Source organism: Esox lucius, chromosome 14, assembly GCF_011004845.1.
Source record: "Esox lucius isolate fEsoLuc1 chromosome 14, fEsoLuc1.pri, whole genome shotgun sequence".
Classification (NCBI taxonomy): domain Eukaryota; kingdom Metazoa; phylum Chordata; class Actinopteri; order Esociformes; family Esocidae; genus Esox; species Esox lucius.
The window spans coordinates 23,241,963-23,386,141 of record NC_047582.1 but is presented as its reverse complement, the minus strand read 5'-3'; the positions used below and the strand labels follow the sequence as shown (position 1 = coordinate 23,386,141).

The 144,179-nt window shown below is 41.0% G+C and overlaps 5 protein-coding genes across 15 annotated transcripts; 3 read left to right on the top strand and 2 right to left on the bottom strand.

Annotated features, from left to right (window-relative positions):
• Window positions 1-17,028: 17,028 nt before the first annotated feature.
• Window positions 17,029-33,295, top strand: tbca (tubulin cofactor a). The gene is given in 4 exon segments (NM_001303950.1): window positions 17,029-17,195; window positions 23,545-23,671; window positions 29,600-29,686; window positions 32,991-33,295. Coding segments are annotated over 4 exon segments (348 nt in total). The 5' UTR covers window positions 17,029-17,142; the 3' UTR covers window positions 33,072-33,295.
• A 5,227-nt stretch (window positions 33,296-38,522) lies between these two features.
• On the top strand, window positions 38,523-43,225 carry otpa (orthopedia homeobox a). 4 transcript variants are annotated; one of them, XM_010878096.3, is made up of 3 exons: window positions 38,523-38,662; window positions 39,192-39,619; window positions 42,223-43,225. In XM_010878096.3, exons 1-3 carry the CDS (start codon window positions 38,626-38,628, stop codon window positions 42,748-42,750), a joined length of 993 nt encoding a protein of 330 aa, XP_010876398.1. In that variant the 5' UTR covers window positions 38,523-38,625; the 3' UTR covers window positions 42,751-43,225. The 4 variants fall into 4 exon arrangements, with proteins under 4 accessions (XP_010876398.1, XP_010876396.1, XP_010876399.1 ...); XM_010878094.3 differs by having other exon boundaries at window positions 38,523-38,701; XM_010878097.3 differs by having other exon boundaries at window positions 38,524-38,662; window positions 39,192-39,598.
• A 9,362-nt stretch (window positions 43,226-52,587) lies between these two features.
• wdr41 (WD repeat domain 41) lies at window positions 52,588-66,594 on the top strand. The gene is made up of 14 exons (XM_010878093.5): window positions 52,588-52,787; window positions 52,982-53,049; window positions 53,260-53,375; window positions 54,441-54,489; window positions 54,675-54,803; window positions 55,838-55,900; window positions 58,392-58,503; window positions 59,195-59,257; window positions 59,443-59,547; window positions 59,733-59,917; window positions 60,059-60,180; window positions 60,843-60,928; window positions 65,694-65,827; window positions 65,977-66,594. The coding sequence occupies exons 2-14, from the start codon at window positions 53,002-53,004 to the stop codon at window positions 66,115-66,117; spliced, it is 1,353 nt and encodes a 450-aa protein (XP_010876395.1). The 5' UTR covers window positions 52,588-52,787; window positions 52,982-53,001; the 3' UTR covers window positions 66,118-66,594.
• Window positions 66,595-66,991: 397 nt separating this feature from the next.
• On the bottom strand, window positions 66,992-125,235 carry pde8b (phosphodiesterase 8B). 4 transcript variants are annotated; one of them, XM_020053543.2, is made up of 22 exons: window positions 125,034-125,235; window positions 105,884-105,940; window positions 102,181-102,371; window positions 98,333-98,392; window positions 98,028-98,085; window positions 96,253-96,341; window positions 95,929-96,007; window positions 95,364-95,504; window positions 94,893-94,981; window positions 94,723-94,777; window positions 83,395-83,434; window positions 83,068-83,145; window positions 82,285-82,361; window positions 79,695-79,859; window positions 78,652-78,709; window positions 77,051-77,180; window positions 76,750-76,948; window positions 75,612-75,829; window positions 73,885-74,023; window positions 72,587-72,754; window positions 71,529-71,658; window positions 66,992-70,791 (listed from the first exon to the last, which is right to left on the bottom strand). In XM_020053543.2, the coding sequence occupies exons 1-22, from the start codon at window positions 125,082-125,084 to the stop codon at window positions 70,682-70,684; spliced, it is 2,382 nt and encodes a 793-aa protein (XP_019909102.1). In that variant the 5' UTR covers window positions 125,085-125,235; the 3' UTR covers window positions 66,992-70,681. The 4 variants fall into 4 exon arrangements, with proteins under 4 accessions (XP_019909102.1, XP_010876392.1, XP_010876393.1 ...); XM_010878090.3 differs by lacking the exon at window positions 125,034-125,235 and adding an exon at window positions 122,367-123,244; XM_010878091.3 differs by lacking the exon at window positions 125,034-125,235 and adding an exon at window positions 106,062-106,313.
• A 239-nt stretch (window positions 125,236-125,474) lies between these two features.
• On the bottom strand, window positions 125,475-134,713 carry aggf1 (angiogenic factor with G patch and FHA domains 1). 5 transcript variants are annotated; one of them, XM_020053040.2, is made up of 16 exons: window positions 134,623-134,713; window positions 134,475-134,536; window positions 133,112-133,320; window positions 132,912-133,011; window positions 132,539-132,762; window positions 131,885-132,019; window positions 131,601-131,801; window positions 131,105-131,174; window positions 129,197-129,308; window positions 129,020-129,071; window positions 128,821-128,922; window positions 128,569-128,740; window positions 127,874-127,953; window positions 127,455-127,582; window positions 126,549-126,648; window positions 125,475-126,172 (listed from the first exon to the last, which is right to left on the bottom strand). In XM_020053040.2, exons 3-16 carry the CDS (start codon window positions 133,310-133,312, stop codon window positions 125,957-125,959), a joined length of 1,893 nt encoding a protein of 630 aa, XP_019908599.2. In that variant the 5' UTR covers window positions 133,313-133,320; window positions 134,475-134,536; window positions 134,623-134,713; the 3' UTR covers window positions 125,475-125,956. The 5 variants fall into 5 exon arrangements, with proteins under 5 accessions (XP_019908599.2, XP_019908600.2, XP_010876387.2 ...); XM_020053041.2 differs by having other exon boundaries at window positions 129,197-129,305; XM_010878085.4 differs by lacking the exon at window positions 131,105-131,174 and adding an exon at window positions 129,570-130,011.
• Between the last annotated feature and the right edge of the window lie 9,466 nt (window positions 134,714-144,179).

The following is a 144,179-nucleotide window of genomic DNA, read 5'->3' as shown; positions in this document are numbered from 1 at the left end:
TATCCATTTATCCATTCTTCCCTTCCTCTCTCCTTCCATTCGACCCTCCCTCCACCACCCACCCATCCGTCCATCATCCTTCCCTCCATCCCACCATCTCTCCCTCCATCAGCCCTACCTACCTGCATCCCTCCATCCCACCCCTCTCTCCCTTTGTCTCTTCAGCCATCCCACCATCCATCCTCCCGCCTTCTCTCCATCATCCCTAAACTCATCCCTCCCTCATCCATATCCCTCCGTCCATCCATCCCTCACTTAGTCCATCTATCCCTTCCTTTCTCCCACCATCATCCCTCCATTCAGCCCTAGCTCCCACCATCATCCCTCCTTTCAGCCCTCTCTCTCACCATCATCCCTCCATTCATCCCTAGCTCCCACCATCATCCCTCCATTCAGCCCTCTATCCCACCATCATCCCTCCATTCAGCCCTCTCTCCCACCATCATCCCTCCGTTCAGCCCTAGCTCCCACCATCATCCCTCCATTCAGCCCTCTCTCTCACCATCATCCCTCCATTCATCCCTAGCTCCCACCATCATCCCTCCATTCAGCCCTCTATCCCACCATCATCCCTCCAATCCGGCCCTCTCTCCCACCATCATCCCTCCATTCAGCCCTCTCTCCCACCATCATCCCTCCATTCAGCCCTCTCTCCCACCATCATCCCTCCATTCAGCCCTCTATCCCACCATCATCCCTCCATTCAGCCCTCTCTCCCACCATCATCTCTCCATCCATTAATCACTCATACATCCTCCACCGTTCTCCCTGCCATCCATTTATCCCTCCCTCTCTTCCTTCATTCATCCCTCTATCCTTCCATTCCGAACCCTCTATCTCTCCTCTTCCCCTGTTCTCTCCTCATCTCTTTCTACACCCTCATCTTCTCCTCTCTTCTTCCCTTCTGTCCCCTCCCTCTCCCATCTTCACTGGTCCGTCTCTCCGCTCCGCTGGTCCTGGTGACTCAATAAGCCCCAGCATGCTCCACACGTCCAGGCACTGCTTAGCTGCGTTTGGACCAGCAGCAGATAAATAGCTGTGTGTGTGTACGATCGCCAAAACCACATACACCATTCATCAAGCCACCAAAACTGTCCCTAGATGATTACCTCTTCCAAACCAGCCTAGAACTAGAGGAGGGCAGGCGAGGGGGAGGGGAGGGGAGACGGTAAATGAAACTTTTGAGGGGTCAGTGGTTTTGTACTTTGGCTATTCATCTTCTCTCCTTCACCTCGTTGGGGCTGGCGGGCGGGCGCAGGGAGAGGGTGCTTCTGGGTAATTACCTCTCGGAGTGCGGCGCTGCTTCATTATGTCCCGCTACTCCAATCCACTGAAACATCTGTAATTTAGTCTGCTGAGCAGCTAGTGCACACAGCCCAGGAAATGGATGTGTGTGTGTGTGTGTGTGTGGAGAGAGAAGGTGTTTACATGTGTGTGTGTGTGTGTGTGTGTGTGTGTCAGAGTAATGTGTGTATGCATATTACGGGTTGGATCACTTCTATTTCAACTCAGCCCATTTAGGAAATGAATCGAAATGCAATTCATCAGCTGCAGAGATTGCCCATTATTTTCAATGAGTATTGTTTTTCAGCACAGGAATTGGATTTTCATTGTTTGACCCCAAGCCGGGTAGCAATAGAGCTGGTATGTAAAAGGGCTTGAAATGTAGTCATTACTGAATAGGAATAATTCACCGTAGGTCAGGAATAATGACTACTAGTAATATGATTTGATTATTATTAATTCAATGGGACATTTTAGTCTTCTTTACAGACTATGGGAGTCTGGCTGTGGGTGTGGGAATTAACACCTATATTGGCCTGACCAGTGCTCTGTTTAATCCTTGTTGGACTCACTGGACTCATTCTTCTCTAATTCTATACTGTCTGAGTCACATAGTCAGACAGAGAAGTGACAACTCTTTTGTATTTTAAAAGCCCACCGGGCCAGGGATGCCGTCACATCGCTCCGTCCTGGCTGAGTATGTGTGTCTCAGATATGGAAGGAGAGAAGTGAATGGGCACGGACAGAGGAGAGGCCTTTGTTATGACAGAGCCGGTGGGATCAGGGTTACACTCTCTGGGAAGATGTTTTTCTCTGCTCTTTCTTCCCCCTAACCGATCAGTCAGCCGCTGCACACAGCACTGTCAGTCACTCTCAACCACACGCACGCACACGCACACACACACACACACTCACACACATACACTCACACACACACACACGCACTCACACACACAAACCTACACAGACACAACCTCACACGAACACATTCTGTCGAGGAGCCTTATGACAGAGACAACTGTGTCTGATTTAGCATGAACACTAGGGCGGTTGTTTCTGTACTTTACTTGCCGCTTGTGGGGAGTCGTTTAAGGAGGCAAAGTAGGCATTAGTAGAAGATGTAGTATTTACCTAATGTTCTCGTTATGATGTAACGTCCCATTGTAACCAGAACATGTTCTCGTAATGGTGTCACGTCTCGTTTTAACCAGAACGTGTTCTCGTAATGATGTCACGTCCCACTGAAACCAGAACAAGTTCTCGTAATGATGTCACGTCCCATGACAAGTTCACACGTTGGGGTTTCTATTCTTTGGCACCACTACCAACATGATATCCTGTCCCCAGTACCTTCACTTTCAGTGTCTGTCCTCTGAGTGGCTCCTCTAACTAACTAACCAGGCTTCTAATAGACCCAGCCCTGTTAGAGACTGACTGGCTGGCTAGCCTTGTGTGTGTGATAATCAGAAAACGAATTTACACACACACACACACACCTCTTCCTGTATGAGAGGCCTGCAGCAGGAGGATGAGAAGTGAGAAAGGGAGAGAGGGATGGAGGGAGGGAGGGAGGGAGGGAGGGAGGGAGGGAGAGAGGGAGGGAGCATAGGGAGTGTAGGGAGCCAGTGAGTGTAGGGAGAGCAGAAGCAGCCAGCTGGGTTGTAGGAGTAATAAAGAAGGAGAATCAATAGGCCATGCAATGGAGCCAAGGTGCTGCCATTCATCACGCCGCCTCCCTGACTCCCATCATTCATCATGCTCAATGAGGCAGCAAATAGGAAAATGACTATTTGTATCAAACACATCTGCACTCATCCACCAAGGTATTTCATTCCCATTAACTCCCAGAGTAAAATGTGCACAGGATTCAGGCTTTTCTATGTTGGTGTTGCTTGTGATTGTATGTGTGTTGGGGTGTGTTGTCTTTGCGTTGCGGTGTGTGTGGTTTTGTTTGTAAAGGTTGTTGGTGGAAAATGTTTCCGGCAAAGAACACATTTATGGTGGTGTAGTTTTTTTGTGTCTTTGTGAAGGGACATTTTTACGAGGGCCTGCTCATGTCTCCAAATACGTAGCCATCCCCTCCCACCCCCCTCCCCTCCCACCACCCTCCCACCTTCTCACCCACCACCCAGACACACCCCCAGGGATATTTAATGGCCTGTCATTGGTGAGTTTTTGTGTATGTCTTTATTGGCATCTATGCTTTCAACTCCTCTCTGCTTTGTTTTTATTGTAGGCACACACACACACACACACACACACACACACGCACTGCTGCTCTGTTTACGTTTGAGAGGAGTGTAATAAATCTAGGTGGTTGACTGTAAGTATGCTTGTATTATTCCAGGACAGTGTCTTCATGTCCTCTGCTCTATAAATCCACCAGGAGGGGCTTCTCTTCACAGGAGCCACAGTAAGTAAGCAGTAAGCAGTCAGGATGAGATGCAAATGTGTAGGGCTATCATCATTATAGAGTAATACCCCATGAAATGGCTGGATCATTACTGTCTATGGCAGCATCATTATCATCTGGCGGCTTTATGGGCTACTTGGGAGTGGTAGAGAGGTAGTATAGGAAAGAGAGATGGAGGATCTGTGAATATGAAATGGGGATAGGTTGTGTTTGTGTGTGCGCGCGCGCATTACTGTAAACTACCCCGCCCCACACCCTTTACATTAGGTCAGTAGTGTTTGTTTTGAAGCAGCTTCCCTGGTGGCAGTCCCATCAGATCAACAACGGCCACTGCTTTAATTATGTGTCCAGTTCTGATTAATGTGGACCACCTTCAGATAAAAACATCAAGCAACGCTTTGCTTTGCTGCATAACCAGCACATTCAATCAAAAGCAATAATACCAAGTTTCCGGAGAGAAGTAATAACATTTGCTTCCCAGTATTATTTGCACCTTACTTATATATGAACAAAAAAGGTTTTTGTTTGTCCGTACGATCTTACATTAAAAAACATATGTATCTAACTTTTAATTTAGTGAAAGTTGTTCAAAGAAAGAAATATCATGAATACCACAATTATTGGCACATCTGCATTTAATACTTTGTACACCCTCCCTTTGCCAAGATAACAGCTCTGAGTCGTCTGCAATAGTGTTTGATGAGGTGGGAGAACACACAGAAAGGCATTTGTGTTCATTCTTTTATTGAGAAGCTCTTCAGGTCCTTGCAGTCCTCTCCTTATCAAATAACCCCAGAGGTTTCCAATGGGATTCAAGTCAAGCGGCTGTGATGGTCATTGCAAAAGCTTGATTCTATGGTCAATTAACCTTTCGTTTGTGGATTTGTAAGGTATGCTTTGGATTGTTGTTCAGCTTGACGATCTAACAATGATCCAGTTTTACCCTCCGGACAGGTTTTTGTTGCAAAAATCTCCTGGCACTTGGAGTCCATGTTGCCATGTATCCTGACAAATTTCCCAGGTCCATTGGAAGCAAAACAGCCCCACCACATCACAGATCCACTACATTGGGGATTACGTTGTTATTTGAATGTTTTACACTGCCAAACAGCTCAGTTTTTGTCTCATCAGACCATAGAACTTGGTTTCAAGTTTCCAAAGACATTTAGCTAACTTCAAATGCTTGTGGTTTGGTGACAGAAGAGGCTTTCTTCTGGCAACTCATTCAAATAATTTGTTGGCATGGAGGTGGTGTCTAATTTGCCCATTGTGTGTTCTCTGGCCATCCCCATGTTGATGGATGATTAAGGGAGTTTAGCAGGTAATCTCATACTTATATGAAATGTCATGGATGACCACTTAAGATTATATTATAAAATATATTTTAATACAATAATTATTTCTGCTTAGTCTGCTGCCCCCGCGACCCGGCCCCGGATGAAGCGGAAGAAGGTGTATGTATGTATGTATGTATGTAATTATTTCTTGATGATGATTTATTTCAATTGAAAAATCTTTACTCAATTAAAGGTTATATTCATATGATTTTTTTGCATAACATCAAGCTGATAAACAAAAAATACTTTTTTCACCCTAGGGTGCCAATAATTATGGAGGGCACTCTATGACCTAAAACTTGAATGGTTCATGACAAATTAACTTTTAAATATAATTTTTATCCCAATTCCCCAAAACGCTAGCATTATGGTCAACAGTCAGTACTATAATAGTCAAATAGTCATGTGACAAATTAGGGCATTGCTTTTAATCCAGTGACTCCAAGGGTTGCATGTTTATTCCCCACACTAGACAAAAATCATGAAATTCTTTTTTTAAGCAATTCTCACACCTTACAACTAACCACTCAAAATCTAGTCATAAACTCAACCCTATTTCAAACCTTAAACACTAGAGTTAACCAGATGGAATTTATGCCCTACCAAGCAACAAGTAATGTTACTCTGCATTTGGTATACTGTCTTACACATTTTGTTGGCCCTATCATACCTGCAGATATAGCACATTACGATATTTGTAAGAGACTGTATAGGTAACTATTCACTGAGCAAAAGACTTTGAAAAAATGCATAACTTTCCAATTATTTTCTAATTATGTCACATTTTGGCCATGTCTCATCACAACAATGCACAAGCTATTGCCTGCCAAGCTATTTTGCGTCTTATTTCAGTGCTCGCTCAGTCTAGAAACAGATATGCGATGGAGGAGAGCGCAAACCAAGCTAATGACCACAACTGGAGTTTAAAGTCGCTGATCGACGCCAGAGCATGATGAGACAAGGCAACCATCATCGCGCTGTCTCAGTCATTTCGAATAATTTTGCAGGCATACCAATGGGCAGCATTTTTTGTTTCGATTTAGCTTTATTGTTGTAAGAGTTAACAGCATATTTGCTGTATGTATAGTGATACTGCTTGTTTCTAATTGGCTAATTAGCATTTCTGGATGCTTATGAAATTTGAATCCGTATGAAACCATCCACTTAAGTTATGCATTTTTTCATTTTTAAAAATCTCAAATCTACTCTTTATCAATTAAAATTAATATGGATGTTTAGACCGTATGTTCAAAATCACAGCCCGAGGTAAAGAATGTCTGCATTACTGCTGCAAACCACTATATAATCCTACCATGAAGTGAGAGAGGCAAGGTTAATAGCACTGTGATTTAGAATTTGGTTCAACGAAAAATTCCGTGCTTTTGCCAATGACTGAAATTAGGTTATTTATTGCCAATTACCTACACCCCACTTAGCGTCCCATGGCCTCATTCACTACAGTGTCATTCATCGCAGTAGGTTAAGAAGTAATTGAGGTTTAGACTGTGACATTTAAGAGGTGACGGTATGGGGTTTTGAAACAAGCAACGTAAGTGACCATGTGTCTGATCTGAACCTTATAACAATGTTACGGTCTATACCTGCCTTCTCGCACATTAACCCTCATGCAATATAGCCAAGTCTAAAAAGACCATATTCAATCAAAATATATCCACTGGTTTTATGGAGTGACACAAAAATAGCATTCCTTTGTGCTAAGAGAAAGCATTTTTGGATTTCATGTTTCATGCTATTATTAGTTTTTCAGACTGCACTATAAACATGGGCCCCAAAACATGCATTCCAACCATAAAAATTACACGAGTCATGAAAAATCGATAAGCTAGGCTACAATTTCAGAAGTTCCACCTGACAAGACATTCTTGGCTTGACAGGAGAAAGGGCCCTTTTCACATTGCACGGTGCGCGCGCAATTCTCTCTTGATCGCGAGTTGAGAATGTCATGTTCCACTCTTTGCACTTCTCTTTTCCCCCTCTCCTTCTCATCCTCTCATGGCGACGTGCCTGCGCCTTACTTCCCAGTTGACTCCTCAGGGATCACCCAGCCAAAGTCACAGACTGCGGGAACAGACCTTTCAAATTCATAAAATTCATAGGATTTTTCACAAATGAATGAACACAATTTTCTACCAATTTACTCATTATGCAAATATGCAAAATATCACATTTAGGCCAATTACGATCTCGCTCAGTTCCAAATTCACCCGTTTAAGCCGTAATTGCAGAAACTATCAAATAATTACTGGAGCTAATTGGAGATATTTGTGACAGATACAACAAATTCTCACACAAATTACATTTTATTCAAGGAGCCACTGAATGCCAGTATGATTTTTTTTTTTATCGAAGTCTAATTTAACTTACATAACGAAATGAATTGAGTGCTTGTTATCAAATTTGAACAACTCATAAGGCTCTAATGCGGAATGATGAAATAAATCGGTTCAAGATCCATACAATATTTTCCTGATCTCATTCCTCGGCCCCTCTATTTGCGGAAAATTAGGATATCCCCTGCAATGATTTTCGGTGTCAATAACCTGCCATCTTATTGTGAAAACTAATACAATATATAAGCCAAATTTCCTTAAAGTTATACCGTCTGTCCCTGCTGGTATTCTTCCGGAAAGGTGTTTTTGTACATAATAAAGGCAGAACCGATACTAAAAGAATAGACAAGAGGTTACCGAACAGACATGCATGCTTTTTGTCACCCCTCACTCTTTACCTGAAAGGACCGATGCAGGGAAGGTCATCTTTGTACACGGACATCTATCCCACCTAACCAGCAGACACCAGCATTTATAACTGTCTGGCTGGTGACCCGTTAGCGGGTTATGGATGTACCCCTCGGCCAGTGATTTGTTTAATCCGGGGGAATGGTCCTGACGGTATGTAAACAAGCCCAGGGCGGAATAAAGGTGGCTACCCAAGCGTAGCGTGGATGCCTATTTGTCAGAGAACCTTCATAAAATGTGCCTGGATTGGATAGGTGATGTCTCAATTTTTACGCAGAGTGCGCTTAGAGGCTCAGGTAGATGACGGTTAGAGGTAAACTTTAGGCCTAAACATATAATATTATATATATTTATATATATATATGTATATATATATATATTTTTTATATATATAGGCCTATATATAATTATTTTTAGTAACACGCCTACCAGCAAGTTATTAGAAAACACTTCAATGTAATGTTAACAGTCTAGACACGGAGGTTTGTATACTACCAAATAATCGCTTGTTCGGATTTAACCGTGGAAAAACTTAATTGTCTCAAGGTTTAACAGAACCACCAACTAAAAACTCCTAACTTCTTAAATAGCAGGACGGAGTATAAATCATTCTTTACAGTGTAATGTAAAAGTGTGCATATACATTCATTCACCACCAAAGTCGCTAAGTAAGCCTAATGTCTGATTGAAAAATTACTGCGTTCTAATAAACTGAAATGCATTCTTAATTGACCTAAGTGGCTGCGTAGGTTCAGAAATTACTCTCTTCATTAAAAGGTTAATTTATTATTTGTTAGAAAATTTCCAAATCTATTCAAATAAAACAGTCTATTTGTCACCAGTGCTCGCCTTTGACTCGTCTCACGTTGTTTGGTACGGTAATTATAAATCCACTTTGACATAATATAGGAATCATTAGAACTGTAATTAATGTAATAATCGCCTTAATTCTTATAACAAACTTCACATATCTCTCAGCTTATAATTTGCTATAAGATATGTTGTATAAAAGCAAGTCATGGCATGAGTTACATCCTCCTTGCATTCAAAAGACCAATTCTGTATGCCTTTTGTTTAACTTTAAAATCCATATTTCCCTCAGACAAGATTACAGACATTAACCAAATTTCTGTTTTTATTTATTTTCTATTTATAAACCATAAGCCATGTTCCAGTTGGGTCGATCAGGTTTTTAAAGAAGAATATCAATACATTTCTAAAAATGCTCATCAGTTATTTTGCTGTGGTGAGAGGATATTTGTTTTCAAACAAGTGGTTATAAGCTGTCGTGTTTGGACCTTATCATTTTTATTTTGGGTTTCATTTTTAGGAACCTCAAGAATGGATGGGCCAAGGCACTGGTCCCTTAGTCCAGTCATTCCTTGACGTCTTAATAAAGCTCATGGCTATAGGCTACACGTCTTGTCAAATATGTAATATTACTGCTTGTCTGTCTCTCTTTCTCTCGCACTCTCAGTATTTGGGGTGTCTTTGGGTACCAGATAATACCACGCCCCCCCCCCCCCCCCCCCCCCCCCCCCACACCAGTTCAGACCGCGCGCGGTGCTAGGCTCTTATGGAGAATCATTCTGAGAGTGAATAGAGATGAAGGAGGGGATATTAAGTGACTCTATATAACATCCAGGACACAATGGCGGAGTGATTGATGGCGGACAAAGTGGGAACAGCAGGACAGGGGGGACCCTTGGAGACAGCGGGCGCTGTCAACACGCGAAAAAAGGAGCAGAAGAGAGAGGGAGGAGAGGGCCGGGAAAGAGGAAAAAACGCATCTCTGGGGGGGCAGGCAGGCAGGCGCGTCCTGGCGGAGTTTGCAGTCTATTTGTATGAGTAATCAGCTGCGCCCCCCCTCTCTGTCAGCCGTGTTTACTCACTGATTTTCTCAACAAGACAGGCAGTGACACTGGATGGATGGGGCTAATCCGCCACAGAGAGGGACGGCTCTGCCGAGGTTACAGGTCTGAGATAGAGCACCACCGACACACTCCCCTCACCTAATCTTCCGGCAAATATTTATCACTATCAATTTGGCTGACTCCCTGACATTAAAATACCGCGTATAGATAACCTCTTGCTGGGAGAATCGATCGGGCTCCAGCCAGCCCAGCAGCCAGCCAGCCAGGCAGCTAGCTTTCATTGGCCGCGGTGGAAGGAGGTAGGCAGGTGGAGAGGGAAAAAAGAGAAGGTCACAAAGAAGAAAAAGAAGAACATAGTGGAATACAAACGCCCGGATGAAACATGTCACCCATGCTGCTTTGTTAGTCTTGGCCTGCATTTTATTTCAATTAAAGATATTGTTATATAATACATAATGTAGGCCTAGTCTTTATTTACTAATAACTATTTTCAAGGCTAATGGTGAGCTATTATTAGCCTAAGTATTTTTTCAAAAACATTTAAGTTAATAAAAGCACAAAAGGCAATAAAAGAGATGGTGTTCAATACTCAGAAATGTCGGTCCTATCTTCAACTTTATTAATTGTCCCTATCCATAGCCAACTTCAGACAATATTTCTGGAAATGAATCGAATCAGTGGTCAGATTTTAACGAAACATAGGTGAAATATACTTCTTGCCATTGAGAACTTACAAAAGAAGTCTTATTGGGCAAATTGTAACTCTAAAACAAATGATTAAAATGACATTTAACAAGGTCCATCTGTTTCAATCTGAGAGCCTAATGTAGTTCCCTTTTCCACAATATGAACATATTTGCCTAAAACCTGTTGCAAAATATCACATAGTATATAATACTTTTAGTATTTCTACTTTTAGGGCTTTAATTTAGCTCAGTTAGTCAGAGTGCACTGGCCTTAAATACTTAAACCATCTAAAACGACACATTTTGATGTACTGCATTTGATAGTTGCAATAGGTTAGCTACCATCATGTTTAAACTGTTGAAGAAATCTATTGAGACTTGTGTCTACTGCAAAACCTATTGTTTACTGCAACGTTTTCAACAACCTCGAACCTAATTGCCACTCAAAGCACGCTCAAAAGGCCTAGAAAAATAGTTACATTCTTTGTAGAAATATATGATTGCAAAACGGAAGCAAGTATAAACATTCACACGGGCGTTTAAAAAAATTCAGAATTGTTCATATTTTAACTACATTTGGCACACATGAAGCAAACATTGTCAGAACTGAACTGCAAGAACATTTATATCGACCGCATATTTATATTGATCTGTTTCAAATGTGCCATATATCCTCCGGTACTTGTGTCACCTCCGTAGTAACTCAGGCAACACTGTTCCAATTTGGGCTAAACTTGGAGGTATGATGCATCTTATCATAGAGATCTGGCATTTGCGAACTCCTATTGGCCTTGGTGGCGGTATATCATTCGTGGGGGATTACATATTTACTGTTGCTTTGTTCCAAAGTGAATTGAGATGGAATGAGAGGGATACAAGTAGAGCAGTATAGCCCAGAAAGGGAAAAGAGTGAAGGAGATAGAGAGGAAGAGAGATTAACAACAGCAGGTGCAAGTGTCCTCGCGGCTCCACGTGCAGATGTGAAATGTGCTTGAGCATGGGCCTATAGGCCTTGCTGATTTGCTTTTCCACTTCTCTCTGACTCTCTGCCTCTGTCTCTCTTTCTCCCGCTAATTGGCTGTCCATGTTCATACACACATCCTCACTAATTTCACATTTACTATTCCTGAGGTAACCAAGGCACGTCTTAAGGAATACATCCCAGCCTCAGTCACCGGCAGACTCCATCGCCGATTTTGTCAGATAAATTAGCTGCTTTGTTTGATAATCAGATGTCTTTGATTCTGTCTCATTCTTCTTACCAAGTACATTCCCCACACACCAGCAAACAAGGTCACCATGCTGGCCGGGTCCAGAGGCCAAATAGGCAGCCGTCTAAGGCCCCTCAATTCTATGGTCCTGCAGACCTGATTTTTTGAAAATTAGTCAGGTCTCAATTTACTGTTGAGAATAAATATTACAAAACGCAAGATGCAATTTTGACATTTTGGTAATGGATCAATAGTTTTGCTCTTATGTCAGTCGTCCAGGGATTCTCTTGAGCAGTGAGACCTTTTTAAGGGGTACATTCTGTGGTCTTTGTATGGTATAATAGTTTAATTGTTTATGAATGATGATGTTAAAGGGACACTGTGTAGAATCCTTCCTCTAACTTTTCCAAGATTACATTTTAAACAATTACATACTTGTCTCCTCCCCTTCCTTAACAAAAATAGATTGGCTTTGTTTTAACTAGTCCACATGGAAATTGAGGGGTTTGCGGTAGGAGAGATAATATCCCAAGTATCTAAGGCGAGTATGAGAATAAAGATTGGCACTCACTATTACTGAGTTGCGTCGTTGTCCCAGCTAGCTGTCTTCAGATGTACGCACTAACCCGAAGTCACTCTGGATAACAGTTTCTGCTAGATGCAAAGCATCCCCAGTTAGTGCATTTGTCTGAAGCTAGCTAGTTTTGACTACAACAATGCAAGAAGAAAGATAAAAAGACAATACTAATACCATTTACAAGCATTTGTTCATGATTGCAATGGGGGGAATTGGGTGAATGGAACTGACCCACATGCAAGGCACATGCTCAAGGACCATGACCTCCAGGGCCCTCCAACAATTTAATGTGTTTAATTGCAAAAATATATGGTTTAAAACTATGGCATTTCCCTTAAGCCCCATGACCAAATGTGTAGATGTAGAAACGCAGATTTATTTTTTGTCTTTGTCATCAGAATTTTCTTCTCTGGTGGTGGGCTGACCAACCAAATCTTGCCAAGTGCTAGGGCTTGTCCAAACACACAAACACACTAATGCATATAGTAGAGCCTAAAAATCTATTTTAGTTGCTTTGTTGGGAGTATGTTGGCTAGTCTGCAAACGTTTGCTATACCGCTGTCCATGGTTCTGAAATGCTTGGCCAAAACACAAGCAGGCCATGGCTATGCTCTTCTGTTTCATCACTGGAGAGGACAGTTGCTGATGCACATTTCAAGACCAATTCTTGACTAAGGCCAGCTGTATTAAGAATGACATCAGAGGTTTGTGGAGGTAAATGTTTTTATTTTCATGTCAACAGTAGGCAAATCTAATGGATGTAAGTAAGCCTAGGTTTTGATTCTTTACTTCACATAAATCACGATGGCTAAACACACAAACACACAGAGACAAATACACACTGAGACACAACACTACACACGCGCATTAGAAAACTCCAAAGTCATCCAGTTTTCTCTAATCATTACAATTAGTCCTGAATTATCACCGGACTCTGACAGACGTTCCTTGTAACTCTCTTTTATTTCCACCCCGTGCTAATCAGCCGCTCTCATTACAAACGCTGATTAAACTGCAAATTACCCAGCAGTGGCCCCCGTCCGCGCCTACCAGCGCCTCGCTCAATATCAATTAAGTCTAGCACCCCGTCTGCAGTCTCCCAGCGCTTCCAAATGCTTGATAGTGCCACTTATTAGTTTGGAAAACTCGGAAAATACCAATAATCAACGGTCATGGAGGTATAGAGGGAAAAGGGCTAACAGCCCCCCCCCACCCCACCCCACCCCACACACACACACACTCGACCCCGAATAGCCTTCTGGGGTCGGGCGATTCGATCTTTGATTTTATATTGCAATAGATTCCAAAAAAGTATCCTATTTACAAGGTAATGTCTCTGGCTGTCTAAAGTAACTTTTAGAAATAGTGAATCGGGTATTCCGCACAAATCTGATATCTTACATCACTAGGTCGTTACAGAAGCAGAGAGAATACTTTTTTCTTTGGCTTTAACCTCTTTAGTTCGCTGGAACAGAAGTTAATCACGACTGATTTTGTTTATTTAATTAGAGTGAAATTTCCTTCTAAGACTTTATCAGGAATTAATTATTTTACCCTTTCTTTCGCTTTCTCCTCTTATGTAAACCTTTCCAACCGGCAAAAGACGACATGAATAGGAGGGATTTAGTCTTTTTGTACAATTTTCTTTGAAGCAAAGAACTAATCTAATTATACCAGTATGGTTTCGAATGCGATTATATTAGATTTACAATTATTGTGACTATTAAGACTGTTGGCTTAATGTCTATAATGGTTATTATCCTGTTAAGACTATAGTGATTATCTTTATGACTTTAGGGTTTGTATAGTTTTCTTTTTGCCTTTGTGTTGTCATTAGCCAACCATGTAGCCTTACTATTATAATTTTTATATTATCGTTTTTTAGTCACCGTGTACAACTTTTAAGATTATAGTCCTGAACCTAGGTGTAGTAGTATGCATTGAATTATATTGTTATCACTCAGACAACAACTAATTAAGCATTTATGATGAAATTCTTGCACCTCAAATGATTGGAATGACCGCTGCAACTGATAAACAACAATAAAAAGTGCACACTATAAGAACAGTGCGATGTATACATTTAATTAAGTGGTTTAGAGAAGACATTATTTTTTAAGGAATTAAATATTTTGAACGTGTGCAAGTTGTATGTAATGTAATACAAACAATGCAGCTATGCAATTTAATAAAAGTTTTAAATGTATGGCCTATATGGCAAACGCACCATTGCGACAGGTAGGTTATAATAAAAGATTTGCTGACTTGCTTGTATTTGCAAAACAAGTCAAGGGGACCTTGAAGAATGCTATGAAATTAAATAATTTTTCATATATATCACAAATCAATACCAGACGAGGACGCAGAGATTCAAATAGAATCGAATCGGCTGTCTTTGGAAGATACAAAACCATTTGTTTATGCTCCAACTAGCTGTGCAGACAAATATATGGGCTCTTAACTTACCATTCAGAGGCTGATGTATGCTATACATTCTCATACTAAGAACTTTGAGAATATGATATCGAATCTAGAATGTATGTAGCATAAGGTAATTACGTTTTAGAATAATTTACATTACACATATCCTCCCATGTGCTTGAACAGTGGAGCCTCTGTCTCTCTACGCCAGCCTTTTGGATTTGAGTTCAAGGCTGGGATTCATTTACATACATTTACATTAAAGCAATGTTAAAGCTGTTCCTTTATTTTCAAGATTCATCTTCACTTCAATTTCTGAAAATTGAACGTTACCTGAGAGAGGGGTGTGTTTCTACCCAGAACGTAAGCCTATTGGATGAGTTAATTTGACTATTGGACAAAATACCTCTACTGCTTTAAATCCTGCTATTCGGTTTAGTTGAATTGAGTCCCTGATGTTTCCATTGAGTCGACACAGAATGCCCCTTTGATTTCAGAGTATTTCCATTTATACTATATGTATAAGATTTTATGAAGGAAAGGATTTGATGTGTCGACCATATATCAAAATACTGCTTCATCCACAATAATTCTGGCTCTGGCCCAACCCATCAGTTTATTCGACCAATCAGATTTAATCTATCATGTGTCCCTTCCAGCCTGAAAGGTAAGACGATTTTTGTTCACTGCAAGTCGTGTTGGAGGCATGACTCCGACTCCACTCAAAGAAAGAACGAATGTCCGTTTGACTGTCTCAGCGACTGTTGGAGCAAAGATTTTGGGTAGCCTTGCAAATCTATATAAAAAAGTTTTAAACTTGTGACTCAACAAACTCATTGGATACATTTTCTTTGGTTGTTTTTTTGTTATATTTTATCCAATATTACCCAAATATTATAAATCATAACAATAACAATAATAATAATTTATCACAAGAAGCATAGATTGTATTTCGATATCGCTCAGAGGAGTAGCGGTAATACAACAAAAGGAAGGTATAAACTCAGATGTCCATTACAAAAAAATCTATTTAGTTTGAATGCATATTTCTATTAAAATGTTGTAAATTCTATTGCCAATTAAAAACTAGTTTAGACAATTGTGTTTACTTGCGTTTACCCATAATACACACCTGAGTACACGATAATCTTAATAGAATACTATAAAAGAAGATTCAGAAAAAAACATTTTCATGGCGTTGCATTTGCTTTCACCTATGCCAAATCAGTTACTTGAATTTCACGTTTTTCAATTGAACAAATATTGCACAATTGATCCTCCGGCAAAAGTCATACTAATTGACTTGCTAGAGACATCCACTTCTAATCCTAGGCCTGTACATAGAAACAGGCTTAAATGAAACTCATCGATATGCAGCGTAAAGATTTATTCTAGTCAAAAATGTACTGCAAACTTCAGACCGGATAACTTTAGTTATGAAGTCAGTCTCGTCCCCATGTGAGTTTTGAGAGATGATATGGGAAACAATGTTATATCACGGATGAAATATCACAGATGACGTCCCGGAACGAGCCTACAATTGGCATGCGCTATAGTATTCAAGTAAGCTTAAATAAATACGTAAAGTATTTAAGTAAACTTAAATAAACACACGCAGGGAAGAGGGCCTATCCCAACAGCCTACTCCCCTCTCCTCGCCTCATGAGAATGTGAGGGACGGGAACTTCGGTTTTCTCATGCAGTGGGTCTTAAGAAGTAGACAAGGAGATAAGACAAAAGGACGAATTTGTCATTTTCACTTCCAATACAGTTCTTACTATCTAGGCACAAGAGATCACCAATACACAGCTCGATTGGCTTCAGTCAAGAAAAATACATTAATGAGCAATAAGTGCGCAGTGTTCTGCAACAAAATAAAACTGCAGTGTATCATGGGTATGTGTGTGTCTGAACGATCTATCTACAAATTACTCGTTTTGTATGATGCAAGGAGATTTTTAAATCAGTCAGTCAGCTCTTTACTGGAGTCCTTCAGATTTTTTCCTACACCGCCTGTGAGCTCGGTTGTTCTGGGCTGGACTCCATTTGCAAAGTAGACATCCTACACCCTCAGCTCTTGAATGACCATTGTCACATCCGAGGGTAATTGCAAATGCACTTGCCCATGCAAGGGAGAGTGATGATTGGAGTTAGCTAACTCTCTGTGGAGTTTATTGACTAGCTAAGCAATTGGACACTTCCTAATGTGACGTAACATCAGTTTTCATTGAATTGTCGTTATTGTCAACACTGCAAGTCAAGTACCCTCAAGCTAAATTAAGGATAGAAGGGGCAACTTTTGTAAATTGGACCGGCACTCCAGGTGGCAATAAAATGTGTATAGGGTTTCAATGGGGATTCCACCGAAGGAAAGTGAGGAGAGCGAGTGCTTACCGGTACTTACAGACTTTTTACTATGGGAGTTCAGCCATGCACTACGCTCATGTCACACACTGCGCATGCCCATTTACAGCGGTCTGCCCAGCTCTTCTGGTATTATTTTGCTTCGTTGGATAGCAACAGTTTGACAGTATTTCAGTAAACGTTCTCCTGTTGTGTCTTTTAAGGATACCAGTTAACATGGCAGATCCGAGAATACGACAGATTAAAATCAAGACCGGTGTTGTTAAGCGGTAGGTGCTATTTTCTATACATAAGATCTTAAAAGATGGTAGGCTAGCTTGCTAGCTGGCTAACATGCTACACCCACAGGGCCGCTCATATCTACGACTCGAGACCGAAGTCTGACGGTTGGTCGAGACTACTTCACCGGAATAGATTTAGCTAGATTCCGGTGCTTTTGAGGGAGGCAACTGACATTAAAAATAGGCCTTTTAAAATAAACATCTTTACATTATAAACTAGTATAGTAATTCAAATTGTGTGTTGTGATATTTTCCAATTTTGTACAGCATTTGAGACCCTTTAAAACAAGTGCGTCACGTGCGTCGCTAAGTCATCACTGTTGTGTTGCATTTGACTGTCCTCCTTGCGAGCTAACCGTTAGCTGGTAGCACACAACGTGCATTACGTTCTCATTGGCAGGTGCGCAATAAGCAGTGGCTTTTTAATGTTTTATATTATGAACAGTTTGTCATTTCTATCACCGCTGTAAGCAATATAGTTATTAGAACCAATTCATATATCTGGTTATGTAGCTATGTTGTATGTGTAGCCTAAATAGTTAATAGGCCTTTTCAAGATCACTGACTGCAGTTGTAAACATAGGCCTTAATGCAGGCATTTGATGCCCTGCAGCGGAATTCTTGCAAGCTCATTCTCATTTGAGACATTTTGGTTTTATTGACAAAGCAATTCGTTTTGAAAAAGTAGGCCCTGGCTGCTGCTAATTTCCCTGTTTCTCCTGATTGAGCATTCCTTTCTCAGAGTTCAACTGACCATGCTCGTTTTATTACAAAAGCTATACAGTTATTAGAGGCAGTTAATAATGGTTATGTAGCTATACTTTAATGTGAATGTATTTAATTAACTACGTCTGTTCATAATCACTGCAGTTGTAAACACAGGCCTAAATGCAGGCATTTGATGCACTGCACCAGATTTTCTGCAACTCATTCTCATCTGTGATTCTCATTCTCGTTTTTGTTGACAAGGCAATCACCATTTTAGTTTAGTTTGACTTTTTTCACTGATTGAGCATTCCTTCCCCACAGTCCAAATTACCATAAACTATTGTTTTTCTTTCACAAAAGCGGCCGTGCTATTGTCCAGTTCTATACTAGCTTATAATTCTGAAATGTTTAATACCAGCATAGTTTTTTGTTTGCTGAAAGAATAAAATGTAAAAGCATGTAATCGCAAAGTGTCTAATTAACTTCTTTTAATTGAAATAACTATATATCATAACACATTGGTTATCATATCTATTGGTTTATCCATGTTTTGTAAGCCTGACTCTCAACATCTCCAGGCTGCTTCACCTCATCCCTTTCTGAAAATGTGCCAATGAACTTGTTGTAAATAAGAACATGTTACTGACTGGATCCCTGATGAGTCTGGGTAATGGTTGCTGACGTGGTAGTGGCTAAAAAGTATTTGACGTGACATCATGTCATGGAGCATGATGTCTGATGTGGTGGAAAATGTTTATTTTTAGGCCCTTCATTCTAATGAGAGGTGATGCATTGTAATGTAGGTTCAAACACATTTCTGTCCTGTTTTCATTCTTATTTTCTCCCCTGCCGAAAGCGCTGGCTTTATCACTGGCTAGGAATGAAATATTTAGCTGAGGTGTTTTATGCAAGAAGAGATCCAATACCCATTCATAACCTGTGGCCTTGACATAACCTCTATAATGAAACCTGCTGGGCTTGCGGGTTATACTGAACATTGCCTACTGTACCTAGTAGCTTTTATGGCTGTGCTTGATTGCAATAACTCCATAGCAGGTGCGGGAGAGTCAAAGTTCTAGACGAGTCATCCAATGCACGTTTTGCCAAGCCGTTCTGCTTCCTATTAGGGATTAGCATGGTTAGAATATTAAAATAACTGAAATTAAGTTGGTATACAAGTACTTTTGTGTGTATTCATTATTACATTTTTTGGTGGAAAGAAATGGACCTGAACATGAAAACAAATAGCAATTCAATATTTTCTCCAAATAGTGCCGCCTTACATTTCACTATTACTGTAGATATATTATACTTTTTCTACTACAATGATTCTGAATAATGCCCTTTTGACCATTGGGTTGGAGTTTTTACTTCAGTGTTTGATTTTCACCAGACAATGGGTGATGTTGTCCTAAAAGTTCCTCTGTGGGCTCATCTGTCCATAAAACATTGTTTTGGTACACTTGAGTATTATCCAGTTGTTTTTCTGGCAAATGTAAGCAAATTTTGCAATGTATTGTGGCTTACATCTCTGCCATGAACCTCATTTTTGCCAATTATCTTTCTAATGAACGCTGAATTGTGAGCATGCTTATGACTTCTGGGATGATTTTATGCTTTGATCTTGAGATATTTTGTCAGGATGGCCACTCCTGTGGAGATTCACTACTGTCACTCATGAGGAGATACGAAACCTTCTCCATATTTGACAACATGGATCTGACTGTGGTTTGGTTAAGCCCAAGATACTTAGAAATTGCACTTTTCAGACTGACAGGCATTAAAAACCTTTGTCTGAAGGTTTTCAGAAATGTTCCTTTTTTTATGTCTCAAGAACCAGTGTGCTGATCCTAAGGGCCAAAGTTACTCTGATTCATATTGGTCCGGGATTGGTTCAAATCAGGCCTGGTAGTTAACCAAAGTACTCAAAAAAGCTGACCTGGGCTGTAACAACTAGGTAATTAGTGATATCTATAAACAAAGTAATTGGCCACAAATATAATTTTTGATAACTTGGGGCTTATTGGGACACAACAGAAAAATAATAACACGTTGAAAGATGGTGGAAGCTGAGGGCACACTGGTGGAATATCATGTACGACCCAAGTCTTCTGAAATTTATATTGAGGACTTCAAAGAAGTTAGCTGAAAAATGCCCAAAGCATTGGTTTGGCCCGGGAGCATGACAGTGATGTATGAGCACCTTAAAATAATCCATTGATACTATGGTGATAGAGGATCAAGAGGGTTCAGCGTGATAATATAAAACACGACTGCTATTCAAAGAGTTTAAGTTTGGCTTCATGGTATGAGTTACGTTTTGAAGTGATAAATTGCTCATCTTTTATATAAGTTTGAGTTGCGCATTAATATAATGTTAGCACCACAAAACCAATGGGCATCTTGTATTTTGTTTACAGTCAAGCAGTACCAGCTGGCACTACTTTAAAGCAAGGCACTGACAGCTTAGGTTGTCGCACACAAATCCTGAAGAGGTGATGCTTGGGCCACAACAATGCCACAAGTACGCCTGTTGTTTTATGTATTTTTTGTTCAGTTTGTTCAGTTTAACTTTTAACTAAAAGTTCACATAACGTCTAATCTGTAAGATGGCAAAACCTATTATCAGCAGCCTCTTTTCAGTCTGATGGGACAGACTGGTTTTGCAGTCGTTGGTTTCTCTTGTCTTTCTCTGTCTTACCATGTCCTGTCTCAGTCTTTTTCCCTGTTACTCCCCCTCCCTCTCATTTCTCATTTGTTATTAAAAGCCTTGTAGCAGCTCCATGTCTGATCTCTCCCAGTATGGCCTGTTCCAGTGGCTTTGTGGCGTTGTACATTCCTGTCAGTGCCTCCTCTCTGCCTTAGTGATGTGGATGCCCTTAATAAAATGACAACAGTAATTTGGCTTTGTCATTCGAGCCTTGGCATGGGGCTAGACTGGGGCTCAAAAATACAGTGCTGCTGCCGCTGGAGGAGGAGATGACCGAATGTGTTCGTGTCGGATCTCTAATTCCCTTTTTTTCCTTATTTTCCAGAGAGATGCCTTTTCCATTAAGTCCAGGGTGGCAGGTCTATTTAAAACCAACCACGACCCCACCCCTCATTCTCTCTCCTCTGTCTCTTACACACACACACACACACACACACACACACTGCTAGTGTTCTAAGAACCAGCCTGAGAGAAATAATGCATTAACATTGGGCTGAATAAGAGAGACGAGGGGGAGGGAGGGTGTGAGGGTAGACACATTTTGTTATTAGACTGTCCTTCAGTTTTATTCAAATTATTTCAATCCCCATTTCCTCTCGTTCCTCTCTTTGCTGGGCTCTTTCCCTCTAAATAACCTCTGAGGTGACATCCTTCATTCGGTGTAAAGCTTGAGCGAGGGAGGAGCATTGGGCTCCTCTGCCTTCGTTGCATATGCTGCACGTTTAAACAGTGTCTTGATGGAAATGTATTAAAATGAACGGTAATTGACGTAAAATATGACAGAGTGCCGTTAGCTTTCTCCGCTAAGCAAGGAGCAGCGGCAACACTAAGGAAAGGGTGTTTCTGGGTAATGTTCCTGATTAATGAAGGATCACTCACTCACGCTCACGAATGAACGTACGCAACTGATTTTATGAAAAATGAATTCCACGTTGTCATCCCGACAAGCAAAGCTGCAGCCGGAAAAAGACTATTAGTCGGAAATCATTATCAATAGCAATATTTTCAAACTCCATTATGCCAATCAGGGTCGGAATTTATTTAATAGATTTAGTTTCATTTGGCCCGTAATTGATAAATAATCAAAATTTATCAATGTACTTGAGCCCATTTTCACTAACAATCAAGGAAAAGTGGTCCATTTACCACCTGACTTGGTCCAAATTAGGGACTAAATTGATGATCAATTAATCCTAGAAAGGGCCAGTAGAGAGGTGTGTGTGTCTGTCTGTATGTGTGTGTGTGTGTGTGTGTGTCTGTGTTTGTGTGTCCAGCTAGACAGTTAAATGGAGACTGAGTCAGATGAGATGCAGTGATCAGGCTGGGGAGGAAGGCATGGTTGACCAACAGCTAACCAACACCGATGGCACAGTTCTGTTATATCCACACTGTTCACATCTGCAAATCCATGAAGTGGCAAAACTAAATGACAACTGCTCATTCCTCTTGGCCATCTTGGGGTCTAAGGTCACAGTGCTTATCAAAATTCTACACACACTTACTGAAAATAAACCTTTTGTTTACATATATTCTGAAATCAATACAAATCTTCTGACTTTTTTTCACATTTTGATGTGATCTTGTAACCTGCAATGTTTATGTGTGAAACAAGTATTGTATAATTTACCAAAAATAATACTGTCAATGATTTTGTTGCACCAGTTATTCACACCCTTTATAATGGGGAATTTATCTGTGTTCAGATTAAGCCAATCACTTTCCAAATCATGTAGGTAATTTCACCTGGCGTCAGTTGAAGTGATTCCGGTTTGCCCCTAAATATAATCAACTGTTCCTGTATGATTTTGTTGAACGCTTCTTGATTGAACACTCCAGAGAAGGCCTTAGTGCTTACAAATAATTTATGGGATCTTATTGTTGAAAATGTCCAATAAGGAGTGAAATATGCAAAAGTAATTAAAAGGCATTACATGTGTCATTGAACAATGTGAAGAATTAAGGAGTGGGGACAAGACACCACCTGGATATCCCTCCAAAATTTACTTCCAAAGCCATATGGCAAAATATGTCATGGTCTAATTAAATTCCAAAGAAGATGCTGTAACAGTCAACTTATTTTATACCCTTACCCATTCAAGTGAATGGGTGTGTCCAAACTTTTGATGGATAATGTATATTTAGCACAAAGCCAACATAGCTCATCACACCAAGTACACAGTACCTACAGTCGAGCATGGTGGCGGCAGCGTTAGACTATAGGGCTCCTCGTCAGTGGGGACGGGCTCTGGTCAGGATGGAGGGAACAATGAATAGCTCCAAATATCAAGATATTTTGGTGAAAATCCTGCTGCCCTCTACAAGGAAGCAGAAGTTAAGGAACAATTTTACCTTTCAACACGACAACCATCTGACAAGGAATCAAGGAAATCAATCAAGGAAAGGTTTTGCATAAAGGAAGATCGTTGTCCTTGAATGACCCAGTTAAAGTCTGTGGACTGACCTAAAGAATGCTGTGTGCTGGGGATCCCCTTGCAATCTGACTGAGCTTAACCTCTCTTACAAAGATGAGTAGGATAAATAGCTAAATCCATGTGTGCTAAGTTGATGGAGACCTATCCCATATCCAGGAAAAAGAGGCTTGTGTTAGTAGTGGGGTGTGATCACTTCAACTGTCAGTGCAATTGCTGCATTTCATTTATCGTTGTTCTGAGAAAGAATCAATTTGTTTGGTTACAGTATATTATTAAAAGTTAATACTGTCTTTATTCCTCTCGATTTAAACCATTACATAAACACAACCTGCATTTTCCAAATGGGTATGTAGACTTTTTATATCCACTGTAACCTCAAATCTCAAGATGGTAAAGACATGTTTTTTGTTGTTGCGATTTACAAACTATTGCTTTTCGGTTTTTGTTCCTGAATTGTTTTGTTCCTCTGCTGTTATTGTATTTTCAGACTGATTAAGGAGAAGGTTATGTATGTCAAGGAGACAAAGCAGCAGGAAGAGAAGATTGAACGACTGAAAGCAGAGGCATTCAACGAGGAGGCTGACTCAGAGGCCAAGTATGTCATCAAGAAACAGGTGGGTTAATACAAAGGTGGATTTAGTATGTTTTGGTATTTTATTAAGGTCCCTATTAGCTATTGCTCAAGATTTTTCTACTGCTACTGCCCAAACATGAATCAAAACAACAAAATGCATAATACTAACTAGTTGTTTATCTGGTTAGAAGCACATTCTGAAACTGGTTGTTTCAATCTTGGATGCTGATTGGATGACCCACGTTCCAACCTTTGTTGTTTTAGCTGTCAGAGCCATACCTGTTTCATCTGAAAATAATCTGCATGTCTCTTAAAGAATTTAATCATACTCATATTGTTTTCCAAACGATTTATCAACACTATATCCGACAACTGTAAATGTCGGATTAATATAAATTATAACAATAATCTTGTAATCGGATAGTGTTTTTAGTAACATTATATTGGTTTTGTAAATCACTCATACTCCCTGTATTATTTTCTTCATCATTTGTCCCTTTATTGCTTAACGTGGAGGCTTGCTTTCTAATGTGCTTAACCACGCCTACTGTAAAAGAGAATGAAAATACAGTAGAAAAAGCAGATGATGCCATTAGCTGTACATTCACTGTAATGAGGTCAGCTTGGTATCATTATGAAGAATTAGGCGTGTGTGTGTGTGTGGGGGGGGGGGGGGTCGTTAGTGATTTAGTCATTTGCTGATTTAATGACATTATGTAACTTTGGAGGAGTTTGGTAATTACTGACACATGCTGGTAATTTACAGCCACTAGGAGATTGCTGGCCCATATCCTCTTCTTCCTCCCTCTTTCACTCACTACACTCTCTCCATAATTGACCTGCTAAGTGTAGATGGGGAGAGAGATGAGTGTTGGACGATTAAGACACAGGGTGACTTGTGTGCTTCTTCAGCACCTTCTGATTTCATCTCTGCTATCCTAGGGATTACACCTTAGGAAAACGATCATTTGCGGTGCTTTTATGCCCATTAGACAACTTTCTACTTCTTAATAATGTCTTTTTTCAATGCCTTGGAATTGTTGTTATATCCTACCCCTAATTGGTGCTTTTGAAGAACCTTATTCCAGACTTTTTTTTACTGATTTTATTTTTGACTTGGATGTTAGAATCTTTTTCTGTTAATCAGTGGCACGTCTCCTGATTTGAATGTTTAATCCCTGTTGTAACACAATAAAATGTGTACAAGTCCAAGGGGGTGAATGCTTTTGAAAACCACCGCGACCTTATTTAGTGCTTACTTTTGCCCTGAGCCCTATTGGGACTATCACCAGGTTTAGGTTAGTGGTGGGCCTGGGAGTGGGAAGACAGATGGATTATGGTAGGAGATGGGCTAGATGGATGATGGCTGGATTAGGGTTTTAATGGAAAGGAATCAATAGGCCCCTTAAGTGTTGTCTTTATCCTGCAGTTGCTGATAAGATCATTCCATTGGACTGTTATTGAGGGGGCACCAGGACCTCCCTCTCATCCACTCTCACTCTACCAAGTCTGTCTCCATCCACCCTCTGGAGGTTTTTAGCTGTGTATTATGAGTGAGGTGTATGTGACTCTTATGTGTTTTCAGAGTCCTCTGTTCTGTTCAGGGTGCCAGTCAATCTGTCAGGGATTTCCCTGTTCTCTCTGCCTGTAGAGAAGCTTGTTTCTGCCTGTAGAGAGGCTATGCTTTCCCAAAGGCTTATTAATATCTCTTTGTGCTTGATCACTACTTACCTTAGGTGTGATAATACCTCTCTATAAATTATGACTGTGCTGGCCATGATAACAGAATGACACAGACTACTGTTTAAATAACATTGCACATGTTAATTTCCGTAACAGAATGACAGAAAGATATCCCTGTTTGTAGTGTACATTGTCCCTCTACACATACTTACCATAGACTTGTCATTTACACAAACGGCTCAGAAAGATACATCTCAGAGATGCCCAGCTCTTGAGCTCCATCAGCAATAATATTAATTCAACATTTTAAATTAATGTTGTTTATGCAATACAACATTTTGTATATTGCGTCAAACCAAATTAGATTGATTTGCTTGTCCAATCTAACTGAATCACACTGAAAGTTTTTAAGAACAAATGTTTTAAGAGGTGAAAGTACACTGAAGTGCCAGAAAACGGGCACCCCAGTCTAATACTTGGTAGACCACCCACGGGCGCAGAACTGCAGAAATACAACAGGCATGGTCTCCACGAGCTTGTGGAAATATTCTGTAGGCAATGAACACCATACTTCCTGCTGAGCGGTCCTCAATTCTGTTGTGTTTCGAGGTGTAGGATCTCTCTGTTCCGCAGCGCTTTGCATGGCATCTCAGATGTGTTCGATAACGTTGAGATCTGGTGACTTAGGTGAGAATGGCAAGACCCCAAACTCAGATGAGTGTTCCTCTAACCGTAATGTGGCGGGTCTAGACTTATGTGGCGGCGCATTGTCCTGTTGGAAGAGGCCAAACCCATCAGAATGAATGCAGGACATGAATGGGTGTAACTGGTCAGAAAGGAGGCACACTGCGTTCACCTGTCAGAGACGTATGTAGACGTACCATGGGTCCCATTGAATGCCAGCTAAACCAACCCCATACCATTACGGAGCCCCCACCAGCCTGTACAATGCCCTGTTGACATGGAGCCCCCACCAGCCTGTACAATGCCCTGTTGACATGCGGGATCCATGGCTTCATGAGGTTTTCTCCTCACATGGATCCACACACGTCTCGTCAGACCAGGCTACTTGTTTTCAGTCATCAAGTGTCCAGTGGTGGTGTTCCTGGGCCCAGGCGAGGCGCATAGCTGTGTGAGTATTCATCGGGGGTACTCGAATTGGGCGTTGGCTCCTATAGCCCATATCTCGGAGGGAATGTTGCACAGCATGTTATTTGAGGCAGTGTTGCACGCCTACCACGTGAAACGATTCTTGCCAGCCAACGCTGGTCACGTTCTCCCACAGTCTTTTTACAGCCACACTGCTGTTGTTAGTTAGATGTTTTCCAGAACTATTAAACCGCGTTGACAGTCGCTTAAATCGTGATAACTTGCCATTATCATGGCGGAAACAGCTCTCGATGCATATACAGATGTTTATCGCTTTATATATTCACTGGCTTAAGGCTACAATCAAGACAAGTCATGTCAAAGATCCTTTTACCGTCAATATCTAAGTGAAAAACAAATAAATTTCTGAGACCTATTTAAAACGGTCAATGCCTTGTTGCACACACCACAACAAATATTTTGTGGAAGCACCTTTTGCCTGGATTCCAGCAGTAAGTTTGTTTAGATAGGTTTTTCAACAAAGCAGTCCTGGATTTTTCAATTTGAACCCTCTCATCATTATGAAAGAGGTTAAACTTCTCTAAGTTCTAAGGGAATCTCCTGTGCACAGACCCCTTAAGGTCAGTCCAGAGATTTTCTATATGATTGAGGTCCTGACTCTGTCTGGGCCGTTCCAGGACATATGTTCTTCTTTTTTGCAAACCATTCCCTTGTTGATTTGGCTTTGTGCTATGGATTGTTGTTGTGTTGAAAGGTGCAGTTCATCTGCACTAAAGAGAAGCAGCTTAAATTAATAACGCTTGTTATGCCGAAGAGTTGGTTGCATCAACAATAAAACAAAAACCTTGATCTGAAATGTGATCTCTTGCCAGGTCCAAAACAAATCCTGATAGAAGGGCTTTATCTATAAATACTATCCCTCTTTTTGTGAGTCAATAGCCACGTTTCCACCTCCTGCTTTGTCAGAAGATTCCATTTGTGAGCCAAGTGCTTCTGCTTTGAAATTCCTATGTGATTACAATTAAAACAACAATCACGTATCAAATCACAATTAATTTCACATAGGCATATGTTACAACATTGTTATTGGTGATTCCCTCTTGCCAATCCTATTGCACCTGTTAATTTTGTTGTCATGCTGTACTGCTGTCAGTATCACCTATTCAATGTATAAGCTGCCGACTGACTGGTGTTTAACACTGGCAGGGCAAACATAGCTAGATAGATCAGTTGTCAGAGCATGGTGCTATTGCTGTCTTGTGTAGTATTTGTAGAGCAAAAATGAGAAGTAATCTATTTCGCTGGTAATTTGCTTACCTGGAGACTCAAGGCAGGAATAGATGTCCAGGTAATACATCTCTGGCCATAGAATGGGGTTAATGCACCAGTTTAATGCTGGGAGACTGAATGGACATGATTTAAGGTACAGATTTTCTATGTGTCTTGCATGTTCTATGGCAGGCATAGTGGACATATATTGACTTGACATAATATATTGTGGGTCATTTTTAAACTAGTTTTATTCTGGTGGTTCTATATTAGTGTTGTTTTTGTACTGCTATTTTACATGAATGTCTATGGCGAGTGTCGTTTGTTGTCCCCCAAAAAGGGGCGGGAACGTTTTGCGAGCCAAAGTTCCCAGATGTGCTGGTCTGATGTATGGCTATCTCTGCAGGATGCTGCCAAGAAACTTTAAAGGAAGTCCTACAGGGAGAGTTGATTGTTTTAATTTTTTTAATGTCAAATCAGAATCACTTCATTAGATGTCAGGTGACACCAAATTACCTTTGTTCATTTATTAGATTGTGTTTGGTTATATATGAACACCGTTACAACTCCCATTTACAAAAGGGTCTGCACACTCCTACAACCAATGTATTGATAGTTCTTAATTTTATTATTTATGATTTTGTTTTAAATACAATATCTTGAAGATTGTAAGGTTTTTATTTTTACCCCTCGAATATTTCAGTTTGTTTTTCAATAAAATTGTTCACATTATAGGTCACATTGAAAGTGGAAAACATTCCAACATGATTTATCTTTGTCTCATTCTTTTACATCACAAAAACCTGTCCTTTTCACAGGGGTGTGTATACTTTTTAAATCCACTGTATATTCTTGTACATAATGATTAACCTTTTGGAAATAATTTAGAACCAATTTTCATACATTGTGCCCCTGTTTCAGGGTACCACAAATATTGGGAGAGGTTTATATGAAGTCCAAATTAAGTGCCTAGATTTAGTATTCAGTTGTATTAAAACTGCATTCATTTGGCCCTTGAAATTAAGTTGTGTCATTGTTTAAAATGTAGTTTTGTAAATGTTTGAGGCATGATTCTACAAAATGCCCCTTTAAATGCACAATCCTGATTGACTTGTAGTATGCTCTAGTGCCTAACATATGGAGCATAATTTTTCTGTTACAATCAAACTAGGCCACAAATACCATCCCACCAGAAGAGGCCCGAATTTCAGGATTTTATTCAAACAGCTTTTACACAAGATGGGCATTATTATAATTTGCTAAATTGGATTGTTCTTTCAACCATAAAATGTGGAAATCATTAAGAAAACCGACAGCTCACATCTATGACATCTTTCATTTCTCATGCATATAGACTCCTACACCAAATTTGATGTGCTCTTATGGACATAGCATGTTGGTGCTTATGGGTCCTATTTAAAAGAAACGCCCTAAGGTGTGTGAATGCTTATCTATGCTTGATAACTGTGCTGCTACCTGGCCTTGGTGTGGTAATAGCTTTCCATGTCTGATCAGTGGTGCTTCTCTCTGTTCCGGTCTTCTCTACTGACGCAGGTATTCCAATGGCAGAGCAAGGCAAGGACCCCTGCTGCTGCCTGAACAATAACTCAATAAAAAATGTCACGCAGGCAGAGAGCTTGTTTAGGGATTTTAACCATAGCACTGCGTATATGGGGTACTAAACCAAGACAAAACCTATTGCAAGGAGGCACACATTACTTCTACGGCTGTAGCTGTTGTTTTTTTTACATTTAATTCATTATGTTCTGAACCAGTGTTTCTAAACCTTTTTGATAAACAATGCTTGGAGGACCCATTGAAGAAAAACACAACTAACATTTATAAAGGTCTGGATGATTGTAGTGATGCTGGTGCCAATGTGTTATGCTCTGTTTGTGTGTTTCAGTTGGAGGTGCTACAGGAGTCCAAGATGATGATTCCAGACTGCCAGAGGCGTTTGACCATTGCACACGCAGACCTGTCCCAGATACTAGTAAGCACAGCTCTGTCTTGATATCCTGTTATGCTGGATTGTCCATGGTGCTTGTATATTTTTATTTTTGTACATATTGATCTAAGGAAATTATTTCAGTGTTACTGATGGATTATTACAACCTAATTTAACAAATAATACTGACAAAGTATGTTTGCAATCTATTTACAAAAATTCAGCAGCAATGCAATTTGTCACAGAGAGATTTATGTGGGTTGTAATAACATATAGAGTCTGAGAGCAAATTATTACGAAATGATTTGGGCCTAATAATAAATCTGATGAACTTTGATCATATTAAAGTCTGTCAAAAGTAATTCCTGAACACCTCTGGAAAACATCTGTTGATCTATATAAGTATGGCAAGGGTTACAACAAGCCATTTGTAAGGCTCTGGGTTATGTCTGCCAAAAATACAAAACTGTGTTCTACATCAAGAACCTCATACCAGCAGTCAAGCATTGTGGTGGCAGTGTCATGCTTTGGGTATACTTATCTAGACATATACCCCACTGAGATGCCGTGGCAAGACCCTGAAATGAGCCATTCATGCTTGAAAATGTCACTGAGTTAAAGCAAGTCGTCTTGGGCAAAACTTTTTCTATGGGACTGTAAGAGACTAATCAATAACTACAGGAAGCATTTGGTTGCAGTCATTAAATCAGTTAATTTTATTTTATAAAACTCTTTTTACATCAGCAGTTGTTCATCACACTGCTTATACAGATTAATTGCTTAAATCTCCAAGAGCAGGCAACAACAAGAAATTGCTGCACAGTGGTTAAGAAAACCTCCCTAGTAGGGTTGGGAAGTAAAAAGTGACATCACACCAAGGCACTGCCAAAGGAAGTATATCTCTCATAATGAAACATTCACTCAAACAAGAAGAAGACTTGTGAGAGAAGCCACAGAGGCAACAGTCCCATGGAAGGAGGAATTTATTGGGAGTGGAGTAATGGTGCACCATTCAATGATGTCTGGAGGGTGGCAAGAAAGCTGTTACTCAAAAAGTAACATCTGTAGGCATGTGGAATTTGTCAGAAATCATGAGTGACCAACTGTGGTCAGATGAGACCAACATAAAGGTTTTTGGCCAAAGTGTGGGGACAAAACTAACACTGCCCATACCTCCAGACACACCTAGACAATACTGGGCGTCTTGCTCAAATTAAAGTAAGAATTGATGAAGCAAAATACAGGGAAATACCACAAGAGAACCGGTTTCAGTCTGCTAAAAACAAATATTGGGAGGAAATGTATTGTTAAGCAGGACAATGATTCCAGCGCAAGGCCAAAGCAACACTGGACTGGCTCAAGAACCAAAAGCAGGATGCCCTAGAGTGGTCCAGTCCAAGTCCTGATTTCAATCTCATTGTGAAGCTGTGGCACTATTAATATTACTACGTACTTGCCCATGAAGACATAAAGCATTTATTTCTGTAGAAGGTGTCTCTACCTAATTTTCATTCACTACTAGAGCTGTAAGGGCTGAATGGTCAGCCCCTCAATCTTGCAGCAAATACAGCTATACACTTCAATAATGCAACAATCTTCTTAGATTAATTTTTTAATTCAAGTAGATACTAGTAGCTCTCTTGTGTGACCTGGAGTTGAGGAAGCCGGATGTGGCATCTACTATTTTGATGCGCCTTTTGGTAGTGAATATACCAGCTTTGCACAATTCGGGCAGTTTTTCCCCATTCAAGGATATCACAGACTTGTGCTGAAGCCACTCCAGCATTGTCTTTGCTGTGTGCTTCAGGTATATTGCTCTGAATCAGGTATTTGTCAAGGACCTCTTATTTTGTTCCATTCAGCATTCCCTCAATCCCGAACTCTCTCCCAGTCCTTGCTACTGAGAAGCATCCCCACAGCATGATGCTCCCACCACCACGCTTCACTGTAAGGCATGTATTAGCCAGGTGTTGAGCAGTAATTTTTTGCCAGAGATAGCTATTGGCGTTCAGTCCTAACTGTTTGATTTTGGTCTCATCAGAGAATCCATGCACTCTCTTCATGCACTCAGTCGTTCTGACGGCATGTCATGTGCCTTACTCCGGAGTGGCTTCCGTCTAGCTACTGTAACATAAAGGCTGGATTGATGGAGTGCGACAGAGATAGTTGTCCTTCTGGCAGTTTTTCCTATTGCTACAGAGAATTTCCAAAACTCTGTTAGAGTAGCCATTGGGACCTTAGTAACCTCACTGACCAAAGCCCTTCTTGCCCAGTTACTTGGCTAGCTCAGCTACATTGTTATCTTCCTACTTTACATGATTGTTAACTTAAAAAAAATATATATATATCATTTTTATTTTTCTTAAGATTGATTGGAATCCATGTGACTATAGTCAGTTTTTGTTCTATTGAGATCACATATCAGTTAATGAAAATAACAAAATGTATAACGCATTTTAAAAAGCCAACCGGCAAACTATCTAGCCCTGTTGTCCTAAATGACCACATTTTGACAGAGGTGCTGCATGCTCATGTTAACTACTTATCAACAACTTATTGCAAGTGTTAATACAAAATTGTATTTCCATATTATGTGAATGTTATTTAAAGGAAATTGTTGCCATGACAATTGTTGTAGTTTGAATTGGCCCTTGGTGTACTGTTTTTCTCACAGTACGGAGCCACAGAAAGGAAAGAAACACAACCCACCCCCACACACATGCATGTCTCAGGGTCCTCACAATTAGCAGAGAGCAAGAGTCAGGCAGCCATGGCCTCAGTGAGACACACGTGTAGAAGGAGGTGGAAAGGAGAGAAGGAGAAAGGAAATCACAGTTCACTTCTCAGGGGAGGGGAGGGGAGGGGGTGGACGTGACTGGGACGTGTCCCTATCAACCTTCCCCTAAAGCCCTGTCTCTCCTACCTCGCTTCCTTTACAGCATTACACACGCATGCACACACACACACACACACACACACACTCATTACAGTTCATTAGCAGTTCTGTCACTGCAGTGGCCACCGTAGGAACCCAGCAGCACTCGATTAGCACAGATCTGACCCCTGCACACTCTTTATTTTCACTGACTAGAAGTACTGTGAAATCAATCTATATGGATTGTTAATGTAAATGTTAATTTTATTGAATCAGGATATGTAAGGGTTAGGAAAACTGGATTTGTATGATAATTTGGTGAATGGCCATGTGAAATGACTTTGGACTTCTCATGACTATTAACTATGGGTTGATTGTAGATTGTTAGTTATTTGATGTAATGGATGGGTTAGTATTATTAAAGGTGTGTGATAGGGTTTGCATTTATATCCTGTATGTGCTTGTGTTTTTCAGGAAACAGAAGAGGACTTGGCTGAAGCAGAAGAGTACAAAGAAGCCAGGACCGTATTAGATTCAGTGAAGCTTGAAGGATGATGTTCTCACTCTGTAATGCACTACTTAAATGTCCATTCCATTCGTCTGGGCTTGTTTGGAAACACAGATAAACAGAATCATTCTGCACCTTCTTCCCCTTCTCTTTCTCTTGCTTGCTTTTTTTATTTCTACATTTGAGAACAACATGCTGTCTGATCTTGACATCCTTCTCCAGAGTGTACAATCTCACACAAGCATCAAATAAATAGTTACTTTTCTTACCATGAATGTTTCTTGGTTTCTTCTACTATACAGCTGCAAATTAAGCCTAATTGTATTGTTTACCACATATTAAAGGCAAGCTATACTTGTTGTTATTTCTTTCATCAGTTGATTTAGAAAGTGTTTCTCTATCTTATTTGAGTATAGATTAATCTTGAATGATAACCGTTACAGTATACTTTTTTTTTCCCCACATATGAAAATCAAGATTACAACAGTCAAAATAAGTAGGGGCTACTCCAAAGGGCCTCCTAGTGAGACTGGGACTACAGACCATCTAAGTAAATAACAGTTGTTGTGTCATGGGCTTGGTTCCTAGTTAGACACTGGATCGTCCCATTAATGGTATCTGTGAGATCATGGGCAGCCGAGGCCTTCTCTATTTTGAAGTAGCCAATTCTCTTCTAAGACTTGTCTTGCTGAACTGAAACAATGCTAACCATAGTTAGTGTTTTGGATGGTTATAAAGACATAGTGGCAATGTACTGCAACCTGATTCATAGAAATGTAAATTAATAAATATACTGTTTTCCATGGTGAAGAGATTTTGGGCATATGGCCTCTTTAATTGTTTGTGGTGGATGGAGGCAAATGTGAGCAGTGTTTTGGCATTATACCAATTAATTGAGGTTAGAATCGAGACACCGACCTCCGCTGGTTAGTAACGTCCATGCAGCCTAGTGACATCATCCGCACTACAACCGCGAACCGAACATTGCCTGTCACTTTCACTATCTGCAGGTCAACAGTGGTTGAGCGTCAAGTTTCGCGAGGACTGATCCACAGGTGTCTACATTTTAAAAAGGTGATCAAATATATTAAGATAACATTTAGCTCCTCTACGATAATGTTTACCAAAATGGGGGCCTATGAAAAGGCTATCCAAACATAGGAAACATCGATTAATTTAACATAGGCCTATTTGGTTTAATTTATTACATTAGCTAACTTAATTTGTTAGTACAATAAAGACTATAGGGCTATTATCTTTAACTATGCTTCAATAAGTCGTTCGTTGTAAGCCAATACATGTTCTATAGCCGACAAACATTAGGTTGTCATTAGATATTAATGCCATTAGATATTAATAATAATTCGATTAAATGTTAAACAAATGTAATGGCCTATTTTTTTTTCCAAATATTTCCAAATTGCCTAAATTCACCTAAGACACCTAAATGCCAGTCTAATAATACAAGACAAAAAGCCTGACTGCGCAGACAAATTAAGGTTACATTTGGCTTGATCCTTATTTTACAGATTTCGATAATTATCGGGATCACCCCGAAGTCTCATTAACGCCCTAATGAGGCGCGCGCCTCTCCGTGACATCCAGCCGCTCCATCTCGTTAAGGAAATCGCTCTTCAATGCTGATTATTTTATTTGGAACCATAATTATATTTCTTTCGGATAAATCACGCTCTAATCGAGTCCGCACAGAGGGCAGCGGCGCTAATTGAAGCATGAGATGCGGCGGTGGGCCGCGGGCGCTACCTGGTTTGTGGCCGAAGGACGTAGCTAGGCTACGCACCTGATGGATGTAGCCCTGGTGCGCAACGCGCCTCTCTTTTTTCCACTCCTCCTCCCCAGAGCTCAAGCACAACAACTTATTACTTCTAATCCCCCGACTGTCACCAAATCACCTGCACGAAACAAGAATCTAATTTGTTAAACTGGCATTTCTGCAGATGGAAGATCGATTTTCTCTTTAGAATTCTCTAATTGAGTGAATACAGACGCCCGATGAATTAGATTCACCCGCAGACCTACGAAGAGGAGGAGAAAAAAAGAATCAACAAAAATCATCCTCCGTATTATCTCTGCACGGTGGCCCGAGACGAGAATGCACGCGGGAGAGTGAAGGGCAGGCGGTGACGCCGGGCAAAAGGCAGCAGGCGGTGTAACTCCCAGTGCGCGAGCGAATGCCCCAGGCCCCTCGTGATGAGAGGTGCACTGGAAAACTCCAGCTCCATTCCTGCGTATAGAATTACATTTGTTTTTCTTGTGGTTTTATTAAAAGTCACTCCTCATCTCCAGAGTGCGTGAAAATGTCTACTTTCCACTCAGATGCGCTGCATTAACCTGCAGGGGCAAATTTGTTTGTTTGTCTATTTTTATATGCTGGATAAGATTGATGTGGGCTTGTTATGGGTATCTCATCCAGGGAGAGAAGCCTCTGCTTTGCTGCTTGTTGTTTACCCTAATTACAGCCTTTTCAATTCAGCTAAACGAGGACCTTCATCTGGCACACTCATACACGCGCAGTATTACATTTTGGGCTCGAATTTCGTTGGAAAAATGCATAGCCAAGGAGATAAACATAAATGTAGGCTAAAAGGGAAAATATATACACAATCCTAATGTTTCAGTATGGCATAATGAAGGCCTATTTAGGGCCTAGGCCTTAAAGTTCTGTAGAAATATATTCGGAAGTCATTGTTTTTGTAACTGATCTATGGCGCTTTCGAGTCTTTAAGTTTAAAATGTTGCCGCAAAGAGTTGCAGTTTGTTTGCACCAATACATTTTTTGTTTATGAACTCTGTATTCTGACATTAGACTAATATTAGGCTATCGTATTTGAGATTATATTGTAATTTTAAGTTATTAAGATTCTGATTTTATAATTATTATTATTAACTATTCGAAAGGACATGTCTACTTGCGACATTCCACCGGTGTTAACATAGGCCTACTGAAAACTGAGAGGACCTTTTGTTGCACCAGGAAACAGTTACATTTCTTTTCACTAATGAGTTTTGTTTTATTCCACGTTTCACAAATAAAGCTTGAAATCCCTGTGCTTAGTTCTGGAGGATGGTATTGGCGTATACAGATATTCAATCAAATAGGCATTGTACGAGGTAAACTAGGTGAATAAATTGTATTAGAGGGAACCAATGCGCTTTCTGCCTAGCTGTTGTCCTTCTCTTCTGCCTTTCTGCAACAATCTGAAACCTATTTATTAGGGAAAAATCATTTCATCCGCAAAGAAAAGTCCAACGGTGACCCTTTTCAGTGTAGTACAAAAGACAATGTACATCAAAGAGAAGTGAATTGAATAGGGATGCCTTGTGCAGAAAGAATGATTTTCATATATCTTAATGTGTATTTTTGTAGTTGATATGTCTGTCGTTGAAAGTGCAGTTTTATTTCCGTGCCGATACGTCTGCCTCCTGGCGTTTTACAGGGTTAAATATGAGCTGGCGAGCGAAGAGGAGTCATTCACTTTTGTTTGTACAGCCATAAAAGCCGTGAGCTATGGAAAAGTCGTAAAATGAAGCGCGCAATCAATCAAACAGCGTATTGGTGCTGTTCTGACCAAGCGGCGAAGACCAAACAAAGTAATGATTTTAAATGATCGTTATGGTTTCAGTGCACAACCCAAGACAGCCTGAACTGACACCGATAAATTGGTAGCAAATTATAAAATATTACTACAATAATACATTTCAATTTGGTATCTCATTAGTACCGAATAAGCAATAACACATCCTTTTTATATATATAAAAATGGGTAAAGAACAACACAAACCCGAACATCTTGAATTACGCACTCATTCACTGCTCCGGCGCTTTAATCCAGTTCTTGACATTTCGGTCATGAAAACAAAAATGAACAGACAATTATTTCCAAATTCAATCCACACTCCCGTCCTTTTTCTCATTTTTAGGATGCAGGGTAGATAATAAAAATAACACCTGCGGTTGCGTGGCGCGTTAGGTATTGCGGGTGACCCAGTTGTGTCCGAGATTCTCTTGCGCTCCGCGCCGGGTAGTGCCACCATTACCACTAGATAAAAGATGAGTCGAGTCAATTGAACCCGGGATGGGCTGGGAAAGAACCCTAAAGTGTCCCAAGTTTACGCTCGGACGCATCCTTTGTGTTGCTTCCAAAAGACACCATTCACCCCACAAATAAATAGCTTTCACAAAACCTTCCAACATCTGTGTGGAGCCTGTTGGATTATTTTGTCTCCCTTATATATTTTGTGAACTTGGTGTGTGACAAGAACGTATTGGGCTAATTGGTATTATGGCGGTTTATTTACAGACTACATTAGAGATCTGTTTATACCTGCTTTGTGTGACAAAAAAAGGCCTACGTTTAATTTGGGCAAAATCAATACCATGAAACGCAATTGGCCAACACCAAAGTGTTTAAAGCATGATTATGTGTGTGTCTATTCTAGTACTGCGACAGTTTGTAATTCACGTCTTCTGGGGAGATCCGTTGTCTCCTCTATCAAAGGGAAACATTCCCAGATCATGTTCAGCCACAACTCAGTTTCCACTTTCCGCCGTATTATGCACTTAATTTGCTCACATATCATTTACAATAAGTCCCTCCCTGCGTGACAGTCCAGCCTAAACAGTAGTAAATCACCTCTAATTTATACTGATTTTACTCTAATAATCATAATAAAAAGCTTATAGATTTGGCACTAATTACATAAAAGACTAATGGTGTTGAAAATTACTCTGGTTAGAAATATATCGCTAATCTAAACTTTGTTGTTGGCTGACTGGGGAATCAGAGTCATTAGCAGAGGTTCACTTCGTCTCCAAAAGGCAGGACTGACTTAAACATGGTGGATAAAATAGGTCGAGAATGTCTGGGGAAAACGGCAATATCCATGGACATCCACAACTTAAAAGGAATCTTACACGGGCCGTGCTATTAAAACAGAAATCATTGATCCACTTCAAATGATATATGACATAAACTTGACCTTTACTTATGTTATGTGGTATAAAATGCATACACAGTTTCAGTAATCTAATTTGAGGCAGTTATTTGTGTAGAAAATATGTTGTTATTCACACGCCAAAAATGGAGTCTAATATGTTTAGAGGCTGTTAACTTGGGTAAATTGGTCGTTGTTTCAACCTGGGGTTGGAATTTAACAAATAGCCTACTGCGCTGATCCAGTTTCTCAAATGGGTCGAAGCTTTCACAGATATTAGGTTACATCAAGTGATTTTATTGGATATAATTTGGAGTTGAAATCAAAGCCAATTACAGAAATGAGGAGAAATGAACTTGTGAATTTGGCTGGATTGGGGAATTGGAGTAGCTGCTGCTCAGAGGTCTCGAGGTGGCTGACATATCTGGAGCTTCAAATCTGATTGGCTCTCTTTTGAAGAAGCTCATGGGTTCATTCTGTTGTTAGGCGCCTCCCCGTTTCTCTAAAGGACATTATAATGCAAGGAACCTCCTTTTTAAACCACAAACCGAATTTGCTTTCATTTAGGCTATATATATATATTTTAAATAGGTTAAAGTCATAGAGATTTTTTTGAAATAGCATTTCGCCCTGGAGCGGTGCGCAATGCTATCGCACGCCGACCTCCTGGATGCTCGCCTCGGTGAGTTATCAACGCCAAACTCCGGTCTTCAACTCTACTGTAAGCTGGAGGCACTTCTAATCTAAATCGAGCAAAGAAAATTGACAATTTGTTTCTTATTTTATCTTAATGTCATTTAAGTGAGCTAATTCATTGGAAAAGTAATTATTATTATTATTATATTACTGCATAATTAGATTTAACAGTTTTCTAAGTTATTGATGTGATCAAATGGAATTAAGGAGTAGATTAAACGGTGTACGGTAGTTGTGTGCTTGTTTGAAGGACATTTAATCTTTGTATTTATCTATAATCTAATGTCCATTTCAATGGTTTAAGCATGATTTTAGAGAGCGTTTTGTAAAATAACGAATTGTTCACCCAACTCTGTATGCATGACAAACTATTCTTCCGTTTACCGTTTTCTAAATAATGTTTTTTAAATATATATTTTACTAATTTAAATTTTTTCCTATAACACAGGTTATGGAATTTTACACATAGTCGTAACATTGTCCTTAAATTCTGACCGGGTGTTGTATCTATCCAGGGATGAAGGATGCCGCTGCAGAGCTGCTGGGTCACAGGGAGGCTCTTAAGTGCAGACTAGGCGGTGGAGTGGGACCTGACCCAGGCCACTCGGGCGAGCTAGCCCCGGGCCCAGACACCGTGGAAGGGGCCACCATGCTCCCAGGAGACGATATCAACAATGGTGGATCCAACCCATCCGGCGTGCAGGTTAACAGTAAAGAGCAACAGGACAAGCAGCAGCAGAATAATTCCAGCCAATCCGGAGGAAATCAGAGTCAAAGTCAGAAACAAAAACGGCATCGGACCCGGTTCACCCCGGCCCAACTTAACGAACTGGAGCGCAGCTTCGCGAAAACACATTACCCAGATATCTTCATGAGGGAGGAACTGGCCCTACGGATCGGCCTAACGGAATCTCGCGTTCAGGTAACGGAATCTCGCGTGCAGGTTTGTTTGTGATATGAATAAGGAAATGTGTGTCTCAAATGATTTTGAAACAAGCATAATGACACTGTAAAAGTAATTTACTAATAGGTCTACTGCATAAATGTGGGTGATGTTATGTGTAGATAGCCCTCTTAAACCAACAGAATGATGTAAAATTAAGTCGATATGGTTCACTAGTAGGTTCGTATTTGATCAAGTACTCATTAATTGGCTGCCTAAACTTTCATTATAGTAAATAAACATAATTCACAGCTGTTCTCACAATATAGCCAAATATAGCCTAATAGCCTTAATCTAAAGAATATAACATGGAATACATTTTAAAAAATTACACATGGGTAAAAATAATGAACTCATACTATCTAAAACAGTAAATATTAAGCTATACCTTGAAACAATTTATAGGCTATACCTTGAAGTTTAATCGCACAGTGAGATAAAATATAAATAGCGTAGCAAGGCTTCTTGACGATATTTTTAGCTTCTATTGTCCAAAATAATTAGAGATTAGGCCTACAACTGAACCTCAGATGGTGTTTTTTGTTGTTAACCTTAGGAGAAAAAAAATTGTAATCAAAAAACAGGCTACGCGTTTGGCTCACGAGGTGTCCAATAGATACCGTAGAAAGAAACGCGCTAGAGCCTACTACAGCAAAACGTACGCATATATTTGAATCATTCAAGACAGAGCTTACACAAAGCACACACACAAACATATTTGTATTGTTATATACTTTATATTTATTTTACGTATGTACCGTATTTAATATAAATACAACCAAGACTTACAACTTGTGATGAAGTGATGAAAAGAGCTTTTACAAAGCCTAATTACAACGTTGCATTAATACACTGACGTGCATTTTTTAAATATCTGGCAGAGATTGGAAATATAGTGACATTTAAATTCAAATGAAATTGCATTAATATCATTCATTAAAATAAGAATTGGTTGTTGGCTATGTGGCTTTGTATGTGACGAATGTGACATATTTTCCATTCTCAATGTATCAATAGTTAAACTATTTTTTACATGCGTATTTGACAGATTTATTAACTACACTAAAACAAATAACACTGCTATGCAACAATCCACACATACAACTTCAAAGTCGGCCAAATAAAATTATACAATAGGTATTTTATTAGGCAATGATTTCGGTCGTAAAAATCTAGTGACGTTATCCTACTGGAGTGGCCCTCTATTTGTACGTTCTCATTACAATGAAATTATGATTAAATCGGTATTATACACTCACAATTAAACTTTCTTTTACAACATAATTACTTCCATATTAATGTTAGATGAAGCGATTTCAGAAAACATGTCCGATTGTATTGTTTATTTATTTAGTAGTTGTATTAATATGCCTAAAAGCGCACGAGATTAATTAAAAAAATACTCGACATTGAATTCGCCTCGTCGTTCCAAGTAGTCCTTCCTAAAATGATAGAAGTAAATTAGATCAAACAATTTCAGATTTGCTTTGCGATTGGTGCTTATTCACCAGCATTGTCAAACAATGGTGGCAGTAATCAGCAGTATTGCACCTATCTGTTTGTTTTCAATATTGTATTTATCTAAAATAACAATAATCGATGTGACAAAATGAATACTTTATATATCACGAAGGATAAGCCAACTGATTTAAGTATAGGTTGTTTCGAATGAGAAGAATGTGCTGCTCGCGTTGTTCTTTTTGTGAAATGAGCCTGTCAGTGTTCTACGTCTTAATGGTGGACGCCCTGAAAGTGTAGGCTACTCTGTCTTTTTAACGGAATGAGAAATTGCATTTTCTTTCCTTTGAAGTGTAATGCATTTGAGGTCGGATTTCACGGCTGGCTGCTCTGCGGTAGAAACTGAGATTGGGCCTCTTAATACGACGGCCCAGTTTCTCAACCAAATCTTCACATTAATCATCATCGCTAGCCGAGTTCGGCCTACTGTATATATATATATACACAGGTATATTACCTTGTGTGTGTGTGTGTGTGTGTGTGTATATATATATATATATATATACAGTAGGCCGAACTCGGTAAAATATGAAATGTGAGTTGATATGAATAGATTTATCAAATAAAATTACAATCAACATGTTACAATAAACAATAAACTGTATTTCGTTAGCATATTTAAAATTTATAAAAAATGGGCTATAAAAACAGTTGCAACCACACATTTTAACTGTCTGCCATCTCTTTCATATATTGGCTTACATGGACATTAATTCTGTAATTTCTGACGTTTTTATTTTATAAAATCCATGAGCTGTCTCGGCTGCACTAATGCAGTAATGCCACAGACCATTTACTGAAATGGATTTGGCGTTATGTCATGGCAGCTATGAAATCCTTCGTTCATAGCATAGCCCTATCATTTGATCTGTATGTTGTTCGGGAAATATCCTGAAATAACGATTTGTAATGGCAATACAAGTATTTTGGGCGACTTGCTCAATCTTAGAACCTAAAACCCTTTCCCATGGTTAAAGTGAGTATATACAAATATAAAATATACAGTTCTCATTTTGTCTCACATTGATGACACTGTAACCATATTTTTACGCGTATCTCTTTTTCTCCCCTTTTCTATTCTCTAGGTTTGGTTCCAGAACCGACGCGCCAAGTGGAAGAAACGCAAGAAGACCACGAACGTGTTTCGTTCTCCGGGGACGCTGTTGCCCACCCACCATGGTCTGCACAGCCAGTTTAACTCTGCCGCAGCCGCAGCCGCGGCTATGGGCGATAGCCTGTGCTCCTTCCACGCCAACGACACCCGTTGGGCCACAGCAGGAATGCCTGGCGTCTCTCAATTGCAACTCCCCCCAGCCCTGGGTCGCCAGCACCAGCATGCAATGGCACAGTCCCTGTCCCAGTGCAGTCTGTCCGGTCCGCCTCCCAACTCCATGGGGCTTTCAAACATGTCGTCAAACGGATCCGGGCTGCAGTCTCACCTCTACCAGAACCCGTTCCCCGGGATGGTCCCGTCCTCCTTGTCCGGTCCTACCAACGTCACGAGCTCGCCCCAGCTGTGTAGCTCCCCGGAAAGTGACGTCTGGAGAGGGACGAGCATCGCCTCCCTGCGGCGCAAAGCGCTAGAGCACACAGTATCCATGAGTTTTACTTAGTAGTAACCACCACCAGGCCAAGGGTCACGTTTTACGTGTTTTTATTTTTTACTTCGTGAATTTCTCTATCATTTTTTTGTTGTTGTTGTTGAACACATGGCGTAATACAGCTGGACAAGGATGAGAAAGTCTCCAAGCAAGGCAACAGCAAAACAACAGACCTGTCTCACAGTTTTGTTGCCAAGCTAATACACAAACCAAACGATTTGAAGATGGATAAATATTTCATCTTTAGCGCTATTAATTTATTTGCGCAAGTATTTATTCATAACTTTACACATGTATTTATTTGACATGTATGTATATTTATTTATTGCTTTATCAATGTATTTATTTATCAAATGTTTTATTTCCTCATTTTAATTTCCTTAGCCTTTAAAAAAAAAGTGTAGCCTTGGCTACTGATATTTGCTACTGGAGTTTCTAAAAGTTTCCACAGGCGGATGGTCGAGGGTCTAAAAACTCTCAAAAAAAATAAAACTAGTTTTTAATCCCACCTGCCGCACAGCATGCGACCATGATGGGCCACGGGCATGCGCCGTGCACGAGCAGATATCATACACCTGGACGTTTTTGTGTGTGAAAAGGATACTAATATTCATGAAAACGAAAGAAGCGTGATCATCTCAAAGGAATCACACAACATGGAAACAAACTTGAGTGCATGTGCTGGCCAAGGCAAATTTACGGAAATACTAGGCTATAAATAAGACAAGAAAAATCGACTTAAATATAATCTGTTATATAGGATGTTTTGTGTAGAGGAAGCATTCTTGACTTGTTCCCATTTGGTCAGTTTGTGATATGTTCAAAATTATTGTCTGTGCTTATTATCAATCTGAATTTCTTAAATGTTTGATCTTATACTGAACAAAACATTTCGTTTCATGGACATGTTTATATCAATTGACTGTAAATTAACAAATAAAAATCATTTTCAATATGTCACATTATGAATCAACCGACTTTTTTTACGTGACGCATGCATTCGAGCTATGGAAATTGTGACCTGTTGTTTATTTTGATTAGCCTGAAATGCCTCAAACCCCGACGCAGACACGGCTATGATCCCCAGTCTCCTGTGATATATGGTGTAATAAATAGAAAACCAATGATCAAAACTTCAAACTATCTAACAACAGGCTACAACTGGGCTACAGCGTATTCGTCAAGTATTTATTTATAGTGATATTTTACCAATGTAGGCTATGGCGTACTGATGGAATTCCACCTATATACCCCGGCAAAGCAAGTGCATGAATATGGAAGCTCAACGCATTGGAGAATTGATACCTTTAGATTTATAGATGCAAAATCAATTCCTATAACAGGAAAATGCCTAGTAGTGCACATCTATTCAAAACAACATGCGTTTTTGCAGAATGGAATGACACATCCTATATCCTGCCAAATCAAATGTCAAGTAAATGCAACAACGCCATGACGGAGTCCTCCCTTCTCTTCCCCTCGCGCCGGGTTGACGGGTTTGACCTTAGATTTGATGGATACAACCGCGCAGTTAACGTTGATTGTACTGGCCTATATTTTGTTTTGTCATGTCAATGTATATCACGGATTCATTCATCAAGCCCAGACTTCAGGCAATCTCGGCAGTATCAACGCACGTCCATGAGGATAATCTCCGCAACAAAACGGCGACAAGCACTAACTTCTGGTGTACAGCTGCATCATTTACACCGCCTGTGGCAGGACATCAAACAATGGCGCGAGCTATTAATCTACACCTACAGTCTCTTAGCCATCGTCTATCTTCTCTCTCTCTTTCTCTTTCTCTCTCTCTCTCTCTCTCTCTCTCTCTCTCTCTCCCTCGTTCTCTCTCTTTCGATGTGTGAGACTGAGTTTGTGGTTGGAGCATTGTTTTACAATGTGAAAACTAATTAGTCATACTAACTCAATTGTTTTGTGGAAACGGGTTACCACAAATCATTTGAGTAACTCAAGTCAGTCTTACAATGATAAGACTCAACAATAATAATGACATTGCCACCTTTATAATTTATATTTTTTAAGTTATAATACTAATCAATTTTGTGTTTTATGAACTATAATATGTGTTGTAATGAATACAGAAATATAGGGATCTGTCTAATTAAATAGTTATCCCTTAATTATTAATGTATTCTATGTTTAAATATATTTTTTAAACACAATAGCAGTCATTGTCTAGTGTGCAAGGTGCTTCCTCGTCTATCGTAAGAGGGAGTAGGAGTAGAAGGATGAGCTTCAGCATTGATGCTGCATTCGTCTCTGTGCTCTACTTTGAACCGGAGAACTGACTTGTAGAATGTCAATCTGCTCATCTTACCAATCATTAAATGTCATAGGAATACAGACTGCTAAATATACAATTATCCTTAAAAATGCATTATGCATTGTGAAAAAGTAAAAACACTGAATTACCCCCAATGCTCTAATAAAAGATTCACATCTAATTGTTCTAAGTATTCATAACGTAATTATTATCAATCAACAGCCTACAACATAGAAAAATCAAGTGTATTTTATTCAAATATCAACTTGTCTGAGTACTATTTTACTATTTTAGGTAAAGTCATGATATCACATAAGAATATGATATTTAGGAATTTAAACATACACATAAACATTAAATATGAAATAATTTGTACTCATTTTATATTAGCAGAACACAAATTAACGGAATTACATTCACCAATAACTTTTTGTGAACTACTCAAAAACATAATGTGATAAGAACTGAAATATGATTCTGAGTTAGTACCACTTTTATGATTTGAGTTCTACTGACCACCATAGGTGTTTAAGTAGCCACTGCTCAATTACTTTAATGAGTTCAGCACCTACAGTGTCTGCATATGAAAGGCTTGAGTGTTTACCACCACTTTCAAATTGGTTAATTTGAAAACATCATTAATATAATAATAATAATCATCATCATCATCATATTACTACTGTTGTCTGGGGTTCGGCAGATAGTATCGCTTTTTTCGAATGTCACTGCTTATGCTGCCAATAGTAATTTCAATACCTACTCATTGCTGCCTGTTCTTTACTGGGCTTGAACATCTATGATCACTGCTGATCGAGTTGCATTCCTACATACTCACTGGCATTCATAAATAAAAAAGCTGCAAAAAGTGCAACAACTGGTACTCAAGCAGCGAGTGAACGCCACTGTGTGTTATGTGTTGACGTCTGGATGTGTTAATATTCACGGAGCATCACAAGACAATCAGGGGGGTTGGGGATGCGTGCATAGGGATAAAGATTTTCCCAGTCCTAGCGACAGATGCGAAATAATATTACATAAATGTAATAATTTGTTTCACTATCACCCAGGTTAATTACTTTGTGGAAATGGGTAACCCATTTCTCATTGGGTAATTTGTCACACACCGACGCGAGAGCCAATCAGTGACCCCGCTGTTGGTGGGATCATTTCTCCCAGAATGCTGTGCAGCGAGTGAGTCGCAGAAAATGTGGGAGCGAGCCAATGTTTACCACCTATTTATTTCACACAAATAAATGAAATCAGTCAATAAACCAGCCAAGGGTGAATATGGCTCTCTCTGTCCAGGATTATGAATGAGAGCTCATTAATTTTCTCACAGCCTCTATGCGCGCTCCCGTGTCCGTGGCTAGAAAATGTGTTTAAATTCTTCCTGTGTATTTATATCTTCCCATACAATAGCCATACGTGTTAATGCGTATATTTATAGACTGAATGGTTCCATCTTCATTAACCAACCTCCTTATTAGAAGATGTCAAAACAGAAGTCTTCAGCTATTGTAGCCAATGTTTCAAAAAGCACACTGCTATGTTGTATGTTTTATAGAATTTTATAGCATTATTGACTTCCTCAAGACCTACTGTTACGCAAATGTAGGCCACAATAACTGAGAATATATATTTTTTTACTGGTGTTGCTGGACTACGCGCTGTGTAACAATGTTTCAATTGTTATCCCAACCAATGGGAAAATTGATTGGACCACTTCTACTTTTTCACAAACACAGGGAATATAATTCAAGTTCACTTGAAGACCCAACAACCCCAGGGAATATATCCTTGCCTTATTCTATTCTACTAATATTGTGAATATACAACTGTACTGGATATGTCGACAATGAGAAAGCATGGTTATAATGGAGGAGAGACATAATTTGGTTTGACAGACAGACTCTGCTGGAGAGTATCTTGGTGATTGTTGTTCCAGATGGTGCATGGTGAAGAATTCCATCTCATGGTTTTATTAATTTCAAAGTGGTGAAGAGGCTGGCTCTGGTTGCATTTAGTCCAGTCTGACGAGACTGACTGACACCTCCCAGCTCCCACCATCCGTCATCATTTGAGAATGTCTTAATTATATTACATGCAAATGAAGAGATTTGATTTTGCGCCCATTATCTATCCATAAGAGCAAATGAACAGAGCACCACCAGGTCAGAGAGAGCGAGAGTGAGAGAGGGAGAGTGAGAATCCATCACTAAGAAATATTTCTACAATAAGCTGGTTTTTGATATCACCGTTGCAAAACCATTCAACTGAAAAATCTGATGAGTTAACTGAAATTATTTTAGGAATTTCATTTGTGGGAATAATTTGAGTTTGAAAAATGAATAATTTGAGTATTCAATATTTTTGAGTAAGCAAGAACCAAAACATATTGTAAACTCCACTTTAATAAACAATGTAAATGTTACATACTGGTAAACCTTCATTTGATGAGTCACCAATAAACCATTTTCAGATGTTCTGCACAGACTAGCTACTGACTATCAGTAACATTTCAACTGTCTATTACACCTAAACACAACCTTATCCTAATCCTAACCCTAACTTTAACACTTACCATAACCCAAATTCTAAACTTAACCTTAACTGTAATATGAATGAGCAGTTGTATAACAGACACTTTGTTGGAAGTATGATTATATCTAGAACCTCGAATGGACATTGAGTCTCACAAAAATCTAAGCCAAATAACAGTGTTGAGTGAAGTTAACTTACAGGGGCTTGCAAAAGTATTCAGACTTCTAACCAATTCTATAATATTACTGAACTATGAATAGTACATTGACATTTCTTTCTGATTAAGACTTTATTTGAAACAATATATTATTTTAAGTTGACAAGGGTTTTTATGTTGGGAAGTATTTGTAAGAAGAAAAAAAGGTATTCAACTCTGTCCTTCAGTCACTTGCTGAAAGGTAAACTTCTTCCCAACCTTAAGTTTGTAAGTGGACTAAAGCAGGTTCACTTGAAGTAGAAATTCTGTATTGTTTCATCCAATGTTCCTTCAATTTTAACAAGATGCCCAGTCCCTGCTGATGACTATCATCTCCACACCATAATGCTGACACTACCACACTTCACTGTAGGGATGGTGTGTTTTAAGGCATGGGGAGTGTTAGGTTTGCACCTAGTGCTTTGACTTTTGGCCAAAAATCTCAAGGTCTCATCTGGTCACAAAACCTTTTCCCAGCCTAGCCATCTTTCTTGCTAACCTTTCATACAGGCCGGCCATTGTTACAAAGAGCTGTTGATATGGTTGATTGGTGCACCAGTACTCCAGTCCCAGCCACTGAACTCCTTCATAGTGATTGTTTGTATCTCTGTAAATCAAACTTGAAAGAAGAATATAACATTTACTCACCCCAGTAACATTGTGTGAATGCTAATGTAGCTAAACATGAGCTGGCTCATTACCAGAAAATGCAGTTTAGGTTGTAGTAAAATTAGGAGACTAAAATTACACTCCGACATGACAATATGTTGTCACAGATTCGGAATAGCTAACTGGCCCTATGAAGTTAATATAAAACAACTCAACTATCGCAAGTAAAAATCAGACTTTACTGGTACACATGTTTTCTATCATAGCAATGCATCTACCAATGTGTTTACTCTTGCAAATGCAAGTTTGAACGTGTTATATTGCCCAACTTGTGCATACTCCATCCCAGAAATCAGGCATCGTATTACGAGTGTATTTATAGTTATTTGTTGTTGTTTTGGTAAAATTGTTAATTGTATATAGTGATCAAAAACTATTACATTATGTGATTAAGTAATGCATTCAAAACATCTGGTTGTGCCTTCTTTTCATTTATTAACGTCTTTCACCCTAAAGTAATTGATTCAACCACTGCATTTCTGTGAAATATAATGACTGCATTGGTTAAGTTATCAAAACTTAACATAGTGCAATCCTCTCAGCGTAGTCAGTGTAACTACCAGATACTCCAAGAACAATCCTAGAGGTGTTTCAAAATTACTCTTTGAAGTGCTAGAAGTAATCTATTGCAGTATACTACACTGTTCACATGTTAGGCAAAACTCTTACTGTACACTTCCCATCACGATTGACTGAATATTATTTCCATAATTTCTATCCCATGTTCTAGTGTGATCAGTGAAGACATGTACAATCATTGATGCAAAAACCTAACATCTATTGCAACATTATCCAATAGTTTCTTTGAGGAACTCAATAAGGTGTGCAGCCATGGCACTAGAAATGGGCTTATGTCCCACCACCATATCTGAAGATGGGCTTATGTCCCACCACCATATCTGAAGATGGGCTTATGTCCCACCACCATATCTGAAGATGGGCTTATGTCCCACCACCATATCTGAAGATGGGCTTATGTCCCACCACCATATCTGAAGATGGGCTTATGTCCCACCACAATATCTGAAGATGGGCTTATGTCCCACCACAATATCTGGTATGATCCCATATTGTCCATGGGCTTGGACAGTTGGTCATTGGCCAAGGAACTTGCACCACAATGCCATATTTTGGCCAGTTAGAAGCTTGTTTTATCAACAAATATATACTTATGATGGTTCACAGCAGCTCATTCTGTACTTTTTAATCTAAACGTGGTCATTCTGTACTTTTTAATCTAAAAATAGTGCGCCAACATTTTTAAAATATAAAGGAGTATATTCACCAAATAGTTGAGTGATAATCAATTAGGAACAATCAACACAGTGATACTAAAATGTATTTTAACAATAGATGAAAGTATGCTTGTATTTCTTATAAACATAATGGATTTCAGTGTGAAATGTCTTTTTGAAAAATAATTGAAGGAACCAATTAGGGTTGGATAAATAACCTATGATGAAGGATACACTGCAATTGTATTGATGCTCATGTGACAAATTAGAGTGAAAGAAAACTTGGATGTTGTCATGCTAGATCCAGCTCTGAATATCTCTGAAAACCTAACCCAATCACTATCATTATAAAACAGTATGAATGTATAGTTACAGTATATTTTATAACAGGCAGTTATTACTGTTGGCCCATGGTGACTTACCAATTGTTATTCCTGATTTTTCTTTCTATTGATGCCGCAGTTGATCTGCTGAAATTGATCATGACCCGCTCTCCAGCCTCTCTCACTGAAAGTACATGATTGAGTCTATATTTGTGGCACAAATATCATCTAAATACATAGTTCTTTGTATTCCACTTTGAGATACTACCCACCACACAGTGGAACCTCTCTTTGCCTCTCCTTGTTCTTTCCATTTTGGATATAAGAAGTCTATTTACAAAATGTGCTTTGCATTGACATTTTATGTGAAGCAATGAGAAATGACTAATTGTTTTGCAAAAAAAAAAGAATACTGCTGTGCTCATTAGGTTATAATGGACTTCAACTGGTATCCATTTTCATTGGTTCCTCAGCAATCGCAAGAAAGCTGTATTGGGCCTTTATGTAATGATTGATTGAAATAACTTTAGATAACAAGATGAATGTTTTAATCCAGGTAGTTGATTTTATGTGATATATTTAATGAGTTGAAAGTTCTCCAAATCAAATGAGTTTTGGTTTTGTCATGCATGTTAATTGTTGGAAAAGGTATATTCTGCTTGGACAAATGTGCTCAAGCAAAAAGACTGTAACTGTATAATGTATGATGTTTGTGTGTAATGTTTAACAGAAAAATGAGTAATGTTGTTTGTGTGTATGTAGTGTTTAATAGTATAATGTGTTATGTTGTTTGTGTGGATGTGGTGTTTAAGTATATTATGTGTGATATTGTTTGTGTGCATTTAGTGTGTATTAGTATAAAGGAAGCAGGGCTGTGAGGGGATGAAGCAGGACACAGTGAGGAGGTAATGTGGAGGGACAGTGAGGTTGTTGGTCAGGAATAAGCCTCTCTCCCCTACAAGGCTTTTACAGTATTAGCACAACTAGTACAGGGTGAATGCGGGACTGGCTCTTATTGAATGCTGCAGCCAGCTCACTGTTCAATCAAATCTTCATTCCCTTTCCATCATCATAACCATTTGTTTTCCTTTCAGGAAAGACATGGGTTGGATAGGAGGGGCAGGGGGACAGAAGAAAGAGGAGGAGCAGGAGGAGAGGCGGCTAGGAGAAGAAGGAAGGCGAGGAGAAAAACATTTCCTATGATCTTGGAGCTCTCTCTGTTTTTAGTGGTAATGATAGCATTTGGTGACCCCTTTATTGTTATTAATGGGTTCCACCTAATTCCTTAAATTGGTCTTGTTGACATTGTGCCTGGACATTTGGTCAATTTACTTCAATTGTCTGTCTCCCTTTTCCTTTCTGTTCCTCTCAGCTCTTATGACCCCCTCTTCTCCTTTTGTCTCCCAACCTCCTCCTCATGCCTCATTCTCCTTCGTCTTCGCTTCTTTCTAGCTCTCCTGTTCTTTTACCCCTCTTCTAACCTTTGTACATCTGACCCACTCAGCTCATATAGTCGAAAAAGATAGTTACACATCCAAGCCTCATTCACCCTCTCCCTCCATGGCGGCAATCCTTCGCTCTCTCTCTCCCTCCCTCTCTTTCCCTCTCTCTCTCTCTCTCTCTCTCTCCATCTCCCTCCTCCTTTCTCCAGCTGCCCTTGAGCTTTTCTATTACCGCATGGAAAGCACCTCGCGCCCCTGACAAGCGCGGCGGATCGACACTAAATCAGAAATCAGTGCCAGCCGCCGATCTGAGCCACCATGAAGGTCACAGACCCCGCGTCTCAATCTGAAGAACAGAGCAGGAATACAGACACTGAGCTGGAGCACACCGCCACCCGCCAGAGGTAGAGAGGGGAGCAGAGGGGGTGGGGGGTAGCAGACGTGCCAGATCAGGAATACAGACACAGCAGAGCCTGCAGCCACAAAGGTAGACGGATGAGGCTGCAGGGAGCGAGGGGACATAGAGATGGTATAAAGGGGGAGACAGAGTGTATAGGGGGAGGTCAGTGAGGACCTGGGGGACTGTTGGGTCAATCGGTGTCATGTTATGGTAATCTACAAATGCTACTAAGTTGCGTAAACACTACATCACTCTACATTTACAGAGGGAGAGCAAAAACGGGAGTCCAACTGTGCAGTCTTTCATAATGTCGTTTTTATGCCTTATTCAGTATCCAGAGAGGCATTACATTTTGACTGAGATGAATAAGCACATTCTGTGTTTTCTATTTCAAGCCAGATTTATCTGTCTAAAAACTGCATGAATAAATAGCAAGGCAAACATGTTGGTTCAGCTATAATTCCCCTAACACTGGCTTTCACTATCAGTTTCCACCGAGAGATGCGTGTGGTGTCTCCAGAACCTGATGTTGTTGTACACCGTCATCTAGTGGTCACTGATAGGTGTGCAATTACAAGCTAATAAACAGACTGTGTGTTTGGTGCATACATGTTACAAAATGTTATTTCTTTTAAAATCGCTTCTCTGCCTCCTCTATCCGGATTTCATTTTTTGGGCAAGCAAAATAGTAAGATCTTATTGTCAAAAGGTCTAGTTCTGTTTTCTCCCTTCCTGTATGAATTAATTTGTCCATCCTGCGCTTCCGTAGTTAGCTACTGTCACATGAATGCTTTGTTGTGAAAGCCCAGCTTGACAGTTTCATGTCACATTTCACGGTTCTTAGCTTGCCATCTGGATTTCAAGTGGCAGATTTCCCTGCTAAATAACGAGATATTCCCGACAGCTATTGTTATAGCTTCAAGACTACCGTGATCTTGGAACGTCTCATCAAATGATTGGTGAGTGAAGATACAGTACAGTAGATTCATATTCTCTGCTTGCTAACCTGAATTAGCTAACGTGTTAGTTAGGTTGTCAGAATTGTTTACATGCAGGGGTCAGCTGTTTGTCATCACCAACAGCAATCACATGTCCTTATATATTTTGTCATGGCGCACATCAGACTTTTGACATAGTATCTCCTTGTCATCAGAATCCTTTCCATAGCCAGTCATGCTGCGATGGATACTCGGCGGTCGGGAAGCACAGGGGACTGTAGAGGTAGCAAGTGGTTTTAACTAAAGTGATTGTGTTACCTTAACAATGAATCCATCCTTATTGTATCTAAGCAGAAGTGGTCTGCTGGCCATTATGTTTGTCATCATTTGTGCAAAAAAATAAATAAGCGTCAATGTTACACTATTACATGTTTATTGTTGAATTCATTGACTTGCTCTTAACCTCTGAACCTTTTCTCCCTTGTGTATGCAGAAGAACTCTTTACTGTTCATTGGGGAGGAACAGCCCAAAAACTGGTTCACTGAACTGCAGGTGCTGAAAGGACATTTTGACATTGTTCGATTTCTGGTGCAGATTGATGACTTCAGGTAAGCAATCCTCTTCTTTTTCTCTCTCTCTCTCCCTGTCTTTTTCTCTGCCCTTTGCTGGACTCTATTTTGCAATGTGATTGACAGCAGATCCTCTCCAAAAGCAAACTTACAGAGCGTGACAAGAGCTTAATCATCACTGCTGGACTGTGTGTGTGTGTGTGTTTTTGATCCCTGCCTCAATCTTTCCTGGATTGCTTGCTTGAGTGTGCGTTTTATACTGTATGTGTGCGGTTACGCTGTAGTTTTACCACTGTTATTAACCCCCGTCTCCCTCCCACACGCACCTGCTGCCTCAGCTGCTCCTCCACCCCCACTGACCACTGAATATATAGTTAACCGTCTTCACAGGTAATGCAATGCTTGGTGAAAGCATGCTGCGTTCTTCCATGGCACAGTGGGTCTGCATAAGTGGTCTCATAAGTGCTTTCTAGTTGCTCTGAGCGCTGTGTGGGTTGTGTTTGCTGCATGTCTGCGCTTACTGTGTGTGTAATGTATGTGTGTGTGGAGCTGGGTAGGTCCGACAGGGCTTCACGCCTCGTCTCCCCCAGTAATGACCTCCTCCTCTGGGCATCGTCCTTTCCAGAGAGGCCAGCAGACGAGGGCAGGGGCCGGAACATTCTCACCAGATTGCTTTTCAAGTCACAAAATGTATCCTTTTCCAGCCCCCGTTCTCTACAAAGACAGTTCCTTTTCTTTCTCAACCAGCCTACTGGATTAGCTTTTTCTTTGCTTTCGCTGATCCCCTCATTCTGTAGGTTGGTTGTGGATAGGTAGTGGTCAGAGGTCAGTGGAAGGAACTTGACTGAAGACATATTTTTTTAAGATCTCATGGGAGGTGGTGGACATTGTCGACAGCTCCCTGTCCCTTTCACAGAAACCCGTCCTCACTCATTTAAAGTTGATTTTGATAATAATATTTTGATAATGGTAATGATTACGTAATTACCAATGTCATTGTGTAATTATTTTGTGTATAGGAGGTGAAGTCGGAATCACCCCCTAGGGTAAGGAGTTGTTTTCCTGTAATAAAGAGACATTTCTTCTTTCCTTGTTGTTTCCCAGGTTTGCCTCTGCAGGAGACGATGGCCTTGTGCTGGTGTGGAATATTGAGGTGAGACTTCATTTGAGAGAAGATGGAGCGTGATAGGGACACCAACGCAGTAAAGAGTATTCAGCAGTCGTTGAATATTTGAACATATATTTGACAAAAAGTGAAGAAATCTGCCAAAATACAGAGCATTACAAGGTTTTTTTTGCAAAACTAGTAGATTGCAGCCATTGTTTTTGTGTTCTCAGACAGGGGAGAGGCTTTTGGAGCTGAGAGGTCACTCCCAGCAGATAACAGCCATGACAGCCTACACACACGCAGTTGGAGAAGACACACACACCTCCCTCATTACTGCCTCTTCCGACCGAACTCTCAGTGTATCCTTTACACACAGAAACAGTGTATTTCTAGCCATGTGGAGACCAGAAAACATTTGTTCATTAACCCCTAATCCTAATAACCTAACACTTATGCCTAAACTTAACCTAGCCTTAATGTCTTACCCTAATCCTAAACATAACCTGTAATGCCTAACACTAGCCCTAATTGTAACACTAAGCCAGAAATTTACTTTGTCCATGTGGAACTGGCAAAAGCTCCTAGTGACGGCACTTTATTCATGTCCTTTGGTCATAATCCTGTTAAAACAAAACTCTTTATGGGCCTTGTGTCTTCATGTACTTTTCCAGCTTCTCCCGTCATGCCGCTCCTGGGGATCTCTTTATACCTCCTCTTAATGATCCTGATGGCAGGCAGCTGTGCACGGGCGTGGCTGGCTCTGCTGGCTGCCCCCGGAAGGTCCTAGAAGCAGCTAGCGTTCTTTTGGGCTGTTGGTGTGATGCTGATGCAGCAGTAGGGATTATTTTCCCATTACATCAGAATTTTCCTACAAATATACTCAGTTTGCCAAGACTCTTGTCATTTTATATTTATTTCGTTTTTATAAATGTTTTTTTTAAGAGGACAGTGTGGAAAGGTAGATGACAGTTTTTGCTTAAAGAGCAACTTTTTTTCAAGGCTTTAATTGACAGTGGGAATAATAAGGGTAGAAATTAAGAGGTGAAAAGTAACGAAGGGTATTGAACCATGGTTTCGGTCTGGGAGCTGCATGTGCATGGAGCTGGGTTATGACTGGACCAAAAATGTTTAGCTGTTTGTTAACAAACATAACAAGACAAAGTTGTTAAAGCACAGTCACATTCCCAATCTGCACCCGGTGTTTTCCAATTTCCTGTTTAATATTAAGGCCCTCCTGTGGATTTAGGTCCTTAATTAAGCTACCGTTTATGTCGCTTGCTGTATGCTTGGAACGGCACCTACGCACAAACACCTGCACAAACACCCACACAAACACAAACACAATTCCTTTTGTTTTGCTTTGTCAGTTTTTTTCCTGAGTGTTGTGGTTTAGCTGTGGGACCCAGACACAGGCAACAGAGTTCAGACCGTCTCTGACCTCCAGTCCTCTGTCAAGGTATGCTCATCAGACTACACTTTATTTTACAAAGCTGTTCAGGCCGGGTGTCTCTAAAAGAAATTTGTGACAGCTGCTGATGTAAAAAGGGCTATGCACGATACGTTTGATTGGTTGATTCCTATTTGGTTCCGCAAGTCTCCAACTGCGATGCTTGTTAATGAATTCCAAGGACAGTCTTGTAAAATGAGATATCTTATGTACTTTGCAGGCAGGAGTTTTAATTACAGGGCTGGGCACCGCAAATCATTCTAGAAAGTGTTACTAGGATACAAGAGTCTACTAGGATATATGAGGCTCTCAGCCATGCAGCCCTGCGATGATATAGGAGTATGTCTCAATAAATAAGTGAAATCTTGCCAAGCAAACAGTTGTTAATGATAAATACCTTTGGCTCACTTCGTTATTGAACTCTAAGACCAGTTGCTTCGCTCAAACCTTGAAAACGCGCATCCCTTAATTATTTAAGCACGGGATAACTAGTAGATACAGTGGGGAGAACTAGTAGATACAGTGGGGAGAACTAGTAGATACAGTGGGGAGAACTAGTAGATACAGTGGGAAGAACTAGCAGATACAGTGGGGAGAACTAGCAGATACAGTGGGGAGAACGAGTATTAGATACACTCCCGATTTTGCAGGTTTTCCCACTTACAAAGCATGTAGAAGTCTGTAATTTTTCTCATAGGTACTCTTCAACTGCGAGTGACGGAATCATTGTATGATTTTTAAGTAATTAATTTGCATTGTATTGCATGACATAAGTATTTGATAGATCAGAAAAGCAGAACTTAATATTTGGTACAGAAACCTTTGTTTGCAATTACAGAGATCATACGTTTCCTGTAGTTATTGACCAGGTTTTCACACACTGCAGCAGGGATTTTGGCCCACTCCTCCATAAAGACCTTCTCCAGATCCTTCAGGTTTCGGGGCTGTCGCTGGGCAATACAGACTTTCAGCTCCCTCCAAAGATTTTCTATTGGGTTCAGGTCTGGAGACTGGCTAGGCCACTCCAGGACCTTGAAATGCATCTTATGGAGCCACTCCTTAGTTGCCCTGGTTGTGTGTTTCAGGTCGTTGTCATGCTGGAAGATTCAGCCACGTCCCATCTTCAATGCTCTTACTGAGGGAAGGAGTTTGTTAGCCAGGATCTCGCGATACATGGCCCCATCCATCCACCCCTCAATACGGTGCAGTCGTCCTGTCCCCTTTGCAGAAAAGCATCCCCAAAGAATGATGTTTCCACCTCCATGCTTCATGGTTGGGATGGTGTTCTTAGGGTTGTACTCATCCTTCTTCTTCCTCCAAACACGGCGAGTGGAGTTTAGACCAAAAAGCTCTATTTTTGTCTCATCAGACCACATGACCTTCTCTCATTCCTCCTCTGGATCATCCAGAAGGTCATTGGCAAACTTCAGATGGGCCTGGTCATGTGCTGGCTTGAGAAGGGGGACCTTGCGTGTGCTGCAGGATTTTAATCCATGATGCTGTAGTGTGTTACTAATGGTTTTCTTTGAGACTGTGGTCCCAGCTCTCTTCAGGTCATTGACCTGGTCCTGCCGTGTAGTTCTGGGCTGATCCCTCACCTTCCTCATGATCATTGATGCCCCACGAGGTGAGATCTTGCATGGAGCCCCAGACCGAGGGAGATTGACCGTCATCTTGAACTTCTTCCATTTTCTAATAATTGCGCCAACAGTTGTTGCCTTCTCACCAAGCTGCTTGCCTATTGTCCTGTAGCCCATCCCAGCCTTGTGCTGATCTACAATTTTATCCCTGATGTCCTTACACAGCTCTCTGGTCTTGGCAATTGTGGAGAGGTTGGAGTCTGTTTGATTGAGTGTGTGGACAGGTATCTTTTATACAGGTAACGAGTTCAAACAGGTGCAGTTAATACAGGTAATGAGTGGAGAACAGGAGGGCTTCTTAAATACGTCTACATGCTTTGTAAGTGGGAAAACCTGCAAAATTGGCAGTGTATCAAATACTAGTTCTCCCCACTGTATCTACTAGTTCTCCCCACTGTATCTACTAGTTCTCCCCACTGTATCTACTAGTTCTCCCCACTGTATCTACTAGTTATCCGGTGCGTAAATAATTAAGGGATGCACGTTTTCAAGATTTGAGCGAAGCAACTGGTCTTAGAGTTCAATAACGAAGTGAGCAAAAGGTATTAATCATTAACAACTGTCTGCTTGGCAAGATTTCACTTATTTATTGAGACATACTCCTATATCATCGCAGGACTGCATGGCTGGTAAGAATACTGCTTTTGTGTCACTGAACTATGCTATTATGCTTGCATCCACTAGAGGGTACTATTAGAATAGTATACATTGAGTCCAAACCCACTTAGCAGGTTTGACCTTTCTTATTCTAAGCCATTTTTGGGCTGGGGTGAAATTGTTCAAAATGCAAAGTCAAATTGTCTTGTCCTGCATTGGTAAACTGTCTCAAAGATACAGCGTCTGTCTGCTGTCTCTGTTAGTGTATACTGGTGCTGGAGCGGTTATGTGTGTGGGTGTCAGGGGGCAACGAGCTGTGTGTGTGGAACAGAGACTTCCAGCTGCAGTGTCAGAGCCAGCAACACGACGACACAGGTAATAACAGAGATAATGATAAGAGAAATGTATAGTGCACACACAAAGGAGACTACATTACCTTTATGGCGATGCATGTTTTTTTGTTCTTAGGAGCTAAAACTATTTTCAAATGATTTTGTAAGGACCTGAAACACTTTTCTCCCCCATTCTATTCTGTTGCTTCTAAACTGAATAAGTACGAGCGCACAGTATATTGTTGCACTTGCTTCTGTTGCGTTTCTTTTAATTATCCTTTCAAGAAGCTTGTCTGATGGGACCATGTGATGTCATAGGTCACAGAGAACAAAACCGGGAAAGCCCGGCCCTGTACCTGCCCCCTGCTAGAACACACTTAAGACACCTCAGTAACACAGGTGGTAGATGAGCTAAACATAAAACCTGGGTTGAACTTCGGCTTAGCCTAGAAAGGGAAATATGAGTGGAATGTATAGGTAATAAATATATGGAAAAACCATACATATATTATCTTGTTAAATATGAATCTGAAATATCAGCCTTTAAAAATAATTGTTATTTTCTGGAACACTAGAGGTCACTTAGTCAGTTAGTGGTATTTCTTTTTTCAACATGTAAGTTTTTTAAAAATGTTTGGGTCGTGATCCCTGAACCAGTTCCATGGTTGTTTGGGCCTATAATGAATTGTATCTGATATATGAAGGGATTCAGTATCGGCTTTGTGTGTCTCAAGGAATCAGTGCCATGGTGGAGTTGCCAAAGAACTGTATAGCCGCAGCTATGGACAAAGAGATTGGTAAGTAGGGCTGGAAACAAAGCTATTATTTCTGTATCATTTTTTAACATTTGCATTGTCCATGTGTCTATTTTTAAATAATGGGAACATTCTCCACTTGTGTGTGTGCCTGTGTGTGTGTGTGTGTGTGTCTGTGTGGGTGTGTGTGTGTTTGTTCCTGTGTGTGTCTGTCTGTCTATGTGTAGTCATTTTCAGGCTGACGATGTCCACTGGGTCCCAGTTGTCTGTGGCAGAGGTCAGACGTCTATCTGACCACCAGGACAGCATCCATGCTCTTATCAACGTCAATGGTCAGCCTCTCCTTTACCTTTTCATCATCTCTATCCCCTTTCTCTATATGTACATTCTACATTTAGCAAACACTCTTATCCAGATCGACTTAAACTAAAGCTAAATCTTGACCAGGCAGTCTTGAATCCTGAAATGTGCATTTTTAAAGGTTCTACGTGAATAATTCTAAGTACCTATTCTTCAGATGGCCTGTTTGCCAGTGGGTCCCATGTGGGTGAGCTGATCCTGTGGGACACTATTGATTGGACGATTATGGCCTATGAGCACATTCTATGGGAGGAGTCTCAGAGTAACCCCCAGGCTGAGATCCGATTGGCAGCTCCAAAACCCAGTGAGATGTCCATACAGCACTTGACCTCAGATGGAGAGGTGAACATGCAAAGTCTTTTGATATTGTAAAAAAAATTCAATTGTTTCTTAAATAGTTCTAGTTATTTCCACTGCATTTTGACATTGTCTCAGTATGTTAAAGAAATTAGTTATCTATCATTGGATGTCTTTGTCTCCTAGCTGCTGGTGGCTGCCGTGGGCAGTGGCCTGTATGTCTACAGTGTCCTCACTAAGAGTGTTGTAGCCTACAGGAAGACAGCTCACGACTCCAACATACTCCACACCCTGCTGCTGCCTGATGAGTAATCTAATCACACAGCTGCTTTTTATAAGGGACTCACTGTTCCCATGCTCTTTATCTGCCTACAGCAATGCAACTGGATAGAATAGGCCATTATCAAACATTAAGGTGTCACATTGAAACTGTTTTATTTATATCCCTGTGTGTGTGTGTGTGCGCGTGCGTGTGTTTATTTTCAAGAGTGATTGCGCGTGTATGTGTGTTTTTTTACTAGCCACCACAATGACAGTAACCTACAAACTCACAATGGTTTTTTAGCCAGTCCCGAGCAAGGAATCCAGCTGGGGTTAGGTTAAGGGTTAAAACTTGCATCTGGGGTTAAAGTTAGATTTATAGTTAGTGGTAGGCTTAGGCATTAGTGGTAGGCTTAGGCATTAGTGGCTACGTTTATGTTTGGGTTAAGTTTAAGAATAAAGGTTAGGTTATTGAGGTTAAGGTTAGAGTAAGGTTGAGGTTAAGGTAAGGGTTAGGATTAGGGGACAAGCAAAATGGGGATTTTTTTTTCCATCCATACCATTTCATCAAAAACAACATGGGTGCGTGTTCCATTGATCCTGTGTGGCTCAGTTGGCCTGTTGGAAATAAGTTTGTACATTCATTCACTCACTAGTGCCAGTTTCTCTGGATGAGAGCGTCTGCTAAACTTGAATGTAAATGTTGCAGAGGGCTGATGTCTTGCTCCGAGGATGGCAGTGTGAGGATGTGGGAGATGCAAGATCTCTTGTTACCAGCTGAACCAGCCTCTGCAGGTGAGTTCCTCACAGAAGTGGAGTGATGTCATCAGGATGAGACAGGTTATGGGAGTGACATCACTAGGCTGGCCTAGCACTTCTGCTAATACTACACAGCTGCCGTTGGCTTTGAAGTGGATTGGAGCGCTCTTCTGAGCCTTGGCTGTAGTCCTTTCCCTCTTTCTCTCCCTCTTTTTCGTTCTGTTCGTCCATCAACTCACTGCAGAGCTCAGGGCATGTGATAGTGATGCCTCCTTTTTGAAGTGCTCTCATCAGTTTGAAGCACGCACACGCAAAGTTTTAAAACACTTCACAGGCACAGCCAAACCACATGTTCTGCGTTAGTGGTCCGTTTTGCACTTCCACTATAGTTTTTACAGAATAGAAAAATTAAATGTGCGTTTTCTGTCATTTATGTTCTAGATTAAAAGATAAATGTTTTTATGTAAATAAATGCAACTAGGCCCCTGTTGGTGTACAGCCACATCTTACTGGATGTTTGTGAAATCGTTCTCACATCACCTGGACCAGTGCTCCCGTAAACTTAGGTAGACAACACATCTTATTGTTTGCAGTGTTTCCCCTACTTTTTTTCCCAACAGTGGGGGTTTGTGCGACAGCCAAACGACACAAAAGGTTTGACGCATCGAATGCTATAAACGCATTTTTTATGTATGGCAAAAATTTCCTCCCTGTACACCCGTCTCTCTTGCTTGTCAACTTTATTTTCTTAACATTATTTGACAATACTTTCTTAACATCATTCCCTAATAATAACCTAAGTACTCCCCTCAATTAACTATTCTCTAAAACTCAAATATCACCTACCAGACTCCTAAAATAAGCAACTAGATAATAACTCTTGAGGCAATTTGAATTCCATGAACAGTATGAAAATGTAATATTGTTGTAGGATTTCTTATCCAATCCATCCACAATCCAAAACTAATAAGCACAAGCAATTTAACAACAATAATAACATCAAAATAGGATTTTTTTACATTAAATATTACATTAACTTAAGCTCTGATCATTTCTCAGTGTGTTCCATCTTATAATATTCTTTACCTTATGTAAAGAATTATTTAAATAGTAATTTTGTTTAGTGTATATTTTTTCCTCATAATTTTTCCTTACGCACTATATATTGACCGTAGACCTTTAATGATGGCAAAATACTAAAATTGGAAGTGTTATTGTTGTTGCCGAATGTGAGGAGGAGATACCAAGAGATGGGCCGTTACATGAGGAGAGCTGGACAGGGCCGTAGAAGGGCATCAACCCAGCAGCAGGACCAGTATCTGCTCCTTTGTGTGAGGAGGAACAGGAGGAGCACTGCCAGAACCCTACAAAATGACCTCCAACGGGCTACTAGTGTGCATGTTTATGAGCAAACTGTCAGAAACAGACTCCATGAGGGTGGCATGAGGGCCCGACATCCTCTAGTGGGACCTGTGCTCACAGCCCAGCACCGTGCAGCCCAATTGGCATTTGCCAGAGGACATCAGAATTGGCAGATTCACTATTAGGCCCTGTTCTCTTCACAGATGAGAGCAGGTTCACACTGAGCACATGACATAGGTGTAAGAGTCTGGAGACGACATGGTGAATGTTATGCTTCCTGCAACATTATCCAGCATGACCGGTTTGGTGATGGGACAGTGATGATCTGGGGACGGATATCCTTGGAGGGTCGCACAGACCTCCATATGCTAGCCTACGGTACCCTGACGACTGTTACAGTAGGTACCGGGATAAACCCTCAGATCCATTGTCAGATCTTTCGCTGGTGCAGAGGGCCCTGGGTTCCTCCTGGTGCAGGACAATGCCCGGGATCATTGAGTGTAGGCCTTTCTTGGATGACGAATGCAATGATCCCATTGACTGGCCCTCACTTTCCCCAGACCTGAACCCAATTGAAAACCTCTGGGACGTCATGTATCTGACCTGCATCGGACACAGTTCCAACACCATCGTCAAAGTTCGCAGACGACACCACAGTGGTAGGCCTGATCAGTGACAATTCAGCCAACAGGGAGGAGGTCAAGTGCCTGGCGGCCAGGGTTGGGTTGGTTACTTTTGAAATGTAATCGGTTACAGTTACAAGTTACCTGTCCACATTTGTAATCAGTAACGTCACTTTTTGATTACTCAAACTCAGTAATGTAATCTGATTACTTTCAATTACTTTTAGATTACTTTCATATTAAGAGGCATTGGAAAACAAATAGGAATAGCCTATAACCAACTGAATACCTTTTGCAGGATCAATCAATTTTAGAGTTTACATAGCTGGCCAAAAACGGAATTCACATTTTACCTTATGGGTCAATATGATTGGTCTACATCTCTACATTACACGCTAAAGGGCTGTCAGATATTCTCCTGGACCCTCAACACCTCGGCACCGGTCAAAAAGGCGCAGCAGTGCCTGTACCTTTTGAGGAGGCTGAAGAAAGCCCGCCTGTCCACCAAGAGCCTTGTGAACTTTTACCGCTGCACAATCGAGAGCATTCTGACTAACTGCGCCACAGTGTGGTTTAGCGGCTGCTCCGTAGCCGACTGGAAGGCAAAGGGTGGTGAAAACCGCCCAGCACATCAATAGTGCCCAGATTCCAGCCATTGTAGACCTCCAGCGCAAGCGGTGTCTGATCATCGAGGACCCTTCACATCCAGGCCACAAACTGTTTGCCCTCCTACCATCAGGCAGGCGGTACCGGTCTCTTCACTTTATTTCCACCTAATGCAACCCTGCTGAGCTCTGTGACCCAGAGAACTCTGTGAACTCTATAAGCTCATCGTTTGGCACTAGTCCATTTATATTACACTGACACTGCCTTGCAAAGTCTGATAATGGAAGTGTTCAGTTGTTACAGGTACGTGTCTACCTCAGGAACCTCACTGCTCCTATCCCTGCATTTCAGTTGCACCTTGCACATTCAGTTTGCCTCTTTGCACATTTAGACCTGCCATCATACTTGTATTTTTACAGTTGTTACATACGCATGTCTACCCTGGGGACCTCATTGCTGCTATCTCTGCATCCCAGTTGCACATTCTACCTTACTCCTTCAGTTTGCCTCGATTGCACATCTAGAATGCCATTTGCCATTTGTACCCGCACAACTATCATCCCACTTGTAACATACACTATACTTAATACTTGTACATTTTCTGCCCTCCTCTAATTTGCCATAATTGCACATTTAGTATTACCATTTGTACTGCATTTGCCTTCATTGCACATCTATACATTCCACTTGTAATATACATATACTTAACACTTGTAAAAACTTGTACATTTCCTGCCCTCCTCTATTTGCACTTCTGGTTAGATGCTAACAGCATTTCGTTTTACTGTACTTGTATTTGTTCAGTGACAATAACGTTTAATCTAATCTAATTTTGAAAGATGTCTCACATTGTTTGGTCTTGAACTGATTTTTACAATGGCTTAACTGAAAGAATTGCACTATGTTATGTTTTGATGACTTAATGAATGTAGCTACTCATTGTATTTCACCGAAAACCTAGAGGTGGAATCACTGATCTTCTGGTGAAAGGTGTTTACACAGCAAATGAAAGCAAAATCTTTCATGCAGGATTTAATGATTTACAAGTATGATCTGTTTAGACTCTTGTACTAAGAGTTTTGAAACACTGCACCATACTATTGATAATCGTACCAAAGCGACCAGGATGTATTTTTACGTTTCACCGCTGACTTTTATCTTGAAGGCAAAATACGAAAAACAGAGGTTTTATTGTTGCTGCAGAATCTCAAATGTTGAATGCATGATGCTAATCTATTGTGGGCGATTGTGGCTATCGAGTTGTGACAGTTAACTAGCTTCTTACCCGTGGTTGTCGCTCAGACGATGGCTTCCTGCATTATGTCTACATGACAGCTACTTACTGACAGTTCAACATAAAAGTCTGCGTGCACAGACACTGCCAGGTACGTTTCTCTGACCTGACTCGCTTGATACTTTGACCGTTGGGTGCAGGACGTTGTTGCTCTGCTCTGATTGGAAACTGCGCACAGCCTGGTAAAAATAAATCGTATTTCACCTAAATATTCAGTTTTTCTGTGGCGGTACATCACAATAAGACGGAATCACTGGTCGGTCCCGTTACGGCGTCTCTGAGGGCATGGACAACAACATTGTAGTAACACCCTGCCATCTGTAATCTTGTAGTGTTTAAACATTATTATGTTATAGGTATTAGGTTACAGGTTTGCCTGTTATACTTGCTGTTATTCAATGTTTGCTAATTTGTATTATTTATTGGCTTATCCCTCCTGATGACCTGGATGGAATTGTGCCGTCTTTCCTAAATCCATATAAAATGTTAATTAGGTAATTGTCTTTGAGGGCTTTTTAAATTTTACAGTCTGATGTATTAATTTCGTGGCTAAAAATGGTTGGCATTTTTTTTTTGTCTCCAATTATTTCATTGATAAATGGAGTCCACCTGCCAAACCTAGAGAATGATAGAGGCCTCTAACTTTTTAAAGGCAATTGTAGAAAGGCTGAATTTACTGATGACACAGATGGAGTCATATCCAATCAGGTCATCAGGAGGGATCAAACAATCATGAAAATCAAATGTCCTACTTCAGAGTGGAGATGTGCATTTACAGAAGCCATAATGAAAATTATGCTTTATCATTTGTATGATCTAACTGCCATGTAAATCTAAAAAGTCACTATTAGGATAATGACAGATTAAAAGAACATTCTAATAAAATCTCTCTCTGTTTTCTCTCACCATCCTCCAGGGTTCTTTGGGATGTGGACTTTCGGTAGGTCCAGTAAGCAGGCCAGTCCTCCAGTCAAGAAGATTCTAGAATGTCCAAGTCTCAAAACATTGGAACTGACAGGTGACCTGATTGGACACTCAGGGGCAGTTCAGGTATCTAATAACAATGTTATTTCACAGATCTCGCAAAGAACAGATAACAAGAAGCACTAAATGTCTCATCCTATTTACATGTTCATATTTTTCTAAACCTGTGTGTGTGTATGTGTGTGTTCTTGCTTGCACCTCTTTGTCCTCTCCAGATGTTTTTGAGTTTTGGGGAGAAGGGTCTGGTAACATGTTCTACAGACCATCTACTGATTGCATGGAAGAACGGAGAAAGAGAGTCTCACCTCCGCAGCCTTGCTCTATTCAGGAAACTTGAGGTGAATGGGGGACTTTGATCCCTGCCCACACAAACACTTCAATTGATGGGTTTCCTGTCCACATCTTACCGTCTCTAAAATGTATATTTATTGCCTTGATCAATCATGATTTTTACTTTAGTTTTACAGTTTTAGAGAGAGGTGTAACATTTGTTTTAAGAGAGTCCTTTAACTGTCGCTGATATACTGTCAACACAGATCCATGAAACTAAGTGCAAAGGGCTTGTTGAATTTGTTTATTGAATGTGTGATGTCACTGGTATTTCTTGTACCTCTTTGTTGTTTTATTGATTTTGCAATGTCTTAAGTATTACATTTTAATCTGCTTTCTTATTTATGCCAGTTTCCTTAATGTCTGTCTTGTCTTTGCTAATCACATGTGTATTTGCCAAATGTTTGTGCATGCTTATTTGAAACACTTGCTCATTTTTAAAATCATAAAATGAATGTCAGCAATGAAAGCTACATTAAACAAACAAGTGGTTACACCTGGTCTCTGGTTGTGAGGCCGGTCAGACGTATTGTGAAATTCTGTAAAACAATGTTGGATGTGGCTTTTGGCTGGGGAAAAAAACATTGAATTCTCTGGCAACAGGTCTGTTAGATATTTGTGCAATCAGTAAGCCAACTGTACGGTCCCTCAAAACTTGAGACATCTGTGGTGTTCTGTTCTATGATAAAACTGCACCTTTGAGTGGCCTTTTATTGCCCTCAGAACAAGATGCACCTGTGTAATGATTATGCTGTTTAATCAGCTTATTGATATGTCAAACCCATCAGACAGATGTATAATCTTGGCAAAGAAGAAATGATAACTAACAGGGATGTAAAATTTGCGTTCAGAATTTAAGGAAAACCCCCCCACCAAATGTAATGTTTTTTGTGCGTATGGGAAGATTTCAGAATCTTTTATTTATTTCACTTTACATGTTGCATTTAAATTCTTGTTAAGTGTACAATTTTTTGAAATCCTTTTATTATTTCTCACTAATACATTTTAAAAGTATTGACAAAGAAAAACTAATTAAGACATACTCTGACAGAGACCAGAAAAAAATGAAATCATATCCATTCAACCCTGAAGAATCCAACCAGAGCAGATTTAAGCTAATGCATCAAACCATCAAATCTTTCAAAAATACATAAAATATTTCTATTACACTTTACGTTTGACTTTTCACAGCCAATAATGATGAACAATTCAGAATTCTCTTTAAAAATATAACTTATTTACAGTACATTAATGCTTACAGAGTTTCTATTAGTTGACAGAAAATAAGCGATTGGCACATTCTCACTGATGCTCCAGACTCAGCAGAAACACGTCTTTATTGAGTGGGGGGCAAACATGTGGGTGACATTGGTTGGATCTGATAAAGTTACTTGACAACTGGGGGAAAAAAGTCGTCAATAGAAAATAGATTGATGTGGACAGTCAACGGGAGGCTAGATTGGGATTGTTGTCACCCGTAGCTAGGTAGTTTACAGCAGTTTCATAGTGGAAGATAGCTGTGAATCTAGCAAAGCTTTGACAAAATGAGCAATGGGATGAGGTTAAGGCGTTTTTCTAAATGTGTGTTCTGAAACTAGCACACAGTCAATGTCAATCTCACTGTTCTTTACTAACAGGCTCTTGTAGGCACCCAGGGAATGTCAGTCTGAATGTAGAGATGCTTTGACCAAACAGAATGAGGAGATAAGAAACGTGAGAACTGAGCGAGAGCAAAGAAATGTAACGAAGTCTAAGTGCCAGATTGAAATTCTAAGGTATTTCTATTGCTTAGTTTGGTGGCTTTGTTCAGCTGCTCACTAAGCCTAATGTATCATATGAAGCCCAACAAACCGTTTGATTCAAAGTTACAAAAATAATAATTGAGGATTTGAACTCTGGACTGCGTTTGAGAGAGAAGACTAAGGCACCTTGAAGATGATCATTGTGCCTTTGGTTAAATACGTACACAAGATGTATTTTTCTTGTTCTTAAAATTAAATTCACATGCACGCATGGAACTCCAAGCTTAGCACCCATTCACAACACTGGTGACTGCCTGTAATGTACGGCTGCTGCTGCTGCAGAAGGAAATTATTGCACCTGCCTGCCAACCACTAGAGGGAGACTGCTACATAGTCATGTGACGGGAACAAGAAGACAGCTTGTTGACATGATTGCATTTCAGATGTTTTAAAGGAAAAGTCAGTTTTGAAAACCCAATGGAACCAAGCCTTATGGTACTTAATCTAAAGAAAGTTTGAATCCAAAATGACACCATAAAGTGCACTTGTTTTTGGTAAAAGTAGTAATTATACTGCAATTGGCAAAATGGTGCATTTAAGATGCAACTGTTCAAGCCCTAAGAGCTAAGTGTGCCTGAGTCTCTCACTACATATATAGTACACTGAATATGGATAATATTAATATTACACAGGGGCATTTAGGTCTTTTATGTTGTGTCTATCCCATAGTGGTTTCATCAGGCTGCTGTGAGATGGATCTCGGCTCAGACCACACTGCCATGCTACTTTAAAATGGACAACCAACATGCTATGGGGATACAGGAGGGACAAAAAGGACTTACTCCTACTGATGCACACTAGAGAACAGAAGGAATGTTAGAAATCAACCAACTGGGCTTTGGAGTAGCTTATTTTGTGATCATATAATTAGTTTCCTTCATTTTTGAAGAAAGGATTACCTTCAGAAGGCCTGTGCCCACTACACGTTGTCTTTAATGTTCAAATGGATGTTCTGTTTCCCTTGAACTTTGACCTGCTTTAAAGTACTGTAGCGAGACTACCTTTAATGCCTGTCTAAAACAGAACGCTAACCTACTGTTGCTGTTTCTCCTCACTTGTTGCTTTTTATTCTAATACTGTCTTAAAACTGCTCTCATTAAGCCCCGGTACTGATCGTTTCCTTTTAAGAGCCATGTCTGGAGCTGAGTTCCAAAGGGGGCTGAGTAAGAGCTATTCAAGCCCCAGAGGGGAGCCTGGTGGTGGGCTTGCTGCCCATAAGGCCTGGCTCTTTGAGCAGATCTCTTTGAGCAGATCCCCATAGAGAGATATATTACTACAGTCAGCTCAGCTGGGCTCTGCACTGTAACCGTCCCAGGTATGGAGCGAACACAGACCTTTGACTGATCTGGGGATGCTGCCAAACATACACAGAAACACACACGAAACACATATGCATGTACACACACGTCTCTGCATGGCTCCCTGCCTAACAGGGCTTATCAGATCTCAGTATTACCTCATACCTCCGGCTGGCCAGAGAAGGAGAACTGAGTTAGCTCTTTAATTTGGCTGTTTGGGGGGGTGAGTACAGTGTGTGTGTGTGCATGTTTCACATGTGCTTGAGTGAACAGAACAGGTCTAAAATGTCTCTTTGATCCCTCCTTTAGTTGTGGTACGTACACTATAATGAGTTCATCAGTTCAAGTATTGGTCTCCATCTCAGCTTTACAACCTGCTACAGAAGAAACAGACAAAGCCAAGCCGCAGTATGAAACAGAGAAGCAATATGAAACCGTACTGTAGCAGTATGAAACAGAGCAGCAGTATGAAACAGTGCAGCAGTATGAAACAGTACTGTAGCAGTATGAAACCGTATTGTAGCAGTATGAAACACTGTAGCAGTATGAAACAGAGCAGCAGTATGAAACAGAGCAGCAGTATGAAACAGTACCGTAGCAGTATGAAACAGTGCAGCAGTATGAAACAGATCAGCAGTATGAAACAGTACTGTAGCAGTATGAAACTACTGTAGCAGTATGAAACAGAGCAGCAGTATGAAACAGTACAGCAGTATCAAACAGTACTGTAGCAGTACGAAACAGAGCAGCAGTACAAAACAGAGCAGCAGTATAAAACAGAGCAGCAGTATAAAACAGAGCAGCAGTACAAAACAGCAGCAGTACAAAACAGAGCAGTAGTAGGAGACAGAGCAGCAGTATGAAACGGAGCAGCAGTTTGAAACACAACAGACACTTGCCTGAGAGAAGAGAGCAGAAAAAACTGAGATAGAGGGGAGTGCCAAGTCTGAGCAGCTAAAGTGCAATTGGTGTGAAGCTTGTTGGTCATCAACCGTTAAGGCTGGGACAGATTGTCAGGGGGCTGGAGAAAGCGATCAGAGGCAGAAAAAGAACCAGAGAGGGAAGAGGCTTGATTGACTCTTAGTGGGCACATCTACCTATTCCCCATCCAGTGCACTACTTTTGAACATAGTCCCCCAATGCTAAATCTGTCATCTGGCATCATTATGATTCTCTGAATTAAATTAGTTTGAAGCAACACGTAACCAAAGATGGGAAAGATGTGTGGGCTGGGGCTGTGGTCAGATGCAGAACCCTTCAGGGGAATAGGCTGTCCACAAGTCAGCTAGTATGTCTGTCTCCTAGTCTTTTCTCAGGGCTCCAAGCTCCAGACTCTGAGGCCTGCAGGCTCCAGTATAGTTCAGTGTGTGTGGAGCTGGGTTGAATCACAGTGGGAGGGGCTTAATACCAGCACCCAGGCTACATTCGCTGTCCCCTGTGCCCAGAGAGAGGGTGGGATGAGGGGAGGGATGTAAGGGTGGGATGAGGCGTCACGGAGGAGGGGGTGGCCGCAGGCTCTTGCACTTCATGTCATCCAGACCCTTCCAGTATTTGTAGTTCTCTGACAGGTGCTCCATGAGGCCAGGTAGACTGGCAAAGGCTGGGGGGGAGAGGAGGCAGGTTAATGCACACAATCACCGGATGTTTTTTACAAGTGAGCGGCAGGTGGGTCTCAGACAGTGACAGTGTGTGTCTGTTGTTCACGTCCAGAGAGGCAACTCATTGGTTGCCTCTCTGCATGAGCCTGACCTGGCAACCACCCGACAACCACCAAGCCCTGACCCCAATTCATTAAAACCCGCTGTGTGTCTGTGTATCTTTGTGCCCCTGTACACTTCTGTGTCTGGCTGTGTTAGGAAGTTCTTTTGTGTACAGTAGGTTCTGCTTCACTGGGTCTCGACTTAACCCGTCCAGCTCCCGGATGCCCCCCTCCCCCACCCTGTCCCAGTGGTCTCTGGGAACTTTCCGTGACATCATCAGCTTTGTTGACAGTAAACACATGTATTCTTTTCTCTGGGGGTGTAGCCAAGCAACACCCTAATGTCAGAGGTCAGGGGTCATTTTATGGGAACGAGGAGGTGGGAGTTATTGTAAACTCCCTTGGTCTCTCCCCCCTCGCTCCCTCTTGTGGGCTCCTGCACTCCGCTGTAATATGAAATGGGAGGCTCTACCTCTTTTACAGGGACGACAGGAATAGAAAAGAGGAGAAGTAGAGGAGGAAAGGCATGGGAAAGTTCTAGATTCCATCTTTCTCTGTGGATCCCCTGTGCCCTTTAAATATGGCACTGAATGTGTGTGTGTGTGTGTATTTGTGTGTGTGTGTCTTTATATTCTTACCATCCCAGGCGTCAAACATGTCTGTGATGAAGTAGTCTATGAAGGAGATCTGGGACTTTGGGATACTACAGGTGTTTCTGTCAAACACTGGCATGACCACAGGCAGACCCTGTCTTTTCTCCTCGTCAGTCTGAAACACACATTCACATACAGGTTAACACACACAGAGGGAAACAGCTGGACTTCGAGACTGCTAGACAGAGAGACAGCTAGACAGAGAGACTGCTAGACAGAGAGACTGCTAGACAGAGAGACTGCTAGACAGAAAAGTGCTCATTACTTAGGCAGTCAAGGTCAGTATTGCCAGCTGTAGACTCCTAAAGCACCTAAGAATTCAGATCTCCCCTTATAACTCCAAACTGTTACATATTAACTTTATCTTAATAACAACACAAACCGTTCAAAACGTCTATGGAATCCAGATATTTTGTTGAGACTTCAGGTATTCAACTGAATGTTAAATACAATTGCTTTGTTTTTCTTAATACATACCAATACCAATTTTTTTGAACCACATAAACCCTGCACAATCCATCCATCAACATCCCTCAAAGATTTTTCCAGAAGACATAAGAAATGTATTTCGTCATCTGAAATATTAATAGAAGGACAGTATATTTGTACCAAAATAGCATACACGTTGGCTAAAAGAAACAGGTCCATTGACCTAAATACATTCTGACTAGGCATGCTCTACACAACTCTCTCCTCTCTTATGTCACAGTGTCTGTGTGAACATGACTGATACCCATCCAACAGCTCTGATGAAGAAGTGGGTCAAAACCTTTTTGTCCCAAGTGTACAATTTCGGTTAAACCCCCCACCTCCCCCTTTTAAGAATCTCTGTATTACATTTTTGCCTAACAGAAAAGTCCAAGAGAAAAGGTGGTTTGCAAAGGAAATTGGTTCAATACTGGCCATTCCTTTCTTGAAAGCAACTGTTGAAGTGGCAATTAGTGGACAAATAGACGAGCTACTTCTGACAGCGAAATGGCACCAACGAGATGTGCATTTGTGGCGGCCGTGGCGGGAGCCTACCCCACTTTCTGATCTCTCACCTGCGCAAAGTACTCCTCAGAGATGCGTCCAGCCCACTCTATGCAGAGCTCCAGGGGTCGGCAGGGGTTGGCCACGTCAGCGCACTTAATCATCATTCTCTTGATCAACAGCCTGTTCTCTGGACTGTTCCGGATGCCGGCTGGTCCCTCATTGTCGCTGCCTTCACTCTGTTACAGGGAAACAAGGTCAAACAAGGTCAGAGGCACACATGCACGGAGGAGCGCACGGAGGAGCGCACGCACGCACACGCACTATAGGGTAGAGTTGAAAGTGTGTTATGTAGTGTTACATAAGCCTTTGAAGTTGCTCTGCTCACACAACCTTGTGTGGCTTTGTGGCATTATTTTAAGGAGCGTTAACGGCAGAGATAGAATCAGGCTAGACTGACTGCTAACCAGACTCGCATATTCTCCACTTGAACAGTTCATTGACAAATGTCAAAATATTTACCCTGTTATTCACATCATCTCATCAATAGTTACGAAATATATTTAGGAAATAAAACAAACAATGTATACAGGGGGTGGACAAAACAATGGAAACGTCACATAAATAAATCACAATTAAAAGAAAAACAGCTGCAGAGGTCACATTTGGTTGACTGCCCATTAGCAGAACCTATGTGTCAGCTATTAAAAAGTTCTGACAATTAACACTGATATTTGAGGTTTCAAAGCGACACAAGGAAACTAACACAGTTCCTAAGAGACCAAATAGTTGGTGATCTGGTCATTAAAACGGCAAAATGATTCACTCTGTTTGTCCTCACAAGTATCGAAACACATGGAAACACACACACATGTACACACACACACGTACACACACGTACACACACGTACACACACGCACACTTGTATTTGTGAAATGTGGGGACCAGAAAAACAAAATTCCATGATCCCTTTCCCTAACCTTAACCCTAACCTTAACCTTAACCCTAACCCAAACCCTAACCCTAACCTTAACCTAACCCTAACCTTACCTAACCCTAACCTTAACCTCAATAAAGTAACATTTATGGCTAAAATTTAGCTAGATATAATGCCTAACCTTAACCCTAAACTTAACCAACAACACCTGGACCTTAAAGAAACCCCAATTCTAAGTCTAAAGTTAATTGTAAGTTTGACCCTAAAACTTAACACTGAGCCAGAAAATGACTTTTGAAATGTGGGGACATGAAAAATGTCCCCACAAGTCACCTTGTTCAGGTTTTAGTATAGTTAGTCACAAAAACAAACACACATACACACACACACGTACACACACACACGTACACACACACACAGGTGTTTCTTACATTAGAACTGGACTCCTCACTGGCAGCCATTGGTTTGTTGATGCTGTTGGCAAACTTGTTGACGTGTTCAAAATGTCGGGTCATCTCTGTAGCCAGCACCATGTCTATGATCGCCTGCCTCAATGTCCGGAACTGAGGCCTAATAGGAACACAGTGAAGTGGTTGCCAGACCTGGATAGTCAACTTTCAACACTGTTTTCCAAGATGTTTCTAGGTCCAAGAAAACCTAGAAGTGAATAAAATCACATCACGTTCCAGAGTGCTAACCCAACCATATCTGTCACCGGGTCTAATGTGGTCTTTCAGCAATGCAGGGTGCCATACTCATTCCATGTGGGGGCCAGGCTTTTCTTTATAAACCAACCAGGTGAGGAGAGTTCCTTATTAACAAGTGACCTTACATCATCAATCAAGTACAAGGGAGTACAGACACTGGCCTCCATGTAATGAGTTTGACAGCTGGGGCTTAGAGAGGAAGAAGCGGGTTTATTCATTCTTCCAACTTGACCTCTGTTGTACAGTAACAAGCCTGGATCTTGATCTAGTAAGGTACCAAAAACCTGGGAACAGACTTGCAAACCCAGAAAGCTCAATGGGAGGAGCCATCTTTATCTCTCCTGGCCTCTGTTTCAGTTGAGCTAGCTGTTGAGCTAGCTAGAAGACCTGCACTACCGTTTAAATGTTTGGGGTCACTTAGAAAGGTCCTTCTTTTCGAAGGATAACATCAAATTGATCAGAAATACAGTGTAGACATTGTTAATGTTGTAAATTACTATTGTGAAGAGGCAACTCCGGGATGCTGGTCTTTTTATCCAATCGTCCTCTGTCCAATGTTTGTGTTCTCTTGGCAATCTTAAACTTTTCTTTTTATTGGCCAGTCTGAGATATGGCTTTTTCTTTGCAATTCTGCCTAGGAGGCCAGCATCCCAGAGTCGCCTCGGCACTGTTGACGTTGAGACTGGTGTTTTGCAAGGTACTATATAATGAAGCTGCCAGTTGAGGACCTGTGAGTCATCTGTTTCTCAAACTTTGTCTTCTTATTTAGTTGTGCACCGGGGCCTCCCACTCCTCTTTCTATTCTGGTTAGAGCCAGTGTGCCCTGTTATGTGATGGGAGTAGTACACAGCGTTGATCTTCAGTGTCTTGGCATTTGCTCTCATGGAATAGCCTTCATTTCTCAGAACAAGAATAGACTGGCGAGTTTCAGAAGAATGTTATTTGTTTCTGGCTATTTTGAGCCTGTAATCCAACCCACAATTGCTGATGCTTCATATACTCAACTAGTCTACAGAAGGCCAGTTTTATTGCTTCTTTAATCAGCACAACAGTTTTTGGCTGTGTTACCATAATTGCATAAGGGTTTTCTAACGATAAATTAGACTTTTAAAGTGATAAACGTCGATTTGCAAACACAATGTGCCATTGGAACACAGGAGTGATGGTTGCTGCTCATGGCTCTCTGTATGCCTATGTAGTTATTTCATTAAAATCAGCTGTTTCCAGCTACAACAGTCAATACAATAGTCAAACAACATTAACTTAATAAATGAATGTCTACACTGTACTTCCGATCAGTATGACGGGATTTTAATGGACAAAAAAAATAAAAAAGTTCGAAGAGAAGGACATTTCTAAATGACCCCAAACCTTTGAACAGTAGTTTAAACTGCAGCCTGATCCCACATCTGCCTGTGTCCAGCCAGCTCCTATTGTCACTGGGACCGTACCTGTCCATGTTCTTGAAGATGTTGCTCTTGCTGTCTCTGACAGTGAGTTGGAAGGCGAGGGCAGCATGGTGACTCTCTAACACGGCCGTGTCATTGTACAGGATCGCCAGCTCACTTCCAGCGTTGCACAGGAAGCTGTTGGTCCTCCCCGGATGGTCCACGTCATGCACCGTCGCAGCGATTAATGCAGCCACCTCATCCAGCTGGTCCAGACTGCCCTGGGAACACAAAGGACACACAGGAAGTAGTGTTGATCAACAACAACCCCCATTAGCTCTGGGAGACAGAGGAAATGGGACACAACAAATGATAAACTGCAACAGGAGCATACATTTAAAAAACATCCCCAGAAGTATACAGTGTCTGAATGGAAAGAAAACGTGTGTATATATGAATCAGGAAAGGCAGCCAGACAAATCTCTTGGCGAGTTTTAAACAGCCCAAAGAACTGCTCCAAATTATTCATTCAATATAAATACTGCCCGACTCTCTCTTAGAGCAACTTCATACTCAACAAAACACAAATAATACCTCAAAATGAACACTGTGCAGGCAGTGCTAATAATAATAATCACTAGCAAATGTTCACTTCATAACAAGGAGAGGAGCTATTTATTGGAGGCAAACAGCAGAGAAATGAGAGGGAAAGTATGAGAATCTCAATGCCCTGGAGGTAAAACACCAACACTTACTGACCGAGTCAAATATGAGAACAAGACCATAGCTATAAAAACATCCCCACTCCAACTCTCACTGGTCACTGACACACATTCATCTCCTGCCAAGCAAAGCAAACTGATACTCCACTCTCATACACATGGCAGTGAATTACATAGTAGACATATCAATCTATCAGCACATCGAAATGGCAGGCACATAATGCTTTGGTGAATTACTGAAGCTAGCTAGTATCAGGGGTTGCATGTTAGTTGTGTACACACATCAAATAATTCTCCAAATACGGGATGAATACAATGTCTTCTAACAGGAAAATAAATACCTGCACAACGTTGTATGCTTCCATAAATGATTGCACTTCTAACCGGCAGGAGTTGATTTGTGTGTGTGCTGGTGTGTTTATCTTTTAGTGTGTGCTGGTGTGTTTATCTTTTGGTGTGTGCGTGTGTGCATTACCTACCTTGACCCTCTCCTTGCGTAGAAAGTAGGCTGTAGCATGTAGGACATCAGCAGCATGGGTGGAGTTGTGGTAGGAGTTGGAGGCATGGTAGTTGGCCTCGATGACCTGGAGCCAGGAGCGCAGTGTCACCTCACTGCAGCTCAGGAACTCACACACACCAAACCCAGCAAATATCTTCAAGCCCAGGTAGGTCAGAGGTCTGTGGGGAGGACAGGGGAGGGAGGTAAGTAGTACAGGGAGCATGCTCCTTCAAGTCCCCTGGAACCTCCACCTCTCTCTCTCCTCTCTCTCATGTCTGTACCTCTTGCAGGTGGCAGCCTCCAGTTCTAGGATGTTAAACTCCCATTGGTCCTCATCATCCAGCAGCTCAGCAATGGCAGGTGGGATATCATTCAGCGTTACCGGGATGGCCAGTTGACTCTGGCTCATATCTGTGGACACACAAACAAATACACACACACACACACGCAAATACTGAGTGGGTGGTTGACTGATTGCATTTGGGACTTCAAAGCACAATGCAACAACAATGATTTATAATGTAGTTATCTGTGTTAGGTTAATGACATAAACACACTATAATTCCTAATTCTATGGGCAGATCAGGATCAGCATCTCAGGGTACCAAACAGGTGTATTTAAATTGATCTACAAAGTGAAACTTTGGATGTTGGCATAGGCCTACCAATAATCAAACATTATGACATTCTAAAAAGCTGTTGCTAGCTAATAATGTTCTTTATTATTGTAGGCAGGGTTGGGTTGGTTACTTTTAAAATGTAATTTGTTACAGTTACAAGTTACCTGTTCACATTTGGAATCAGTAAAGTAACTTGGATTACACAAACTCAGTAACGTACTCTGATTATAGTACTTTGAATTACTTTTAGATTACTTTCATATAAAGACACATTAAAAGACAAATAGGAATATTACCAATTGAACACCTTTTTCGGGATCAATCAATGTTGATAGCTGGCCAAAAACGCAATTAGCATTTTACCATACGCATTATGTACAGTGCCTTTGGAAACAGTTTCTAAACCATTACTTTCTACAATATGACCGGCCTACATCTCTACATTACAAACAGAGGCGTCGCTAGGATCATAATACATTCGGGGCTTCCAGAATCTGCCTTTTTATCTGAACTAAACTCAAAATTTAAGGTTTTGTTATTTGTGTTTTATTCACGGTTTTATTGCTTACAAACATTGTTGAAAAATAAATGGCAATTTTACAAAAAGGGTGTTGACATTATTTTAGCCTATACAAAAATCTAGATATCCGTAGCTTTTCGCACATATACTAAATCTGCAATAGTATGACGTTTTGCTCCACAACCACCGACATTGTCAAAACGTTGCAGACACCCCAGGCACGAGAATGCATTCGCAATGGTGAACACTTGCACACAAATAAGAACATAACCTCAAGTCTCAAGATTTGTTTGTCCAATGCACCGAACAACACAGCGTCATCCTGCACAATGAAATTATTGTGACATGGCACCCAACAACTACGTAGTGAGAGCTAAGAAGAGTAGCATATACAAGAAAAAATATAACAGGTCAGAAAATAATAATAAAATAAAGCAACAATAGCAGAAGTAAAAAAAAAAAAAGAACACCGTAAACGATCAGCCGTTAGTATTATTTATGTAGCTGCAATCATGGTAGTATTTGAAAAATAATGAATAAATTAAGCTATACAAAATCAATTTTTCAACACAAATATACCACTAAAACGTTTTTAAACATTGTTGAAACGAGTCTGGGTTTAAACTAGGTGACCAGAAGTGTACTACATGTAACTCTTAGGCCCTAGTGGTCAGTAGCAGTAGTGTTTCGGTGAGATAACAAATAAAGATACTACTGGTGTGGTGAACTGACTGGTGCTTACTTGGAAAAGTACTTTTGGAGAAGACATACTCGTTTCCAGAAAGTCTGCGTAAGCCATCCTGCAAAAAAGACAACAAATCCCTCTCTTGATCCATGCTGTCAGAAAAGGAATTACTCTTTTGGTTTTACAATTCAAAAAAATAAAAACATATTTGACATTATACACTGACATCAGCATTATAATTTAACAAATAAGATGTAAATAAATGAGAGTGTCTGTGTGTGTGTATATATATACACAATGTGTATGTCTCTGTGTGTGTGTATACATCATAGGTGTGTGTATCTGTGTGTGTGTGTGTATATACATCATATGTGTGTGTCTCTGTGTGTGTGTATACATCATAGGTGTGTGTCTCTGTGTGTGTGTGTATATACATCATATGTGTGTGTCTGTGTGTGTGTGTGTGTGTATAAATCATATGTGTGTGTCTCTGTGTGTGTGTATACATCACACGTGTGTGTCTGGTGTCTGTTTGTGTGTGTGTGTGTGTGTGTGTATATACATCATATGTGTGTGTCTCTGTGTGTGTGTATACATCACACGTGTTGGTCTGGTGTCTGTTTGTGTCTGTGTGTGTGTGTGTGTGTATACATCATATGTGTGTGTCTCTGTGTGTGTGTGTATACATCACATGTGTGTGTCTGTGTGTGTGTGTATATACATCATATGTGTGTGTCTCTGAGTGTGTGTGTGTGTATACATCATATATGTGAGTCTGTGTGTGTATACATCATATGTGTGTGTCTCTGAGTGTGTATACATCATATGTGTGTGTCTCTGAGTATGTGTGTGTGTATACATCATATGTGTGTGTCTGTGTGTGTATACACCATATGTGTGTGTCTCTGAGTGTGTGTGTGAATACATCATATGTGTGTGTGTGTGTGTGTGTGTGTATACATCATATATGTGTGTCTCTGAGTGTGTGTGTGTGTGTGTGTGTATACATCATATGTGTGTGTCTGTGTGTGTATACATCATATGCGTGAGTCTGTGTGTGTGTGTATACATCATATGTGTGTGTCTCTGTGCTGACTCACACTCATGAGCCCTCCTACGAGATCGTTGGTGTGGGGGTCGTCCTCCTTGGAGGCCAGCTGAGGGGAGTACAGCTCTGTGGTCCTCAGGATCTCCAGGACCCTGTCCAGTGCCTCTGCTACCGACACCGGACTGGACTCCTGGGCCGCATTGATGATGTTGATCACCTGGACAAGGTAGGGAGGGAGCACACCTTGACAATGACATGTTTTTAAGGGTCTGTACTCGCTGAATTCAACATGTGTTTTTCTGCTGCTCGTTTAGAATATTTGGGCGTTAGGGATGTGGTTTCATGTGGCTATATCCCTGATTGTAATGAGATTACAAAAGTGAAGTAACATAAAATCAGCCCAGATCATTTTTATAAACACATATTTCAAGTTGAAATGGTGTTTCAAATCAAGAAAACTAGGACCAAGTGGCTCACTGCAGATCCCAAATATTTAGGACACTTGAAATGATCTTTGGCGCTGTCTGTGACACCACCTGGGACGAAAATTCACAACCTCAGATTTTTCCACCAACTTATCCCATTCTGAATGAATCCCTCACTTCATCACAGACATCTGTTTTCGTTCATTATTGCCCGCACCTGTTTTCCCTCATCATGGACCCTATTTAAGATCCTGCTTCCCCATTGTATCCTGTCGGTTTTTGTCTCGATTCCACCCATACATAGTGCTGTTCTGTCCGGTGTTTTATTTTGTTCCTGTCTTTCCCAGTTTGGTGTATCCAGTTTTCTATTTTAGATTTTGTCCATTTATTAAAATGTACCCCATTATCCCTGTGCTTGTGTCCTGCCTCAATGTTTCAACGTTACACACCTCTGATCCTTCCAGTTTATCACAACATCAGTGAGTTTCAGAAGCGTCTTACATATCAATTACATATAATGAATCTTGATGGCCACCTGAACTGATATTTTAGATATCAGATTGTCTTACCATTGATTTAATTAACATATTCGAAAAACATATTTTTGGGTCTTCTTTACACTTAATGTTATTGTATATATTATTTGTTTATATAATATTAGTCCTGAATCATTACAAAAAAAAAATAAATCTTGGGTTTTTCTTGAAGATATTTTTAACACAGCGAAGACTGACGTGAATTGCAAAGTGTCGGAATACTGCTGAAATCACCCATTGACACTGACATGGTGGGGGGAGCAAGAAGAGTTCAAATACACCATGAGAACATGTTCAATAATAATAACTGTATACATTCAAGGATAAGGTGCGATCATATGTGTCAGTAACACCAGTTTATAACACCCACAACCTCAGATGGAAGCAGAACAAAGACTGAGTGGAGGCTGATAAGAGTCACAACATGGATGAAAATGTGGGCTCTACTGTAAGTATGGATAACTATGTCTGCTAAGTGACTGAGATGTCAAATGGAAATGATGACTGACCATTTATTAGCTAAAAATGCTGATACAACGCAGATTCTGAACAGGAGGCACCAATGTAAAGGGGCGTCAACCAAATGACAACAAGATGGGGAAACTCCTCATCTGTCAGTAATCAGATCAGAAACATATGGCATAACAACGCATCAATCAAGAGCAGACTAGATGCAGCGTTATACATTAGTTGATAATACATAGTAGGCTGCATGCCATGGTTCTGAAAGGAGGGATAAAGCACTCCCCTTAATTGCATGTCCACAATAAGTGTGCATTCCACTCCAGATCCCCAAAGAGGAACATTTGATAGGACATATAAATCCCAGTGATCAACTCCGTTGGATATTAATTAGAATCAACAGGTGACAGCTGATGTTGTAATCCAGGGCTTCCAAACCGTTGTTCCCTGGGGCCGCTCTATTAACATTAGATGTGACTTATTTTGAGGGATGTAGGAGAATGGTTTGTTCTAAGTTCATTTTAACAAGACCCATGTCACTTTTTGGTATACTATATAATAACTATAATAATAGACCTATTTTCCTCAGATACAGTCACACAATAAAAAAAATATTTTACATTATACGAAACCACAATTAATTTACAGAAATTACATTTTACAGAAAGGGATTAGAGTCATTAGATCAATTTGCAGATCATGGATTGTTTCAAGCTTATTTAGTTGTTATATACTGTAGAGCAATATACCTTTTTTTGTATTTTATTTATAAAATAAATGTTTTTTCCAGTCACATTTATTGATCACTGTTCATTCAGATGGATTGATCATATATTTAGCCACTGTTCAGCTTCAAAGCCATAGTACAGCCACAAGGTACAAATTGCACAACATTCCAAGAATGTTAGTGAATATTTGTAGAATGTTCATAAAACACTGTTTGGGACCTACTCCCTGGGATTCTTAGAGCAGTATTTCAAGTTCCTGTGACATTCTGAGAACCACACATCTAAGCTGGGTTAAGAGGTTAAGTCACAACAAACTCCAGACCACACAGTTTGTTGTGTACAGGCTTGCTGTTGTAAAAACTGTTAGCTCTTCTGCTGAGCCATCTTCTATCTCTGTTAGGCATTCATCTTTCCCGCTACATCAGGAATATGCCTGGTATAGGAACATGATGTACAGTGTGGTAAAGGAGAGGAGAATGTGTGTCCTGTACCTTGGTGATGGGAGCCTCTATAGTCATAGAGTGGATCCTGGCAACAGAGGAGTACCTGCGGTTCTGCAGAGTGGGAGCTAGGACAGCAGGACAACAAGACATATGTTTTCAGGACTATTAAATGCTCCTTCTATGGCTGAACGTGTCATTCTAGTTTATATGAGCTTCTGGAGTGAATAATCTACGACGGATGTAACACAGCGGACCACTGTTGCTCTAGTGGCAGGTTGCCCTGTGCCATGATGCAATGTGGACTGTGAGTTCTTCGTGAACAGAGAAGAAAAAGGAAGGAGACGAAAAAAAAGAAGGAACATTTCGGGGAGGACAAGAAAGGAGAGAAAGAAAATATCAGGAATATTTCAAATATAGAGTGTGACAACGAGAGAGAGAAAAGTGCGAGGAGAGAGGGTGAAGGAAAGATAGATGATAGGAGAGTTGGAGGACAGGAGAAGCTCTTCGGCCAAGCCGTTGAAAATAGCAGCAGGTACGTCAGAGTGAGTGTTTAGTGATGTCATCAGAGCCTGACATGAGGTCTCTTCAGCTCAGGTGCCAAACGTAATGTAGTCTGACTCATAACGTCCTCTGACCCTACATCTCTCTTCACCCCTTTCTCTTTAGCTTCTTTTTAATTTCTTTCCCACTCTATGTCCCTCTTCTTGTCCCTCCATTTCCTTATTCTTTCTACATCTCCCCTGAGATCCCTCGCTAAGTATTCCCGTCATCTGCTACCATTTCCCACAAACACCCAATGCACATAGTAATGTGTTGTTCATAGACACTCACCATCACTGCCACGTGAGCTGACTGACCTGGCGTCGACCGACTCTTTCCTCCTGTCTCTGTGACGCAGGGAATGGCTCTCTGGGAAAGAAAAACCCTGGATGATGAAGGACATGACCCAGATAGTACTGATACACTTTCTTAAAGATATACAACTGCCTCGCTTCTTCTTTGAGGGGTCAGTGTCGAACAGCACATCCCTTTAAAAAAAAAAAAATCTGCTGAAATTGTTACATGAAAAGCAAAACAGTAATATAAAGTCCAGTGAGTCAGGAAGACCCACAAGTTAAGTCTGTGCCCTTCTGGTGAGATTAAGATAGTGTATCTTACCTGACAGGGAGTGTTCTCCATCTCTGTTGATCTTATGGACCTGAAAGGGGAAACAGAGAAAAAGGCTTTCGCAAAACACACCGACACAGTGAGAGGGAAAGCCTATTTATAGATCTGGCTAGCGTTTCGTACAAATCAGTTAAACAGCATCTGCAGTTACATTGTGCAACGACGGCTTCCAACGTTCCTTAGCGAGCTGCTGTGCTTCCACTGCACTGAAAGGCACGACAAATAAAAGTGCAGACTCAACATTATACCGCACCCACAGAGCAGCACATCACTGCACAAACGAGGGTCTCACGATGGCAAGGTATGCTGATGGTGTTCAGCTGTGTTCCTGTGTGTGTAAGTGTCAGTCTGTATCTTCCTGTCTGGAAGGATGGGAAGTCAGTGGAAGATGAGATGGGGAGCAGATGTAAAGAGAGAGGGGAACTGGAGGACTTTGAGAATATAATACTGTGAGGGAGCTTATAGTTTACCACTATAATGCTTCCCTTCAGATAGTGAGATAACAGACACAGTTATGGAGATACGGACAGAGCAAAGTACTGCGAGAGGGAGAGAGATGGGTGTCAGAGAGAAATAAAAAAGGATTCTTGAGAGAGAGAGAGAGAGAGACTCAAAGTGGTCTGAGATGTTCTGTAAGGATGGAGATTACCATTGACTGCAAATCCACTGAGATCGGCCTCTCATAGACAATCAGGATTAGCTCTGACCTTGCCACACACCGTTTCCACGGACACAAGCTAACTTATCTTTATTATATTTATCTACAAATGCAGTGCAGCGCATCAGTATTATTGTTTTGGCTCTGTACTCCAGCACATTGGATTTGAAATGAAACAATGAGGTTAAAGTACAGACTGTCAGCTTTAATTTCAGGGTATATACAGTGGGGAGAACAAGTATTTGACACACTGACGATTTTGCAGGTTTTCCTACTTACAAAGCATGTACAGGTCTGTAATGTTTATCATAGGTACACTTCAACTGTGAGAGACGGAATCTAAAACAAAAATCCAGAAAATTACATGTATTCACATGTAAAATCAAATGTATGATTTTTAAATAATTAATTTGCATTTTATTGCATGACATAAGTATTTGATCACCTACCAACCAGTAAGAATTCCGCCTCTCGCCGACCTGTTAGTTTTTCTTTTAAGAAGCCTTCCTGTTTTCCACTCATTACCTGTATTAACTGCACCTGTTTGAACTTGTTTCCTGTATAAAAGAAACCTGTGCACACACTCAATCTAACAGACTCCAACCTCTCCAAAATGGCTAAGACCAGAGCGCTGTCTAAGGACATCAGGGATAAAATTGTAGACCTGCAAAAGGCTGGGCTACAGGACAATAGCCAAGCAGCTTGGTGAGAAGGCAACAACTGTTGGCGCAATTATTAGAAAATGGAAGAAGTTCAAGATGACGGTCAATCTCCCTTGGTCTGGGGCTCCATACAAGATCTCACCTCGTGGGGCATCAATGATCATGAGGAAGGTGAGGGATCAGCCAAAAACTATATGGCAGGACTTGGTCAATGACCTGAAGAGAGCTGGGACCACAGTCTCAAAGAAAACCAATAGTAACACACTATGCCGTTATGAATTAAAATCCTGCAGCGCACGCAAGGTCCCCCTGCTCAAGCCAGCGCATGTCCAGGCCCGTCGGAAGTTTGCCAATGACCATCTGGATGATCCAGAGGAGGAATGGGAGAAGGTCATGTGGTCTGATGAGACAAAAATAGAGCTTTTTGGTCAAAACTCCACTCGCCGTGTTTGGAGGAAGAAGAAGGATGAGTACAACCCCAAGAACATGCTTTGTAAGTAGGAAAACCTGCAAAATCGGCAGTGTATCAAATACTTGTTCTCCCCACTGTACATCGATACTGTGTAGAAATTACAGACCTTTCTATGGATAATCTTATCAATTTTAAGAGCCAAACAAATTGGGAGAAATTTACTTAATCTTAAGCAAAAACACCATATTTAGTACTTAGTTACAAATCCTTTGCATTTGATAACTGCCTGAAGGCCGCGATCCGCCGACATCACTAGAGGTTGCCTTCCGTGGTGACACTTTGCCAGGCCTGTAATGCAGCCATCATCAGTTCCTTTTTGTTGAAGGTCTTGTCTTCAGAAAGTGAGTCTTGTCTTCAGAAAAGTGAAACATGTTTAAATGGATTCAGGTCAGGTGATCGACTTGGCCAGTCAAGAACATTCCATTATTTGGCTTTGAAAAACTCTTTGGTTGCTAAAGCAGTATGTTTGGGTTCATTGTCTGGCTGCAAGGTGAAGTACCGTCAAGGAGTAATTTGGTTGTTTCTCAGCAGACAAGATGTTTCTGTACACTTCAGAATTTATTCTGCTACTGCCGTCAGCAGTGCCAATTCCAGTGGCAGTCATACATGCCCAAAACATAACACCCCTCCACCTTGGTATATGGTATACCACCCCCCCCGCACACTTCCTCTTACCATAACTCAATATTTGTCTCATCTGTAAGTACCAAACAGTTGATCTTGGCACGCCTAATGTTCTGATTTATTCAGATTTTCAGTATCATGTTGGTCATCTTGACTTGAATTTCACTTATTTGGTCCTCATGTTGTCAGACACTAAAAACTGAGTCCAAATGCAAAATTGAGAATCAAGACTAGTCATTGACAGGCCTTGTGCGTGCACTAATGACACAAATAAACACCCCTTTCTAATAAACAACTGTGAACAGCTAAATACTTCAAGCACACTAAAATTATAGAACTATATACAGAACATGCTTTTGTTTTTAAATGGTTTACCTGAGATGGATCAAAATGAATACTAACCGTCTGTACTCAACCCATCATCTTTGTACTGAATAAGTACTGGAGTTCTGAGCCAAAACAAGAACCTATCTCACTGTCCAAACACTTCTGGACTATAAATATACTGTATATATGGTGAAATAAGTTAACATCCACCAGGCAACCTTTACAAATGTAATAGCCTTTGAAAAAAAACATATATGAATAAAACATTTTGAAGGAGCCTAACAAGTTATTTCGCACAAGAGAGCCTTTTTCATAGGGAAAAATATCTGACATTTTGCAGTCAGACCAAAATACCAAAAAATCGAATGTCCAGGGTCAAAGTAGGGCAGTTGTTGTCTGGTGAAGTGAACATACAGTCAATAAGCTTAAGGAGTGTTGTTACTTTTTGCAAAAAGGCTGCCTCTCACCATCCCTCAGCTCTTCTTCCCTCCACTGACACTGACCAAAAAGCCAAAAAGGGACACCATCTTCCAGCTGATGGCCAAACTCGAGTTGCACTTCATTATTTCTTTGCCTCCTGCACCAATTCATGTTGTTCCTCCTATGACCAGAGAACGTGAAATATAGCATGTTAGCGTTTTTTTTTCCATGTCTTGTTCTGGAGGCATGTCTATCCCCAACGCAGACATTATGTGATTGACTGCATCAATAGTGAGAGCAGAGCTTACATTTCCAAAAGGCTGTATGCTCTGGGATGGCGTTTAACTAGAGTATATGGTGGACCCTTACCCTGAATCCTAACGCTGACCTTAAGCCCTAACCTTACCATAGCCTTTACTAGAAGTATTTATCATTTAAACAAAGAACATCAGTGTATCATGAAAAAAAATAACCACATATTTAAAAATCAAACCGTTGGATCTAAATTACATATTATATATATTCTCCATTGTTTGCAAGACCAGACTAATATGATACAACACTGTTTCTAAAAGTTGGGATGCTGCGTAAAATGCAAAAAAACGAAATGCAATGATGTGCAAATCATTTAATCCTATATTTAATTGATAATAGTACAAAGACAACACACCAAATGTTGAAACTAAGAGATGTTGTTGTTTTTCAAAAATACATGCCCATTTTGAATTTAATGCCAGCAATATGTTTTGAAAAAGTTGGGACAGGGGCATCACCTGATCTTTTAACAACACTCTGTAAGCGTTTGGGAACTGGGGAGACCAATTGCTTTGGTTTTGAAAGTGAAAGGTATTCCCATTCTTGCTTGATATTGGATTTCAGCTGATCAACTGTTCAGGGTTGTATTTTTTGTTTCATAATACGCCAAATGTTTTCAATGAGTGACAGGTCTGGACTACAAGCAGGCCAGTTTAGACTCTTTCACTATGGAGCCATGCTGTTGTAATATGTGGAGAATGTGGTTTGGCATTGTCTTGCTGAAATAAGTTGGTCTTCCCTGAAAAAGATGGCATCTGGATGGCAGCATATATTGCTCCAAAACCTGTATATATTGTTAAGCATTAATGGTGCCTTCACAGATGTGCAAGTCGCACATGCCATGTGCGCTAATGCACCCCCATACCATCATGACTGCTGGTTTTTGAACTGTGCACTGAAGAAGCCAGATGGTCCCTCTCCTCTTTAGTCTGGAGAATGTGGGGTCCATGATTCTCAAAAATAATTTCACATATTGATTTGTCAGACCACAGGACAGTTTTCCACTTCTCCTCAGTTCATCTTAAATGTGCTCAAGCCCAGAGAAGGCAGTGGCATTTCTGGATCTTGTGTATATCTGATTTCCTCTTTGCTTGATAGTTTTAACTAGGATTTGTAGATGCAGCAACATACTGTGTTCACAGACAATGGTTTTCAGAAGTGTTCCTGAGCCCGTGCAGTGATTTCCAATACAAGATCGTATAGTGCCTTGTCCCTTGCATACAGAGATTTATCCATATTCTCTGAATCTTTTAATGAAATAATGTGCTGTAGATGATGAAAAACGTTATTCCTAAGTTGTGGCACTATTTGCCCATGCAGTTATTCACAGAGTGATGAACCCCTCCGCATCCTCACTTCTGACAGGCCCATCCTCTCTGAAATGTTCTTTTAATACCTAATCATGTTACTGTCCTGTTGCCAATTGACCTAATTAGTTGTGTGATATTCCCTCAAGTTTAGTTTTTTTACCATTATATAACTTTTCTGGTCTTTTGTTGCCCCTGTCCTAACTTCTTTGAAACATGTTGCTGGCACTGAATTCAAAGTGGGCATATATTTTTCAAGAAACAATAAAATATCAAAATTTGATATGATGTCTTTGTACAATTTTTTTTATTCAATGTAGGTTTTGAACGATTTTCACATGATTGTATTGTTTTTTTATTTTCATTTTACACAGCATCCCAACGTTTTTGGAAATGGGGTTATATCGCATCGCATCATCTTCCGCTTAATCCGGGGCCGGGTCGCGGGGGCAGCAGTCTAAGCAGGGATGCCCAGACTTCCCTCTCCCCAGACACTTCCTCCAGCTCTTCCGGGGGGACACCGAGGCGTTCCCAGGCCAGCCGGGAGACATAGTCCCTCCAGCGTGTCCTAGGTCTTCCCCGGGGTCTCTTCCCGGTGGGACGGGACCGGAACACCTTCCCAGGAAGGCGTTCCGGAGGCATCCGAAACAGATGCCCAAGCCACCTCAGCTGACCCCTCTCGATGTGGAGGAGCAGCGGCTCTACTCTGAGCTCCTCCCGGGTGACCGAGCTTCTCACCCTATCTCTAAGGGATCGCCCAGCCACCCTGCGGAGAAAGCTCATTTCGGCCGCCTGTATCCGGGATCTTGTCCTTTCGGTCATGACCCAAAGCTCATGACCATAGGTGAGAGTAGGAACGTAGATTGACCGGTAAATCGAGAGCTTCGCCTTACGGCTCAGCTCTTTCTTCACCACGACAGACCGATACATCGACCGCATTACTGCAGAAGCTGCACCGATCCGTCTGTCAATCTCCCGTTCCATCCTTCCCTCACTCGTGAACAGGACCCCTAGATACTTAAACTCCTCCACTTGAGGCAGGCACTCTCCACCAACCTGAAGTGGGCAAGCCACCCTTTTCCGACTGATGACCATGGCCTCGGATTTGGAGGTACTGATTTTCATCCCCACCGCTTCACACTCGGCTGCAAACCGTCCAAGTGCATGCTGGAGGTCCTGGCTTGAAGGGGCCAACACGACAACATCATCCGCAAAGAGCAGAGACGAAATCGTGTGGTCCCCAAACCTGACACCCTCCGGCCCCTGGCTGCGCCTAGAAATTCTGTCCATAAAAATTACGAACAGAACCGGTGACAAAGGGCAGCCCTGCCGGAGTCCAACATGCACAGGGAACAAGTCTGACTTACTGCCGGCAATGCGGACCAAGCTCCTGCTTCGGTCATACAGGGACCTGACAGCCCTTAGCAAAGGACCCAGGACCCCATATTCCCGAAGCACCACCACCCCGGTCTGCCATCCCAGAGGCACTGTCCCCGACTGCCACGCGATGTTGCACAGGCGTGTCAGCCAAGACAGCCCCACAACATCCAGAGACTTGAGGTACTCAGGGCGGATCTCATCCACCCCCGGTGCCTTGCCACCGAGGAGTTTCTTAACCACCTTGGTGACTTCAGCCCGGGTGATGGACGAGTCCACCTCTGAGCCCTCATCCTCTGCTTCCTCAATGGAAGACGTGACGGCGGGATTGAGGAGATCCTCGAAGTATTCCTTCCACCGCCCGACGACATCCTCAGTTGAGGTCAACAGCTGCCCACCTCTACTGTAAACAGCGTTGGTAGGGCACTGTTTCCCTCTCCTGAGGCGCCGGATGGTTTGCCAGAATCTCTTCGAGGCCAGCCGATAGTCCTTCTCCATGGCCTCACCGAACTCCTCCCAGGCCCGAGTTTTTGCCTCCACAACCACCCGGGCTGCAGCCCGCTTGGCCTGTCGGTACCCGTCAGCTGCGTCAGGAGTCCCACAAGCCAACCAGGCCTGATAGGACTCCTTCTTCAGCTTGACGGCATCCCTTACTTCCGGTGTCCACCACCGGGTTCGGGGATTGCCGCCTCGACAGGCACCGGAGACCTTACGGCCACAGCTCCGAGCGGCCGCTTCGACAATGGCGGTGGAGAACATGGTCCACTCGGACTCAATATCTCCAACCTCCCTCGGGATCCAGTCGAAGCTCTGCCGGAGGTGGGAGTTAAAGATCTCTCTGACAGGAGACTCGGCCAGACGTTCCCAGCAGACCCTTACAGTACGCTTGGGCCTGCCGAGTCTGTCCAGCTTTCTCCCCCGCCATCGGATCCAACTCACCACCAGGTGGTGATCAGTTGACAGCTCCGCCCCTCTCTTCACCCGAGTGTCCAAGACATACGGCCGCAGGTCAGATGAGACGACAACAAAGTCGATCATCGACCTGCGGCCTAGGGTGTCCTGGTGCCACGTGCACTGATGGACACCCTTATGCTTGAACATGGTGTTCGTTATGGACAAACTGTGACTAGCACAGAAGTCCAATAACTGAACACCACTCGGGTTCAGATCAGGGGGGCCGTTCCTCCCAATCACGCCCCTCCAGGTGTCACTGTCGTTGCCCACGTGGGCGTTGAAGTCCCCCAGTAGAACAATAGAGTCCCCAGTCGGAGCACTTTCCAGCACCCCTCCCAGAGACTCCAAGAAGGTCGGGTACTCTGCACTGCCGTTCGGCCCGTAGGCACAAACAACAGTGAGAGACCTATCCCCGACCCGTAGGCGCAGGGAAACGACCCTCTCGTTCACCGGGGTAAACTCCAACACATGGCGGCAGAGCTGGGGAGCTATAAGCAAACCCACACCAGCCCGCCGCCTCTCACCATGGGCAACTCCAGAGTGGTGAAGAGTCCATCCTCTCTCAAGGAGTGTGGTTCCAGAGCCCAAGCCGTGCGTAGAGGTGATCCCGACTACCTCTAATCGGAACCTCTCAACCTCACGCACTAGCTCAGGCTCCTTCCCCGCCAGCGAGGTGACATTCCACGTCCCTAGAGCCAGTTTCCGTGTCCAGAGATCGGGTTGTCTAGGCCCCTGCCTTCGACTGCCGCCCGATCCTCTTCGCACCGGCCCCTTATGGTCCCTCCTGTGGGTGGTGAGCCCACGGGAGGGCGGCCCCACGTCGCCCGTTCGGGCTGAGCCCGGCCGGGCCCCATGGGGGAAGGCCCGGCCACCAGGCGCTCGCATACGAGCCCCAACCCCGGGCCTGGCTCCAGGGTGGGGCCCCGGCTGCGCCATACCGGGCGACGTCACGGTACTCAATATTTTTTTCATCATCACTATTTTTATTATTTTCAGAGGTTGCTTTTATTTCATCAGTTCATTGAGATTTAACCCAGAAAAACAAGTGGGCTGACAGGAAATAGATGTCTGAAAAGGAGAGATTCTCAGGTGGATGGGACATAATGCTTTGGTCCTGGGCTTGTGTGTAATATTGGATCACAGCCAGTAATTGGCTGATAAGTGCTGCCCAGTTGGGTGGTAAGACACACTATCCCATCCATGCCTGCATGGCTCTTTAAAGGAAAAGCAGCAGACCTGCATATTTTCTTGGTCTACAGGTTAGCTGGCTTCAGCTTCGTCTATGCCACTCTGCTTGTGTTAACAGGTACAGTACAAGAGTCCTGTCAGAACACAAGTAACCTTTTTTAAGCTTCATTAGAATCCATCTCTCTCGCTGTCTTTCTCTCCTTTCTTGGGTTTTCTATCTCCCTTTCCTGTCCTTCCCCCTATTCTCCCCTTCACTCTTCTTTCCTCTCTATGTCCTTCTGGCCTTTTCTTCCTCTATGGAATATGGAATGTTGGTCAGTTTGCACACAAGTTCCTACCAAGATATGATTCGTAATTGGAGAGGTGCGAATGGCTCCAACCAAAGGTCCACTTGCCTTGCAAAACGACCTGTACTTGCCTGCTCAGGTATTTGACGTATGAACATTTTGGTTACTGGTCTGATGCTGTAACTACTAGGCGAGTTGTGCAGAATAATAAAAAAGTGCATTAAATACTGCTCTTCCATTGCATGTGAAATTATGTCAGATGGGGAAAAACTGTTTGTTATTTGGATTAACTTTGTGGATGATTATTGCAAACTAGTGTGATATTCAAAATAATTCTACAGTGAACATACAGTGAATAACCTGTGATTATATTAATTTAAGCATCAAATAAAGCAGATAATAATTAATATCACTAATGTCTGAAAAACATACTGCATATTATTCCTTGATGTGTATATAATTCCAATCTATAAAGTACATTTTATTTGGAAAAATGCAAAATCAATTCAAACCATTCTTGGTTCACTGAGCCATACTAAAGCTAAATAAACTGCTGCCTTGTGTATTATAGCAAATGTATTTAACCAGGCTAAAACAGGCACTCTGTTCTTATAATGGCACTGAAGTATGTAGTGGCTATTGTCAGTTTAGAAGCACCATAACCTGCAATGTTGTTGAAGTATGGATGGGAGAAATGACTGGTCATTGGAGGAATTATCCTGAACCTGAGGAGGCAGAGCATATGAGCCCTACATGGACTTGATTCAGATCATTCTTTTGAAGCTGGCTCAAATTCCCCCATTACTCCCCTAGATTATTTTTGCACTATGCTTTTCCCAGATCTTAACCCTTAACCATTCAGAATGAATACCTGACCGAAACATTAAACCTTAACCTTAATGTGTAACCTTAACTTCAATACTTAACAGTAGTCCTAACATTAAGCCTATACCTAACCTTAACAGAGTAACACATAACCTTTATACATGAATACCTAACCTTAATACAGTAACACATAACCCTAATACATAAATACCTAACCTTAATAGAGTAACACATAACCTTTATACCTCAATACCTAACCCTAATACAGTAACACATAACCCTAATAAATGAACACATAACCTTAATACAGTAACACATAACCTTAATAGATTAATACCTAACCTTATTACAGTAACGCATAACTTTAATACATGAATACCTAACCCTAATACAGTAACACAACCCTAATAAATTAATACCCAACCCTAATACAGTAACACATAACCCTAATAAATTAATACCTAACCTTAATACAGTAACACATAACCCTAATAAATTAATACCTAACCCTAATACAGTAACACATAACCCTAATAAATTAATACCGAACCTTAATACAGTAACACATAACCCTAATAAATTAATACCTAACCTTAATACAGTAACACATAACCTTAATAAATTAATACCTAACCATATTACAGTAACGCATAACTTTAATACATTAATACCTAACCTTGCATGCAACAAATATATTGAATATCTAGACTATACCATTGATAGCATAATTTAACCCAATTTAAAACATCATACTAAATTAACTGTTTAAAAAATAACTATAGAATATTACTAACTTACTGTTGTGACACCAGGTTGAACAAACCGATATAAACTAAAACAGCACATTGGACTGTCTGGAGCTTCATGGGAAACATTAACAGAATATGGATAATAGCAAGTGGAGGGAGAGAGAGAGGGGGAGAACGAGGGAGAGCAGGAGAGGTGGGAAGAATGAGGGGGGAGAGAGTGAGCAAGGGAAAAAGAGTAGTGCCGTTAAGAATAAACAGTTCCTACGTAATGAAGGTCTACTTTGAGAGCCTGCTGCTGAAGTAACTCAACAACTAGATGTATTATAAATGGAAGCTAGGGACATCGGCCAAGGGTCGCGGTGGGAAAAACCAGGACAAATAATTTTTTCTTTTTAGTACTCAAAGCAACCATTCCCAGGGAGAAAGAATTGCCAACAACACCGCTGTTTTCACAACAATTGGCCGCAAGGATGCCAAATCAAGAAAGCACTGTATGGGTTGATGAGGGTAATGTCATAAATCAAACTGCCACAAAGGAGAGGAGGGTGCTACTTTCAACTCTGTCCTGAGTTGACCATCCCAGGGGAGAACAGAATAGTGCTAGCTGTGCCTTGTCACGCAAACTCAATCATCTGACTCATTCTAGACAGCAGATGAAAGGCAATGGCTAACTGACCAAGCCTAGTGTAACGCCAGTCACAGTGCATCTAGCTTGACCTGCAGGTATTAATAGCAAGAGTGGCACCTTGCTGCCAGCCCTCTCAGACCTTAGCGGGGAATGCTTATTGTAGCTTAGCCCACTGTTAGCTTTGACAGAACAGTAGCTGTTAGCCTGAAACCCAAATGAGAAATACACACATGCTCCTTGGCAAGCCAGAACAAAACATTTAGGCAACTGTAAACTACAGATGCCACGAAAATCAAAACAATTCAACCATGCCGAAGCCACTTACACTAGGTCCACAGACAGTAGAAAACCTCTTTAAATCACATTAGATACATAGTATCAAAAGTGGACAAGCAATGTTTACAACATGCTTTCACAGAGCTGCCACTGATCCACAAAAACGACATCATACAAATGTCAGCTGATTCATGAATTCTTTTAAAAATAGAATCTATTCCATGCCTATTATAGTGATTGGATGGCTTACCTGTTTGTTGTTGTCACTGTGGGGTCTCTTGATGGACACAAAATGGCGTATTTTCCTGTGAAGAGATTCAATTGGGAACCAACTTTTTGTAACTGCCAGTTGCACAACCAGTTAACCAGATGTACAGCCATGGTAATCACAGTTATTCAAAGAGGAACACAGTGACTTACCCTCCCTGGCCAATAACAGGCGTGATCTTGACATGCTGTTGTATGCTGTCTCCTGACTTCTTCCTGGCATAGTAGATGCCCTGCCACTCCTAGAGACAACACACAACAGTATGACAACATTGTACCACTTCTATATAGTCAGACAGTTTAACATGAATACATGGATAGAAAAAAATACAACAAGAGTAATAATACTAAATAGAGAACAAACTATAGATCAGTAGATGACACTAATCGAGACACAGCAGACACAACAAAGTAAACAAAACAACAAACTAATACACAGATCACAAGTGTTGCTGAGTACCTCAGTTGGTAGAAAGGCATATGTAATTCATCATTAGTATTATTACATGGAGAAAACTAGACAAAAAGACAGAACAGAACACAAAGCTAAGTGCTTGAATTCCTCAGTGTTTGAGGCTCATTGACCTGCCATGTTGATTCACAGTCTCGGTATCAGAAGCTCACCTTTCCTTTCTTAATGCAGGTGTTGATAGTGTCTAGAAGGTCTGCTCGGTTCTTATCACTCTTGGGGAGTTCCGTCAGCTCTTTCCCTATCAACTCTCCTTTATGGTAACCCATCATTCGCTCAAATGCTGGGTTCACGTACTAGTAAATATTGCTTGGATTAGTTTTTTTCATTTAAGTTAATTTTATTAAATTATTTCACTAAATACTTAAATGACCCAAGAAGGTTGAGACCCCCTATCTTTCAGAATAGCAAAATTAATGTACACTCAAAAAAAAAAAATATTGTAGTGGAAACTACACATTTCTGGGGGAACCCATAAAGGTTCTTCAAGGACAATGTCAAAGCATGTTGTAAATTATTATTAATATTTGTTACCAAAAGAACAATTCCAACAACCTAACCGCTCAAAAGTCTACCTAAAAAGGTTCAAATTGTTATTTGAGGAACCACTAAAAAAGGGTTATTTCAAGAACCTTTTTTAAAGAGTTATTGGAATAACATTAGGGTTCCCCCACAGTCTCAATGTGAAGAACCCCTTAAGGACCCTCAGAATGTGTGTACCTGTATGACATGGTCTTCACTGGTGATTTCCACAGCCTCCTGACAGTGGTCCAGAGCTGTGAAGACGGAGTTACACGCCCTGAGAGGAAAAAGTGAGGTATTTCTCTTTAGTCATAGTGAGTGTGTCTGTGTGCTTCTTTTTAGTCAAACAGTGTGCATGTCAGTATGTGTGTCTGTTTAGTTATAAAGTGTTGCGTTTCTATGTGTGTCTGTTTAGTCATAAAGTGTGCATTTCTACCTGTCTGCTATGTGTCTGTTTAGTTATACAGCGTGTCTGTGTATGTCTGTGCCTGTCTGTTTTTTTTTTTGTGTTAAGTCAACTACCTGAGTTTGAACTGGCAGCGCACCTCTCCATGTTCTACCTGGAGTAACTCATTATAGCAGGCAGAAACACTACTGTTTTCTGTATACCTCTGAGAGAGAAGCAGAGAGACAGAAGCAGAGACAAAGATACATATAATAAACATAGTTTAGTCACAGAGGGCTGTCTTCTTATGGGTTCTGTGTTTGGGGCTTTACCCTACAGCATGGATGAAGGAAACCTGATGAAAATGGTGACCTGCTGACATCTTCAGTGCTGCTCATTTATGAAAGGGTGTGCTCCCAAATTAGTCCAACCACAGCCCTGCACTTTACTCTGCATCATTGGTCAACAGCACAATAATGATTTTTGGCTAGATACAAAGAGCCTTGGCAAAGCGTGTGGTTGTCAAATAACAGAAGATAAAAAATAAAAAAATAAAATGTTCACTACTATTTATAACTGGGTTCCAAAACTTCCAGAAATACTAAAGTGTGGATGTTTTAAACCATATGCCTATGGATGCTTCAATCACGGTGCAGTTAGGTAACAAAGATATTAGCAATTGCTTACTTTTTGTACCCATAGCACTTTACAATGTGTTTTATTTTGCTACAGGTGGAGGAAAGGGGGGAAATGGGCCAACTGGAGAAACTTCTTATGTTTCATTGGATCATTAGTGACCACAAAGAGTCAGGACATACATTTAACATCTTGTCTGAAAGATACCCTCCCAGTCATTCTAATACCAGCCCCTTGGGCTCCTTCCATGTTTTCTCCAGACCCACCTGAGGTACTAATTGTCTGTGCAGTCTTTCTTTACTTCGGAAAGACTCACCCTCTCTGCGATGCTCTTTTTAGACCCAGTCATGTTACTGATTTGTTACCAATAAAACCTATATAGTTGTGAGATGTTCCTCCAAGTTTATTTTTCTGCACTACCCAACTTTTCCAGTCTCCAGGCATGTATTTTTCCCCAAAAAAATAACAACATTTGATGTTGTCTTTGTAGTTTGTATTTCAATTAAATATAGGGATAAATAATTTTCACATTATTGAATTCTGTTTTTATTTACATTTTATGCAGCGTCCTAACTTTTTTGGAAACAGGGTTGTATATTTAAAGGGGAGTATCAAAGTCATTTATGTCTGCTTGTTTTATTTTTAACCATTGGTGTCCAACTTACAAATATACAAACTAGATGAGGTGAGACGCTAATTAATCAGTAAACTTAATCAGTGAAGTTGACAGTTAGAGTGAAAGCCTGCAGACACACAGCCCTTCATGGAAAGAGTTTGACACCTGTCCTCTAAAGCTAGTTTGAAGTTCAGGTGCACTACTGGTGATTTACCTTGGAAATGTTACGTTTGTTGGGGACAACTATACTAGAGCATTACGGGTACCACCTCATGAACAAGATTAATAACATAAATCACATTTTCTTTTGACGGCACACGCAAAAGATAAGAGTCTCTGAATCTATCCAGGCACTGCACTCATGCTCCTGATCAGTTCAATGGAGGTATGGTTTTGGTGAAACTAGCATGAGAGAATAAAAAAGACGTCTCACATACAAAAGACATATTGCACAGTAGAGTAGATATTTCCTGTGATGTGTTTATAATATGAACCAGCTGAGTGACCGATTCAGCAGAAAGATGACAGGACAGCATACCAAGCATTTTGAGACGTCTGAAGAGTCACTGAGGAGTTGTTTGTGGCTGATGTGCCATATAAAGTCCAACCCTCTAAACCCCCAGTCGTACATAGACCACATAGAAGGAGAAGAGTACTTACTCTACTGAACCCGGCGCAAAGGAGAGGAAGAACAGACTGCTCCTCCTGATCTGAAGGCCTATAGATTAAAAAGGGAAAACATCACACAATATACCTTATTATTAGTCCATACAAAGCAAGCAATATGTCTATCGGTTTAGAATCATTAGATCTTTATCAGTCAGTGGGAAAACGTGTGTTCTATGATTATTCTGTGTTTGTTTACTTTTGTTTAGTTTTTGTTGTGTGACGGGGGGGGGGGGGGTCCATTTAAAGTTCAATAAACATCTTCAATCAGTCAAGATTTGGAGGACATTCATGCTTACGTCTCTGGTACGACGGCCATGATGACTGTGTGTTCTGAGGGCTTAGTGGCACGTATCAACCTGCATCAACAATACAAGAGAAAAACCGACAAATATAAAAGACCGATGAGACAGAAGCACTGAAATTCCACAGACGACTAACAATATTACTATCAATATGTTCCCAATCAACACATTATCAATCGACCACATAGAGGACTTGAAGTGCTTTCGTGCTTTTGTGCTTTACCTTAAATTCCCTCAAGCTAACTCACAGGGCATGTTTGAGAATAATACGTGTGATTGGGCTCGACTTGATAGTCTCACTTGACAGACACACACAGCTTGAGAGGAGGCTATGGAAGGAGTGCCAGTCTAAACATGGGGGCAGTGGTAGGGTGATTTCATTGGCATCTGAGCGGAGAGAAAACGTCTCCACTACACAGGCTCAGCATGGACGCACTGTACTGGAGGTAGGGATGGAGAGACATGGAAAGGAAAGGAAAGGAAAGAGAGAGAATGGGGGAGGAGAGAGGGAGGAAATGTCTGAGATATGCAAATGTTTTGGAGGTCTAGTTAAATATGAAAAGACGGTTGTTGAAAATGTCATTGTTGCTAATGAGCTTGATTTCACAAAATATGTTTTAATTTGAGCTTTAACTGAGTGAAGATTGCTCAAAGAATTGTTCAAAAAAAAAGATTTAATAAAAAAAACATGTGGCGCAATTATTGGCACCCCTGCATTTGGTAATTTATGCAGAATCTCTGAGCCAACATATCAGCTCAGTCTCCTATAATGTTTGATGACATGGGAGAGCATATAGGAATAGACTTGAGACCACTCCTCCATAAAGAAACCCTCCAGATGTGTCCTTACTCCTCGTTTGTGAACTATCCATGTCAGCTCAACCCACAGGCTGTCAATGGGATTTAGGTCAGAGGAATGTGATGTGATGACCATTGCAAAAGCTTGATTATATGGTCAGTGAGCTATTTTTGTATGGATTTGGAGGTATGCTTTTGACCGTTGTCTTGCTGGAAGATTCAGTGATGACACAGTTTTGCCCTCCTAGCAGAGTCAAACAGGTTTTGGCCTAAATCCTCAGGAACTTCATGTCGCCATGTATTCTAACAAAGTTCCCAGGACCTTTAGAAGTGAAAAGCCCAAAACATCACTTTACGGTGGGAATTCAGTTATTTTCTGCATGACAATAGCTCTTTTTACCACAAACCCACCTCTGATGTTTGTTGCCAAAAAGCTAAATTTTAGTCTCATAAGACCATCAAACCCAATTCCAATCAAATTCCAGTAACATTTAACAAACTTCAACTGCTTGCATTGGTGGTTTTGTGACAGCAAAGGCTTTCTTCTGGCAACCCTTCCAAAAATTTTTTTTGCATCAAATCGTACTTTAGAAAACTTGGTAACCCCAAGATGTAACCAACTTCGGCCATTCTCCAACTTCTACAAGATCATTGGAGATTCTTTTGCCACTTGAACCTCCCTTCTCAAGGTGTGTAGGGCAAAATATACATGCATTCTCTTCCAATCAGGTTAATCACATCTCTAATAGTAGTGTGTCTACAGAGGTGTGTAGACACTACCTGTCTATCATCGCCATTCCTTGATTTGTGAAGGTCAACAAAATGTTGTGCCATTTCATTTGTGTGTTTTCCGGTTTTTCTCATGTTGATGGATGACTAAGTGAGTGTGTGTCATGTCACAATTATACCCCAGTCAAACCATGTGCAATGGATGACTCCTTGAGAATCCCCAAATTCCCAAAGTATGAATTTAATTGGAATGTACATCAATTAGATTTTGTAGGTGCCAATAATTGTGACACATGATTTTGAAGAAAATAATAATTTATTGATAACGGTTCTATTTGACCAATTTTCACTCATTTTAACATTTGATTTATGTATTTTTTTTAGTGTGCAAATAAATAAATACCCAGGGTGCCAATAATTATGGAGGGCACAATATGTAGAGAGAAAGAGAGGGAGAGAGAAAGGGAGAGAGGGCATGAATGAGACTTTTGATGGAACTATCTTTAACTCTGTTGGGAAAACTTTACCATGCATGATAAATAAATTAGAATTCACTAGATACTCAATGAAGAAGCATATGGTGGTCGGGCCACATGATAAATACATGGTGGGATTATTACCAAAGTTTGAGCTTTGAGTTTATCTAAGTAGAAAAGCAGGGAGATGATCTGCACTAGGCATGTAGTGAAGTAAGTGGCAGTTGCATAAGTGTAAGTATAGTATTCAGATGGTTTTAGCACTCTGCTTGTTGCAGACCCTGTACATAAATACAACTTTAAGCAGAAAACCGAATGGTAAGATGGACACCTCTTTGTAGTGGAGCAGTGAAAATACAGGTAAATAGTGGGCACTATCTGTGATTAGAGGCTGACTAGCAAGCAAGATAGCAAATATTTGTTTATGCATTCTTCCTAATTCCATACTGCCAGTACCAGCCTATAGTTAAAGATTTTGCAAGGTAGTATGTTGGCTAAACACCTAGCATGTAATTTGCTAGGTAGCGCAACATAACCTGTTAGATAGCTAAATACACTGCTAAATCTTGGCAGGTAACTCAACAACATCAAGAAAACCAATTTATGCTACAATGCCAGATAATGCTAGCTGACTACTGTCTACCCACCCATATCTTGTCACAGGGTAATTAAGAAAATTGCCAACTCATGTACGTCACTAATAGCAATTTTTTTTATGGTAGTTGACTGTCCTTTCAGCTCCCAACTTCAGCACGCGGACTTGCCCATCTCTGCTAAGTGGACCAAAAGATTTGGAGAAAATATTCAGTACCAGACAAGTCACTGGTACTGGCAGGAGGTTGCCAAGCATCTGTTCCAGTATAGAATGCAAACTTTTTTCCATCTCCATGTTAAAGTAGTCAATATCGGTTGGAGTTGTGATCACATGACCAACCAGGTAAAAAGGGATCAGCCAGGGACCGGTTCATCAGGGAGGAGCATTCAATAAAGTCGAAAGTCCCACCTTTTTATCTACATTAAAAGAGTTGAGGACACATGTTCTCTAATCTGATCTAATCCTTTCTGTGTTCAACAGACATTTGGACCAATCTGTTTAATGCATCAATTGGGCCCTGGCCCTGCCTGTTTAACTATTGCCAGGCAATCATTCTAAAAAATAATTTATTCAAAATTTACGTGACTGGAAAAAACAACAAAAAACAAAGAATAAACAATCAAATCACTAGAGACAGCGAAGATCTTGTGGAACCTAAGATGTTCCCAATAGTAGTTCAACAGCTATTAGTGGGGACGGAGGGGGAGGGGCAGCCAATGGGAGGGACAGACAGACAGATGGAGGAAGGGAGGAGAGTCATAGGTGCCACACACACAAATGTGTGACACTGCAAGATGTGGATAGTTCTGTCAGACTACTACAGGCCTCTAACCCTAAGCTATGAATAGAGAATTGACTGAGTGGAAAGTGGAAAAAGTTAAGTCAATTTGCCATAAGTAGGGGAGCTAGGTAGGTCAGTTGAGTAAGCATCAAATAGCTTATGGGGAGACAGAAGGACACACAGTTATGCCTACAGTGGCATGACCAGGTTACTGGAATAACTTTTATCTTTAAAGTCGGAGTACCTGTGTGGCAATGTGTATTACCATTTTAGTTGAACAGTGAAAAACAGTGAAGAACAATTTATAGATTTTTCTTTTCTATTTAAAAAAAAAAAGTGTGTTCATCAGTGTCAAAAACTCCTATCAAATCCATTTAGATTTTATGTTGTAACACAATGGTATGTAGAAAAGTCCAAGGTGGGTGAAATACAGTGGAGGGACACAGACCAATTTTGAGCTCACCGGCAGACAGCCTCTGGCTCAAAGTATCGTGAGTGGCGTCCATCGATGACCACAATCTCATGGCTCTTGTCCAGGAAACACTCAATAGCGGACTCAGGTGTTCGGGCAATGTTACACCTGAATCCTGCACGGTCACACGCCCACCAGAATGCATCACTCTGACCATCTTCCTTTGCAAACACAAGCAGGACCTGAGAGAGAGATAGACAAAGAGAGAGAGAGACAGTTTAATAAATAACTTGTTGATAAATCATCTGTTTACTTATTGGAACAGTTCTAACAGTTCATGTCGCTTTCCAGGGATGTGCTCATCTGCCTGCTATTGTTCTTTAATCTTAGAGTAACCATAGTAACCGTATAGAAAAGCAGTAAGAGACAAGAGGAAAAGGACTTGTGTACATATACACATTCAAGCACCAAGCTCACTAGACAACTAGCATGAAGGTAAGAGAAACCGAGGCAGTACAAGAAGACAGGGGAAAGGAGGAAAGAGAAGGAGGAGACGTGAAAGAAAGTTGTCTCGCCAGACTGGCAGCAGTCACGCAGGAATGGAGAGGAGCACAAGACGGTGCAGAAGAAGAGAAGAGTGAGAGAATATTGGCAAGAGGAGAAGAGAGGGATAATACTGGTATGAGACTGTGAAAGGTCTACAGCCTTTGATCCTGACCTGGACTGTGTAACCATGGAGCTGTCATGTGAAATTCCACACACAGTCACACACACACACACACATCCCAGAATCCTACAGGTCCAGCAACAATGCTTCAAATGTACACACGGTTCAGTGTGTGTTGATAATTCACGTGGTTACCTGGTCATCTTGCTTCCCAAGTGGATGACTTTCATGATTACTCCATCGTTCTAGTGCTAATTAGTTTCAGTATATTAGCATTCTCACATCGTTTGGGATTAATCCCTGTGGTTTTTCTAAGGGGTTTCCACAGTGAGTTTCCCTCAGGGCAGGAGAGAGGCCTCTACCCCTGACTGCTCTACCACACTGAATCAGCCAATCACCGCAGTTCAAAGGTTAAGGCTCTATCTCTGCACGCCCTCAGCCAGCCAGCCAGCCAGCCCATCCATCAGACAGAGGTTTTGAGGCTTTGAGACTCCTTAGAGAGATAGAGTGACTCCTAGAGAGATTGAGAAGGAAGGCAACATAGACCTGTCTGGCTTTAGACCAAGTCTTGTCTAAAGCCAGGTAGTTTGGTTTTGCTACCCGAATTACATCATACCCAACACGATCTACGACCCTGTGTCACCAACAGATTCTGGAGAGTTGAAGATTGTGGTAAGCTTCCCTCGTAGAAAACAAAAAGAACAGCATACCCTAGAGGGCCCTCATGACATAACTCATAACCAACGTTTCAACAGACATGTCTGTCTTCATCAGATGATAATCAATTCTTCTCATAGGCATCTACGTCAAGCCGCTTTTTCCCCCTATTCCAGTGTCACGTGAGTCAACACACAAGGGCAAACTCAGTAATCTGACCGTCTCAGTAAGCTTGCCAGGAGGCCCAGTTGACTGAGGAAGTCATTAGAGAGTGAAAAGATCAGGGAAGCCCTTCTGATGATGCCCCCCTCCCCTCCCCTGGAGATCCTGGCCAATTTCCTTTGCCCGTGGGGCTTCCCAGACACTCGTCAGATTTGTCTTCATAACTGACCATCCTCGGCTCAAAAGTATCCTGCTTCATACAACTTATGCTCAACGGCACCCTCTGAGACCTCGGGTAAATCATGTCCATGAATGAGGAGAAGTTTGGTTAAAAGTTGCAACAACCAATGGAGCACGTGTGAAAAGACACCGGGAGCTGGGTCTTTCCAGTGCTCAGAGGGAATGATAACGTCAGGAGAAAGCTCTGAGTGTTTCATCTTTCTCTTCTTTCTGTAATCTCTGTTCTAGTTGGAAATTGGTAAAGGAGGGGGAATTAGATCATGGTACAGAAGTGTGTGTGCACATATTATGTGCAAGACTGGGTGTATGTGGCTGTGTGTTTGTAGGATTTCTTGTGTGTGTCTCCGTGACTGTATGCATGACTGCCCCACTGCATCAGGAGTGTAGTTAGGTGTTTTTAAGAAGTGTGTACTGATGTCTGTATTGGGGAGAGAGTTGTAACAAAGCCCCCTTCCACATGGTCCATCCAGCACAGCCACTGTTACAGGCTCACACAGCCTGGCAAAGAACGGTGAGGGGTTTGTATAAGGTTCAGATGAGGGACAGATCATGTTTGGATAAGGTTGTATTGGCCCAATAAAAATGGGTGAGGGTTAGAGCATATTATAATGTTGCTTCTTCATTTTGAAACATTTAATTCAGTCTGTCAGAAGATGGGCGAGGTTTGCACGTTTAAGAGCAATGACAGTGAAGTAAAGAGATCTACAGTACATGTCTAAAAGCACAAAAACCATAACACATCTCTGGCCTTGCATAACTCTACCTTTCCTAGTTACACAACACAGGTCCTGTGAAGTAATCTGGCCTTCACAAAGGATCACACTGCTGTAATCCCAATTCTCAGAACGCAGGCCATAACCTCAACCTTGAACTCAACCCCAGTTAGCAGCTGGCAATTGTAGAGGCAAAAACAAAAGGCCTGGAAACATCTCCACCCACTCACTTTTCCAGGGTGCACAGTTTTGTATAAATGCTCTGTTCTTATTCTTAATATCATATTGTGTGTCACTGTTGAGTATTGAAATCATGAAATAACAGATCACCCTATTAAGATACAGATACACCACATCCCACAGAAAAAAAACGAATCACATTGTAGATTGAGAGAGACATGATGTAGTTGTATTACAACATTTGCTGTGTGTAATAATATTAGCATGAAAAATATAACCAGTGCTAACTTGAATATGTATGTATATATGCACACACTACCGTTCAAAAGGTTGGGGTCACTTAGAAACATCCTTGTTTTAGAAAGAAAAGCAAAAAATAACATCAAATTGATCAGAAATAGTGTAGACATTGTTTAAGTTGTAAATTACTATTGCAGCTGGAAAAGGCAGATTTCTTATGGAATACATAAGCGCATTATTAGCAACCATCAGTCCTGTCTTCCAATGGCACATTGTGTTTGCTAATCCAAGTTGATCATTTTAAAAGCCTGTCTGATCATTACAATACCATTTTGCAATTATGTTAGCACAGCTGAAAACTGTACTGATTAAAGAAGCAGTAAAACTGGCCTTCTTTAGACTAGTTGAGTACCTGGAGCATCAGCAATTGTGTGTTCGATTACAGGCTCAAAATGGCCAGAAACAAAGAACTATCTTCTGAAACTCATCAGTCTATTCTTGTTCTGAGAAATGAAGGCTATTCCATGTGAGAAATGGCCAAGAAACTGAAGATCTCATTCAATGCTGTGTAATGTACTACTCCCTTCACAGATAGTGCAAGCTAGCTCTAACCAGAATAGGAAGAGGGGTGGGAGGCCCTGGTGCACAACAGATTAAGAGGACACATACATATATACACACACACCACCAGGTAGGTAGTTTAAGAATAAATGCTTATTTGTATATGAGAGCCTCCAAGAGGCAAACATCATCCTGCGTGGCAGAGAGTTAAAGAAGAGTCGGACAATCCAGACACCATAAATACAACAAACTTCATAATTGAAAGAAAGAGTGCACTTAAGAGGAACATGCCGTAATCAGAAGCAATATGGAAGAATGTTAAGCGCTGTATCACCTGTATCGGTTCTTGGGTCAGTCTCATAGGTCCTATGCATTCTTCTGTAGCTGAAACCTGGAACACAACCAGAGACAAAAAGGAAATGATCTATGAAAAATAACAACACATTAAAGCAAGGTTGAGAAAGCTAAATAAAAAACGGAAATGTAGAAAACCGAGAAACAGCCATGCTTACCATTTTCCCCTTCCAGTACCACACATGCCCTGAGCCTCTCACTATCAAATGTCTTCCTCTTTTCCTCTCTTTCTCACTTACTGAAGGTCTCAATCAGTTAAAATTCCATATGCAAATATGTCTACTTCAGTATAGGATACAGAATCTCACACCCTCCGGTTACCTAGGCTTAGGACACTCAAGACACACACATACAATGAGTGACGCAGCAGGAGCAGGTTGGTTACAAGCCTCTTTAGAGAGTATTAAGGGCTGTACAGGTTGGCTACTGACAGGTGTCTGTGAGTAATGCTTTGCGGATAAGCAGTACTGACCCTTTGAGACTGTAGCCAATACAGATTCGAAAGTGACATGTAATTACATTGACATTCAAGCCATTTATCTGACCCTCTAATCCTGAGCAACATACATTATTGATTGGATACATGTACTAACTATAGTAGTGCTGTGATGGTCTTGGAATTTCAGTTAAGTGATTGGCTGGGTCAAAGTACTTGGTCACCGACACAACCGTAATCACTGAGTGGCGAGACACCCGTTCAACATCCCATCTGAAAGACAGCACCCTACGCAGGGCAATGTCCCCTTCACTGTGCTGGGGCACTGGGCTTTGATCTTGAGTGCCACCTACAGGTCTTCCAACAAAACTTTGAGGAGTATCTGGTCTCCAATCTAGGGACTGACCAAGATCGACCCTGCTTTGCTTCACCAAATACGACAGACAAAATTATCAAGAGGACACGTCAGAAGGGTATATAAAGAGTTAGACTACAGTTTGAAGCCTGCTTCATAAAAAAATATGCACTTGCTATCGTTCACACCAGATCATTTTGAGTTTTGATCCAGATTCTGTGCAATACATTTTCCAATCAGAACATAGAAGACAAAACAATGAACAATATAAGTGATGATCAATTACTAAAATTACTACTGACAGGCTGAGGGGTCAGCCTGTCAGTGCTCAGACCATAAGCCGCACACTGCATCAAATTGGTTTGCATGGCTGTCATCCCAGAAGGGAACCTCTTCTAAAGATGATGCACACGAAAGCCTGCAAACAGTTTGCTGAAGACAAGCAGACTAAGGACATGGATTACTGGAACCATGTCCTGTGGTCTGATGAGACCAAGATAAACGTATTTGGTTTAGATGGTGTCAAGCGTGTGTGGTGGCAACCAGGTGAGGAGTACAAAGACAAGTTTGTCTTGCCTACAGTCAAGCATGGTGGTGGGAGTGTCATGGTCTGGGGCTGCATGAGTGCTGCCGGCACTGGGGAGCTACAGTTCATTGAGGGAACCACAAATGCCAACATGTACTGTGACATACTGAAGCAGAGCATGATCCCCTCCCTTTGGAGACTGGGCCGCAGGCCAGTATTTCAACATGATAATGACCCCAAACACATCTCCAAGATGACCACTGCCTTGCTAAAGAAGCTGAGGGTAAAGGTGATGGACTGGCCAAGCATGTCTCCAGACCTAAACCCAATTGAGCATCTGTGGGGCATCCTCAAACAAAAGGTAGAGGAGCGCAAGATCTCTAACATCCACCAGCTCTGTGATGTCGTAATGGAGGAGTGGAAGAGGACTCCAGTGGCAACCTGTGAAGCTCTGGTGAACTCCATGCCCAAGAGGGTTAAGGCAGTGCTGGAAAATAATGGTGGCCACACAAAATATTGACACTTTGGGCCCAATTTGGACATTTTCCCTTATGGGTGTACTCACTTTTGTTGCCAGCAGTTTAGACATTAATGGCTTTGTGTTGTGTTATTTTGAGGGGACAGCTAATTTACACTGTTATACAAGCTGTACACTCACTACATTACAATGTAGCAAAGTGTCATTTCTTCAGTGTTGTCACATGAAAAGATATACTCAAATATTTACAGAAATGTGAGGGGTGTACTCACCTTTGTGTGATACAGTATTTTATACTGTAAATAATGAAAATGTTCAAATGAGGAAGCAGTTTTTTGTCGAGGAGACCAGTTACCCTCCATTCTACAAAGGAGCAGTTGCAACCGGAGAAGAGGAAACACCAAGACACGGAGAAGCTGGCAGTTTGCCCTGCTACTGGAACTCTCATCAGCATCCATCCTATTAGATTAGCTCTGAGTTAGTGAAATACACCAGAGTTCCTCAAACGGCCAAGCATGGCCTTATTCCTCTGGGGACTGCTCAATTATTTATTTATTCTGTATTTATTTTTAACCCTAACAGTGAATTTTAACGACGTCATAACATGGTCATTCATTGAACATCAAGTATAATTTTCTACTTTCGGACACATTTTAGTAAATAATTGTTCAAAAGCACTTTTTACGCGAAAAACGCATTTTGTGTCTGACTTGAGCCTGAGATTAACACATAGTTCCCGGTCTATATTTCCTGACAGTCTGTATACCTTGGAAAATGTCCTTAATTATTGTTCTTGACTGGATCACTCTAAACGTTGTTTTCGGACAATCATGTTCACAAAGGCCAGTTTGGAGGCCATCATCCACTGGCGGCTCACAAATCGACAAGAAGAAGTGAGGGTGTTGAGCAGAGTAGTCAGAAACGTTTACAGTACGTAACCTATTTTCATTTCTGAAAGTCCAGACAATTGGTACAACAGTGAAACTCAGGTTTGGCTGTACTCTTAGCCCAGCTTCCTTCACTGTCATACCATGTACAAGAACATGTACCAGTACTGAACAAGTACATTGTCACAAATGTCCTTTGAGATCACTGTTCTCCTCTCCCCATTCACCTCCACTAATTCTCACTCTTCCTTTATCTCCCCCTCAGATTTTGTCTCACACAGATGAGTTTACTTGTGGCCCTTTTTATTCATGCCAACATGCCAATTGCATGTTAACAAATTATGCTTTTTATTGTGTACAAATCAACAGCTTTTAGTTGAGAATTGCAATGGTTTGAGTTTGGTTAATGAATGTCAGTTTTCTACATGACAAACCGGTGAAAATTGTACTTTAACAAAGAGTAAAGTTGTTTGTAGAGTTTTGCTAAAAAAGTGTGAATGAAACAGATAATTATTTGAAAACTGGTGAATTGTGCATATGGTTTGAGTACATGGTCTTCCTCATAGGATTTAGAAAGTGTTTGTGTACAGTTGCGCTCCTAAGTTTGCATAACCTGGAAGGAACTGTGAAATTTTGGCATTGATTTTGAAAGTATGACTTATCATGCACAAACATTTTCTTTTATTTAAGGATAGTGATCATATGAATCCATTCATTATCACATAGTTGTTTGGCTCCTTTTTAAATCATAATGATAACAGAAATCACTCAAATGACCCTGATCAAAAGATTACATACCCTTGAATATTTGGCCTTGTTACAGACACATAAGGTGACACACACAGGTGAAAATGACAATTAAAGGTGAATTTCCCACAACTGTGGCTTATTAAACTGTGTTTAAATAGTCAATGAGTTTGTTAGCTCTTACGTGGATGCATTGAGCAGGCAAGATACTGAGCCACGGAGTTCAGAAAAGAACTGTCAAAAGACCTGCGTAACAAGGTAATGGTGGATGGAAAAGGATCTAAAAAGATATCCATAGCCTTGCAAGTCAGTCAGTACTGTTCAAACAAGGTCAGGTAGACCAAGAAAGATTTCAGCCAAAACTGCCAGAAGAATTGTTTGAGATACAAAGAAAAACCCACAGGTAACCTCAGGGGAAATACAGGCTACTCTGGAAAAAGAAGGTGTGGTTGTTTCATCGAGCACAATACGACGATACTTGAACAAAATTGAGCTGCATGGTCGAGTTGCCAGAAAGAAGCCTTTACTGCGCCAATGCCCCAAAAAAGCCCAGTTACAACAGGCCCAACAACATCTTAGCACGCCTCACAGCTTCTGGCACACTGTAATTTGGAATGACAAGACCAAAATTGAGCTTTAAGGTCACAACCATAAGCGCTATGTTTGGAAATTGGTCAACAAGGCTTATAGTGAACAGAATACCATCCCCACTGTGAAGCATGGTGGTGGCTTCCCAGGAAGGCGTTCCGGAGGCATCCGAAACAGATGCCCAAGCCACCTCAGCTGACCCCTCTCGATGTGGAGGAGCAGCGGCTCTACTCTGAGCTCCTCCCGGGTGACCGAGCTTCTCACCCTATCTCTAAGAGATCGCCCAGCCACCCTGCGGAGAAAGCTCATTTCGGCCGCCTGTATCCAGGATCTTGTCCTTTCGGTCATGACCCAATGCTCATGACCATAGGTGAGAGTAGGAACGTAGATTGACCGGTAAATTGAGAGCTTCGCCTTGCGGCTCTTTCTTCACCTCGACAGACCTATATATCGACCGCATTACTGCAGAAGCTGCACCGATCCGTCTGTCAATCTCCCGTTCCATCCTTCCCTCACTCGTGAACAAGACCCCTAGATACTTAAACTCCTCCACCTGAGGCAGGCACTCTCCACCAACCTGAAGTGGGCAAGCCATCCTTTTCCGACTAAAGACCATGGCCTCGGATTTGGAGGTACTGATTCTCATCCCCACCGCTTCACACTCGGCTGCAAACCGTCCCAGTGCATGCTGAAGATCCTGGTTTGAAGGGGCCAACACGACAACATCATCCACAAAGAGCAGAAACGAAATTGTGTGGTCCCCAAACCTGACACCCTCCGGCCCCTGGCTGCGCCTAGAAATTCTGTCCATAAAAATTACGAACAGAACCGGCGACAAAGGGCAGCCCTGCCGGAGTCCAACATGCACTGGGAACAAGTCTAACTTACTGCCGGCAATGCGGACCAAGCTCCTGCTTCGGTCGTACAGGGACCTGACAGCCCTTAGCAAAGGACCCAGGACCCCATATTCCCGAAGCACACTCCACAGGATGCCGCGAGGGACACAGTCGAATGCCTTCTCCAAATCCACAAAACACATGTGGACTGGTTGGGCAAACTCCCATGAACCCTCCAGCATCCCGTAGAGGGTATAGAGCTGGTCCAGTGTTCCACAGCCAGGACGAAAACCACACTGTTCCTCCTGAATCCGAGGTTATACTATCTTATGAATCTTATGAAAATGGATGGCAAGATGAATGCAGCATGTTATCAGAAAATACTGACAGACAATTTGCATTTTTCTGTGCGAAAGATGGGACGCTCTTGGATTTTCCAGCACAACAATGACCTTAAGCACAAGGCAAAGTTGACCCTCCAGTGGTTACAGCAGAAAAAGGTGAAGGTTCTGGAGTGGCCATCACAGTCTCCTGACCGTAATATCATTGGGCCACTCTGGGGAGATCTCAAACGTGCGGTTCATGCAAGACGACTAAAGACTTTGCATGACCTGGAGGCCAAGATGAATGGGCAGCTATACCACCTGCATGAATTTGCGGCTTCATAGACAACTATTACAAAAGACTGCATGCTAAAGGGGGCCATACACAGTATTAAGAACTAAGGGTATACAGACTTTTGAACAGGGGTCTGTTCATTTCTTTCTTTGTTGCCATGTTTTGTTTTATGATTGTGCCATTCTGTTATGACCTATAGTTGAATATGTATCCCATAAGAAATAAAAGATGTGTTTTGCCTGCTCATTCATGTTTTCTTTACAATTGGTACATATTCTCTAAGGGTATGCAAACTTTTCTGTATATCATTCATAGAACCAGTTTTAATCTGTTAGACTATTTAGTCTGTTAGATGATTGGGAAAAACTGTACACAGTTTCCATAAAGCATTCAGGGTCATTTTAAAAATGTTAATAAAGGAACAGGAATGAGAATTTGAGAACAAAATAAAAGGGTTAATTCCATGAAAACCTCCGAGTGATTTTCCCCACGGTCGTGTCCCTAAAGAACAAACAGCCATACACATCCACAGAGAATCATCTGACTGCCACTGCTGGGTGAGAGGGCATTGTAACACACACATCCACACTTGTTTTTATCTTTGTGGTGAGCTGAAACACAGAAATGTTGTCCTATCCTGTCTGCCCTAGCCTTAAACCTAACCTGACCTAACCTCAATTACCTAACCTTTATGGCTAAACATAACGTAGCTCCAATGCCTAACCCTAAAATTAACCAGTGATGCCGAAATCAAAAAGTAACCCAAATTCCGACACTAGAATGTTAACATTTTCAAACCTAAACCCAATTCCCATGCTGGATATCAAATGTATCCTACTGGGCTGACATCAAATTCAAAATGGGATTGTATTATACTCAGTTTCAAAATTGTATATGTTGTGTTTTGTATAAAATGTATTATAGGAACAAATAATTTGCACATCATTACATTCTGGTTTTATTAGCATTATACGCAGCTTCCCAAAATATTTGGAAACAGGGTTGTAACTTGGGAGGGTTTCTTTCTGTTACTCAGTCAGTCAGTCAGTAAGAGACATTCGTTCTTCTTAGCCGGCTCCGCTAACACGGTCCGGCAAAAAGCTCCAAAAGAATGGTTAAAAATAAGAAATGGAAGGTTATAGAATGGCCGAGTCAAATCCCTGATCTCAATCCTATTGAAATTTTGTGAGGGGAAATGAAGCGGGTTGTGCGTGCAAGAAAGCCTTTTAACATGACACAGTTTAAGCAGTACTGTATAATGTGAGCAAGAATTCTTCCCAGTCGATTTAAGAGACTGATAGAAAGTTACAAGAAAAGGCTACATAAAAGGACGTTAGTAAAAGGGGGCCAAACCAGCTACTAAAGCTAGAAGTGTACTTATATTATAGTGTACTCTGCTCTATGAAATTGCATACCTGTTGATTTTTTTATGAATGATTACAAAGTACAATATTTCATTGTAAATTGCTAAATGAAGATACCTTTACCTGTCAATAACTTTTAAGTGAAGATTACAAAAAAAGAAGACAACTTTTCAGGGGGTGTATTTACTTTTCATAAGAGCCAATTACCTGTTACTTGATGGCACTAATCACCTGTTCTCCTCCTTCTATAAAGGCACGGCAGCTCATTAGTGGCAATCAAATGATATGTGGTTCCCTCATGTGGAGAACGTGACGGAGAGAACAAAGGAAAGGTACTGGTTCCATCTCATGGAGAGACAAGCGAAGAGACAGTCCACCCCCACAAGCGAGCTCTCCACCACGCATAGTTAAGACGATGCCACAACCGTGATTTCTGTCATAGTTATTCGGCTTGTTTCTTTCTCGTTGACCAGTTTTATGTTGTAATTTCGGGAAACATACTTTGTTGTGTGCACACGTTTGAAAAGAAGGACTCAATAGAGAAATGGTTTTGTTTTGATCATACCTGCCCCTGACTCATTATTCTTTCCACCTTCTCGCTTAAGAGCAACCAACATAAGATATGGTCTGCTCACAATGACAACTAATTGAGGGTTTTGTCCAGTATATCCTCTCCGGACACTTCATCTGAATGTCATATGAATGTGGGGAAAGGGGATGCTGCATGCAAGCACTTTTCAGATGTGTGTTTGTTCTCACAAACAAACATACATTTGTGCATGGACAAGCATACTGAAACACAAACACACATTGTCACCAGTAGCGCTTTAGATGAATGTGTGTATGTGTATAAAACAATGGAGCATCCTCCTGCGACTGTGAAAAGTGACGATCATTCGTCCTTTCCTTCTGGTCTCCAGTGAAGAAGTGCTGATGGTAAACGCAAAAAACCCCATGTGTAAGATTTCTGCCCCATGTGGATAAAAGGTTTATTACAAGAGCCTTATGTTTAATTTGAAATATTTCTCCTTTCCCTCCTCCATGTAGCGCATGCTGACTTTTATCTTCAGGTTTCGTCTACCAGTTCTGAACTGCTGTGAAAAATATATTTTTTGTTATTAAAAATATATATATTTAAGGTAACATTATTCTATACACAATATCATGTTTTTCTCTTTCCTATTGCAATCAAAATACACACACAAACACTCTGTTACACAGAAAACAGAAAGTAGTGCATCCATGCTGCAAACACTTCATAGACTACACCATTATCAGACTGCATCATTATCAGAAGCTCTAACATCAAGGATCACAGCCCAATCACAACCAAACTCCCAAATGACCCCTCAGTTTTGGAAGAACTACAACAAAACTCATTGAAGGCCTGATGCAGTTTCAGGAGTACCAGGAACACTGTGGACATGATTTTCCCCAAGACCCTTTCATGGCCTTTGTGGATCTCTAAAAGGCCTTTGACATGGTCGACACAGGGCTTCTGTGGAAATTTGGCTCCTCTGGGAATTTTGTCAACATCCTGCACCAATTCCACAAGGGGATAATGGCACGGATGACCATACTAAGTCAGGAATCCGAACCATTTACAGCGGTTCCCAACCTTTTCTTTAACTGGGACTACCAAATAACTGTTGAGTCCAAGATTTCTTTTACATAAAATCTCTTTTATTTTTGTATGTAAAATATTTTATTGTACATTAACTACTCCCAACTGTTTTAATAATTGGAAAAAATATGTACAATTGAATAAGAATCATCACTTACTTCACAGACTTCCTCTGGTAGCTCACAGACTAAAGGTTAAAAACAACTTACGGGTGCACAGCTACACACTGGGGGTGCATTCTAGCTCCAGTTGTCTTTGGCATCTTCGTTCTACGTGTTTTAGTGCTTCTGCACAATGACATAAAAAATTACTGCAGTGTTACAGTGGACTTCAAATCAGTACGTTTCAAGAGGCCACAAAAATAAACTGGGTCTCTTGGTGAACGCCTTCAAATACGTGGGCAGCCTCTTCTCTGATGATAGTTACACCAAATTATGGTGAACCCTGGTCTTACAGGTGGTGGCCAAGAATGTCCAGTGACTATAAGTCTGTAATTCTCAAACCTCATTTGGCAGGCTTAGAAGAACAGTCTTCCAGAACATAAACCTCAACAATCATGCATAAACATGGGTTTATTAGGTAGTGGCAATCACATCAATAGCTGTGAATCATGTACAATTGCCACATCAGGATGTTCAAGGCTTAATACATCATCTGACTCTAGTGCATTCTGGGAATATCCTTTTGCAACCAAATGCCCCTTGTTGATATAATCTGCAAAACCAAACGCATGTGTATGTCTATAATCAACCAGCACATATTCTGCCAGCAATTTCTGCTGACTCGGTTATGTCATTATGACCGTATATGGGCCTGCGAGGTAACACCGCATCAGGGTCGCCATTCGGCAGGGGGGGCAGAAAAGGCGCTACTAGAACTGTACCGCACCTGGCTAAAGGATACTGCCACTGACCGCTCCATTTGATGCAAGCTCTGCCAGCAAGGAATGAGGAAGCTCGAAGTGGCTCAAGAGAACAGAAGCACTGGAAGCAAGTACACCCATAATGCCCTGTCAGCATCAAACAATGTGGGCCCAGGATAGGATTCTAATGTTGCACAGAGGCTCATAAACAAAGGCAGAAGTGGAAGCTCCTCATTTGATATAAGCATCTACAATAAGATTCATCACTCCAGTTGGTCAAAATTAAACTAACTCTCCGCTGTACCTTTTATGTATGAACCCAGTTGTACTGAATGTATTTTAAAGCCTTTAAAGGGAAATATATATATATATATGATATATGTATATTTCAGAGTAGATGTAATTCATGCTGTCAGAAGGCCATGCATAAAATTGGAATCTCAGAAGTTCTGGTCTTCTGGTGTTCACTATGCTTTTAAAATAACCAGCAAAAGACCCATTGATTGGGGCTAGATAGTGGTTTCTGCTCAAAGCATAGTGACCCAAATTTGTTGGCTTTGGCCGCTGAACCAACTTTTTGGGGAACTTTAGTCTACCTGACCAATGGATCTGGAGATTCCTGAAGCATCTGCGCATGTGCGGACAACCTTCCACGTTTTTAATTCTCTACAGAAAGTCTCTGGTCTACTCACTGAGTACAGTCTAGTCTGGTGAGTTCAATAAACTTAAACAAAGCTAAATCAGTATCTGCAATATCACATTGATCACAATTTTTCAAGCTACACAACAAGAAAGAATATTAAAGCACAGTGTTTTTTTAAGACCAAACCCCCATTGGGTTAGACTAGAATGAAATTCTTCAAATATTAACATCCAAGCAATTTCTATCTGCACAGCTAATTATTACTGTCATTAATTATAATTTTGTGAAACACGTTTTTTATCTTCACATTTTGTGGTCTATCTCTATTCAGAAGAAAAACAACCAGTTGGGTTATACCTTGGAATAGACCAAACATCCCCATGTACAACCAAGTTTCTAATATTTATGGAAATCTGGACCCTCTCAAGATACAACCCTGTTTCCAAAAAAGTTGGGACGGTGTGTAAAATGCAAATAAGAACAGAATTCAATGATGTGCAAATCATTTATCGCTACATTTAATTGATAATTGTAGAGACAACAGATCAAATGTTGAATCTGATAAATGTTGCTGTTTCTAGAAAAATACACGCCCATTTCGAATTTGATGCAAACAACACGTTATAAAAAAGTCGGGAAAGGGACTGCAGGCAGACCAGTTTTGCACCTGGAATCTTTTACTATGGAGCCATGTCATTGTAATACGTGCAGAATGTGGTTTGGCATTGTCTTGCATAAATATGCACCCCCATACCATCACGGATGCTGCCTTTTGAACTGTGTGCTGATAAAAAGCTGCATGGCCCCTCTCCTCTTTAGCTCGGAGGACATGGCATCCACGATTCACAAAAATTATTAAAAATTTTGAATAAGATTTGGGTTTTCCACTTCGCCTCAGTCCATCTAAAATGAGCTTGGGCCTAGACAAGGCAGCAGCTTTCCTGGATCTTGTTTATATCTGCTTTCTTCATTGTATGGTAGCGTTTTAACTTGGATTTGTGGATGTAGCGATATACTGTGTTCACAGAGAATGGTTTTCAGTAGTGTTTCTGAGCCCATGCAGTGATGTCCACTACAGAAACGTGTCTGTTTTTAATGCAGTGAAGTCCACTACAGAAACGTGTCTGTTTTTAATGCAGTGATGTCCACTACAGAAACGTGTCTGTTTTAATGCAGTGCCGCCTGAAGGACTGAAAAAATTGTTTTCGGCCTTGTCCCTTGCATACAGAGATTTCGCCAGATTCTCTGAATCTTTTAATGACATTATGTGCCATAGATGATGAGACTCCCAAAATCTTTGCAATTTTATGTTGAGAAACATTACTCTAAAATTGTTCCACCATTTACCTGTGCACAGAATGGTGAAATCTTTACTTCTGACAGACATCCTCTCTGTGATGCTCTTTTTATATCCAATCAAGTTACTTTTTTTAGCATTACACAACTTTTCCAGTCTTTTTTTGCCCCTGTCCCTGCTTTTTTGAAACCAGTTTCTGGCAATACCATTTCTCAGTTTCAACATGTGAAATATAGTATTTGTAGTGTTTCATTATTGCATTCTGTTTTTCTTTACATTTTACACAGCGTCCCAACTTTTTTGGAAACGGGGTTGTATGTTTTGAAAAATACAAACACTCCCATGTATATTCTGGTTAGACCAGACACCCACACGTTTATTTTGGTTAGACCAAACATCCCCATTTATATTTTTGGTACCATATAGTATAATCTATGTTGGCCACTCCTCGAATTCATGACATCCAAATATATCTAAGAGCCCATCTTGTAGTTCAGATATTCAGATATAGGCTGAGAATTTGTGGATGCTTAGATTGGCTGCAGACTAAGCCAATCAATGTTTTCTTTATCTCTCAGTAGCGAAAACTAAATTAATGAGAACTTTGGCTGTCAGAAGCCCTCAAACCCTTTTGAGTGTCTTTGTTTCAGTCTGCAACAGATATGCCATGTTGGTGGATGTAGTTACAAAATCAGAGAGAATGAGTGTTTTGGATGATAAGAATCCATTTTGAGATTTAATGAGAACATTTGTTATACAATACCTTGCTAGAGACACATGATTACGCTCTGAATACTTTATTTTTTCTCTTGCTTTGCTTTAATTTATGCAGTCTCAGCCATTTATCCTTCTTTGTCTGTCTCTCTGTTTATCTATCTCTGTCAGTCACACACAGAACTGATATGCAACTTCTCTGCTTAATTGCTAAGCCACTGGGCACACACTGTGCTTTTCTGAGCTAAAACTGGAATCACTTGAAGTGGAGTGGGTGGCTGTGTGTGTGCATGTGTACATGTTTCTGAATGCGTGTGTGTGTGTGTTTGTGTGTATGTGCATGCATTAGAGTTGGGGAATATAGGATTTACATCCAAATTGCAATACATTTCCTGAATTGTTGCAATAATGGTTAATATAACCATAGATTTAAAACATTATTTGTCACCAGAAACCCCTTCAAACTACAATGTACTTCAAAAGTATTTAGACTCTTTATAGATGCAATCACAGCTTTGAGTCTTCTTGAGCATGCCCCTACCAGCTTTGCACACCACAATTTTGTCAGTTTCTCCCATTTTTCCTTATGGATCCTCTTAAGCTACAGACCGGTGACATAAAGTTTGGTCTGGAAGTATTTGGACACTGACACAATTTTGGATCTGTACGCCACCACAACAGATTTGAAATGAAACAACCGAGATGCAATTGAAGTGCAGACTTTCAGCTTTAATTCAAGGGGTTGAACAAAAACATTGTTTGAAACATTTAGCATTTGCAACCATTTTCATACCCAATCCCCTTATTTCAGGGGCTCAAATGAAATTGGACAAACTAACAATAACATGTACATCTTTAATACTTTGTTGAGAATCCTTTGCAGGCAAGACTGGAATGCATGGACATCACCAAATACTGGGTTTCCTCCTTTGTGATGCTTTGCCAGGCATTTACTGCAGCTGTCTTCAGTTGTTGTTTGTCCGTGGGTCTTTCTGCCTTAAGTATTGTCTTCAGCAAGTGAAATTCATGCTCAATCGGGTTGAGATCAGGTGACTGACTCGGCCATTGCAGAATATTCCACTTATTTGCCTTAAAAAACTCCTGGGTTGCTTTTGCAGTATCTTTTGGGTCATTATCCATCTGTGACGTGAAGCGCCGTCCAATCAATTTTGCTGAATTTGGCTGAATCTGAGCAGACCATATATCGTGATACACTTCAGAATTCATCCGTCTGCTTCTGTCTTCTGTCACATCATCAATAAACACTAGTAAACCAGTGCCATTGGAAACCATGCATGCCCATGCCATCATACTTCCTCCACTGTGTTTTACAGATGATGTGGTATGCTTCTGATCATGAGCCGTTCCAAGACATCTCCATACCCCCCCCCCCCATCATTCTGGTACAGCCCGATCTTAGTTTAATCTGTCCAAAGAATGCTATTCCAGAACTGGGCTGGCTTTTTTATATGTTTTCTGACAAAGTCTAATCTTTCTATTCTTGAGGCTTATGAATGGTTTGCACCTTGTGGTGAACCCTCTGTATTAGCTTTCGTGAAGTCTTCTCTTTATGGTACACTTGGATAATGATGTGCCAACCTCCTGGAGAGTGTTCTTCACTTGGTTAGATGTTTGGTAAAGGTTTTTTTCTTTACCATGGAAAGGATCCTACAATCATCCAACACTGTTGTCTTTCGTGGACATCCAGGCCTTGTTGTGTTGCAGAGCTCACCAGTGCACTCTTTTTTTCTTCAAATGTACAAAACTGATTTGGCCACTCTAAATGTTCCTACTATGTCTTTGATGAATTTTTTTTTTTTTTGCAGCCGTAAGGATGGCCTGTTTCACTTGCTTTGTGTGCTCCTTTGACCCCATGTTGTGGGTTCACAGAAACAGCTTCCAAATGCAAATGCCACACCAGGAATCATTTCCAGACCTTTAACCTGCTTAATTGATGAAGAAATAACAAAGGAATAACCCACACCTGTCCATGAAATAGCTTTTGAGTTAACTGTCCAATTACTTTTGGTCCATTGAAAAAGAGCTGTAATTCCTAAACCCTTCTTCCAATTTGGATGTGAATAGCCTCAAATTAAAGCTGGAAGACTGCACTTTAAGCCCATTTTAATTATTTAACTTGAATATATTTTGGTTAACAGACAAAATAACAAAACCTGTCAGTGTCCAATTATTTCCAGACCTAACGGTATTACAGTAAAAAAATGAATAAATGAGTGGAGGAACATAACAAATGCAGATGCTTCCATAAAGGTGTATTGCATGATACAATTAAGCAATTAACATCCTATCATGTTCTGTGGCATAATGCTGAGCAGGCTCAGTTTACCTCAATTTTGAAACATGATGTAGAGATTGACAGAAAGAGAAATACATTTAATCAATTAGATTACAAATCATCAAAATACGTCTACTGTATAAAAAAATAAAATGTGAAGGGGTCTGAATACATTCCGAAAGGGACAGTACATCAAGGTCTGAGCAACATGGCCAAAATATCTTAACACTGTACAGTATTTTGGAGAGTACTGTATTTTATGTTTTAATTATGCTTAATGAGTACTGCATTATATAGTGGTCTGGGTCTCCCGTGTTTGGGTCTTGGTCTGGGTCTCCAGGGTTTGGGTCTTGGTCTGGGTCTCCAGGGTTTGGGTCTTGGTCTGGGTCTCCAGGGTTTGGGTCTTGGTCTCCAGGGTTTGGGTCTTGGTCTGGGTCTCCCGTGTTTGGGTCTTGGTCTGGGTCTCCAGGGTTTGGGTCTTGGTCTGGGTCTCCAGGGTTTGGGTCTTGGTCTGGGTCTCCATGGTTTGGGTCTTGGTCTGGGTCTCCAGGGTTTGGGTCTTGGTCTGGGTCTCCAGGGTTTGGGTCTTGGTCTGGGTCTCCAGGGTTTGGGTCTTGGTCTGGGTCTCCAGGGTTTGGGTCTTGGTCTCCAGGGTTTGGGTCTTGGTCTGGGTCTCCCGTGTTTGGGTCTTGGTCTGGGTCTCCAGTGTTGTGGTCTTGACTCCATCTCTGACTTATAATAGTGAACTTGTGACAGAGGTTAAGCAGAAACAAGGCGAAGACCCAGACCTCAACTTGGACTTGCAGTGCAAACACGAAGAAAACATCCGCTCAGCTGCACACGAACAAAAACAAAAATCAGCCTTAAAATATTCAAATTGGATGAGCTCAGCGCTGGGCTGTAACAAAACCCTGCACTCATAGAGTGGAGGGTCCACAGGACCGGCTGTGTGAGAAGCCCTGGAGGAGGGAATGTACAGACCCACATCATCAGCTTTCTCACATGGTCACTATACTCTGCCCTATCCGCCGGGGTAAACAAGTGGTCCAGGCGAGGCGCACACCAGCGGCTGTGTGGCCTATCTGCAACATGACTGTGGTTCTGGAGGGGATCACGTCAGCACATTATCACCAGTTCAACAGTCAATAGCTTCATTTATGCCGCAATAGAGAGAGAGAGAGAGAGAGAGAGAGAGAGAAAGAGAGAGAGAGAGAAAGACAGAGTCTGTCTCTCTTTTACTCTCTTCTCTCAACTCATGATGCAGATCTATAAAGGCCATTAAGGTAAATGAACCCATAACGTCACTACACTTTTCGAGGTACACCTGCAGAGGATTCCCTCCAGCTGTGTTGGACAAACCATCTTCATTCGACCAAGTGCCTCACAGCAGGTCAACAGGTGTCTGAAACTGACCCATTCAGGTCTGCTGTTCCCTGGAATAGACATCATATTGTATGTCCATGTCATATTTTACTCCCAAACAAAAAAACGCATACTGTGCGTGCACAAATACACACACAAACACACCCAGAATATTTACATTGCTCCAAGTGTAAAGTTACAGTCATTTTAAAACGTAACAAGTTAGGCCTACTCGTTACTGTGTGAGAATTTAATTTCTCTGTCATATGGAACCTAATATTTTCATACCTGTGATTTTACAGCTAAGAAATAGAACGCAGTTAAGGCCATTGATCTATAGTGAATCATGGTATATTTTATATACAATATGCCACTACGCGGGAACCCCTAAAAGCAGGAAGGGCCTCCACCAGACACTGTTCTCAAAACGTGTTGTCATGATAACACCAGAAGACAAATGAAACAAGTCCATCTCTTTCTTCTATGAACGTATGACTGGAGTAATAACTTCAGGAATGCTAGACTGTCCCACAAACCAAAACAAGATTAGCAGCTATGTCTACCTGTATACATGGGTGGCATTTGGATTAGGGCCTAAGGACAATCCAATAAAAAAAGTTTGATATTCATCAACGTCAGATTAGCTATCCCCATGTAAAACAGAAATCATTTATTTAAGATTTATTTTTAATTGGGAACAGTTCAATCTTTTTCCGCTTACCGAATCGGTCGGAATTCTGCTCAATAGAATAATAGTGGAGGCTACTGTCAGGCCTACTTGTACAGCTTAATTCATTCCTGTGCTTGTGAATGATCAAAATACTATATACCTTGACACTGGTGTGACTGGTCTGGGTCTCGGCCTCGATGCAGATGTGTCCACCGCTGTTCTCTCTTCTCTCTCGGTGAGAGTTGTTCCGGGAGTGCCTGCTCTGATAGGTGATTACAGAGGGGATGGTGTCCGCCGCATCTGTCTTGATGAACAGCCCATGCAGTGTGGTCGCAGTGCCCTGCGAGATGGTGGTTGTCTGGTGCGGAGAGTTGGACTCGTCTGAGTCTCGGCAGTAGATCACGCCGCTCTGTGAGACGTGGATGCTAGGAGCGCAGCCCATGCCTGACCGTTGGTCATGAGCCAGATCTCTGATGAAAGTAAAACAGCGCTCTCTCGGAGGTAACACTCCCGGATGATGTTGTTCTCTCTCAGCATCGGTTGCTACTGGTCGTCTCTCGCCCTCACAAATGGTGTTCCATCTCTCTATAATGTCGCCGCTAAACTCTCGTCTCCGTTAATCCATGCATACGCAACTGTATCCGTTGAATTAGTTTAATGTTTTCCTTTGTTATCCCCTGCTGCTGCTGTTGAATTCACAACCAGTGGCTATATTCCGTAAAAAGGGGCATAGTTGAGGTTGTTAAGGGTTGCCTACATCATATGGATAGGCCTGTAATCTGATGATGGCTCGCTACGCAAAACATATAGTCGATTAATAGAATTATCTTCTGTAGCTTAGCCGTGCCAGTGAACGTAACCATCCATAAACATTAAGCAATGTTGGTGTCATAAAGACGCTCCTCTCCTTATCACCATGATCATTGGAGGAAAAGAAAAACGCAGAGTGGAATTACTGGATCACACTCGCTCATTTCAAACCTTTGCGATTTGGCTAAGCTCAGTAATTCCCCTAGCTTTCCTATACATCATTGTATAGGGTGCTGTCATTCTTTCAGAGCGCATCACAGCTTGTCACCACTGGTCGGCAGAGCTCTCCTTGCATTTCCTGACCAGTCAGTGGATACAAATATCGTGGAAGACGGTTGCAGTTAACTAGACACATCTGACAAATATCAAAGTTAACATGCACCGACAATCTGTCTAGGAGGCAATCGATTCATTTGACTAACAATATTGCAATTGCGACTGCAATCATTCACATGTACCAATACAGAAAGGGAAGATATAGGCACAAATACATTTTGTTTTGTGCGTGTGTGTTGTGAAATAAAGTGTGTGTGTACACTGTGTTTATGTGCAAGTGTATGTAAATAATCATGCCATGGACCCATTAACAGGGAAATCAAAAATACTTTAGATCAGAGAAAAATGTCCAAATCCGTGGCTGTATCTGGTGCCTTGATATATAGGGGCAACCTATAATATCTAGCACAGGTATAAATTATATTGTTTCTGACCAATGCATCAAATGTCATCTTTACATCTCCCATACACAGTATGTAAAAGGATGGTAAGACTGTCTTGTCCAGAACAAAAGTGGCTGTACAGTTACATCCAACTGTTGCCTTAAACTGCAGCTGTTAATGCCAACTGATGAAAGCACATGGGTGCACTGAAATTAAATTAGGACTACTGGAAAGTGGTTGGGCACCTAAACAGAGTTTGCACTGTGCGCTCCAGGAAAAGCACTCCATACATCTAATTCATTAATTATTGATTAAACAAGAGGAAGTGTTGGGTCTACATTTTCAATCAATCTATATAGGCTATGTGCATGTTTCATGTATGGGTGAAACAGAATAGCTTAAACCGTTAAATTCCAGAGGTCACATTGATATTTATGAACAGTGAATACTTGACTTGTTTGATTTGGTACGCATGAGGTGTTTAGGGACTTGAGAAAGTTGATGAATGAGGGAAAGAGGGAAATGAAAAAAAACTCTGTCTGCTTTTGAGCAATGAAGTGCCTATTGCCTGGCAACTAGCATAGACCTACTGTAAATCAAACAGGACCAAGGACAAAACAATCAAATTCTTGGCACAGTGGGGATGCGTTACACACCGTACGATCCAAATGATTTGAACCAAAGTATGCTCTCATCATATTAAATCCAGGTTATAGAGAAGTGTGGAATTACATTTATCAATAAAGACTTTAAAACATTTCCCTAGAAAATAGGACCATAAACCTAAAAAAATAAATAAAAAAAAGATTCGAAAAGGAACATACAGGTATCCATTACAATATCACATTTCAGTAGGTGCACCACATGCTTGACTAGAATGCTACCCCCGGGTGGTAGGTTCCCGTCCGTACTAATAATTACAGTTAAGAAGCATCTTCTTATAAAAGTCATCTTTTAATGATAATTTGGCAAACATTTCCATTACCAAATTCGGTCGATGTCAACAAATCCTTCTGTAATGACAGATTACACAGCACTAGGCCCTATTCATTTGAAGCGTGAAAATGTCTGTCTATAATTATTGTGCTCATGGGATTGATGCCAATACTAATATAACCTAAGATTATAAACCTATACGTACCAAATAAAAATTAACTAAGTAATTTTAGGTCGCTTCAGCAAAGTACATAAATTGATATAGATAACTCACAAAAACCTAGCTGGGTCTGACGAAATTATACAGACAAAATTTACTTTCACCTCTATCCATACATTTCTGCGTGATGTAACATTTTAAGGATCCTCAACTGCAAAGACAGACCCCCCGTCAACAATCAATCAGTTAAAAGTTGCATTACCTTGTGCGGCCCATTATACAATCCTCTTTCTTCTGTCGAAGTACGACTCATGTCTTGAACCAGGGATGTCCTTTGCAAGTGATAAAACGGTGGGATTAATAATTCCTTTCTAGAAAACCGCGGAATAGCATCCGTTACTGGTAGTTCTCTCCATTGAGTTGAGAGATGGATGGCGGTTGACCCGATAACTTTACGATTCTGAAGTCCGTGAAAAGTTTTTCAGCTTCGTTTCAGATAGGCAACAGTCCGCGCAGTCCTAGTGCCGCCTTTTCATGTGAGGGTTGGTAATGTGGCAAAACGCAAACTATACACTTGCCTACTGTGCGTGTTTATTTATATTGTTTCTCTTGCATGTTATTTACATGCATGAACAGATTCTGACTTTTACTTAATTTCAAATTAAATGTATGTCAACAAGAATTACATCTATTGTACTTCAGATAAAATCAAACCAACATTTATTTAGCATGATTGTACAGTTTCATGGATATCATATGCAGCCAACAAGCAGTTGTTGCTTTACATTAGTTGTTTTTCAAAGAAAGGAATGTCACACATTTGCAAGAAAAGACAATGAGGTTCTTTAGAATCTTAAAAAAATAAAATGAAGGCTAAAATGTACGGGACAATTAGGTTTTTGCCCTGGGCACTTGACCAACCCACATCTTCTAGTGTTCACACTACACAAGTCCTAAAAGAACTAGACCGATGGCGCTAAATCAATTCAGGGCAGATTGGAATAAATCTAACTGAGTACCAGTAACATTATCAGTCCAGTCCTTCGTTATATGCTGTGGATCAAACAATGGAACTACTCCACCATTTGGTTTTGAATCCAGTCAATTAAACCCCCCATGGTGGATAAAGCAACCAGCATTTCTGACATACAGAATACAACAGTTCAGAAACACTGGTGCAGGATATCACTGAGTCACTTCTCCTTTAACCCAGGGTTTGGGTGCCCGGCCCAGCTCCTTCTTGACTGTGGGTGTATCTTGCTGACAGGTGTCATTGTATCTCTCCCTGGCCTTCTCAAAGTTCCTCTGAGTCCTTGTCCTGCTGAGAGACCCAGCCTCATCTACTGACACAGCAGCTCCCGCCCCCAGACCTGACTGGGACTTCCGGATCTTTAGCTGGATCTATGGGAAAACCGGAACAGTTGGAAAACGTATGTCAGATGTGGGAGAAAGAACTGGGACAACAATAAGATGTAGGACATTGGTTCGACGTTTGGTCCATTTTAATCTGATATGGCAACTCCAGTTCTTGTGGACTGAATGGTGTTGCACAGTTTTCCAATACATAGCAAACACAGATAAATAAACAAATGACATTCTACTCTGGGGTATTGACTATTTGTTCATTAGTCAGGTGTTAGCTGGGGCAAAAGTCTAACAATCAGGCTGTGATCATTTAAACAGTATATATATTCATTAAAAAGGAAAAGAATCACATTTCAAAACAAGAAATACAAGGAAGAGAACTCCTAACAGAAAGGGGGCATTTTAAGATTACCGGATCTTTAATTCCGGCTCCATCTTTGCCCAGGCCTTCTCCTCTCTTCCAGCCCATTTTCTCCAGCATCTTCCTTCCCTTATTGACCTCACCGATCTCACTGGACAGGGAGGGAAACAGGAGAATAAGGACACAGAGAAAAATCAGACACAGGATGCAGAAAATAGTAGCCGTTTAAGCAACAAAGCGCAAGACGCAGTCCTAGATCATTAATGCAGGACTGGTTGTCCATATCCAAAGTGGCTGGCATGCAGGCTGGCTAATTCTCACTATCCAGCCAACTAGAACAGACTCAGTCAGGTCAAACAAGCTCCCAGGTCAAGGACAGCAACCAACATACTATCTTTGTTTTAGCTTTTTATCTAATGGCATTTACTTTATGTCCATGATAATAATGTTGAGGCATGATTTTTCCTGGCTCAGAAAAGGTTGTCTTCATCTGCACAGTATGCCTACAGGGGAGTTTGCATTTCACAAATCTTCCAAGGTCTGACAGGCAGATAGCTAGGCTAAAAATGAATCCCAGCTGTAACAAAGGAAATGATAAGGTAGAAGGCAGGGGACATAACTTGGTAGTAGATAAATACAACAGATGATTTGAACTGCAACAAATGCATCATGCAATTTCTTATTGGAGGCGCAGTGATTGTATTTAAATGGAACGGTTAGCAGCCGTATAAGGTGATGGCCAGCACAGACCGGCTTAGAATGCTTCTAATTTAATCATCCTCAAAGTTCCCAACAACCAGTTTTATAGTAATGCTTATCCTAGTCCTAAACCTAAACACACACACCCCCCAGTCCTAATTTATTTAGTGAAGACCGGCGAAATTGACTTTTCCTGATTAGATTCATACAAGTATAGCAATACAAACACAACAAGCTACACATATCATGGCTACATACACATTCACAGAGGCGGGCGCGTCATCGCGTTGGAAGGCTCCCTCGCTGCCCACCGTCTGACGGCGAGACTCTGCTCGGTCCACATACCGGGGGTTCTTCAGGGCTTTAGCCTCCTCATATTCAGCACTCTGTGGGGAGACAGAAGAAAAACTTACTAAACACAGGGCCAAATACTAATATCATGTTTACTGCTCAAATGATCAAAAGGCAAAAGGTGGTAAGCTACGGCATTTCATTATTTCCAGCAACGCACGTCAACAACAATCGGTAAGCAAAAAATAACTGGAACCGTTTCAGATGAAAATAAGGCAGGTGACGATCTTATTGGCAAATACATTGTCAACAAAGGATAACCCATGGGAAATGCAGGAGGGAAGACTGATGATGGTGTAGCCAGGGTGTAGGAACCAGTTACTCACCTTCAGGCCATATTTGACCTTCATCTGCTTTAGTTCTTTCTGTCGGAGCAACTCTTTGTCCTCCTTGGTTATAGCAGGACCTGTGGAACAACCCATCAAGAATAATAAATGTAAAAAATGTGGGGGGACATTAAGAACTTTGATGCACATAAATTATAATTATGGTAGGCTAATTATAATGTAAGCTTAATGACAAAACATATGCATTCACCACTGTTAAGGGAGATCATATTGCAGCATACAGTCTAACAGGTTTTATTATTATATACAGTGAGGGGGAAAAAAGTATTTGATCCCCTGCTGATTTTGTACATTTGCCCACTGACAAAGAAATGATCCGTCTATAATTTTAATGGTAGGTTTATTTCAACTGTGAGAGACAGAATAACAACAAAAAAATTCAGAAAAACGCATTTCAAAATTGTTATGGATTGATTTGGATTTTAATGAGTGAAATGAGTATTCGATCTACAAGAAATCTGATCATATCCACCATGGGGCTTTATTTTAGGAACTATTATAGTCAGGTTTCATGTTCTTTAAATCATAGCATAGGAGGGTGTTTCTTAACCAAAAAAGGTGAATGGAGGGTGTTTTCCAAACAGGGTTACTTTACATTAGTCTCAGGTCTTACAAGATCGCACACAGAGATGGATGAAATATTTGTATATTCTATAGCATCAGGTGTTCAGTACCTGTCTGCAGCAGCTGATTTCTCTGGTGCTTGCTGAGGTGAGCCATGACCTGTCCAGGTTCACAGCCATCACAGGTGTCTGTTCCAGAGTGGATGTGGAAAGACAGAACTGTCTCTCCCATCTTCACTTCATCCCCATGGGTCAGAGGGCAAGGCTCACACTTAGCTTTGGGCTAAGTGAGGAGAGAAAGCAGCACCGTGACTACCTCACTTTCCAAGCAAGCTGTGTGTTGTGTTTGTTCGTCAGACCAACCTGCAGGATCCGGTTGCCATTGAGGACTGTCCCGTTCTGGCTTCCCTGATCCACTAGCATGTAGCACTGCTGGTCCTGGTCGAAGTACACCTCTGCATGAAACTGGCATTGAAACATATCATATACCATCAATACCCACCAGTGAGTTCTACCGACACAATGTAGCAGAATCTAAAACGTTAATACAATGTTGCTATACCTTACTGATTCCCATTTCAGATATTCTGATGGCATGGTTCATTTCCTTCTCCCTGGAAACATAGCATTTTGTAAAAAAAACAGCACATTTCATCTGAGCTCATCTCCCCCTGGTGGTAAATACGATGGAATGGCCATTTAATCAGAAATGGTGCAGAGACTGCAGCACTGTACTAACCTGCCGATGGTGGCTGGAGAGTCAGCAGTGATGATGAAGAGTGTTCCAGTCTGTAACACTGGAGATCTGACCACGGTCACCCTCACACAGGGGGGCCAGACCTCCTCAACTACTGGGAACACAACACATTATATCAATGTAGCACTATATCACACTTATGGACATGCCGGCTGGTGGACCTGTAATCATTGCCGTTTCTGCTGACCATTAATATTTCTAACTAGAAGGAACACTGAAACCGACCGGTGATCAGTTATCAGATTTCTGCGCTCCATTTCATTCTGCATTTACCTCTAAAGAAACCCCTTAGAAAACACATGGAAATAAACAAGTTGACAGACGGAAGAACTCTAAACAGTGTCCCTCCTCTCACCTTCCTGACTCTCCATCTCTGACTCTGAGCTGTCTTTGGTGAGGAGGGGGGACGAAGAGGAAGAGGAAGAGGTGGACCTCCATTCTCCCTCCGACTCGGTGATCTCCCCCTCCTCGGGCTCGCTGTTCCCACTTGAGTCATCACTCCGTGACACAGGAGCAGATTTAGCCTTCTTTCTCTTCTTCTTCTTCTTCTTCCTGCTGGGTTTTTCTGATTTAGTCTTCTTATTCCTCTTCAAGCTGCTCACATCAGAGTGCGACCGGTCCTTCTTCCTTTTCTTCTTCGGGGAGTGTTCAGCACTTTTCGCCCGTTTTCTTCTGGAAGGAGCATCTGGACTCAGAGACCGGTCCCTTGGCCGGCGTGAGGCCTCGCCTCTCTTGGGGATTCTCCGCTCCACCCATTCCTCAAGCTCCAGCTCCTCATCTTTCACCTTTACAAGGCCCTGTCAGTCAGCAGACCGGCAACCAATCAGAAGGGAGGATGCACCCGAAGCATCTCCAGACTCAGTTGGCCGACACAGGGCATAAGAGACTAAGAATTTGGACAGTGGGCATTCGAACCTCCCTGTATTTAGATTCCTTTTTAGATACGGGGCTCAGTTTTCAAAAACACTAGCCATATTACAGTACAGCAAAGTCAGTGTACTCACACAACCTGCAACAAAATGTAAACGATCCCCAAAAAAATATGACTGACCAGACCAAGCCAAAACTCTGAGACCTGAACTTGTCTGGGTTTTGAACTGAAGCTGTGTGGTCTATACCTTTCATGCATCAGGGTTTTTCTGCAGTCTGCAGTTTAAAGAAAACAATAGAAAATGTCTATGTGAAATCAACTGTTGGACCGTTTTAAAGTGCATACCTCTCGCACTCAAGGAGAATGAAATAGGTACCCCTCACTACAGCACTAGAGAAAACGTTGCAGAGTAGGCAAACATTTGGCCTTTCAAATTTAGTCCCATTCAAAACAAATCACAGATGTCCACGTTCGAGTCTAACATGGGTTAATCTGAATGAAACCAAAACACACCTGTCTAAACCAGGTAAAGACCATGTCCATTCAGGGTCTATGGACATAGACATCAAGGCCGATGGACCAGTTATTTTACCAGGTAATTTGATTAATTTTTTTCGGGAAGGAAAACCAATTGGAGTTAACTGCCTCACAAGGACAGAATAACATAATATTCACCTTGGTGATAGGGGATCAGAACCAGGGGCCTTCGTTTGACACTAGACAGATGCCAATACCACTAAGCCACCTCGCCATCCCAAATTTCAACATTAATTTAATAGGCAACAGACAATGCTCACTTGGTATCCACCAACCGTATATGAGCTACGTGGGAGAAGGTTTATGTCGTGGGTAAATGGAATTCTTTGAGGGAGGGTGCATATCCTACTGACATAACCAACTCTATCCACATGGACAGGCAGTGCAACACAGAGTTCAGGCACAGACACATTTGCAATATGTTCTGTTGTAGCCCTTTAAAATGTCTCTAAGTGTCTCTGAGAGAGATGTGAGACGTGTACCTCTACAAGAAGCTGAGTTCCACAAATAGGAAATCTTCATGTTAGCCAGTGAGTTAGTCACGTCTTCTACCTATGACCAGAGGAATAGTATTAAGTCAACTAAACAGCAGCAGCAAGCGATAGCCTGAATATTGTTCCTGACAGAAATGTCACACTCTACAGGAGAAATAACCAAGACTAGAACGCCTGCAAAAAGTCTACAGTTACCCACGGACGTTTTAGAAAACTGAGCCCACACTGATTAGGGTAGAAATGGTTGCTAACAAGTCAATTAGAATGTCTATTGAACATGTGAATTTGGACAGCCTGTGTGTCTCGTGTCGGCCAATGAGTAGTACTTTAAACAGGTTAGTTACACACACAATCAAATTTAAAAAAAAGTTGAACTACTGGAAAACTCCTTTAAAAAAATCCTTATTTTAAAAGGCACATATCCAGAATAAACTGCAAATCTTTCACTTTTTCTGGTTGATCACAGGCAAGGTAGGTCAGCTACCTTATCGTCCTGATGAGAGGCTTTCTCTGGGCCTTTCTTCCACTTCCTGCTTTTCTTGTCCTGGCTCTTTTTCTCCTGTTTGGCCTCTGAGGCAGGTTGTTCAGCAGAAATCTCTATCCTGGAGTGGAACTGATATTTGCCACTCTCTGCATCATAGTAGTAGTACATCCCTGTGTTGTTGTCATAGTACAACTGACTAGCCTGCAGGGACACAGAGACACAATTAAAGACTTACAAAGAAAATCCAAGTTGGAATTGCATGCGTTTGTGTGTGTGTGTTTTACCGAGTCGTAGTAGAAGCCGGTGCTGTGGTCGTAGTACATCCCTGTGGTCTCATCAAACACAAAGCCAGTCTGAGTCATGGCCTGTTGAGCAGTGGCCCTCAGCATGTCAGCTATGGAGCCTGCATCAACCTCCTGCTGGATCAGAAACAAGACTCTGAACTCTGGTCTTTATCATCAACCTAAAACATTTGGTATCTAGGGCTCCTTCAAAATGACAATTATGTTTCTAAGAAAAACTGCTACTGAGCCAAAGCCCATGGAAAAGTGATTGTGCTCCAGCATTGGGGAGATCAGCACTTAAAATTAAAATTTTGAGTATTTCAGAAGAGAAAATCCAACTGTCCTCAGTTAGAATATATTAACTTGACTCCTAGAGTCTAAGATGCTCTTTATAAGGACCAATCTATTCACCAGTCTAGGTTACAGACTTGACGGTACCACAGTCTGATGAATGGCCGGGAAGAACAGTATGGGAGGATAAACATTTCTTGACACGAAAGCTCGCATCAATCTTCAAATCTTTCCAATCTGTTTGGACTTGTTGCAGTTTGACAGGGCCATAGATACAAATGGACACTACATGAAAACTAAAGAAGAGAACAAGTGAAACATTTATTGACAAGAAAAATTTATTAAGACAGAAATCAATCTCACCTGTGTGTTTGCAGCTTTAACGCCACCCTCTACAGACCCCTCTGTAACCATTGCAGTGGCTGTGTCTGTAATTGTGTCTGTAGCCGTGTCAGTAGTTGCTTCTACAGCGGTCATCGCTGAAGCATCGGTGAGTTCCTGCCCCTCAACCATGACAGTCCCCTGGGTGTCTGTAGCCAGACCATCATTCTGGTAGATGCCACTTCCATAGTAGTAGTTGTAATAATCTAAATATCACACAGAAAAGGGACAACGTATGTGTGAGTGGAGCAACAGGAAACCGACAATTTCATCCGGAATCAGCCACAAACTGCCGGTTCTGGGAAATGAGAATGGGTGGTGTTTCGATGAACACAAACTTTGTATGATGGCTCACCTGTTTCTGACCAGGTATATTGCTCTGTCTGGGTCTCAGCTTCAACTCGCTCTTTTACCTTCTTTTTCCGTTCATGAATATCTGTATTCAGTTTGTCGACCTATTGTATGAAATCACGTCAGGAAAAATGTTTGCGGTGATTAACTCAATTGTGCATTTCTGATTTATTAAATGAGGGCGCAATTTCTCTTGTTGGTTACCTGTTTCCTCAGATCTTCATTATAGCTTTCTGTGCTCTTCTGAAGGCGCTCCGACTTAATCAGTTGTTTCTGCAATTTGGTTAGTTCTTTTTTGCAGTTTTTCAGTTCTTGCTGTAGAGACTCTACTTTCTGACGAAGCTCAGCCACCTCAGACTCCGAGCCCTCATCTGCTCCACTTGCCTCATCTCCGTTTGTCGCCATACTCCAGACTGTCATTGACAAACAAATAACCTGTAAAACAATTGCTATAACATCCTAGCTTTATTATTTACTTTATTAATATCCATTGCTTACTACCTGAAAGGCCACTTGTTGCCTTGCCTCATTGCAGCTGCTCCAAGTTTCTATAACACTGGTCAACAACCATGATAGAGCTTTTAGTTGCCCGATCTACCACAATAAGTCAATAGAGGCAAGGCAACCCTTTTCCAACACAAACCCTGTATTTAGCTAAACCGACTTGCACAGACATGTGTGGCCCAAGAACACTGTTGGCATGCCAGTAACCCAGCAAAGTTCTAATGCAAAGTTTTTCTTAAATTGTTCCAAGACACATCCACTCTCCAATTACCCCACCACCTCACTCAATGGAAGCAGTTGAAACAGCCCTACAGTACAGGACAATCCAGGCTATGCTATTAGAGGATTTGATAGGGTGAAGATATTTCATGACCTTTTGTCAGAAAATGAGTATTGGTGTATAGTGTACACAGAAGCATGTGTACTGAAAAAAATGCTAAAAGAACATAATACCCACTGAAGCTATGGATATTTGCCTAGTTCTTGAGCTTTGTGTATAATTTGCCTATTTTACATTGACAACCCAATGTAATCTAACTGTCAGTTAAATCAATAAACCAAACAGCATAGTAGTCATATCCTGCAATGACAATGTAGCCGTATATTGATAAAAATAAATAAAGATTGATTCCAAGGACAGGTAATGTGAAATGGTGGATACCCTGTTACCAACTACCTATGTGCTTTTCCCCCCTCAGTGAACAGTACATGAAGTTGATGGGAGTGAACAGACCTATAGGCCTATTCAAGAAGCAAATCAAACTGGCATAAGTTATTCTGTTGCCAGGACGCGCCATATTGAGGGGCGGAGAAATTATGATCTAGTCATTGATCTCGTACTCATCATTATACCGTTTTCGTCTCGCGGTGACCGTTAACCCACATACTGTACAACATTTCGGGAAATCGGTTTAACGTGTTTCTTTCGCTTCAAATTACAATGGGCATAATGGGCGAACTAAACAGACAATAAAATACATATCTTCAAAATAAGCTAGCATAGCATTGAAGAAAAATACTATCTGGTAACGTTGACGTTCGCTGGAAAGATGGTCTTTCTTACCTATTTATTTGTTTTCCTCTTTCGGACGCTCGCCTTCGTATATCTCCGCCAAGAATATCAACCTGAAAGTTGAACATAAACATCTTGTAACCACCCTGAATTGCTGACACACCCGACCACATGTTTTGTTGATAATAAAGTAAGTTACAATTGGTACAGTTGATGTGTTTACGATCCACTTCGACCGAGGCCGCCATTTTATCTACGTCATTGTTTCGTTTTATAATCTACGATAGAAGACCACACAGTTTGTGGAGAGCGCCACCCGTGGTTTGGAGTAAAAATGGACACAGTATTTGGATATCTCTGGTCAAACCGAACCTTCGCACGAATGTCAGCGGTTTACGTTCTCAATAATTAAAATAGGTCATAGTATTTATTATCAGATTAAACCCCTGTAATTGTGTAGAAACGTAATGATAGTAGTGCATGAAATTTAGTTTCTAAACAACTTGCACATTCTTACCAGCAGGGGTCATGACAAGTATAGTTGTTGAGATTGTTATGTAAACCAATGAACACATTGAGAAGTGAGCACATTTAACCACATTAACACTGGTGTTAGTGGTTAGGGTTTGCAGTAAATATTTTGTTTAGGTTAAAGGTTGTGTTTTGGGGTAAAGGTTAGTGTTAATTCAAATGTATATAGCAAAACGCAAAGTAAAGTACACGGAAGAGGTGAATAAGGAGTTGTCTTCCTCTTATTATTCTGAAGATGTCAGCTGTCTTCTAATTGGGTTCAAATATAGGCTTAATGAATTGACTCATTTTACAGGCAAAGCCTCGGAAAGACGGTAGTTGCCCATTGTAGGTATGGGCCAAATACATACCCACATTCACAAAACAGGATGTGATGATGGTGATGAGTCAGTTATGTAACACCCAAGCCATTAGCTTTAATGCACTTTAACACCCTAAATTGGTATTTGCATAACAGGCGTAGCGATGACCTCATTGTGCTGTTGGTGAACTTTCAAGGGGCTTAAGATAAAGACTGCCAGTTACTTGCCACATTAGCTCATTTCTCACTGTAGAGCATGCACACACACATACATAGAACTATGTGTGCCTACTCCTTCATCCCTGTGTCTTTTGTCTCTTTCCCTTCCTCTGCTTCTATCCCACCATCCTGAACTATCTATATGTTTTCTGTCAGGACAGAAGAAGTATTTATAATATTGTGTTACTCTATAAACAACATTTAAATGACCTGAATCAGGTTCAATATATCCTGGTTTCTAATATAACAAATACACTTATTGCTGTGGTGGTGTTACCATGTAAACTCTTCATGCATTGGCAAGTATGTATGCGTGGCAACTTGCTTGTTTGGTCAGTAGTGCACCCAGGGAGTGGGAGCTGGTAGATCTGATCTGATACTTCTAAAGGCCCAGTATATTCAAACCATGACTTCCATCAAACCAAGACAAAAATGTCAAGATGTTCAGGTAGGATGAAACTTGTTTGGATACATTTCTAGTCGGTAACTAACCTATTGGAAAGAAAGTTCCAGAATCTCTCAGACTACTGCCAAGTAGTCATTGCAAAATTCTTAACCGAGAACTTTGCTAAGAAAGTATTTTACTTTTGGCCATTTATCTGAAAACTCCTCTACCTGATGAAAACCACTATATCATTTCTATTTAAAGTATCCCTTGTGGGGTATACAGTACGTTAAATTGGACTGTCATCTTTAACATTTTTGTGAGTGAAAAGATTAATAGAGAAGCAGTAGGATGCAATGCAAAGTTTAGTTCCCTGTGAAACCACCTGAATGCAAAGTACACAACTGGTTTTCTACTTTGAGTGTGTCAGGCTGGTAGAATTACAAATAAAAGTGTTTGGGATGCCTGCTGTCCTTGGAAGCCTCAGAAATCATTGGTAGATATTGGAAAAACACCACACATAAGACGACTGTCCCAAACATGCAAAAACTCACAAATGCACACTGATGACAGCAGCTCCCTTATGGGAAGTTCAATTACCCACCAGCCAGGTGGGCTGGACTGATGAAGGGCAATTTGAGCTGGAGTCAAATCAGTCTGCTCTGTCTGTCAGGAGACTTTGACACACTGCTGTCATGTGCATTGACATTGGGCTGTGAGAGGTGTGTGTCTTGCTTGCGTGTGCGCGTGCACGCTTCCATGCGTGTTTGAATCAATTGGGATACGCAAGACTTGATTTCCTGCCTGGGTCTGTGCTCTCCAAATGCCTGAGGCAGTTCATCTTAGTGAGGTGTCAGCTTCCCTGAATAAGCTGTCAGTCAGCTGTATAATGAATATCAATATAATGGATGGGATTGGCTTTTAATACCAGGCGTCAAACCATGTGGCATGGGGACATCACAGCTGGATGAATGATTGCAGCTCCACCAGAAGTTCTTCCCTATCCTTCTCCCAGACTCCACCTGAATAACACTCTGTTGTCCTGCTTTTTTTTTCATTTCTCCAAGACCTCAAACTGCAGTAACTGGAATAGGTGCATTCAGATGACACATATTTGTTATATACACTGAGAAAACCTAAATAAAATGATCCATGATCATTTTCACTGAACAAATGTTGCTTCAAATATTGTTTTGACTGTGAAAACTTCACAGCCTTTAAATGAACAAAACTAAGACTGTGAGGATCAGTTTTAAATGTATCAATTCCGACCATCCCTGTGTAATCATGTGGTCTCGTCAGCTCTCCGTTTCCCACCGTGTTCCGCAAGTAAGTCCCTGCATGCAGGAGCACACCCCGCTGAACTTTGTTCCCTGTAAGATGCAATTTCTATTAATGACCCGAAGTTGCTGCACGCAGGAGTTCAGAAAGCATCACATATTCATCATCCTAATATTCTGGCGAAGGTGGAAAGGCAAAAACCTCAACACAGTAAATAAATGTGTGGGAAAGAGTTTTAGTCATTGAAATTATTTTCTTCAGCACACCTGAAGAGGAACCACCAGCCGTGTGTTTCACTATGTTGTTATACTGTGAGCCTTTCCGAGTGTCCTGCAATAACATGTAAAGAGTCATCCTGTGCTGCCGGCTCTTTGCACCAGATTGCTTATGATCAATTACTAAATCTGTCCATCAGAAGGACAGTGAGGCCTACGCCCACACACACACACACACACGCAAACAGAGGTTTACGCACACACACACACACACACACACACACACACACACACATTACCCATCACCCCCATATTGAGGAAATCTTCTAAGCAACCTCACCCTGTTAGTTCATTAACACTAAGTTTGGCCCGATGGTCAGTCACTACCACAATTTCCATGTTATGTAAGACTGTGAGGGATAATGTGTTGATGTTAACGTCTTCGACAGATATGGTCCCAGTTTAACAGAGCATGGCGTGTTGGTTAATATGTGTGTGTGCGTTTGTCCAGTGTACCCTGCGTTTTTCCACATCTGAGTATCTACTGGGATAGGGGAGATTAGGTTTGAAGTGTGAAGTTTTACTAGGCCATTATGTGTGTGTGATCATGTGTGGCAGTAGGGGTGAAATGTGAAGTTTCTCTTGGCCATTGTGTGTGTGTGTTCATGTGTGGCTGTAGGGTTGAAGTGTGAAATGTTACTGGGTGATTTTAAGAGACTATATTAAAGGGTGAGGGTCATTGACCGGCCAGTGGATAACACCTATCTAGGTTGCTGAATAATAGCCCAGCTACACTACAGTCATCGATCATCAACAATGCTATGAACTACTATGGTCATTTTATTTCTTAGTGGTGACATGTTTTACAGATGCTCCTCCAAAAGGATATTTCTCCCTCTAACTTTATAAAATGCACATACTTGGATCTGATTTCACATTTCACAAAAATAATCAGACGATTCAACGTAGGCTTGCAATTTGAAGCTGGTGACAATTCAGATTGCACAAACATCAAAACTCAAAGTGCTTGTGAGATCTTAACTCATCCCTCTTCCAATTGCATTTTTCTTTATGGTCTTTTCTGGAGTCTTTTCTAGAGTGAGCAAGCACATCTATCCATTATAAACCAGTGACTCTATAAATACTAAGCTAATGGAGGCCATTATATCAGGGTCATTCAAGATACGCAAGTCGTGTCTGGCCTAAGTAGAGAATAAAACACCTACCGCCCACATCTGTGTCTTTCTCCTGCAATTGTATTGACTCCTGCCATAAATGGAAGAGATGACCAGCAAAGACAAATACATTTCTGTAAATGCTCAAAATTGCTCCAACAAGGTGGAGTAAAGTGTTCTTTTTATTTTGGGGGACCAATTTATCTTCTTCTATCGTTGGGAGGGACATGTTTTCCCTGCCAACCCTGCCCCCGCACGCCTATGCCCTTGGTCAAACCTTTAGTGTTAGCTAGCAGTAATAACATTGGACCAATGAATATAACGATCAGATCCCTGAGCAAGGCAGTAAATTGCTGCCACACTCACTGTGGCCGCTCACTGCAGCTCTCCCGTTTGGAGGGAGTGAGTTAAATGTGGAAGCCAGATCTGAGTTGAGCCATGTATGTAAACTGACAGACATCATATGTGATTACTTCTGCAATTTAAACTGTGATGCCCCTGTCCCATTGTTATATTGTATTGGTACCAACGTCAAAATAGAAATGTCTATATGAAAAACAACGAGAGCAAATACATTGTTTTCATCTTTTACATTTGAAATCATGACTATGGAGGGACAAACACTTGCTTTCATCACCTCGATCTTTGTAACGATTCCATCCTAATGGGATTGTTCCAGTCCTTGTTTTTGTTTCCTTGATTGTTAGTGTCATGTCCTTATTTAGAGTTTCTGTCCTTGTTAGTTAATTAGTCTATGTCATTCACCTGTGTTTGCCCTAAATATTCAGTACACCTACAACCTATCATATTGATGTGAAGAAAAAAAGGCTATATTTAAAAATTATAAACTGGGAAAATGGACAAATAATGGAGAAGTGATAAACATTTATTTAACTTGTTAAATTGTGACCACAAACAAATCTTTTGAAATTTGAGGGGGAAGATGAATTTGAAGACAATTCAGACAGACTGCTGCGATAGTGCCTAAATTATTGATGGAAAATTCCTAGTCAGTAAAGTGAATTAAATCGGTTGGGAATGAAGATAAAATGTAAATAATAAAATAAAAAAATAAATATGGAATATTAAATATTGTTTAATGGGTATGCATAAAAAGTAATGTTGTGGAATCCAAAGAGAGCATGATGAAATTGAAAGTAAAATGCTAAAGATGTAACATGGGACTTGCAGGCAGAGACTTGAGTGATTATATTGCCATGCTTTATGATGCTACCCTGGGTGATTGGCCGAAACTGTTTATACATCCTCCAGGAGAGAGATAAGATCTTTAGCGACAGGAGGTTCCCACAGAATCTGTGGATTGTCACACTGTATGGAGTGTGAAGTCTGTTTAAAATGGGATTGACGTAATGAATGTACTTTGATGTGTTTTAAAGCTGTGTTTGAACTTTACTTGAACTAAAAAATGTTAGTAGGGATTCAGCCTTTCAGACCGTCCACACATCTGTGAAAAACAACCTCAAATCTATGGGTTTGTTCTTGGCATTTCCAAAACATTCAATATATATGCATTTTCTTTGCCATGTGGTATCTAGATATCTGTAATTTACCTTTTTAATGACAATTTAGCTAAGTCATTAACACATTTTTTTTTAAGTCTTGACAAAAGCATCCATCCTACTACAGACATTCTTGGAATGATTCTCGTTGTAAGCTTTCTTGTACACAATTATTCTTTGATTCAAACTGTAAACCATGTCTCCACCATACATAATAATTTACTGTTGGGTGCATAGATCACTAAAAAGCTCAGGGTATTCAGGAGATTTTTATTTGAAGTGTTTATTTTATTAATATATTTTTCTGCCAGTTTATTGGATAGGAAAATGGTAAATGCTGAAAGAGCAGTCAGCCATGAAGGAGCAGTACATTGTGGCCCCAAAAATAGGCTACAATTAAATCAGTTTATATGCTTGTTCAAATAAAAGCTTACCTGTCCACAATCGTTGCCTGCCCATTGGAATATTGGGAGCAGCACCCAACTTGTGATTGGTGGACAACAACATAAAAAAGTTTCAAACAAATATACAATTCATGTATTATATAAAAAATGATGCTATTAGTGTCTTAGGTGTGTGTACACATTACTCAAAAAGGGATGTAAAAAATTAAATAATAACATTGTGATGACAATATATTTACTTACAATCTCTGTTGGTTAAATTGGTTAATGCAACACAGGGATGGTAACTCTAAAATTCACTTGAAAGGAAAGGCACTTGGTTAAGCAATGTGAATACGTGAGGACCTGGTTTTCACGGGACCAGTGATATAGGTAACACTGTCAGTGTTGATTTAACACAGCATCATTTGCTGTGTACCATCAGATCCTCTAAGGGCTAACTTGACATAGAGAAAGGTTAACTTGACTTTAAAGAAAGGTTATGTTATGTACGCAGCCACAGTAAATTTTCATGAAAATAAAGATAGGCGACAAATGCAGTTGGCAGGAGTGCATACTTAAAAATAACTTTTATTTGAGTATTGGGGTGCAAACCAAACCAATACAAACCAATGTTCCCCCAAGTTGCTCACTTATACTCAGTGAATACCAAATCAAATATAACCAAATTGAACATTTGTTCCAAGTAAATGACAAACACAGCAAGACACAACATTTACATGTTCTAATTTCCATAAGGAACTACATTATTTATGCTTGGACAGGGGCTCAACTGGGTTTTACAGAGCATCCAAGACCAACACTCTGTCTCTACGCTGAGAGAGAGGGGGGACCAGAGGGAACCGAGTGATTTATTTTGAGACAACATCCAGAACTTGCCAAGTGCGTCAGCTCTCCAGAAAATCTGCTTTAACAACAGTAGATGAGAGACTGAAACTAGCCAGACACTAAATGAATGATTAACACAGCAGCACCATTACCACTCCCCAATTCCCTCTCACTAATCTATTGGATACTGCTGGAACTAGAAAAACACAGAACATGTCTTCTTGACAAGGGTCAATAGGCTGTTGTTGGAGCTGCTAAAACCGCTGGTCCTCTGGTCTTCTGTAATTTGAGATGTGGTGTAATGCTCAGCGTGATAATAACCTTTCTATAAACGAAAGGCACTCAGCCTCTGATACATGTGCAGCATATCCAGTATTGTAATACACCACCAAAACAGGACTGTACATTTTCTCAGTGTTCCTGCATTCTGCCTTCAACCACTCGAAGAAAACAGTCATTACAAGTCACAGTGAAATACAGCGATACTGGTGCAAAGCTAAGCTACCTGACATCCGATAAGCTTACAGCCATTGTTAAAGCCCCAGGCAGTTTTGTGATTGAGATAGACAATGGAAAGGACAGGAGGGATAGGAACAGGAAGGACTAAACGCCATGCAGGGATGGAAGCTGGAGTTCTGGGCGAGCTGGGAGGCGGATGGGAGGGAGGGAAGTGTCGAGAGGGAAGTCGTTCTGGGACGAAGGTGATAGATAGTAACGCCAGCTCCAAATTCGTGGAAAAGACTTGAGAGATAAAATACGTGTCAAGAGCTATTGGGCCATTTTCTACCTGCATTTGACGTCTTTGCCTTTAGACAAAGTCGGTTTCACTTAAATGTTTCTTTGGACTAGCCAATCATTTCCTGAACGCTGGCCTAATGCAGTGGTTAACAACGGGGTGAGTTGCTACCCTTATTTGAGTTGTGGAGGTTTTGAAAGGGTCGCTAGTGTGTGAGTATTTTTAAAATTATGATTTATTAATGAAAGAAGACTTCAAATTCAGAATTCGACCTACTGAATCTGATCCGATATTTTGCAGAATTGGGCAGAGTGTGTAAATGAAGCCAGAATACCATGATATTTAAAAAATGATTCAGCTAATATAACATAAAGCCTAACATGACGTAGAATTCCATCAAATTAATTTGTTAAAGGCAAATTCTTACTGTATCCAAAATTCTGCACTTATTAATGCACATTTACCTGAAAAAAATATAAGGTATATACAGCTCCAGAAAGAATTAAGAGACCACTGCACCTTTTACTTTTCTTTCCAAAAAAGTTGAAAATGAAAGTTTTGTGTGAGGAACAAAAACGTTCAATTTGCAGTGCAGTGTATATTGAATTTTATGTGAACTTATACATTTACCTGAGTGGTCAAGTTCTAGACTGGGTTGAAATGGCAATTATTTTGGTCCAAATAAATAAAAGATTGTGCAACTGAATTTCAATTTTACAAAGACACATTCTTTATTCAATATTTCTGTACTAATATAATCTAAAATATTTATCAGACCATAAGGCTGTCGAAATAACTCAAGCATAGATTTGTCACTTTTAATTTGGCCCATAGAAACTAAAATCCATTTGACCTACAGACTTGAAACTTTGTATGAAGTGGTATGCATTCTCCTGCTTAATGTGGCTCATGGACCCATTCGTCTGCAGATCTCCCTATACATGCTGTAAATCAATCTATATACCGAAACTGTACATTTTTAGATACATCTGTAAACTAATGTATGGCAAAACAAACTATAAAAAAAAACATTATTGCATATCAGCTTGATTTTCCACTCAGAATATAAGGATACTTGAACCTATGGGATAAAACATTGTTAATAAAACATTCTTAATAAAGAAATAGATATTTACCTCAAAAATGTATGGCATGACTATTTGCACGCCTGCATTTAATAGTTTGTGGACTCTCTCCTTGCCAAGATAACAGCGTTGAGTTTTCTCCTATATTGCCTGATGTGGAAGAACACAAGGAATCTGAGACCATTTATCCATATTAAATCTCTCCAGATCCTTTAAAGCTCCCTGGAATTGCCATTGCAAAATCTAAATTCTGTGGTCAGTGAGCCATTTTTGTTTGGCTCTAGAGGAATGCTTTGCATCATTGTTCTGCTGGAAAATCAATCACCCAGTTTCAACCCCATTATTCCACACTCTCCCTCATAACTTAAATACACAGTAAAATCCTACAGGTACTAAAATGAATAAAATCTCTGATTGTATATGTCACTCTGGATTAATACACAAGCTAAATGACTAACACGTAAAAACGTTTAAAAAAATGAGTGGCTGGGTTGCCCCACAGGCATATTAATCTGCCAACATTGCCCAGGGAGGAATCGTGAACAGGGTTTTTCTGGTCTGTTGGTACTCTATCTACTCTCTCGGACGGTCTGGGCCTGTTGTCAGTTGAATGAATGTGCCCTCTTATGTGTTGACCCATGTGACTTCCGGACAAGGTTGTGTGGGAAAACACAGAGTGGCTAAGCAAAAACAACAATGAGGAAAGTTGCCACAATCGTCACTCTCCAGAATTTTTTGGGAGCGGTTGATAAGAGGCTGTACCGTAGATACAGTTGGATCTGATGATACTGGGGAATTAAGAGAAAGGAATACAACAGGGGTTAGGTTTTAGATTTAAAAAATAAATCGGCCACTAGGGGCATTGGTTAGCAGTGTTAGAGTTAAGTAGACTGTTGTGTGCTGTAGGGTTATGTTGGGTGTATGTTGGGTGTCAAGTTTTTGAGGTTATAAGTTAAACCATTGACATACAAAACCTGTTTATGTTTTAAGCTTTGCCCAAGCTTTAATTATTTTACTGAACTTGCCAGAATGAATACCTAACATTAAGCATAACAATAAGCGTGTAGTCAAAAACG

Coding starts and splice junctions, on each gene's coding strand:
- aggf1 (XM_010878085.4), bottom strand. CDS start 133,312: ATGGCGACAAACGGAGATGAGGCAAGTGGAGCAGATGAGGGCTCGGAG. Junction 132,763..132,911: donor ATATACCTGGTCAGAAACAG/GTGAGCCATCAT, acceptor TGTGATATTTAG/ATTATTACAACTACTACTAT. Junction 131,802..131,884: donor CCGGCTTCTACTACGACTCG/GTAAAACACACA, acceptor GTGTCCCTGCAG/GCTAGTCAGTTGTACTATGA.
- pde8b (XM_010878090.3), bottom strand. CDS start 122,648: ATGGGCTGCGCTCCTAGCATCCACGTCTCACAGAGCGGCGTGATCTAC. Junction 77,181..78,651: donor CTCCAAAAGTACTTTTCCAA/GTAAGCACCAGT, acceptor GTGTGTCCACAG/ATATGAGCCAGAGTCAACTG. Junction 71,659..72,586: donor CTGAGGAGTACTTTGCGCAG/GTGAGAGATCAG, acceptor TGTGTGTTTCAG/ACTGACGAGGAGAAAAGACA.
- otpa (XM_010878094.3), top strand. CDS start 38,626: ATGCTATCGCACGCCGACCTCCTGGATGCTCGCCTCGGTGAGTTATCA. Junction 38,702..39,191: donor CTCCGGTCTTCAACTCTACT/GTAAGCTGGAGG, acceptor GTATCTATCCAG/GGATGAAGGATGCCGCTGCA. Junction 39,620..42,222: donor TAACGGAATCTCGCGTGCAG/GTTTGTTTGTGA, acceptor TCTATTCTCTAG/GTTTGGTTCCAGAACCGACG.
- wdr41 (XM_010878093.5), top strand. CDS start 53,002: ATGCTGCGATGGATACTCGGCGGTCGGGAAGCACAGGGGACTGTAGAG. Junction 53,376..54,440: donor GTGCAGATTGATGACTTCAG/GTAAGCAATCCT, acceptor GTTGTTTCCCAG/GTTTGCCTCTGCAGGAGACG. Junction 58,504..59,194: donor CCAGCAACACGACGACACAG/GTAATAACAGAG, acceptor GTGTGTCTCAAG/GAATCAGTGCCATGGTGGAG.